Raw genomic sequence first — 117,621 nt, forward strand, 5'->3', positions numbered from 1 at the left:
ACTTCAAAACGACTCAGGCCTCGGATGGCCACAAGGTGCATTTTTTTGTGTCGTCCACTTAGGGGTTTCGATGTAGGACCAATCCTGCAATATTTAAAAATAAGTGTATAACACATAAATACCTACTAAGATATGCCATATGTAAACGTAAAAACATCAATAAATCACGTCATACCTAAATATGACAAATGGAATTGATTTATTTATGTATTTTGTTAAGTCGTTACGCATGTATTTTGACATGTGTTTTGTCATGTATCTTTTGTACTTTGTTGTGTATTTTTTTCCCGTGCCCTATGTATTTTGTTGTGTATTTGTTTATGTTTTTTTCTGAGTATTTTTTGGTGTATTTTGTCATTTACTTTGTCATATTTGTTGTTGAGTGTGTTTTTTCATGGGATGTGTTGTGTATTTTGTGGTGTGCTTTGTCATTTATTTTGTCATGTACTCTGTCATTATTTTTCACGTATTTTGTTATGTATCCCATGCATTTTGCTGTGTAGAATATTTTGTTGTGTATTAGGTCATGTATTTGGTAGTGTATTTTGTCAGTATTTTTGTTATATTTTTTATTTATGTTGTGTATTTTGTTGTGTATTTTGTTGTTTATTTTGTCGTGGATTCTCATGTATTTTGTCGTGTATCTCATGCATTTTGTTGTATATTTTGTAGTGTATTTTGGCATGTTTTTTTTCATGTATTTTGTCGTATTTTGTGTCATGCATTTGTCAAATAATTTGTCATTTTTAAATTGTATTTTTTGTCGTGTATTTTGTTATGTATCTAATATATTTTGTCACGTGTTTGATTGCGTAGTTCGTCTTTTATTTCTTCATGTATTTTGTCATTATTTTGTCAAGTATTTTGACATCAATCTTGTATATTTTATGTTTTGTGCATTTTGTTGCATATTTTGTCATTTATTTTGCCATGTGTCTTGTAAATGTTGTCGTTAATTCAATTGTGTATTTTTTCGCTTATTTAATCATGTATTTTTACATCTTTTTGTTAAGTATTTAGGCATTTATCTTATATATTTTTTGTTTTGTGTATTTTGTTGCACATTTTGTCATTTATTTTGCCATGTATTTTGTAGTGTATTTTGTCATTTATTTTGTCACAGCAAAATAATGTTCAAATGAGGTGGCGGGTGAAACTATCTGACAAAAGGCCTAAATAAATGAATAAACTACATTTTTGTCATATATTTAGGTATAACGTCATTTACTTATGTGCTCATGTATTCACATGGCTTACAGTATATTTGTTGGTATTTGTGTATTTATACATTTCGTTCTACATATGGCAGGATTGGTCCTCCAAAATGTTCTCCTGTTCACACTGCCGTCAGAAGTCTCTGTCACGAAGACGCTAACATTCATGCATTAGCACGGAGGAGTCAACAAAATCAGCTTGGCGCTGATGTGTGAACTGGGAAAAAGAAAGGAGGGGAAAAGCCAGTTACCCAACCTTAAACAAACTAGCAGACTGTACCTCAAACCATATTGGAGGAGATCTGATAGGGATCATTAAAACCTCCTGTGGCTTTTCATTGAATGATGCCTGTGCGGCATATTTATGAAAGGATTGTAGTGTAGAACATTTTTTTAAACTTGTCGGCATGTCGTCCTTCTTCTCTTGCCCAACATTATTCCCAAATAATACTTGGCCTGTATGTCGACATTTTTTTTTCTAATACAGTTTTTCCCCAAACCTTTGCGAGCAAATGCACATTTTTGTCCTTTGAAAATATCTTGAGGCACACACATAAGATACCCTGTGTTTTGAAGTGGGAATCTCGCAGTAAAATTGCTGGGGGATAGAAACCGATCGTTTTTGTGTACATATTAAATATCAGCGACAAAATATTTATAGTAAGAATTATTTATAGGTAGCAGGGTTGGGTAGGGTTACTTTAACTGGATTACTTTCAATTACTTTTGGATTACTCCAATACAAAATATGCTAATAAAAGACAAAAAAAACTAAATATGAATGAAATTACTAAATTTTGTCCAGGCTTGGGGAGTAACGGAATACATGGAACGGCAAAAATGATGTTGGCAAGCTGTTTGGATTTATTTTCATTTTTTTTCTGTCGCATTTTATGTTAGTTTTGCCGGAGATCAAAGAGATCAAAACCAGGAGAGAAAGCTTACCACGTGTTGTGAGTCATAATTGTATTCATGTTTAGTTACTTTTGTCTTTTATTAGCATATTTGGTATTGGAGTAATCCAAAAGTAATTGAAAGTAATGCAGTTAAAGTAACCCTACCCAACCCTGATAGGTAGTATACATGTACTGGGCAGCACGGCGGCGCAGTTGTCAGCAGATAGGCATCTCAGAGACGTAACCTCGTCCCAAAGTCTGAATATTATGCGTTTTTGACCATGCAAAATAATTTGTTTTTGATGTCATATAAATGGGAAAATGCTATAACTTGGGGCTGAAAAAACATCATATTCCACATCCTATCGTGAAAACATCATAGCTTGGCGTCGCTGTTATGCGGAGGTCCGTTTTACTTTGAAATTTCTACCAATTGAGACTATGCTATGAAATCCAAAAATTGCAAATAAAGTACCTGATGTAAGCGCTATAACATGTGTAGAAAGATGAGAAGTTTGCTTTGGGCAGTAGTTTTATTTTCTGTTCAATCATTTTAACAAGTCTCACTGGTATTGTTTGTTATAAAAGGCCAGAAACATTGCAAGGCTTTGTACATAATAGAATGAATATATCAAAGGCAGCTAATATTAATCGGGCTCACACACAAAGACATATTGAATTACATCACCCGTCAATAGCACGTTCGTCGTTCGTCCGGTATTTCAACTCTGGTGTGTTGTTTGTGTTGCGTACTTTCTATCTACCAAAACTATCGACATCAGACCGTTGTTGTTGCTCAAAACCGAAATCATAACTGCCAGGGTTATAAAAAAAGACACAAGCAGGATTTTAACGTTTTGGACACTCTCGCAGCCTTTTGTGATTCGTTGACGCCATTTTAAAGATTTGTCAAATTAAGATTCAGTAGAAAGATCAGACTTCCTGTGTCAGCTCAGTATTCAGAGCTTCCATCACATCAGCAACGGGCTCCGGGAGTTCCTGAACATCTCCACTCAGGTCAACGTCTTTTTTCAGTTCTATGTCACTCAGCTTCTGGACGGGTGACTCGTCAATACCGTTGACACATTCCTCTATTAGTGTGGGGGAGTCTCCGTTTATGGCGGGGAAAGACTCAATTTCCGTCACATCCTCTGTGAGAGGGGAGGTCTCGGTCTCACCGTTTTCCATCTTTATTTCAATCAGACCTTCTGGGCAAGGCACATCTTTTGTGGGGGATTCAGGTATCACATCTGATTCTGCTGATTTCAGTTCAGCTGGTTCATCGTTTGAAGGAATACATTCATCTGGCTCATTTTCTTGAACTTGTTCCTCAGGTAAAGGTTCCGGCGTGTCAAACTCATGTTCTGGCTCTGGTTCTATCTCTGTCTCAAGCTCTGTTTTTGTGTCCAAAAGTGTCTCTTGCTCAATTACAGGATCAGGTAGTGATTCAGGCTCCGGACTCAATGGAGTTTGGGTTGTTTCCCCCACAATAGTTTCAGGTTCAGTAACAGTCACTGGAATAGGTTCTGGCTCTGTAACTTCCTCCTCCAGATTGTCGGGAACCACCTCGACTTCTGTCACAGTTTCTTCCAAGGGTTCTTCAAAGGGTTCAGGTGCAGACTCAGGTTCCACCTCAGTCAGTAGAGTTTCTACCTCTGTGATTTCTTCAGGTACTGGAAACGCGTCCTTGGATACTGCAACAGATTCCTCTGGAACTGGAACTGCCACCTCAGTAGATTCTTCCTCTTGTGGTGGGACTTCATCTTTGACTACCCCTGATTCATCTGGTATTGATACCACTTCTGGTTCTGCAGCCTGTTCAGCTGATGCGGCTTCCTCTTCTAATGTGCTTGGTTCTTCAGATACTGGACCTGCCTCTTCTTCGACAGCTGGTTGCTCTGGAACTGAAGCTCCTTCATTAAGTGCCACCGGTTCGTCTGAAACTGGAGCTGCTTCTTCCTTGACAGGTTCTTCTGACACTCGAGCTTGTTCTTCCTTGACTTGTTCTTCTAGAACCTGAATTTGCTCTTCCTCTACTGGTTCTTCTGGCACTTGAGCTTGTTCTTCCTCTACTGGTTCTTCTGGCACTTGAGCTTGTTCTTCCTCTACTGGTTCTTCTGGCACTTGAGCTTGTTCTTCCTTAACTGGTTCTTCTGCCACTTGAGCTTGTTCTTCCTTGACTGGTTCATCTGGCACTGGAGGTTGTTCTTCCTTGGCTGGTTCTTCTGGCACTGGAGGTTGTTCTTCCTTGACTGGTTCTTCTGTCACTTGCGCTTGTTCTTCCTTGACTGGTTCTTCTGCCACCTGAGCTTGTTCTTCCTTGACTGGTTCTTCTGGGACTTGAGCTTGTTCTTCCTTGACGGGTTCTTCTGGGACTTGAGCTTGTTCTTCAGGCTGAGCAGAACTTGGCTCTTCTGGAGCTTTTTCTGCTTCAGTTACTGTTGCCACCTCAGACCCAACAGCTTCTGCATTGCCAGCTTCGGTTGTCACTTGAGCTTCCGTGGGCGGTGCCGCAGACTCCTCAGCACTTGCCTCTGGTGCTTCAGTTTCATCCTTTTTTTCGTTGGGATCGCTTACATCATAATCCTTCTTCTTCTTGCTCAGTTTCCCTCCCATGATGTCACCTAGAAGAAAAAAACGATAAAGATTAAGATATTGCATAACCGAGGAAATGTTGTAATTTGCCGCTAATTCAATCGGCCCGGTGGTTAATCTAATTTGTTTCCAGTAGTAAATTAGATCATTGAATTCACCTGACTTACATGGGTTTGAAATGAATATCTTTTTCATGTAAAAGTTGTGGCCTTAAGTACGATTTATTTTATTCCAAATTTCTATTTGTCTGTTGTTTTTTCTTTAAATATTTAATTAACTGATTCAATCCGGCTATAGACTTCAATGATTTTTACCGGGCAATTTGTATTTTTGTGGTCGTACTGCAATACACATTTATACAATTCAGCAATTATTTTCAGCAGGAATTACTTATTGGTCTACAACATTAATGGCTGGTCTTTCAATGAGGATGTAGCTGATTACCACAGATTTCTTCTTCCTTTCTGGGTGAAAAAAAGGAGAACTTGAATTTTGCTGTCTGAGTTACAGAAATAAACACTGTTTGAACATTCAGGAAACACTAGTCCTCTGGTATATGACGTCCCTGCTTAGTAAAGTTTTCACTGCCCCTCTTTACGTCATTTTCCACACTATAAAACATCAACATCAAACAATTTTGCATGCTCAAGAACCAAAATTCAAACTTTTGGTGCGTATGATGAGTTTCGTCTCTAAGATGTTTGCCCCCGATTGTTCAACATCATATAAAATGCTGATCTGCTATTGGTTTTCTTCACGGCATCATGGAAATGACGATATGCTATTGGCTAAACTTTCTCCCACAATGGCTTTTCCTCATTCAGTTCAGAATCTGATGTGCTTTGTAAAGATTTGTAAGTCAGTGTTATTCAATACTGTATTTTTTTGTACTGTATTTAAGCAAAAACACGATAACGATGAGAACAAAACTTGGGATTATGAAGAAATACGAAAACGGCACTCAAATCGCTATGCTCATTAAGTTGTATAGCTGTAACCAATCCAGGATCTGGACTATTTTTTCGAAATAAGACGGCAATTAAAACAAGGAAATCATATGTGAGCATGCACCCACTGACTTCACTCTACATGCTTGTCATTTCACACCAAAAGTAAATAAAAATGTATTTTACCTTCACATATACTATATAGTATTTTATCTATTTATATCCATGTATTTTACTCATAAGTGGTGCTTACGTCAAACTATTTTTTACACGATAATATTTTTATTTAGGCGCACCGGGAGATCAGAGCTAAGTTCTATAGGTTTCCATCCCCCACTCAATGACAATTTTACTTGTGATACCCAAAGAATGGATGCATGTTATACCCTGGGAGTCTACTGTTTTCAAAACCCTGCTTCAGATGATACAATTCGGGGCAAAAATATTACCGTTTTATTTCAATTTACAAGCCAATAATGCATCCATGTACAAAAAAAAGGATGGGGTAATTTTGACTTTCTGAACCCCAGGTGAGTTATATTTGGGCATGGATACCAACATGAAGTGCCAGGGAACTGTCCATAGTGCTGTAGTGGAGCAATCAAGCCAAGACACGTCTTGGCCACATAACCTCGATCTTGGATTGGCTACATTTTTTTTCACCTAAAGCCACTCCCTACTACGCCATTTCAGCACAACCAACCTGCGTTTGCTTTAAAACCTTCTTCTCTCCATCAACTTCATTTATAGTTATGCAAATTCCATAAGGATATATCTTTTTTGTTTATTTTTTTGTTAAAAGCATGATTTTATTATGATTTGAAGTTTGAGTGAGCAATTGAGCTCATTCTGCAGATTTTTGGCACAGACATTTGGTTTGATTGCAAAGACAAGGCAGTATGTTTCAATAAAATCGAATTATGATGGGAAACAGTGTTCAACAAACCACTACAGAAAAAATCAGGAGATAAGATTGCACTTTCCAATCACTGTCCATCCCCCACCTCAACCCACCAGCGCCTCGCTTTTTCTCTCTTGCTGTGCTCTTTTTGTTCACGGGTTATAACGCACACCCTTCCCAAAAACTATTTTCTAACATCATAATCAGCACCCAAAAAGGCCTTTCGGTGTTTAAACAAACTCGAGAACTTTGTTCGTTATCTCTTTTGTTCCTTTTTAATTCATAGCATGGCCTACTGAGGAGGAAGGGAAAAAAATCGGAGCTGCTGCCGGTAAAGACGCACCAGCTCAACCAGTCTGGAGAAGAAAAGAAAAGGGGAGAGGGGAGGAAAAAAAACTTGCCGGCTATTGAAATCGAAATGCATTTGCATAATTAGGAAAAAAAAGAGAACAATGGGAAAGCTGCACAGGAAAAGCAGTTCTTTCCTTTTTTCAGTCAATCAAATCATGGTAAAAATGATCAGTAATATAAAACGTATTTTCAAAAAAAATAAAAGCATGTTTGACCAACCTGGATGTTGGGAAAGAGGGTCAGTCCTAGTCCAGATTGTGCCAGAAATGGATAATGGAGCTTGAAAGCCTGTGGAGTGACAGCTGCGGATTCCGGTCTTGCTCTGGTCTGGTCTGAGGAGGAGTGCGCCTCAGACATCTGTCGCGATCACAATGCAGCCTGGCCCACCGGGGCTCCCTCTGCAATCTATATCCCCCCTACTTTAACCCCTCCTCTACCGTGCACGCCCTCGCCCCGTTGCAAAAATGCCATGTAATGTAAAATTAGTAAAAATAAAACTCGGGGGATAATAACTTGACTCATGATTAAAGTATGCATGGTGTATCATGTGAATACCGATTTGTTTTTGCTACTAATAGGCCTACAATATTCAGATAAAGCTGATTAGTTCAAAGTGGCAGGCCACTTTTTCACATTTAATGTGGTACTCGTGAAAAATAATTTATTTGACTGCATAAAAATGCATTCTATTATTTTGAGAATATTTTGGGTTATAGCACCCTCTTCTGTTTGACCAGCATATCGCATGATTTGGCAACCAGTCGAATCATTCAGCATCCTTTCTGAAGCGATATTATTATTTAAATATTTTTTTATCATTATTATTCAAATGTATCCTGTGGAACAGTCACGCCACAAGATCATCAGGACTGACCAAAATAATTCTCCAGGGCACAGTCCAGGAGGGCAGAAGGAGAGGAAGACCGAAAAAGAACTGGGCCGACAACGTTAAGTAATGGACTGGGGCGAACTTTGCCACGAACAGGCCAGGAACCGTCAACAGTGGAGAAGGCTGTCCAGAGTTGCGTCCCCATTGGTGCCCCTACGATCCATGCGGTTAAGGGATCTCTTAACTGTCAAATATTTATACAACGCCTAGCAAAAAGTATGCAAACAATCGTAAGGTCATTACAAAGTGCAACATATGTGCATTCAGAAACACTAAAGGAAATTAAGAAAAAACAATCCAATGGTCAGTAAATGTTACTTTTATGAAGCAAGTGCAGGGAAATAAAAATGCAATCACTCAATTCTGAGGAAAAATAATGAAGCTGACAAATATATAACAATCAAAACATATCACTAGTATTTAGTTGCACCACCTTTGGCTGTTATGACAGCTTGCATTGACTTGATGAGTGACCGACAGTATTCTTCATCAATCTGGTGCCAACTTTCTATGATTGTAGTTGACAGATCATCTTTGCAGGTCAGAGCCTTGGTGTTGACCTTTTTTCAATTTCCAAGACAGGTTTTCAATTGGGTTGAGTTCTGGGCTATTTGCAGACTGGATGCATATTTTGAAATGCACAGGTATAGTCCCAATCAATTATCCCTGATCGACTTGCTGCGTGTAGGGGCTGGCAGAGAGCATATTTAAAATAGGAGGACTACTTTGTGGATTTTAGCATATCGCGGGTTTCTTGTCCCCATTAAATGTGATAAACAAAGGATTACAGTAACTGTAACTGAACAAATACAAACGAAAACAATGGAGGATATGTTGGGACATTAATTCTCGATAAACTAGAGAGGCTCATGCAGATCATACACCCAAACATTAACGACAGAGTGCCATGAATTGGAGACCATAAAATGGCAAAACAATTTTCACCTGGCATAATGGCGATGAGCAATCTGGAGAGAAATCAAATTACAGAAATAAGTAATGATTTGACAAAGCTGTGGAAGCTGTGAGTGCCCTTATAACCAACCAATGACTCTTTGTGATACCATATAATTGAGATATCAGAGTCAAATTCCACTACAAGCACTAATATACAGAACAGAAAGTACAGAAAGTACAGAACATGGCAACAAGAGGTCTCATACCCCTCTCCAAACCAGTGTGACTACAATTTAAATATAAAAAAAAAAACAAAAAAATCTCAACCATGTTATCAGCATAATCTCATTATCCTTTTAGCTGTTAATTATGTTGTCGGTTTCTGTGTTACAGATAGGAGAAAGCCTTCTTTTGTAAGAAAAAGAAAACAAGAAAACAAGATCAATGTGGCATATTTCCCTGGCTGGAAGTGGTGAAGAGGCAGCGGCATCAGGCCCGGTTTCACATGGTGCAAATGTCCTGGAATGCAAATTCCCATGAGTCGAACCACTGTGCGTCACTCTGCTCCCATATAGGCTACATGCATGCCAATGTGTGGAGAAATTCCCGCAATAAAATGCATAGACAAAACGCATCAGTTTACAATGATTACGACAAAAATGCAGACATTATTAACGAAGCTAACCAAGTGAAGAGAAAAAAAAGTATACTGTATATTGGAAGAAAACATTTTTTTAATCAATTTTATCGAATACATTGAGCCATTATCTACTGAAAAATAAACAACTTTTCTTCTTTCTCATAAGGTTATTTGAAAAAAAGTTTGGAGGCGATGAGCAGTTATTTCAAAATTTTACTTGCAGAATATTCTGGGCACAAATGAGTTACAATGTCTGTAGGAAATCTCAATTGCAGGGAAAAAATGACTGACAACTCCAAAATTCCGGAAGCTAAAACAAAACTGAAACTTAAGGAAACCGAAAGTTTGGATAGCTTTCTGCTGTAAACTGCTCCTCTTCCCATTGGGTATGATATGATAACGTGCAAGGCCACATCTGGCCACAAATGACTCTAAATTTAAAAAGTGTTATGTAATTAGTGCTAGATTAATGGAAAAAAAACTACCAATTGTGACTAAATATGGGTAGTAATCCATTTCAACGTTGCAACACAAATTTATCAATTTCTAGGATATACTGTGTTAAAAATAAAGTCTTTTAGATTTAATTAGCATTGATTGCGAACGATAAAATTAAGTTTTACAGAGATGAATTGTCACGGTTGCCTTGGTGACCAGTCTGCCCCGCCCCCTGGGCAACAGCTGAAAGCAGTTCCACTAATGGTGGGTCTGTATTTAAGGCTGCATGGTGGGCTCTGCGGTTGCGGGTTCATTACTACTCATTCTTCACAATCCCGGTCTGTTATGCCTTGTCCTGTTTTAGTCTGTTATGCCTTGTCCTGTTGAGTTCGTGCCGGAGGAACTCTGTATTGTTCTGTTTTGCCCCGGAGTATTGGGCGACTTTTATTTTATTAAATAAAACTTACGGATCGTCAACGCATTTGAGTTCTCCCTTCATGCCTCCTGCCTCTGTTCTGGTCCGGTCCCCTTCCACGCCACCACGCCCCGTGACAGAATGAACCCGCCAACAATTGAACTCAGCGAACGATCCCAGCGCGACTTGGGGAGAGCTGGAGTGCGCAGTTTGGCAGGCGCCTACTGAGTTGGCCTTCCCTGCCCGTTCGAACCACGGCCCCGCCCGTCGTGGCCCTTGCTGTGCCTCGAATGGGGTCCCAGGAAGAATTGACGCCTGCCTGCCCGACTCCCGTGCCGATTGCCTGCTATTCCCTCTCCCCTGCGTGCAAGTCCGACTCCGACTCCGCTGCCCGTCGGGCCAACTCCGACTCCGCTGCCCGTCGGGCCGACTCCGACTCCCAAGCCTGCCTGTTCGACTCCCAAGCCTGCCTGTTCGACTCCCAAGCCTGCCTGTTCGACTCCCAAGCCTGCCTGTTCGACTCCCAAGCCTGCCTGTTCGACTCCCAAGCCTGCCTGTTCGACTCCCAAGCCTGCCTGTTCGACTCCCAAGCCTGCCTGTTCGACTCCCAAGCCTGCCTGTTCGACTCCCAAGCCTGCCTGTTCGACTCCCAAGCCTGCCTGTTCGACTCCCATGCCTGCCTGTTCGACTCCCATGCCTGATTTTGTTCAGTCTTTCCTGTCCTGTCTTGTCTGTTCTGAATCTGTTCCCCCCTGAGTCTGACTCTTCTGAATCTGTTCCCCCCTGAGTCTGACTCTTCTGAATCTGTTCCCCCCTGAGTCTGACTCTTCTGAATCTGATCCCCCCCTGAGTCTGACTCTTCTGAATCTGATCCCCCCCTGAGTCTGACTCTTCTGCATCTGATCCCCCCCTGAGTGCGACTCTTCTGTAGAGGCCTGTCCTGTTTACCCGTTCTGATTCTGCCCTGATTTTGCCTGTCTGTTATCCCCTGTCCAGCTTGCCCGCCGGACCCCCCCCTGCCGAGCGCCGATTCCGATCCGCCCGACGCGGATGGCGCCTGCCTCTCCCCGTTCCTGCGTGTTCGGAGGAGGGAGCGGGGTTGCCCCAATCGTGAGCGTCGAACCATTCCGGGGCGTGAGGTTGTAATTTATTCTTTTTTGGGACCTCGGGAGCTGTCCCTTAAGAGGGGGGCTCTGTCACGGTTGCCTTGGTGACCAGTCTGCCCCGCCCCCTGGGCAACAGCTGAAAGCAGTTCCACTAATGGTGGGTCTGTATTTAAGGCTGCATGGTGGGCTCTGCGGTTGCGGGTTCATTACTACTCATTCTTCACAATCCCGGTCTGTTATGCCTTGTCCTGTTTTAGTCTGTTATGCCTTGTCCTGTTGAGTTCGTGCCGGAGGAACTCTGTATTGTTCTGTTTTGCCCCGGAGTATTGGGCGACTTTTATTTTATTAAATAAAACTTACGGATCGTCAACGCATTTGAGTTCTCCCTTCATGCCTCCTGCCTCTGTTCTGGTCCGGTCCCCTTCCACGCCACCACGCCCCGTGACATGAATAAGATGTTACTGTGCTCAAAATTCATGATGTTGAAAGATCTTTTTTAAATGAACCTATCAATGCTACATCCTTAAAAGGTATAGAATTATAACTGTTTTTATTGTCATCAATAATGACGTTGACAACATTTTTTACAGCTAAATAAATGTGGAACTCTGGAGTAAATGTTATAAAACACTTAAACGAGACAAATAGGATAACAAATATTATTTGGGTTAATAGACAAATGTTTACATGGAGGTGCTTGTAGACAAGTCTCAGTTTTGAGGTCACAACAATAGTGTAAATAAAAATAGAGCAGCACTAACATATTTCCAAAATAAGAGTTAAAAAATGAATTATGAATATACATTTTTAAATAATCAAATCAAGCAAAAAAATCACTCCATAAATAACAAGAAAAAAACATTGTAAACTTCTTAGGGATGTAAAATTTCCATGAACCTATAGTTCAAATTAAATCGGAATTGAACGAGAAGAAATTAAGTCTGTATTTTAATGTTAATACTTTTGCATTACAACGAATGTCCTTTTCTTTATTTGTCTCAGGTTGAGGATACACCAACACAACCAATACATTCAAGACGTTTTATCAAACACCACCTCAAGCAAAAATATGTAATTACTTTTGTTTTAATTGTTAATATTTTTATTTTAACATTGTTTTAATTGGTTTACTATTGCTCAGTTTCATTCTATGTATTGAGTGTCATGAAATTTTCCTTTACATTCAATAAACGATTATTACTATTATTAAGAAATCAGAAAAAAACAACATTTATAAAAATGATATCAAGCAATAGTTACTTGACTTGACTAGTTTTCTCCCGGTAGCAGCAAACAGCACCATCTACTGGATCACGTTAGAACAAAAACTACTACTTTCTTGAAAGTACTGAATAATAATTTATCACCAAGTAAATACTGTACACAAATAAACCAACAAATAAATACGTTTGCAGCTTGGAATTAAAATCTTTATTGTGATTTATAACAACGTAGTGTATATTATTTACAACAAGATTAGACGTGGCACTCCGGGAGAAATATGAAAAACTTAAAGAAAGATTAAAATAATATATAGTTGGGAATATTTTTAAGCGCACTAGAAAATAGTGCAAATACATTTAGCAGCAACATATCCCCCCCCCCAAAAAAAGTAAAAATAGGGATATACATTTTGCTATAATTAAGTCAAGTCACGTTTATTTGTATAGCCCTTAATCTCAAAGAATATCAAAGGGCTGCACAGACCACCGATAATTGCAAATTACAGACTATTATTACACCATCCCCTGATCTAAAACCTACACGAGGGCAAGGAAAAACTCAAAAAACCTTAACATAAAATTAGAAATTATCTGACACAATAAAAAAATACAGTTGCATTTTACCGACTACACGGCTGTCCCAGAAAATTGGAAAATTGTGATAAAGTTATTTATTTTTTAAAATGCATTAAAAACAATAGTGTCATGCATTCTGAATTCATTACAAAAAATTAATATTGCAAACATTTTATTACTTTCAATATTGCAAATTATGGCTTACAACCTACTTGCATACTTTTTCATTGTGTTCTAATAAATTACAACAGGGGTCTTCAACGTAGGGCCTGTGGGCACCAGGGTACCCCCTAAGGGCAGCTGAGATGGTACTTGTTCTGTAAATACCTCGCAAGTGCTGGGTCATTGTGATTTTCTAGTAAAAATATTGTGGTTGACTGAGTCTATTTAAACCTACTTTTAATAATTAGACTTGTAATAATTACTAATATCCATTTTAGAAATGCATATCCAACTGGGTGCCCTATAATTAGTAAAAATAAGTAACTCCCATCTTGAAAATGATGGTGACCCCTGGTTTAGAGTTTTCGCCATAATCAGCAGTATTACAACAATAAAAAAACAACATTTCACTTGATTTGTAATGAATCCCGAACGTAGAACATTTTTAAAAAAAAATACTACAAAAATAATTCTTCAGAAATATTACAACAGAAATACTACAAATTACAACTACAGTAATACTACAAAAATACTACAGCTGTACTACAAAAATTGTACAGTGGAAATACTACAAAAATACTACTGTAGAAATACTAAAAAAAACACAACAAACCTAAAGTACAGTAATACCATGAAAATTCTACAGGAATAAAACAAAAATCTGCAGGAATATTACAAAAATACCACAAAAATACACTTCAAGTAATACTGCAAAAATACTACCGCTATACTACAAAGATTCTACAATGGGAATACTACAAAAATACAACTGCAAAATTACTACAAAACCACAACTGCAGAAAAAGGACTACAAAAATACTACAAAAATACAACTACAGCAATACTACATCATTATAAGTACAGAAATACTACAAAAGTACTAAATAAAAACAACTACAGTAATACTACAGATATACTACTAAAATCCTACCATAGAAAATACTACAAAAACACTACCGTAAAAATACTACGATGCGGTTCTAGGAATCAAATGGACTAATCCAGTATTTACAACGCTGCGTTGTTTACATCTCAGTGTTTTTTTTCTATTTCATCTATCTATCTACCTTGGTCATATCCCTCAAGAGGAGTGACCGACAGCAAGACAAACACATACAATAACAACAACAACAAAAATAAAAAGGGAAAACAATAGCAAAAACACACACAAAGATTTGCTGACCATGGCCAACCCACATACCCAAACAAGTTAGGCACCTCGGCAGCGCAGTGGTTAGCGCGTGTGCGGCACAGTTCTAAGGTCTTAGGAACCTCCTGTGTGGGTTCAAATCCAGCTACCGGACTTCCTGTGCGGAGTTTGTATGTTCTCCCCATGCTTGCGTGGGTTTCCTCCGGGCAGTCCGGTTTCCTCCCACATTCCAAAGACATGCATTTCAGGTGGATTGGCCGGTCCAAATTGTCCCTAGGTGTGAACGAGCGAGCGGGTTGTCTGTCCCTGTGTGCCCTGCGATTGGCTGGCAACCAGTTCAGGGTGTCCCCTGCCCACTGCCCGATGATCGCTGGGATGGGCTCCAGCACCCCCGCGACCCTACTGAGGATAAGCGGTGCAGCTAATGAGATGAGACGTGTGTAAAATAATTGTGTGGGTTTCCTCCAGGCACTCCGGTTTCTTCCCACATTCCAAAGACATGCATTTCAGGTGGATTGGCCGGTCCAAATTGTCCCTAGGTGTGAATGAGCGAGTTGTCTGTCCCTGTGTGCCCTGTGGTTGGCTCCAGCACCCCTGCGACCCTACGGAAGATAAGCGGTGCAGCTGATGAGATGAGATGAGTACATGCGATACTTCTTTTTGGTGATCAGTATTAAATTAAACCCCTGATCAAACTTAACCCACTAAAAACCGTTAGTGGTGCCAATTGTTAACACAATTTGGGTGTTAATCGAAAAAGTAATTTACCGAGTTACTAACATTTTTTTTTAAATTTCCTAAATACTATACATTCGAAGTACCATACATTTGGACAGTTAAACTCATCTACAGCTTATTTTACTTTAGCCGCCCACGTCGAAACCTTAACGCGACGCGGTTCGCGAAGAATGGAACGCACCCTCCGGTCAACCGACCTGGGCGGTGCTAGCGACCGCCAACCCAGCAAGCAAGCAGCGGGCCGGGCCTCGCCTTTGTGCTTCGTATAGAGAGAAGATGGCTCCCGTTTTGGAGAAGCAACTCCCGGGCGTAGGCGAAAACAACAACGAGGAGGACGAAGGACTCGACTTATGGCAAGCTGCCTTTTTATTTTAGTGGCGTGACAATGTCGACATTGTACCGGGGAAAGTTTTGTGAGCTGGTTTGTCACTTGACCACCAACGTCGGAGACTAAGCTAGCATTAGCATGAATTGAGGTTGGGTTACTTGTATGCTAGCGTTCTTTTTGAGCTTCAGTCAAAGTTTTTCTTTAAAAAAACAACCCAAAACACTAAAATAAATCTATTCACTCGCCGTTTAATGACTTATATTTTATTATATGTCACAGTCAAGCTGACTGACACCCCTAATGGGACACAACAAGCTAACAGGAAACCTCCGTGCTGCTAGTCTTTGCCACCGGGAAAAATCAAGATATCATAATAATGACTAACATTTGATACTAAGTAATGTTATTTGTAGTTATCAGAAATGTTTTTGCTAATCTGTACAATTTAATGATGTATTTTCTCAAAGCTGTTAGCGCTCAAAACAAGCACACGGAACTGTGTGGAAAAAAACATTTAAACTCTGTACAGATACAATACATTTATATTTCATGTTTTCCTCTTTTTGCACAATGTTGTTGCCGAATTCTCAATCGCACTGTTTCATGATGTACTCACACTGCATTTTTTATCTTTGTTTTGTCTAGTGCAATTTGAAAAAATATATGTCATAAACTATGCATTCGTCAAAAATCAACTGAAAAACTTCTATTTTTTATTTTGATAATGGCAAAACTCAATCTTATTTCGAAATATTAGAATATCATAAATCATAATAATAGGCTTGCAATATTTCATCTGCTCTATGATGAATCTTGAATGTATAACATTTTTATTGCATTACATAATATAAGTAACTTTATCTCGATGGGTTAATTTTCTGACACAGTCCTGTACAAGCACTGTCTTCTAAATCAGTGATTTTCAACCACTGTGCCGCGACACACTAGGGTGCCGTGAGAGATTGGTCGTCAGGTGTGCTGTGAGAAATTCTCCAATGTCACTTTTCCAAATGTAAAATTTTATAAAACACTTATGGAACATTTATGAATCATTTTCTGCAAATATTGTTTCATTGTCAAGTGTCTGTGCTGTAAAAACTGAGGGTATTATAAATTATATTGTAATTTTAACATACTGTTCAGTGTCATTTTATGTCATTTTTAGTCATAGTGGTGTGCCGCAAAATCTTTCCAAAGTAAAAAAACATGCCCTGGCTCAAAAAGGATTGAAACAAACACTATTCTAAATGTTGACTTTTCTTTTGAGTTTTCTTCCCCAGAGCCACCTCCACTCTAAACAAGCAGACAAAACTGTCCAAAAATATATTGCCTACGCATAGAAATTTTTTATATTTCACTGTTTTCTATAGAAGTTATTGAAAGCCTGGTGGGTGGACAGTCTAGGGCGTTTCAGTAAAATGGTCTCCCGGAAGAAAATTTGGTATATTTGAAATCCAAATGCATCAATCTGTTGCATTTTTGAGGAAAATAAAGGAAGTAGATCTATGATCAATGTGTGCCATGTATTCTATTATTTTCTATTCTATTCTATACACTGCAACACATTTATTGTCATTGTAAAATGTGAATCATACAACAAATTTAACATTTGTCTTTTGTACTGTAACTAAAAATAGATTGATAATGAGATAAAATTGACTGCCTTTTGTATGTCATCTTTACCACTTGTGGTCCAGCGGTTAAAATTTGATGCCCTCACCCTGCATCCCAGGATTGATTCCTGTTGCATCATACAGCAAAGTTTGAGCTGAAAAAATTAAGACAAGAGTTTATTCCAATTTTAATCAAAAGTTAAGAGTGCCGTAATACATGAGTATGCGTCATACGCCATTAAATACAGTATACCTTAACATATTACCATATTTTTTACTAATACAAATCTATAAGACTGTTGGGACCAATCAAACCCTGGTCGCCCACCAGAATCCTACTACATTATGGAATTATTATTGTTGCACTATTTTATGATGCTCTTAAAATTAAGGCCAGTGTACAAGCACTACTTTTTTAATATTAACGACTAATATTTTATAAAATATTTTTTTTCTTGAAAGTATTTCATTACATGTTGATCCTGGAGTGTTATGCCTAATCTTGTTCTGAACAATGTACACTACGTTGTAATCAATGACGTTGAAGACACTTATCTTCTATTCTATTGTAGGACCTCAATACTGAGTGATGTTTCCACGCGTTCAAGTACCAAGTTGCCATCAGGAAAAAACATCCTTGTTTTTGGTGAGTATTTAAAGTATGTAAACAGGTACCTGACACCCTTTGTGCTGTGTTTTAATTACACAGGAGGGAGCAAACACCGGTTGCATCTTAATTTGTTCGTTTACAGTAAATATAATTTAAACTCCCATTCTCAATTCCGTCAGCTGATGAGAAAGGACGTCTGCTTTGTGAATATCAACGCTTGTTATTTTTCTTTTGAATGTATCATTAATGGAAAATGTTCAAGGCTAGGGGAGCAGACAACATGGACTGGATAAATCAGTTCTGGAAGAGACTTGAGAATGGAGTATTCAAGAAAATGAGACAATTGCTCTGTGAATTTAACTCCCTTCTTTACTTTCGTGTGTTTCCCTCCAAATTTAGTTAAATATCCACTGAAAAATGTACAAACCAGGGAAAGCTGACAACATGACTTGATAAAATCGGCGTAGGAGAGACCTTAGAATGGCATAGTTCAAGCAAACAAGTCCTGATGTTTTTGCAACATGTCTGAACAGAAAAAAATGTATTTTAGGGGAGGATGGATCAGGAAAAACGACACTCATGTCCAAACTTCAAGGGGCTGAACATAACAAAAAAGGAAGAGGATTGGAATATCAATATTTAAACGTTCATGATGAAGACCGGGATGGTGAGTCCTCCTGAATCTGTTCTTTAATCATGTTTATAGTTTTTATATTTACTAAATCGAATTACTTTCAGACAACACACGATGTAATGTATGGATCCTGGATGGAGATCTTTACCACAAAGGCCTACTCAAGTTTGCCGTTTCCACTCAGTCTCTATCCGATTGTCTTGCCATGTTTATTGTGGATATGTCTCGGCCCTGGACTATCATTGAGTCTCTGCAAAAGTGGGGTAGTGTTTTACGTGACCATGTGGACAAACTGAAGATCCCTCCCGAGGACATAAGAGAAATGGAGTTGAAGAGTAAGTAATGGCTTACTGGCCGCTATTATGTTTGGGGATTCATGTCAGAATCGGGAAGTCATTGAGCATACTGTTAAAGCAATACAGATGCTCCCCTACTTACGAACATTCGAGTTATGAACAACGGTACATACGAACAAAAAATATCCAGACATTGCTGTATGTTAGATTTTGTATTGTGTGCACCTTTATCCGAGTAGAGGACAGTGCTGTAGTGCTTCTTTCCGCTGCGTGTTGCTGTGAGAGGTCACCCAGCATCCACCCCGAAATAGAAAACCAGTTTCTGCTTCCTGGTTTGTGTATCTCTAGCATGCTAAGAACTTTGACGTTTTTATTGTTTAATATCTTGTGCATCCGTTCAATATGGTTGGTGTAAAGCTTAAAGAAGAGGCGAGCCGTTTCCTTTGAAATGAAAGTGGAATAAGAAAGCTTGATACGGTTGAGAAAATTGATCACTTTTTTTCGTCCACTGTTTACCACGGCGTAGGAAGTAGCCTAACTCCTCCAAAAGTAAGTTAAACTTAACTTTAATTAACTTTTATATCTATAGTCAAATCATGTTTATTTGTATAGCCCTTAATCACAAGAATTCTCATAGGGCTTCACAGACCACAGAATGTCAACGCCTAATGTGTAGCTTTGTTTTTCAGTACTAATCTTTATCATTCAGCCTGCTTTGTACAGTATAGAGCATATTATTTGATTAAACATTTATTTTTCAGTTTCAAAAAAATACTGGTTACTTATACAAGCCTTAAACATACCGATTTAAACCTTAAACGTACAATCCATACAAAATATAGCACTGGAGCAACTTACGAACAAATTCAAAATAAGAAAGATCGTCCGGAACCTCTCGTTTGTAAGTAGGGCATCATCTTTATTAATAATGAATATATAATCACAGTGGGCCTTTGGTAAACGGCGACCTAGCCTTTTGGAGTTTTCACATTAGAGTGAATCCACCCACTAACTTCATTGTGCCATGTCAATTAACATTACACCAAAGGACATTGTTTCATTTTTTCCTTTACATGTATATTTATAATATTCAATTATATACACGTATACTACATGTAAGCAGTACTTACTATATGCTACTTTGTTATTTTAAGGTTTTTATCTGGGGTACTGGCGGTTCAGAAAGTATTAGCTATGAATTAGCATAGTTTTATATCCCCCCCACTTCACAATTTACCTTTACCCCCAGGTCAGCCGGGTCAGTTGTATCCATGGGGTCTTCTTTACCTCAACATGGTCTCTTATGAGGTATTACTAATTGTTGCACCATGTTTTACATAAGGAATGGAAGACTAAATGAAGAATACACCTAGCATTACCAGTAAATATGGGCAGTTCATAGATCGAACAATTGTTACCACTGATTCTAGGGTTGTGATCTGAAGCCCCATGATGCTCAGAAGTGTGTTCTGGCCACAGGCTACTTCTCCAGTTAAACCAGTGAGACAAACGCTGATGATCTCCTTCTGTTAAATTTAGATGTGTTATGTCTTGCTCATAAGAAGCCTCTATTCTATTGAGAACACATGATGCTTTCTGTACCAGTCATGGCTTTTAAAGCGCTGCTTCTCTGCGTCAATGTACTGATGTAAATTTGATTAGTTAAAGAGGCCAAAACGACTGAAGGATCAAGTTTAATGTACATGAACTACACATTTTTTTCAATTTTCCTTATTAATTATTCACTATATATATATATATATATATATATATATATATATATATTTTTATAACACACTATCAGTCGATAACATTTTAAAGTTTGCTCCACTTTGCTTTTTCCGGATGAAGATGCACAAGCATGAGTGGTGACGTCTGTTGGGGCCAGCTGTTTTTGAGTTAGCTTTAATTTTGCATGTCTGCATGTCAACCAGTTGTTGTTATATTTCAACATAGATATGTTACAGCCAGATAATTAACTCTTAGCATGACGTACTTGATCAGGAGTGTGACTGAGACGCAAATATTGTTCAGTGGCTGCGTTTTAGGAAGGCGGATGGACGTTTGTGCGAGTGGCTCCAATCCAAGTGCTGTTGCAGCCCTATTGCATCATTGTTCCCTCCCTTCATCATGTTGTTGTGCTGAATTCAGCCTGTGGGCTGGACACTCTGAACGTGGCTGCTGAATTCTTTGATTGAAATCATAAAATCACTGCAGAAACAAAAAGCAGTGAAACCTTCAAAAATGAAAATGTGTTCCTGTCAAATTTTACTAAGCAATACAGCATCCCCCTGGGATAAATTATTCCCTTTACTTCTTGTCCCACATTCTATAATCTCATGTCTTAAAGTCAAGGAATTGGCTTTGGAATGCAAGTTAATCTGATGTTGCAAACTGTCCCGTAGCTACATTCCAAAGCCTCTAAGGAAGTGGGCCAGAGCTTCCTGCAGAACACTCAAGCCTACCAAGGACCAAAAGGTCTTTAACAGCTGAAGTTGGGTTCCATGATTCTGTCCATGTTTCAGTTAGAGTTGTGTTCACAGATTTTAAAGGATGTGGACCGTATGTATATTTTGACTATGCTCCTAGAATACAGATATATATTGTTAGTCAAGCATGAGACATTTACATTCTCAGGCCTTTTCCCACCCTTGTCTGCTAGCATCTTCCTGTTCTATTAAACTTCTAATTAACATGTAACTAAACTGAGTTGAGTTAACAGAGTACCCTTTAAATCTAAAAAAGTCATGTTTTTTCCTCTTTCTTGTTGTTTTAAGTGGTAAAAGCGTTTCAGGAGTACGTAGAACCAGAGGACAACACCAATGCTTCGCCTCAAAGACGGACCTTGGCAGCAGGCGAAGACGAGGCAGTTGTGTTACCACTGGGGGACAACACACTCACGCACAATCTTGGCATTCCGGTCTTAATAGTATGCACAAAGGTATGGGATTTGTAGACTTATTTTCTAAGTTATTTTGGAATCTTCTGTTAAACCAAGTATTGCCTCCTTTTTTAATCTTGGCAATGCTTTCTGTAGCTAGATTTTACAGAGAAAATTCCTCACACATTTAAAAATATCTCCGTCCCTTAGAGCTTTTAAAATGCAAGCTTTTACTTTGGTGTTGTATTTATTGTGAGAAGTTGTCTGCCTTTTTTAAAAAAAGGTACTTACTTGGTAAGCCTTTAGGCCAAAACTTGGGCTGAAAGATCCTTGTTATCAGCAGGGCTTCACATGCATGCTGAGAACTTTAAAGGTTGAATGCACCATTTGGCTTGGTTTCTGTTTTTTTCTAGAGTTTTGTGCCTAGATAAGTCATTTTATACAGTTATTTTTTTTTTTACTACCCATGAATATTTTTTTAATGTGAACAGTCTTTATTTCATGGAGAATTTGCATTACTGTTTTGGAGGACAGTACGTTATTTCAGGCTTTTCTTTAGGGCATTCATTTAAATACCCCAATGACCCCAAAGCAGCAGACGTGTTTATGTGGCCAAATCCGTCTTAGGGGCCATAATAAAGGCTTTGCGGGGCACCATAGATGCCAAAAAGAGCTTCAGATGGGCTAAATCAGCTTGGAAAGGGGGAGATGTATGCCCATTCAATTACTGCTCATTATGGGTTGCAGTGTTGTGACAGTGGGACAGCAAATTCTTGCACTACTATATAAACACAACTGAAAAAATGGCATGGGGAAACTTGTAGCACATGTGCCTGTCCTGTCACATATTGTATCAAATGTAAAATAATTACTCTTCCTGGGACAAAATGTTTGACTGCCTAAAAACTGCAAGCAATTTTCTAAGTGTCTCTGTTGTCTCTCAAACCACAGTGTGACTCTGTCAGCATATTGGAAAAGGAACACGACTACAGAGAAGAGCACTTTGATTTCATCCAGTCCCACTTGAGGCGCTTTTGCTTACAATGTATCCTTCAAACATTTTATAAATGTTGGTCCTGATATTAACTTTGTCGCCTTTTCTCCTTGACTCAACTTAACAGATGGAGCTGGTCTGATTTACACCTCTGCCAAAGAGGAAAAAAACCTAGATCTGCTTTACAAGTATATTGTACATAAATTGTATGACTTTCACTTTACCAATCCTGCCCTAGTTGTGGAGAAGGATGCCGTGTTCATGTGAGTAGAGTGAAAATGTCCTATTTTGTCCGCTTTGGTTAGTGTAAATTGCAATACATACTCCCAGGAGCTAAATACAAATACGAGGGCCTAAAAAAATGAACTTTCTATTTTATTGTCATAGTCCATCAGGGTGGGATAATGACAAAAAGATCTGCATCTTGCACGAAAACTTAACATCAGTCAGACCCGAAGATCCATTTGAAGATTTCATCACGAAACCTCCAGTTCGAAAGGTAAAACCGTTCTACATGGTACAACAAAGTATTTGCTTTCTCATATTTTTGGTTTTATATATAAAATTGTGCCTCTTCATTCATGTACTCCAGCTAGTGCATGACAAAGAGATCAATGCGGAGGATGAGCAGGTATTCCTGATGAAACAACAGGTATTTCTTCCTCAATATGTCTGATTGATATGATTTCTTTCTATATAGTGTCATCACCATATTATTGCTTTTGCAGTCTTTGTTAGCGAAGCAGCCAGCGACGCCAACAAGAGGAGCTACTGTAAGTGTTATCAGTAGGACTCAAAACTGGTTCCGACCCTAAGATCACTTTGACTACAAGTTAGTGAATACGTTTTTCTTCTGAATTCCGTGAGGTAGGAATCTCCAGGACGAACGACATCAAGCTCTCCAAGACCTGCAGGAAGAGCTGGACAGCCGACTTTGAGCAGTGGATCTCCTATGGCTGCAGTTAAAAAGCCTGATGCCAACATGAAAGGTACACAAATAGAGCTACATCCTCAGTCATGATAACAAAACTATTTTTATTCCTAAAACCTGCACCGTTATTAACTTTTATTAGCTAGTTAATGCCCACTCTGTAAAATAGAGTAAAGGTTCATTTTGTATATACAACACTGCCCTCATGAGGTAGTTGGGAAAAGTATATCTATTTACAGACATCAATTTAAAATGTATTTGTAAAGCACATTATAGACACCGAAATGCAACTCAGTCCTATATAAACAATCAATCTACATAAGAAAAATCTTCCCCTTCCTTTTTTATCCAGCATTCAGTAATGTCAAATAGACACACAAAATGGGAAAATAGAAAAAAATAATTAAAAACTTATTAGCAAGGCACAGACTAACCATGTGAGGAAAGGGACCTTTAGAGAAGCTCATCCTCACTGGTAGGAGTGGCACATCTTCAGTAACAACGCATTGTAATGATTTCTTTACCCAATTCTCTAAACACAGTAGCTAAGTAAAATATTATCTTATAGTAATAATTATAAAAGTAAATGAAATTGCATTCTCTAGTAAATTTCACTGAAAAGAAAGCCACATTTTTTTGTAAAGAGTCAGTTTTTATACTGATATTTCAGCTTTTTACCCAGCTCAAATCATGCGATATCAGATCATAGTTCCGTTATTTTGGCTTTAAAGCCCCAGGGCTTATTTTACGTAAGGCAACCCTTTGTGTTATAAATGTACTTCAGTCCTTTAAATAACACACAATTGATTCCAATAATATGCAAAAACACAAGTAATATCTTGTGAACACAAATATAAGTTTAGAACTTTGAGATTACATGACATACCTTGACACGCTCTTTTAAGTACCTGACGTGTTTGGGCACCATCATACCACTACGTAAGCCCGAAGGACCATTTTACCAACGTAGCTTTTAGTTCCATGGCCACTTACCTTCCACAGCTGACCCGCCCTGCATGTGATGGTCACCGAGTCCCGTGATTTTGTTACTTTCGACTTTTTTCTCCCACTGTTTCCTTCTCTAGCTACTCATGTTAGCTACTTTTTTTGCAGGCTATGGCTCAGCAAATTTTGCTAAGTGGTAACCTTTAGGCTTCCATAGTGTGTTTTGTTCCAATACACATGTTTAAGTTCCATTCTACATTGACCTCCAGTGGTCAGGATGTTATTACACGCTGCCACTTTAAAATGACTGCTCTTTTTTTCTCCAATAGCGGGCGCTGCCACTGAGGGCGTTTTGGCCAACTTCTTCAACAGCCTGTTGAGTAAAAAGACAGGATCACCAGGGAGCCCTGGGAGTGGCGCTGTTGGAGCCGGAGTTCAAGGCTCAGCCAAAAAATCAGGTACACACAGATATTGTATGCGGGCCTGCATGTGTATTTTATTTTTTTACGCAGACATATATGGTATTAGAAAAAATGTTGGCTCCACAGCCTAAACCCAAAATATGTATTAAAAAAAATGCAAAAGAGACTGGTGCTGACCTCCTGAGATTTGAAGCAACGTGACAGGCTTGTATCAACCGGACCTTCGTTCCCATTAATGTGACATTTTGCTCTGCATTCCATCGCTTTATTGCAATTTGCTTAACTAACTAAGAATGCACCAAGCAAATTTGACATTTTCGCCCCTGCTTTGAGGGTAATGCATGTGAGCGTTTCATTACTTTTTGCTCGACACGACTGTGGCAGCAAGCTTCCCCGCATGAAATGATACCACCTTCCACCCAGCATTCTTTTTTATGAGCTACACACAGAGGCTACAGGAGATTACTTTCTTGTTTTATCTCCTTTTTATTCCAAGGGCAGAAGCCGGGTTTGACTGACGTTCAGGCCGAGTTGGACCGAATGACGCGCAAGCAGGACCCTGTGGTTTCGGCCAACAACGGAACGCCACAGACTGAGAACGAAGCGTGAAGTCCAAAAACAAAAAAAGCTGCTTTGTTTACCGCCTTAATCATGGAAATTCAAAGTCTACATGTGAGCATAAACAATTGACCAAATTCCCAATGTCTTTGTCAGACAACAAAGCATGTTTCTTCCAAACCGGTTTGGGAAAATATCAGATTTTCTGGTTTGAACCTGAAAGAAATGGTTAAGAAGGTGAGAAAGATTGAAAGCGCGGAAGACTAGATCTTCCCTGATTTCAGTGTTATCCATCAAGGTGGTCTGTGGAGATGTAATATGTGCAGCCATGCTGGGGGACAAACTGGGTTGCTGGGCTCCCAGTGGCGGAGGTATCGTTTGGGGGGATAAAGCACTCCTGTGTGGGTTTCAGATGCAAATGCACTCATCTTTGCCTCAGTTTATCTTAATTGGCTTAAAATATATATATAGTATAAACAATTGCAGTGGTCAGGAAGGTTCATTCAGACTATAGTGAACAAAATGTTGGGTTTATGTCTTTGTATTTATCATTTGAAGAAGTTATCTGTGCACAATATGCTCACAAGCTATTGCTAGCATGAATTAAATACATAGCTGATAGCATCACCCTCCATCATCTCGAAGGATTCTGTAAATAATTACCAGGAAAAATCTTTTCAGGGTTTATTTTTTTTTGTATATACTGTTCTAAATCCTCTCTGAGAGGCTCCAACAGAATATTTTCTTTCGCTACAGGTGTGTATATTTAGGGAAAAGAGGCTCGGGCGGCATCTTTTCCTTCCGATTACTCCCTAAAGTGCCTCGCAGCTATGTCGCTCTTTCACATAAGAGGAAATGCACTGCGGCGCTGTCGCTCAAAAGGTTTTGTCCCGTTTCCTGTCACCAGATTAAATAATTTATTTCTATTTACATTATTGTTTATTTACCTCGAACCTGTGGTTGCTTTTGTTAGATTTTCAGGAAAAATAGTTTTGTGCCCCTCAATTTCTAGTGAATAAAATCCAGTTCCTTTTTTTCGTCCTTTAACCCCAAAGTGGAAAACTTTTATGTAAATTTAAACAGATTAGTTCGAATCCAGACATCACTGTACTCACTTCCTGCCTTCCCCAGGTTAACTATGCAGCGCCCTTCACTACTCTGTAAAAATATTCCCTTTCGACATAAATATGAGAGGTATCGTCTCATCTCCCTTCAGTGCCCTCTAATGACTGTTGTCTTCAAATGTCACTTTGCCTTCACGATATCCCTCTAATGCTCACTGTAAAACGCTCAGATCTGTTAGTGGTATGATTGTTTTTTTTTCTTTGTTGGTTTCACAAAAAGCATCATTGTAACTGTAAAGGAAGTGGGTGCCTGCCTAGGAACAGTAACACAACAAAATCACCAGTATGAAATTAATATAAGAAAAATGTGTGTACACACTCATGAGTGTTTATTTAGCACTTTTCATAGAGGACTTCTACCTAACACGGTTTTGAATCAACACAAATCCAACTATCTACACTTATTACATATTTACACAATGTAACTCATCGGAGTGTTCTTTTTCTTTAAGACTCGCTTGGTATTTCAACACCGGATTGTTTCTTGAAGAGCACCTTTTAAAATTCTACAAATTTTAGTGTTTAGAAAATAAACTCTGAAAAGTTTTGTTTTCTTTAACACTGGATTGCTGTTTATAACCAAATTATGAAAATCTTAACAGTGTTAAAAAACGCACTGGATTGGTGGGCTTTGGTTAAAGATTGTCACCTTTTCAGTGCTTCAGATAATTTACTCACCAGAGTGTTCTATTTAACACTGGATTGGTGTTGCCTCAACAGCAATCTACTCTTTTTCATTAAAAAAAGAATTAACGATTAAAAGTGTACTTTTTGTTTAACAATGGCTTTGTGTTGCGTCAATCCTGACGGTTGAAAATAATTATTTTTCTGTGTTCAGAGTCTACTTTTTCCTTTAACATTGGATTGGTACTGCTTTAACAGCTAAAGATCTACACCTTTTATATTCTATTCTTTTTAATGTTTTAAAAAAATAACTATAATAAAATAAGTAAGTCAAAAAGTGTTAAATGAACATCCTTGAATGTGACACAACGTCGTTGTAGTACTCTGGTGATTTTTCTGTGTAATGGTTCACAATTTTTGCTTATTATTGTCGCATATTAAAAAAATACACATTTCCAGGAATTGTCATTAACAATGTCAGTAACATTTAATCAATATGAATTCGGAAGTACTTAATAGCCAATCTGGTTTGATAGAAGATTAAAACTGCACACAGTCAGCCCGTCGTCAAAATTAGAGTTGGGGGTTATTCTCTTAAACTGGTGTTCTGCTGTAACGTCATACCTTGTGGAGATGTCCTACCAATTTCTCGTTCGGATGCGTACAAGGCTGATTGCAACTTCCTATGGAGAGCACTTGGTTTTCATTTTGATTTGGTCTTATTTGACTCACTGCTTTAAAATACAGTTTTCTGATGTAACTTAAGCCTGGGATGTTTTTCTGTGGTAGCTTTTTAGCATGGTATTTGTTAAACTTCGGGAATCACGCACTGTATGCAAGCATGCCAACCTTTGTTATGTGTCACGATTGAAATGTCTGTTTGCTATAATTCTGACTCGTTGTTCTAGTTTTACTTGTTAAGAAAATAACTCCGTGTTAGATTATTTTACGGTAGGAGGTCCTCACTAGATAGGACGTTTTGTCAGAACACCGGGTGTCTTGCGCAGAAGAAAAAAATACTTTTACCTCAAGCTGGACGCCCAACTTGTTGAAATAAGCACTTCTCCTTGTACTCTTGAATACACCTTCAATCATGGAGACCGAATACATATTTTGCACCATTTAAAATTTAGGATTTTCTTTTTTTAATGTCATTGACTCCTTAACTTTTATATTGATAACTAGCTCCCACATGTCACACACGCTTGTTTTTAGGTTTTCTGACCAAGACTAAGTTACAACGAATCAAGTATTCTAGTATCTTTTTGTTTGTGATGACTGGTTCTCTGTCCCAATACCGAATAACAAGCTAATGGATCTTTTCTACTGCATTAGCAGTTGACGTCAACTGTTGCTAGACAACATGAATTGCCTTTGACCACTAACGACGGTCCTCATCTATGAGACACGCTTCCGCTTTCATCCTTTTATATTCAGGATATGGAGACCTTATAAGGGGTCAAATGGCTGCTTTTTTGTGTGCCGAATTAATTTGATTGTATGACTTTAACACGACGCTGTAGCCTTCAAGCTGCCATGTGGATTCGAGCTTCTTGTGACAACAAAGATAAGGAAAATGCTTATCAAATCCCCGGCTTCAATAAAACGATGAATCCGATGGTGTTTGTCATGATTGGATTGGTTTCACTTTGTGTTGGTCTATTTTTATTTGCTAAACATTTAAAGGCATCATGTATTATTTGATTGCTAGATGTCACTGTACTGTGTACTGAAGTGCAATCTAACAAAACACAATAGGAATTATGGCGATTCAAAGTGACTGAAACACGCAATTGTTTTTTCCTTTTGCCAAGCCCTTTCGCAAGGTTTTTGTTATAAGGGTATCAGCAAGATGTTTACAATTATGTCAGCACTCTAGGTAACACTCGTGTTATAATAATAATAATAATTTCCTTGTATTGTCATTCTGTGTAACAATGTACACAGAACGAAATGTCGATTGCATCTGACCCGATGCAGCCGCAGCCAAGAGAGGGCGCCGCCGACCACTTTTTAAGTCTTAGGAATGACTCGGCCGGGGCGCGAACCCGAACCTCCCAGTCTCAAAGCGGGCGCCTTACCATCTAGGCTACTGAGTTATGTGAAATGAATGCACATTTCTTGATTTGGGTGTGTTTTGCTTATATTTAAATATTGTTTTTAACTGTTTTACCACTGTCCCTTTAAGGGAATATATTATTTACAGTTTTGTGTGCTTGAAACTCTTAATTTAGGAATCACTTGCATTTTGCAGTGAACTTTTTGCAGAAAAGCACCAAATATGCACAGTACTGTAATGCCTTATTTTGAAGCTCGCCCACCTACCAGTGATATGCAAAAATCCGTCAACCGGTGGTAATGGATCGCAGCAGCGTGGGTGCCGTTCATTGTAGTCAGACATGATTTAAAACACAAATTTGCTCTCTAGACCGCTGCTCTCGGTGATATAGGGTCGAGGCCAAAATGGCATACTTCAGCAACCAGACATGAAAGAAAGACTTTCCTCAGCAATAATCAGAGCTGATAGATTAAGTGGATTTTAAGTGGACCAGCACGGCATGCTTCCAGACTAAAGTTCTGCCCGTCCACCTCGCATCATTACAAGATTGGTGATAATTGTAGCCGCACGAGTGCAGTACATTTTAGGTGGAATCATGGAAAAACGAGCCGCTGGGCCCAACAAAAGTACGCTCTACTGCCCCCGCTTGCAGCAATATACAGTCAGAGAGGATGGATTGCCAAATAATTTAACTTGTGATTCGCTGAGACCGTGAAGAAGCAAGGGATTACAGAATTATTTACTTAAATGGGCCTTATCTGGTCGGCCAATTTTGATATTTATAGATTAATGTCAATCTGTACTACCATTTTAAACCACTAGAAGGCAGTAAAGTACACAACAGCACCAACCATATCTAGTGAAAAAAACTACAATTGTTTTGGGGGTAAATTAGATATGGCACGTGTTTTGAAATAAAATTGGGAGAATACAAAAGGAAAACAAACGTTTCTTTGTGTGTATAACCAAAATAGTTTTGACGAAGTTTGTTTGTGTATGTGCCGAATTGCGCCGATGAACCTAGCCCCGCCCTCTATCCACCGGGAGCTCAACTCGCCGATACCCGGACAGTCGACGCAAACTGACGACACTTCTCCTCGGTTCCGCTGGGTCGCGATGGATTGTTATCTAATGGGCTTGGATTTTCTTCTCATTTCCCCCTGTCGTTTTCGGTAATGACTTGCAGAAATAGAGTCATAAAGTTCTAAGCAACTTCCGACCCGGTCCACTTTAACAAGACGACGGTGGAAGTGGACCGTTTTCTTTAAGTGTCGCCATGGGTGTTTAGAAACAGCTTTATTTCTAGGTTAGACTTTACAAACCTTCCGGAACTACCATGAGGAACACCGAGGAGGCGGAGGGCTTGGACGGCGAGGCCTCCAACACCTCCATGATCTCCGGGGCTAGCAGCCCGTACCAGCCTACTACCGAACCGGTCCACGCGAGGAGTGTTTGGGGCGGAATTCGGTGCGATGTGGACTACCTGAAGTCCTACTTTGGCATTTTGAAGGCAGTCGAAGTGGTAAGCTCGTTTTTTAAAACTAGGTAAATAATGCACTCAAGTGTTAAATCTGATGATAAATCCCCGAGTCTACAAATTAGCTACGAACACCCACTCCCACCGGTTGAACAGAGGTTTAAAAGATGCAGAGATTTCGTGTACAAGTCATTTTTATGTAGTTAAAAAGTAGATAAAAATGCTTCTGCTGGGGGGTTAAATTTTGAGAATATGTGATAAGGTAAACACAACTAAGAATATTTGGGGACTTCATTGGGTAAATGTTAGATTGGCTGAAAATAATTCAATTTTAGATGATAATTCAATTTTGCACTTAATCATGTCCAAACCGTACCAGAATGGATTTTTCCCAAAATTCAACCTCCAAAAGACGTCTGGTGCCGGGTAGTCAAGTCAAATCATGTTTATTCGTATAGCCCTTAATCCCAATAAATCTTAAAGGGATGAACAAAACACCACAGACTATTACAGACCACAGACCATCCATCCATTATCTGCACCGCTTATCCTCAGTAGGGTCGCTGGGGTGCTGGAGCCCATCCCAGCCATCCTAGAGCAGTGGGCAGAGGACATCCTGAACTGGTGGGACAGACAATTTGCTCGCTCATTCACACCTAGGGACAATTTGGACCGGCCAATTAACCTGACCTGCATGCTTTTGGAATGTGGGAGGAAACCGGAGTGCCCGGGGGAAACCCGAGCAAGCACGGGGAGGACATGCAAACTCCACACAGGAGGTTCGATATCATGACCTCAGAACTGTGCCGCACATGCGCAAACCACTGCGCTGCCACTAAATGGCAGTTTTCGTCGGCAGTGCTAAACTCGCTACTGGGAAACGGTCAACGGTCATCCGATCATCTAGACCAGTGATTTTCAACCACTGTGCCGCGACACACTGACCACAGACTAGTATTACACAATCCCCTGATCTACAACCTACATGAGGATAAGGACAAACTCTAAACCTTCAACATTCATTCATTATCAAGCTGCTTTTAATCACGGTATAGGAGATTAATCTTCATTTCGTTAAGCATTTGACATGGTACAATGACAATAAAGCGATAATGGGATTAGGCGGTCTTACAGACTTGGGTTCTATTCTTGATGCATCCAACTGCATACTTTGAACTTGGAAAAAGTCAAACATAATGGTATTCCAGTTTTTATTAAAATTAATAGGGGTGCGTGTTATACACAAATACGATACTAGTAACCACATATAATGCTCAATCTGATGGAGCTGTGAAGTCTCAAAATCCTAATTGGGAAGTATTAGAATTTATTTTGAGCACAGTAAAAAAGGCACAACATTTTTTTTCAATTAATTAGGTCAACTTTTGATTGGCTGAAATCAATTAAATTTAAGACGTTTATTTTTGGACAAAATAATGTCTAAAGAGAACAGATTGGATTTAGACCCTAACACAGAAACTGAAAACGTCTTTAATCTGAATTAAGATAGATTATGATGGAATAGGTAAACCCAACAAATACTGTTTTTGGGCTGAATTGTGTCAACGTTCAATTGGCTAAAAACAATTCAATTTTATATGGCTGTTATTGGAATAAATCATGTCTAAATGGGACCAGGCTAGATTTGGCCCAAAAGTCTTGTGCCCAATGGGATACATTCGGACCACCTTAAACAAGGTAAAACAACCAAAAGATGACTGTTTTTGGAATTAATCAAAACTAGACCAAACCAAATTTAGAGAAAAATTTAACCTTCAAAAGACATCTCATGCTGACTGGGATACATTCGGATGACATTTGACTAGGTAAATACAACCATTATTATTTTTGGATTTGATTGGGTCCACACTGGATGATTTAAAAACCATTCCACCTCAGATAACTATTTTTGACTAAATCATGTCCAAAGTGGACCAGACAAGATTTAGACCCAAATCTAACCTCCAAAAGATGTCCAGTATCTCGTGGGATAAATTTGGAACGCATTAGGCTTGACTAGGGGTCGGCCACCAAAAATTTTAAAAGAGATCTATTGGTCCAAAAAATATGTATATATTTCTGGAGCCACAATAAAATAAAAGATTTATATAAGCCTTATAATGAATGCAACATGTGCTGTGTGTGTGTCTCGAATAGCACTTTTTAGACTACTATCAAAATGACTCTAGTGCATCCTGTGAAGAGTTTAACGTCATTATAATATTAATGAATTGCTGTATGTTTATTTTTATTTGAAAATTATTTGATTAATCCAATTTCCATCCATCCACTATCTGCACCGCTTATCCTCAGTAGGGTCGCAGGGGTGCTGGAGCCCATCCCAGCCATCTTCGGGCAGTGGGCAGGGGACAGCCTGAACTGGTTGCCAGCCAGTCGCAGGGCACACAGGGACAGACAATTTGCTCACTCATTCACACCTAGGGACAATTTGGACCAGCCAATCAACCTGACAGGCATGTTTTTGGAATATGGGAGGAAACCGGAGTGCCCGGAGGAAACCCACGCAAGCACAGGGAGAACATGCAAACTCCGCACAGGAAGGTCGGTAGCTGGATTTGAACCCATGACCTCAGAACTGTGCAGCACACGCGCTAACCACTGCTCCACCGTGCTGCCCTAATCCAATTTATATGTCGTTTTAAGAAAAAAATGGAACTGGCATAGATAGCGTGCCCCTTATCACGGCAACAAAAAAAGTCCAATGCATGCATTTGTGAAAATACGACTGCAGCCTTTTGATAAGGTAAAGTGAAAATAATCACATTTATGCAGTTTAAGTTTGATTTTTGTGCAAATTTCCAACAAGTCGGTGCACGGGTGAAACACAGCAGCGGCGGCAGCAGCAGCATCTTCTCTCTCATTCTACATTCCCAAAAGGAAACACAACAACAACGCTTTTTCTAGCTAAACTGGGCCCTAATTGATTTGGCTGAAAGAAAATCCGTTTTAGATGTCTATTTTTAGACTAAATCATGTCACTCAGTACCAGACTGGATTCAGACCAAAATTCAACATCCAAAAGACTTCCGGCGCTGGGTGGGATATAGTATTTATGGATTTTAACAGTTGGTGTTCAAGTAAGCTCAGCTCAGCTCAGTAGCCTAGATGGTAAGGCGCCCGCTTTGAGACTGGGAGGTCGGTGGTTCGCGCCCTCTGTTGGCTGCGGCTGCATCGGCTCGCTACAACGGGTCAGGTGCAATCGACATTTCGTTCTGTGTACATTGTTACACAGAATGACAATACAAGGAAATTATTATTATATTATTATTATTATTATTATTATAAGGGCCTAATCAAATCTAGAAGTACTTAATGTACCATGAGAGGTCATTCTTGATGGTGTGAATATTTTTTTAATTTTTCCTTTTTTTTTAATTACGAGGACACTTTATCTTATGTCGTATAATTTTTAATAGCTTAGGCTACGGAACTCTACACTACGACCAATTTACCCACAAATGCCACCGATTTACAGCGTGTACTGATAAATTTACTGTACAATTTAAATTAGCATAAACAAACCGCCTCAGTGACTATGTTTACATGCAGGCAGTAATCCGATTAGAAACTGAATATTGGATTTCTGGAGCAATCTGAATTAATTGCTTAAAATTCCAGAGACAAACGTATACATACTGTTTGAAAGCATTAGAATAAGAAATGCTTTTATTGTCATTGGTAATTACATAATGAACATGGTTTGCAACAAGATTAGACAGACACGTAATAAATACGTCGTGAAAAAGAAAGCCAGGACAGACAAAAATATTCCAAGGTAATTCTGATTACAAGGGCAAAGTGGTAGCGACCTCATTACACAAATGCGTAGGCGTTGTTTCTGCATTAAACAGCACATTAAATTAAGGATAATTTCATTCACTTCACTCACCAAATTCAACAGAGTACTGTGCTTGTTTTCTTCTTGCTCTACCAGTTGTGCTCAAACGTGGCTTGCCATAAACATTGATTCACACTATGGATGGATACATAGCATTTTTGCAATGGAGGAACAAACAAAATAGAATTTTCTCTGAGAAATCATTCAATTCCCATGAGGATTTTATTTCCACAATTTGCCTTTACGTTTGTCTTTCTACTAAAATCCCAAAGTGCTGTGTGGCAAACAATTATCCTGGATAAGTGAATTTGTGCCAACGCACAAAAAAAAAATCGAAATACTCAAATGAGAGTAATTAGAAAATGAATGGACTCACCTAACTGTTTCAATCGGATGAAGACCTTAATCTGAATCAAAACGCAATCAATCAAAACGAATGGAAAATAATGTACCGTAAATTCCGGTCTATAGAGCGCACCTGATTATAAGCCGCACCCATCACATTTTAAGAGGAAAACCGATTTTGTCCATACGCAAGCCGCACCTGTATATAAGCCGCATGCACCCACAACAGATAAACACGAAATTAATCCAAGCCAAACTTTAAGTCCCGCGATTGAAACTAAATGTTCTTCATTGAAGCACACAGTCCAAAAATCTCAGCCACCAAAATGAACGTAAAATGATATAGGTACTTGAAATTTGTTGCAGACCTGCAGATTCTGGGTGCCCGTTGATAGTAATCCAAGGAAAAAAAGTGTATATTTCCAAAGGTAAGGGTGGGAAAAATATATATCCATTATGGTCCGCCGTTTCCACAAAAACTCACCTTTACCGGTCCCCTTTTTCCCATCAGCCCGCGTTTGCTCTGCCCCTCTTTTTTAATTTGCTCGTGCAGAATAAGTGTCTCAAATCAATACATTACAAAAATATACAGTTGCAAATACATATTTCACATATTTACAAAGAAAGACTGTACAACGAGAGAGTTTCCAAAGCGTTAATACAGTAATAATAATATAACTTTCGTCCTAAACCGTGCCTTTGGGAGGTAGCCTCATGCTACTAAAAAGACGCTCACATACCTGCAAATTAGTCTGTTAAGGAAATAAATGCCGTAATCGTGAGAATCACGGCAGACCATCCGCTTCTTCCCCCTTGGTAATGACATCTAAGTTCTCATTCTCAATGTTGGAAAGAAGCTTTGTCATGATGACGTCGTTCCACGCTCCCTTACTTCAATACACCCCAGCAATATGCCCGTTTGCTTTTAACATGGAAGCTGCGTCATAAGCCTTATTTTGTGCAATTTGCATGATGAGGGTAAGTTTACGTTTATAAGTTGTGATTTTCCTCGGCGCATATATTCCACCGGTCTAAATCTTACCTCTCATACTCGAGCGCCGCTGGCGGCCGTTAAAAAATTACATAAATTGGCCGCATCTCTGAATAAGCCCCAGGGTTGAAAATTTGGGGTAAAAGTAGCGGCTTATAGCCCGGAATTTACGGTAATAAAATGTATTGTCATTGAAATGTGTCAAATGCACAATAGAATTAAAAAGTGCCATCCTGAAGTTTAAGATAACGTACAAGAAGATAGAATAAAACTGCTTTACTTAATGAAAATATTGGCAATATTCCATTTCCAATCAGATTATTGCCTTCATGGAAACATACCCAGTAAAAATGTGCTTACAATTTAACCCCGGACGAATAGATTTAAGACTTTTATGCACTCTTTACTAACATTCTACTCGAATGAAGTGCTCTTCTTCTTTGGTGCAGACTTTCCCGGCTTAAGCTCTTGTCAAAATACATCTCTTTCACAAACAAGGACAGTTGAAGTGCATCCAAGTTTGCAATTTGGTATGTTAGTGGAAGCCTGGAAGTCTCACCACCAGATGGTTTTTCCTCCTTAGCAGGCAGTTTTACAGCTTCATTCTGTGAAAGGATTTTTTTATGTTTTTTGCTGCCCAGAATGGGGTCATCTAACTATACGCTTTGTCTGATGAACGTTAAAGTTTGAGATGATGGATGACAAAAAAAATGATGGCTGAAATTTATTGTTGTAAAGAAGAGGATTTGAGTCGAGAAAATAAACTGCATCAAGTCAACTTTCCACACATGAATATTCATGCCAGGTTTTTCCCGACCCGGTGGTGACAGATGATACCGAACCGTACAGACAGGCAACCCCCCCCTTCTGACCACCCTTTTGTCACATGAAACTCGAGCATGTTTTGTCCTCAACAAAGCCCGACCCATATTCAGAGCATTTACTTTTGGGAATATCACAACGCTAATCACTTTGTTTCCCAGCGTGTTCAAAAATACTCCCGCCAAGATGCTCACGATTTAGACAACTTTCCAGATGGTCCCAAATGTCCATGAGCACTTCCTGCTTGGAGAGACACTGCGGTCGCTTCTGGTGAAAATGTTACTTATTCAGCTCCGGGAGGGAGAAATCAAGAATGTTATGTATGCGGGGGAATGCACGCTGTTGACCTTATTCTTTGTGGGGAAATTGGTGAAATACAATATAACTTTCTGGCTATGATTTCTAGCACACAGACTGTGGTTTGCTGTTTCAGCTTTCCTTAGCTCATGTTGACATTTGGAAACCTATTTGTATCTTTTTGCCCACATACAGTGGGGGAAAAGTGTCTCGTCAACCTTAATTGTGCAAGTTCTGCTATCGTCATCATAGTTATACCTCAACAATGAGAGTATTTGGTCACCTACAAACAAGAAAGATTTCTGGCTGTAATAGAGCTGTAACTTATTCTTTAGAGCCACCACTATCTTCTACTTGTTACCTATTTTATTTTGCTAATAAATTCAAACAGGTTTCATTAAACCTGTCCACAATCTTAAACAGTCACAGTTCAAACTCCACTATAGCCAAGAACAAAGACCTGTCAAAGGACACCAGCGCAAAATTTGTCATCATTTCAAATTTGTAAGTGGGCAGTTACAGAATATAATCCAGAGAGGACAGGGTGAATCTTCTATGGTCAGATGAACCCAAGTTGCAGTGTTTCTTCTCTATATCATGGTTCGATTTTTGCGTCCTTGGTCTATTGCAACTTTTATTCTACTAATTCTGCCAATTTTGCGTGCATCGCAGAATTTCTGTGTTACATAAAGAGCTCCAGGACACTGAAACTCACCGCAGAACTGTTTTCTGTTTACTGGAGGATGATTGGAGCATTATGTATAAAATACTTTATATAACTAGTGACAGAAGGATGACCCTGTACACATGTCGTTTTCAAGTAATCAATTTAGGGCGGACAAAGACAAGCGATGTCATTATGAAAATAGATGTAGCCTCTGTGTTTAACCTTTGATATAAATAATTATTTTATTTATGTCACTCACCAAAATTAACCAAGTTTTAAATGTATTCAATCGGTCCTTTGGAAAAATAAAAATTCCCCAATATTGTTGTCAGTAATCGGCCTGCCCGATAATCGGTCAAACTCTACTCCAAACACTACCAAGGAGACTGTCAAAGGACACTAAGAACAAAATTGCTGTCCTGCATCATCTGAAGTTTGTAAGAAAGCTTTCGGATTTTCCGTAAAAGGTTTTATGGTCCGATGAAATCAAAATTAAATTAAGTAGAAATGCAACAGGAGTTTGGAGGAGAAAGAAATACTTATTTTCATCCAAAAAGCATTAGAATTCTAAACTAAAAGCAATGTGGGAGAATTTTATTGTGGTTTTGTACAGTATATGCACATACTACATAGGAGTAAAAATGGATCTCTAATAGTGACTTAGAAGATAATCCAATTCTTTGTGGGCATCCCCCCTCCTTCTGTTTGGTATCTCAACACCTGTTGTTCCACAGGGACTTTAGGGAAGTAATGCTTTTTCTGTCTTAGACATGACATCATCCCTTAGTATTTGCAGCCTTGCGCTTTGGTTTGGGTGGAACCACATTTTTGTTTGGTTACAGACCAAAAAAGTGAATCCGACTTCGAATTTTGATTGGTTCAGTGGCCTTGCTTGGTTTCTTTGGAGAGTCAAACTTGTTTTTGAGAAAGGCCATGTCCTTTAAGGGTTTTTCAGAAAGCTATTATGATTCGGAACTGGAACCAAAATACCAGGGTGATCACTTCAATTTATGTCTACCTGTGCTGATGGCTGGTGTCATTGATATAAATGTATTGATATTTTTTATATTGATTCAAAATACTTCAAAGCAATGAAACCTTTTACAATTACATTTGGTACAACGTCACTTACTTAAAAACACATGATTTTTCTCTACTGTACAGGACTGTCTCAGAAAATATTCAAATAAGTATTGCGATAGTTTATTTGATTTCTGTAAAGCAATTACACAAATATACATTTGCATTTTTTTGAAAATCAACTGAAATATTGCAAGCCTTTCATTTTTCATATGAATGATCATGGCGTACAGCCCAAAAGTATACATTTTAATTATATTCTAATATTTTGAGATACTTGGGTTGTTTTCATAATCAGCAAGATTAAACCAATCAAATATTTTCATTATTGTACTGGATATGTAATGAATCCAGAATGTATCACCTTTTTTAATTGCATTGCAAAAAACTAAGAATGTTATCACTAAACTCTAATTTCCCAACACAGTCCTGTAATCCATAATATTACAATGCGATAAAAAATATATTTCATTTAAATTAACTTAACTAAAGTGAGTAATCCCTTGCTTTTTTACTTTGTAGCAATAAAAAAATACATTAATAGTAATTCAATTATTAATTTCAATATACATCATTAACCATCTAACTTGTAATCACTACATTTTCTTTTATTAATATGTTTAAAAAAATACAAGAAAAACCTTTTTGTATGAATTTTCTAATTAAAAAAATCATGGCTTAATTATTATCAGATTATATAAATGAAAAATCAATTTTCTTTAATTTAATCAATTGTTTGTTTTTACCCAGCTATAAAGATGGAGGAATAAAATGTTTGGTAGCTAATTTATAAATCCAAAGCTAGTAAAAACTGTTTAAATTTTAACACATTTACTTGAAGCCAGATTAAGCAGCATAAATCTTTGCAGTAGATAATTTTTTTAACGTTAAAACTGTTACAGTAGTTTACAAACAACAAACATCCATCTGATGGTCACAATTTTCCTGTGTGGGCCTCGCAAAATAGTAAAATCCTTTAAACTTGACCCTGAGCCAATCCAATTTGGTGGTTGTCCTGTTTTGCCTTCCAAATTTGAAATAATTTGATTCAAAACTCGGGTAATTTAATCAAAATCGTCCCCAGTGTTTCCCATACCATGTAAAGATTCTGGCTGGCCACCAGGATTTAATTGGTCCTACTCCTACTAGTCTTGTAAACTTTTATTTTTAGAAATATTATATTTTAAAATACATATAAATGCAAAGTTATTTGAAATAACCTTTAGATTTTTCATTTTATAAAAAAAAGCAAACGCCATGGTGTGCATTTTGTGCTATTTATCTCAGAAGGAATCTTCAGTCAGCCGCTTCTCCCGTGCTGAAACGTGCACTCTCACTGGTTGTTGTGGTGTTTTTCCCGCCCTGCATGCATTGTGATTAGATGGCTGGCTAAAATGTGCCATTGCAAGCAGTTACAAAATTGGCTCAGTGCAGGTAAACTCTTTGGTGGACATGGGCTCTAATTGTAGCTCATAAGTTGCATGTTACTGTAACCTCCTGTAAGGAATCCATGAAGAACCAGCAATCACAAAAGCAGCACTACTGATATTGAATACTGTCATTTACCAAATCAAATTTGACATTTGATTAAACTTAAAACTCATATCAGCGATTTTATTTTCTGTTTACCCACAAATACAGTACTTTCGGCTTCAGAAAAATAATAATAATAATAATAATAATTTCCTTTGTATTGTCATTCTTTGTAACAATGTACACAGAACGAAATGTCGATACACCTGACCCGTTGTAGCGAGCCGATGCAGCCGCAGCCAACAGAGGGCGCCGCCATTTTTACCAATGTTATAAGTCTTAGGTATGACTCGGCCGGGGCGCGAACCAGCGACCTCCCAGTCTCAAAGCGGGCGCCCTACCATCTAGGCTACTGAGCTGGTAAAAGACTAGTAATTTATAATCTATTTAGATGACGGGCAATATTTTTTCTTTGCAATGAATTCCTGTCTCGCTTACTGTATTTTGTGGGTGTGACATGTTTGCTGTGTCATTGCCTTTCATAACTTGTGTATTTATGATTCAATATTTTACTAGGGTACGAAAATACAACCCCCCTCAACAGTCCACCCACCAGGGTCTCACAAAATTATATGGGGAACACTGTTCCCTGTAACATTGTCAAAACCGTAAAAGAAAATGGGGTTGCCCAAAAATACAATTCATTAAACTTTGCATATAAATTGGCTGCAATACAACGGTAGGCTTGGATGCGGGAATTTTCATTGGTGTTTTTCTTGGTTTTGTTGAGTCTACGGGATTTGGACCACATTTGCCCAATCGGTGATCTGCATGCGGTTTCAGTACACCGTCCATGGCAGAAGAATAACCATAGCGCGGAATTCCTCCCATACCGTGGTTTGCTCATGACTTGGCTGCCGGACGACATCCACATTGGCTGCCAAGAGTGGACTCGTGAGAAAAGTTCATGGCCTCCGCTCTATTCATAGGGAAATCTTTTCATCTGCGGGACAATTTCTGTAGGAACATTTCTAATGACAATGTTTGAGTTCCTGTTAAGCAGATAACGTTTTTTTTAAAGAGGGTGGGGGGATATGTTTCACATGTAGTTAGTCTTTTTAGGCACGTAGCAACAAACATCTCACCACAAAGTTAGCAAATTACCTGTAAAGACAAGGGGATTACTGGTTTAAACCAAAAGCTTATTTGGAGACTCGTCCTCTAAATGAGTGGTCAGCAACCACGGGGCTGCGGACTGGTACCTGGCCGTGGGTTGATTTGTACCGTGCTGCAAATATATTTGCCTTATGTTTTGCTTTTACCATATTCATCCGTGTACACTCCATTCTTTTACCAAGCCCCCCCCAAAAAAGGTTTGGGGACACGATTTGCACTAAGTTTTCATGTTTAATAGGGGCTAGAATCTCCCGCAAAAAGTTAAACTGCGCAAACTAGCATTGCACCTTCATAAAAGCTCGCAAGGATTAAACTTACCTCGAGATCGAGTATACGACTGTAACAAAATAAAACCTATAGATCCACATTTAAACACACAGAATAGCAGTTGAATTAATCGTCTTTATTGTCATTGTACAAAAGTGCAACAAAATTGGTATATATTTTACATATATTTTCCGAGGTTCTCTTCTCTTTTTTTTCTTTTTTTTCCCTTTGCTTTTTTGTCAACTCCTCATCCTTACTCTCTAGTACCAATACAGTCTATAAAATCTGGGATGAATGAGCAGTTTTGGCAAATGGGATCGGACATGATACAACCAAAGGAGCTAGCCTCGAGGGCCTGAAGAGACCCAGTGAGTTTATTACGTTTGTTATTGCGACTAAGTTACTGATAACCTTAGCTCTGTTGTTGTGTTTGTTGTGCCACTGAGGTAGTTTAGAATCCATTTAGTTTACTATAACAACACAACAGTATCACCCTTAAACTGGTAAAAGAGGATGAGCTGGACCTCATCCAACACCGGACGTCTTTTGGCCAGTTCCTGTGTCTTTTCAAGGTCTTTTCAGGCAGTTTTGTGACGTGCGACACTTGCACAAAATGCTTTTATCTCCTCTCGTTTAGATCATTGTAATTCCCTGCTCTCCTGATTCCCCCAAAAGAATATGGGAAGCCTGCATCTTTTGCCAATTATTTTAATTAATACACTTAACAATGACTGTTTGCAAGCTTATTTTCAGGAAATATATCCACCCAAATACTATTTTGAGAAAGAATATAGTGGTCAAGATTCAGCCAGTTTGTACAAGACGGGTTTAAAAAAAGGGCAATGAGAATCGGTCAAACATGAAGAATGTGTGACCTGGGTCACAAGACAATAGTCCTTCTCGTGAACCGATTAATGCAATAGCTAAAAATATTTTGATGTACTTCTGAAGTCCTCAAGTTCAGTCAAGCAGTTCGTGTCAGTCGAGACAATAGCGGTTTTAATCGATTTCTTAATATAAACCCAACAAGAAACACATTATTCAAATGTATTAAAAACTTATTAATAAATACATCCGTTGCAAAATTTTCAGACAAGTATAACTGATTTCAAATCAGTTTTAATAGATAAACAACACCTAACCATACTTTTGACTAATTTGCTTGGATACCACAATTAATAAGTGTTAACATTTGATTAGCCAATGCTTCTTCGAGCAAGTTTTATTGATTTGAAAAAAATCATCCTTGGCCAAATTCTCTGGGAAGATAACTCGTTTTAAATATGTTAACCCGTGGGTCACAAGATATATATACAAAAATATATATACAATTGACCTGTTGGTGACTATTGGGTAATAATTGAGTCATTGAAATTAAACTCTGTTTTCGGTTTTGATTTCAGAAATTTTGCAGATTTTCAAATTGTTGATTTTGAAAATGACATTAATTCCAGTAACTCATTCCTGTGACCCAATTCGACTTGTCTACTTGATTAGGTTACGTTATTTGGCTTTCCTTTTATGAAATACAGCAGAGATTTAAACTTGACTAAACTAAAAAAACGGACAAAAATCACAAAACATAACTCGATTTCTCGCTCAGCACTTGTGGTAAATTATTTCTTTGTCGTCCTTAGCAACTGCTAGCTTTCCTTCTTAAATACAATGATTTGTAATTACTTCGTGTGCCATTATCCTTGACCTAAGTACACACATACAGATGTGATTTTCAAAGAACTGCAACAAAAATATGTCATATTTCTTGCCACAGTTGAGAGCAAGGCCGACGTCCTCTCAAGTGCAAGCAGCAATTCGTTGACGCCTTGTGTTACTTGTGAAAAGTGGAGTCAGCTACTTTTCCCACATGGTGGCAGAAAGTGATGAAGTATTGCTTGCTTGCTCCTTGAGCACCATAGTTACTCAGAAATAATGTTTAGATTATGTATCCAACTATGCAAATTGATTGAGATGTTCCGTCATCATTATTGTCGATGTTTACAACTACTCTTTACTTTTGCAGGTCCTGTCGCTAATTGGCTTCATCTGCATAGAAACCATCATGATGTGCTCCCCGTGCAGCGGCGTCTACTTCTTCGAGTTTGTCAGCTGCACTGCCTTTGTGGTCACCGCCACGCTTTTGGTGATTTTCTGTCTTAGTCTGCACACCAAGGTGACCCACGTCAACTGGAACCTCATGGTGGGTATCTAGATGTGTTTTGTAATCCAATTGAAGCTCAAGTTCTGTGGTGGCACTCGATTAGGCCTTGTCAGCTGTAAGCAAATTGGGGGAGTGGTGTTCTTACTACAGCAGACCCCAGGGATTAATCCTTTCTGAGATGGGTATAGTAAGGTGAGGGCAGGGGAATGAAACCTTTGGTAATTAGCTAATTTGTTCTTAACCACTGATTAAAAACATTAAAATAACAAATGTAATATATAGTAAGCAGTAATTATATATATTATATATGTTTATGATTCGATAACACTATGGCTGGAGCTTGTATAGAAGAGTTATTGAGTGAATGCAGATGGGGTAGGAAATGGCAGATTAATACTAATTTGTCAGTTGGTTACGGGCTTGCAATTTAACGAGTGTAGCGTTATTTGCCTTTTTCATATTATTTGATAATCACAAGCTTAGTTTCTTAGTTATCATGTTTTTGCTCCTTCCTTTGGAATTACTGCAAGTCTGGAGACTCATCGCTAATGAATACATTTCAAAAATACAGTATTGTATCACTGACTCGTGAGATACTTAACTGAATAAAGAGAGGAATTGTGGGAGGTAGTTCAATAGTCATGCTTAACCGGTTCCTTATTTCTTTAAAATTGTCCCCATCAACGATTGCTTACAGCCATGTTCCTTAGGGTAAGGATGCATGTGCCTTCTTCATATCTAGATCTTTTTAAATATTGTTAGGTTTAAGTCCCCAACATTTTTAATAAAACGCTTCTTAAAAACAACTTGAGTTATGGCATGCACAGATTATTCCAGGTCAGGGTGCATCCATTGGTATGTGAGACAGACTGCACAAAAACAACTCATGGCCTTGAAGAACAGCTTACAAACTGAAAACTCTAACACTTATAACATATTAATGTCAACTGTAGGATAAATATATGTATATAATTCCAACAAATATATTTAGTTTAGACTACTATATTATGTGAATCCAGATTTTTGTGCGTATGTCTTCTAGGCCCCTAAACGGTTGAACCCCTTTTTTGTGAAGATTTCCACAGTAGTACTTAAGGCCTCTGGGAGCAACTCCAGGCCATTATGCGTTTGTTTCTATTCAGCTTGGTCATCCTGGAAGGGGGATCACCTTATGTGCGATCCCTTCTCAAGGTTTCTTCATTTTCGTCATGCTGAGGTTTAGAGTTTTTCCTAGCCCTCGTGTTGGTTTTAGATAATGGGATGATGTATTAATGGTCTGTAGTCCTTAATAGTCTGTGGTCTGTGCTGCCCTTTGAGCCTTTTTGTGATTAAGGGTTATACTGTACAAATAAACATGACTTGAATATTATTTCAGTTCTCCTGTTCATTATTAGCTTCTCGCTTTAGCATCACTGCAATTCTTGGGAGCCATAGCTAAATGTGAGATTCTATATTGAACAATGAGAGGAAAGAACCTGATAGCAAGCCGGCATATTGAGGACCCCGTGACGCAAACCAATAGTAGAGCAGCATCTTATATGATGTTGAACAATCGCAGTTAGGCCTTTTAGAGAGGTATTAACTGTGTAACTTTCTCGAACACCATTTGAATTCTGTATAAATTTATATTTATATTGTAAAATGGGGAAATATGATGTAATGAGGGGCCGGAAAAACAGTTTATTCCTTTTCGTAATGTTAAACATTGTAAGGTAAGAGCGCTGAAACCCTGGGGTCTACGGTCTTTGCTCAAACATACTTTGATGTTGTCGTCTGAGCAGCAACGAGTGGAAAATAGCGTCAAGCTCTTATCCCAAAAGCCACAACCGTTTGTGTCCTGGATGTTAAGCCAGAGGCCCAAAACCAAACGTAGCTATCAGATACAAATACTATAATGCCTAACGCAAGGAAAAATGATGCTTTGATGATTGATATTACGAATTATGTTGTATAAAGAAGTTAAGAAAAAAAGGAAGTATAAAAGGTTTGTGGTTATCCCTTTAATCGGTATATTACCAACAATAATTTGATGCAGAAAATGAATTAATAATTTGATAAATAAAACTGAATGAATATATTGATTCATATTATATATTTGTCGCCGATTTACGATTTCAACCTTGATAACACTAAATTTTGGGGACCCATAGATCTCTGTTGGGACCCATAGATTTTTGAGCCCATCACTTTTCAGAGGTAAAATGAACACTGTTAATACCTTCTATTTATGCATCACCTCCTTTCTTTTCTTGGTTGGTGTACTGGACTGATTTTTTTCAAGCTTACTGGTAATGTGTTTTCCACTCGCTGTAGGATGATTATCCCTGCGAGAACCGAGGAATGATCATGATTTATTCATCAACAGATGGTCTTTGTGTGTGCCCTCAGTTGTTAAGTCCTTACTAGACTCGCTGTTCTGTTTTACATTGTAACGATTTTGATAAAAACAGGAAAGTAAGTCCGATGTTTATTTCCTCAGATTGTTGCTTGCTTCATCGCCCTTTGACTCTAATGAATGCTCAATGTTGCCGTTTGATTCCACAGACTGAGTAAGTGGTGCACGAGGGTTGTGATCATGTGATTACGTGCTATGTGACTCCATCTCCTCAATTTCACCCAATGGGGGCTTTGGCAGTGAAGCAGGAAAATTTTTGTGTTTGTATTTTTCCAGGACGTTCAATGCAAATTATAATGATGAAATGACACAAGACTGACTGGAAAGTTATGTGACAGAATGCAATGTTAATTCACACTGATATATTTTTAAGCTGTTTGGGTAAATGAAAAACTTCACATTCGTGGGATATTTCCATGTATTTAACAAGGGAAACCTAAGGAAAAAATGCTACTTTTGTTGTGGAGCAAATTTTCAGGAATGATATCCATAAAGTTGAATTAGTTAACAATTGGCAAGTACAATAAAAAATAAAATCTCACCGCAATGGCAGATAGCTTTTCTTATTAAACGTGTATTTTTTCATTATCAAATACATCTTTACTCTTTTTTTTTTGTAGCAAAATAAGAACATATAAACTTACAATAAACAAGTTTGTTTTTTGTAGCAGCTGTTAGAATTATTATTTTAGAGGGAATAGTATTTTTCTAATCTAGGTAGAATTGTATTCCCAAAATGAGCACTATGAACTACTATGTGCTCAATATTTAGGCTTATTTTAAACAATTGGCACAATATTTGACCTCTAGATAGCACTGTTGTCTAATGCGAACGAAAACCAGTGCCACAGAAAGCAGCAAGACGCTAGACAAACATGGCAGCGACCTTGGGTAGGGATTCGACTCATCTCATCTCATTAGCTGCACCGCTTATCCTCAGTAGGGTCGCGGGGGTGCTGGAGCCCATCCCAGCAATCATCGGGCAGTGGGTAGGGGACACCCTGAACTGGTTGCCAGCCAATCGCAGGGCACACAGGGACAGACAACTCGCTCGCTCATTCACACCTAGGGACAATTTGGACCGGCCAATCCACCTGAAATGCATGTCTTTGGAATGTGGGAGGAAACCGCAGTGCCCGGAGGAAACCCACGCTGTAAAAGAAATACAAAATCCCCAACCTATATTTTTTTAATGAAAATTAACATTGGTATGATAGTTAATATATTTTTGCCTGGTATTCAAATCAATGTTTTTTTTTTTTACTACCACAAGAAGGCACTAAACGCGCTTTTCCTTTAAGGATGCATTATCTCATTTCATTAGAAAAAGAACCATATCTAAAATTAAAAAAATACTTAAAATTACCACAATTATTTGCCAGTCTGCTAAGAGTTGAAATTCTTTTTTGAGTGGTGCAGTTCACTGACAAAAAGGAACTATTTTCATTTTCAGAATCATTTTTCTCATTTCAAGATAAATATCTCCACTCGCTGCGGGAGCTGGACTTGCACCCTGAACCTCTGCACGCTAACCACACAGCGCGCTAACCAGCCAGCTGCCGTGCTGCCCAATAATATAGTGATTATAACTGCATATATATATAATTTATTTATTCATTTATTTATTTATTTTCTACTAAAGTACGAAAACGTGTACTGTCACCTCAAATAAGGAAATTAACTTTATTTAGCAGGTGGTAGACATTTTTGCTCATTTTCTATACATTTTTCTCGTCTCGCTAGAAATGATTTCTTGAAATAAGCAAAATGATCTACCATTTTATTTTAATGTTGATTTAGCTTATTTTATTGGTGAACAACAATATAAAATAATAAAAATAATGTTGAAATGAGTAAAAACACCTGTTTATGGGATAAGAATTTGTTTTAGTGCATTTTTAGGACATTTTATCCTTTTTGTCAAATAAAAATAAAAATATCCTATATTAGTAAAACTGTGTTATCGTGTTTCTAGTATTGCTCATTTTAAGAAATATTTTCCATCGAGATAAGAACACAACATTTCTGCTAGATAGGAAAAAAATTGCTTACCTTAAGTATTTTTTATTTCACAAAAAACAAAACCGGTATCTTTTAAAATAAGGAAACATATACTAAAAAGGACATTTACAGCTAACGTGGCAATTAAAAAAAAAAATTATGGGTCTGTTTTCAATTGCTTTTATAAAACGTTTTACTTTAGTTTTTATTATTTTTTAGAAACGCGGGATGAGGTCAGGCCATGCCTCGACCAGAGGCAGCAATTTGTTCTGTTATGGGCGCAAACATGGAATGTACGCCACTGACCTAACTGGATCTGAAGTGTATACTTCCCCCGCATGAGGACCCTCGGAAATTAAACCAGATCCTGCTGAACTGGTTGGGTACCGCCTGTTTGTTTTGGGTCGTGTGCTCAGTGGGCGTGATCTCGGTAACCGCTTTCCATTGTAAAAAAAAATATGTGTGAGGGTACTAATGAAGCCGAGGTTGTGACTAGGGCTGCAACAATGAATTGATTAATCGATTATTAAATGCGAAGAAAATAATTGACCGATTCATCGATTAATAATATAGTTGCAGTCCTGGTACCAATGAAGCACGAGGTTATGACTTTAATATTTTGAACTAGGGTTGTTTGTATAGAACCCTGAAATTTCAAAATAAATTGTTTGTACGTAACATACTTTTGGCAAGCTGTTTTGCGTACATGTACATACTAACGTTATTGACGCATAGGTAGAGAATTAGCAAAGTATTTGCTTAGCCAATCAGAATGCAGAACACTATGCACAATGCTTATTGTAGAAATAGCGTAATCGTGAAAAGTGGAATTAGGTAAGGGGTTTACTGTCATTTGCAAAGCCTCTGTGGCAAAATAATAAAAACTCCAGTAATAATTGAAATGATGAATCCTGACGTGATTCCAGTGTATTTTCTTGTCGCTTCTAAACAAGAAAACATTCACAGAGCACCCTGTTCCACATTTGTGTCTCCCACTTGGTCTTTTGAATATTAGATCGCTTGTCATCCTTTTTGATTTTATTTTTGTTTTATATTAGACTTTAATTGTTTATATTTTATTTTAATTTTCCATTGCAGCCTGTTCATCCTTGAAGGGGGATTACTTCATGTGCAGTCCCTTCTCAAGGTTTTATCATTTTCCTCATGAGATTTTTGAGGTTTTCCTTGACCTTATGTAGGTTTTAGATCAGGGGGTGGTGTAATAGTAGTAGGTAGTTTGCAATAATCTGCGGTCTGCGCAGTCCTTTGAGACTCCTTGTGATGAAGGGCTATACAAGTAAACATGACTTGACTGAGTGGCCAAATCCAATTACCCTTGGTCACCAAAAGGGGGCACCACATCGGTTTAGTTTTGTGTAATGATAGATAGATAGATAGATAGATACTTTGTCCAGCAGCATCCCTGAGCTGAGTTAAAATCCCCCAAATTCCCTTGAAATTAAAAAGTGTGTCTTATAGTCAGCTGTGCCTCGTAGACCAGACATATTGTTGAAAAACAATAATAATCATAATAAAGACTTGAGCGGCATGGACGGCGGCTGGGTGGTTAGCGCGCAGCTCCACGGTGCAGACCTTCAGGGTTCAGGTCCAATTACCTCAGCCTCCCTGTGTTGAATTTGCACGTTCTCCCCGTGCCTGAGTGGGTTTCTTACGGGCACTCCGGTTTCCTCCCACATTCCAAAAAACATTTATGTAAGGTTAATTGACCGGTTCAAATTTCCCCTAGGTGTGTATGAGTGAGTGAGTTGTCTGTCCCTGTGCTCCCTGCCGACTGGCTGGCAACCAGTTCAGGGTGTCCCCTGCCCACTGCCCAAAGGCTGGGATGGGCTCCAGCACCCCCGCGACCCTACTGACTATGGATAAGAGGTGCTGATAATGGATGGATGAATGGATGGATAATAAAGACTCTACTATGCTACGCTCTATGCCCCTAACCATTTATGAATAAATCATTACATTTTAGTTCTGAAAATTGTTTCCCTGTATTTATTTTCTATGAAATACATGCTTTTATTTATTTTTCGCGTGCTTTATTTTTCTCAGTGCAAACCACATTATTTATCTATAGGCCCCTTATATCCGGCACGCCTTATATTTGGGAAAAAAAATATTTCACAGAGGAATATCTTTGAAAATGCGCCCTACATTCTAGAAATTACAGTAATTAATTCTAAAAGGGATAGGTAAAGATTAGGAAGCGAAACTGGTCTTCAATGTAAACTGTGTTGGTGTAACGAGGGAATTCTGACCCAACGTTCCAAACGGTAGTTTGTGTTTGATTGAAATATTAATTTCACTATCCCAAAAAAACAAACAATTTTACCACAGTTTAGCGACCTTCAGATTTTGATTTCCCCTTGAATTTTGTTTAACGAGTACTTCCCTCATAAAAATAATTAAAAAAACGATGTAGTGCCTCGTTTTGGTCACCGGCGTAATTATATTTGGCTACCCAGTGACTTTACAATTTCCCCTCATGAGAAACGAGACCAAAATATGCTACACATTGGATTAGCTTGTCACATTCTGACGAATGTACCACTGTTAAAAAATCCCGACTGTGTAAAAAGGTCAAAGAACTTGTGTAGAGGAAGTAGTTCTCATAGCTCTGGGCATATTGTGGGGTGCCCGTCTTTGAACTCACACTTCCTGCAGCCTTAAACGGGCTATAACGGAGCAACGGGGATGCAATTCAAGTGGTTATTAGCGCGAACCAAATTGTTGTTTTTCTTCGCTTGCAGTCAAAGCAAACGCCTAATTCCCAATGTGTGTTTCTGTGCATTCCTGCAGGATTTGGGCAACACGGCAGCCAGCACTTTCCTCTTCTTCCTGTCATCTCTGGTGCTTGCGTGTATAAACCACAACACTGGAGCTGAAATAGCCGCGGTGGTGAGTGAAATTGTTTTGTTTGCATTCATACCTCAATTTACTCAGAAAGTGAGGGAGTTACATGTGTGGTAAAAAGGACAATGTGTATTATTTACCACCTTCTACTATTATAAAAAAAAACTTTAAATAATAAATAACCAAAAATAATTGAATAATAAGCAAACTCACAACACATAAACTTAGACTTTGAGGTCGATGCATTTTCTAATTATTGTACATAGACAGGATTGTCTTTGTCTTGCTGCTGCGGGAACCATCCAAAAATTGTGAAAGATTGGGGAGAAATTGGTTCGTTTTGAGCCGCTGTAGTTTTTATTCTTCCTTGTGCTATATAGCATTCGTTTTTGGTTGCCCTACACCATACAGTGCCATCTTGTGGTCCAATATTACTCAGTGTTCCTTTTCAGTGTGCTAGACATTGGTATTCATAATGAATACAAATTAGTGCTGGTGATTAAATGTGTTCTTTATCTGTTCTAAATGTCCATTAGTAGTATTATCTAATACTTTAGTAAAACTAACTAAAGTAAGAGGATATTAAATAGTTCCATAGTGATTTGAAGTAAATTATTTTCAAGTTAAAAGTTGGGGGGGTTGGTTAGACGTGTGATAACTATACAACTAGTAGGCGTTGGGATTCCAATTTGGAAAAAACGAGCGCTGTTGATTAAATTTGTTATCGGAAGGAAAGTCCCAATTTATATCTGTTCTAAATGTCCAATAACTGTTTGATTTCATATCGAAATATGACTAACTCACGGAAATGGTTATAATATGCATCTGTAGTGATTTTATTTATGTTCCTGTTACAAATGGGGGGAGTTATTTGCGTAAAGTGTGCCACCAGAAGGCGTTGGTATTTCATGTTTCACTACAAAAGGAAAAATATTACTTCATTGATTTAATATTTCATAGTATTTTTATATATATTTCTATAATATATATAGTTATAAGTAGACATGTGTTAAGTGTGCCACTAGAAAGCATTGTTATTTCGTGTTGGAAAAAACAGGGCTGTTGATTAAAGTGTTATAAGACTTAAAGGTGTCATTTGAGGTGTCATTTAAAAGTCTAAAGTAGAATATTTTCTCTATTAAGTGCGTTTTAACAATGCCAAACTGAGTTGAATGAGTATCATTTTTTCCACTGCGGCTATCTGCTTTCATGTTACTTTTGGCACTACTATTCCAGGAATCGCAACACATCAGTAAGCAGGAAAGGAGGCAGGGCGGAGGGGTGTAGAGAGTGATTTTTTTTGTTAGTGTAGCCTGAAAATGGTGAAAGTAAGAAAAGGCCTGTTTCAAATAGAGTCCAAACGCCAATCCAGACTCCAAAAAAAGATGAAAATTAGTACTTGAGGAAAGAGCTGACTAAGGCTACAATCATGACCTTAAGCTAGGTGGCAGTGAGTTGAAAATTTTCAAGTTGTGGACACCACCTTTAAAGTCACAGTTTTGTCTCTTCTGAATGCAACATCATTTTAGATTGAACTTTTTTGTAAAAACAAATTAATTCACAATACAGCAAAGTAAGAGTGATTAGAAATTATTTACTTAAAAGTTGAAAGTGAAGGTAGTCAGACGTGTGTTAAGTGTGCCACTTGAAAGCGTTGGTATTTCAGGTTGGAATAAATTAGAGCTATTGATTAAATGTGTTATCGGACATAAGAAACTAGTCTTAATGTCACAACCTTGTTTACTTTTATTTTATAGTATGACAAGCCCAGCTGGGCATTCTCCTTGGGCAAGGTTGTTGGGGTTGTAAGTGAGCTGAGCTGAAAGTGTCGCTTCCTTAAAAAAGAGCCAGAATTCCCATCACTAATCGCTTGTCTGAAAAGGACCTGGTGTAACGAACTCGCGAGCGGAACAACCCCTCCCGCCCGGCACCCTTATTCTTGTTCCGACCAGTAACAGCTTGCACAAGTATGGCTTCCCACTCCGCTGTGAAAGAAGCGCTACCTGGATTTATACGTTCACAGGCTCGGTCCAATGGCTAATTGTAACGCACACGTTTCAGCAAAGTGTGCTAAGTGTGCTGCTAGCTGGCATTGGCCTTCCATGTATGAAATTGGTCATGATCTATTCTTCTTTTCGAATTACATAATTTTTAAAATTTCATTATTGAAGCAACATGCAGGGCTGAACGAGTGATGGCTTTTTTGTGGGGTGTCTAACAATTTTAACAACATTAAAAGATAAAATCACCATATCCGTGTTTGATAAGCAGGCTGATTGTCAACAATTGTGAATTGTTGCTCACTTCCTCCCTCTCCAATCTCTTATTTACAGACTTTTGGCTTCCTGGCCACAGGTGTATACGGCATCAACACTTTCCTGGCAGTGAGACGGTGGCGCCGGGGCAACAGTAGCCAGAGAGCGGCTCAAAACAGCGAATACATGAGAGCGCGCACCGCCTCTCGCGGGGAAATGGAGACGCGGCCCGAACTGGCGTGATCACGAAGGGAATCGCAGACACCGCCACTCGCGTTTTGGCTTAGTTTACCCTGGAATCCAATACTAATATTCTGCTTTTAAGAAGCTCGTCACAGTGATGGAAACCGAAAAGTTCTAGCCATTTGTCTGCATCTGAATCGAGGAAAGGTCCACACAGTTTGACTTCACTAAAGCAGCAAAACAAACTTTTCCTGACTCAACTTTTCCCTTTTTGCTAGTTCGGCGTCTCACTGTGAAATTGCTGGAGCTGACTGAATTGCATTTGATGATGGCGAACCAGAAATGGTTGACTTTGGACAGGAAACACTACGCCATTCTTTCTTTCTCCACTGAGCCAGACAGGACTGATGATGTATTTAAAAGCCTAAGCCCGTTTATTCTTGTGGTGCGTTGGATTGCAAATATGCCGTAGATTCCCTCCAAGTTGGACAATGTCGTTACGGTAGGACTAATGACTGGGAAGCCACAGTGGTGCTTGGCAATATACGGAAGTCTTGAGTATGGGTTTCAGGAACGAAACACAAAGCGAAACAGTGAGATTCTGAACTCTATCTGCAAATATATCTCCATTTGAATGGCCAAGATACTGTCATTTCTGGACCATAAGGCACACCTGCTTATAAAACCCTACTTTTTTTTTTAAAGGAAAACATATTTTGTACATACATAAACCATACCAGACCATCAGCAAGAGAAGCACACATAGTAACATTTTGGCTTCCTGGCCACACTTACAAAGAAAGATGGAAAACATTTTTAATAACCTACCTTAACTTTGCCTTCAAACCAGAACCTCTGACAATGCACAACACCGCGCTAAACATACGGAAGCCCAAGCTATCTAGTAAAAAAGATTATTACTAGATTTTAAAAAATTTTTAGTACATGAAATAAGCCCACGCTCTAAAAGACATTTGAAATGCTATATTGCTATATCACAAAATGTCCCGTTTTTTGAAATTCATTTTGTTTTGGCACTCTTGGACTTCAACAAAAGTCAGACGCAGTTTGATGTTAAGGGGAGAGTGAAATATTGAGTGCCTCCTAGTGGAACAAGAAACTTTCATTCTCTAGAAAAAACATTGATTTGATCACGAGACGAAAAAACAAAATTAACTATACTTAAGTTATTTTTTATAATAAAAATATATGTCGAAAAATTTGTATTTCATTACATAGTGGAATCCATACTTAAAGGTCGACGCCATGTTTGTCTAGGGTCGTGCGAACGAAAACCAGTGTCACAGCACAGCGTAGCAGCATGAGACAACAGTGCTATCTAGTGGTCAAATATTACATGCTACGGCTTTAAGTGTAAAGTACCTTAAGGAGAACCTCACTTATGAAACCTAACAGAAAAAAGTGCACTGTTTTCCAACGAAATAAACTCTGGAGAGAACCCTTAGTGTCCCTGAAAGCCTGTCTGGAAATAATGCACCCCCTTTCGGTAAGTGGAAGGCAGAGAAAGGTCCTGAATGTATCTTCCGGTAAGATGTGGGCAAGCTAAAAGCTTTGATCGCCGCATTTGTAAGAGGTTAACAAACACCCATCCAATATGGCCGCCACTACTTGTGTTGCCCGGACAAAGATCACATGATAGAAACTGAAGTCCTGTGTCACTTCGGTCCAATTTAATGGAAGAGTAATATTCATATCATATTCAATTTAATAAAAAATAGTATTATTTGATGTATCTTTGGACAATGCCAGTATATGTTGAATCCTTTGAGTGCGTAAGCGTGTACAAAGGGCCCATTAACTTTTACTCTGCGGTGTTGAGTTCATCTTTGCCGATAAACCTGACAATACTAGTGTTGAGGGCCTAACCATTATTTAAAACTAATGATATTTGGCACTAACAAGCCTTGGTCAAAACATGTGTATTTTGCGATCTTACATTACATGTTTATCTAGTAGTTTGCACATCTGTGGCACAGTTCTGAAGTCATGGGTTCAAATCCAGCAACCAGTTTTCCCCGTGCTTGCGTGGGTTTCCTCCGGGCACTCCAGTTTCCTCCCACATTCCAAAAACATGCATGTCAGGTGAAATTTCTGGTACAAATTGTCCCTAGGTGTGAATGAGCGAGCGAATTGTCTGTCCCTGTGTGCCCTGAGACTGGCTGGCAACCAGTTCAGGGTGTCCCCTGATCACTGCCCGAACCACTGGGATGGGCTCCAGCCGCCCCGCGACCCTACTGAGGATAAGCGCTGCAGATAATGGACCGGTAATTCACGGTCAATCCAAGCTGTTTTCACCCATACTACCCTGGTTGCACATTTCACATTTTTTTCACGTGTAAAAAAAAAAAAAAAATACTCAAAAAGTGAGTGTTCGGATGTCACTAACATGTAAATACCGCCTGTGTAAGGTTTATTGATTAGTACGTTAATTTTATTAATTATATTTTTCATGTCAACACTTAGCAAATTAGAAGCAATAATGATATTTCTTCTGGCTTTTTGCACGATATTCCCGATTGATGTCTTATGGTATTTCTAAATCAAGCATTCCCAGCCTTTACTCTATCTCAGGTGTTGGTTTGCCTTTATCATTCCAATACGTGCGTGACAATCTTTATGCACCATTTTGTTTTTATTTGTACTTATGCTCTTTTTTTCCAATGTTTCTGGGGGTTTTGATTTTCAATTTCGTTTTTTTTTTTTTCAATTATGTTTTCTGTTTTTTCCCTTCACATAAAAATATGAGCACTACAGGAATTTATAATTAAAACTAATCTGTCTTCACATTCCATGACACTTCATATTTGATTTTAGGTCAAAGTAACCCGAGATCGAGTGAACTACACTACAAAACATTGTACAGGTACTGATAGACAGTTTGCTTAATGTTTAGCGCCATCTTGTGGTCTTTCAAACACTCATTCCGCAAATACAAACATTAAATTGTCTGCATTTACAACCAAGCTATTGTTCTCAGTTTTCATTTATGCGCCTCCTATTAGTTTTGTGAGGGGGCAATTCACTTCAGGTATTTATGAAGCAATGCCTTTTATTTTGAATTTATATATAATAAAACTAATTGAACCACTACAGTAATTGATTTCTCACTAGAGATTTTGTGTGTGTTGTTTCCTCGTGTCCTGTTGATTTAGTCAATTGTTTGAAATTATAATCAGGTCATTAAGACTCAACATTATATATGAAATGAACAAAAGAATGAAATAAGTTGACAAAATAAAAGGGCGTTTTTGTTGTGATGATTTTAGTTTCATTTGAAGTTTAAAAAAACGAATTTAATTTTTTTTTTAAATTGGTTCATAAATGAAAAACACTTTGTTTTGTTTATTTACTCTAGTGTGAAGTTAGTTATTGTTCAAGTATTGTTTAATCCTAAAGCAGAGGTCACCAACATGGGGGTCGTGGGCACCGAGGGACCCCGGGGAACATTTAAGTAGCCTGTGGACCGCTTAATATTGTTCACCATCATTGTGATTTTCTAGGAAATCCGATTTCTAACTGGCATGATAAATAGTTCACATTATCAGTGACTTTAAATACACGATCAATTCATCTAAAATGCTTTTAAAATTGTCCTTAAATTTATATATGTAACTGACTTGCTGTGATCGACTGAGCCTGTTTAACCCGATAATTACAAGCTGGTAATAACATAATTGCATAATCATAACATAGTTATAGCAAGATAAGTTAATTTAGGGATGCATATCCAACTGGAAGCCCATCTCGCTAATCACTAACAAAAAGTATCTCTCACCTTCAAAAGGTTGGGGTCCCTTGATGTTGTTACTTGTGTAATCTATAACTATAATTTTTTTTTTCCTTTTCGTTTGACAAGAACGTCTAACATGACTTTGAATTAAATCTCCAATCTGATAATTACATCTACTTTCTAAAATCATGACCACAAAGCATCTTATTTTGTGTTTTGATTATATAAAAAAAGAAAAACATTTGTTCCACAGGAAAAGCCAGAAAAAAAGGTAAGAAAATTACATCATTTAAAACTTCTTCACTTTACGTTATTTGGTCACTCACTTACGGGTTCAAGTTTCTTCCTCACAGCTGTGATCACTTCTCTTGATTTCCATCCTATCATAACTCTCACTCATCACTAGTTGAACACTCTTGGTTCTCTGATAGTTTGTAGCCTTCCATGTAGGGTCCCAAACTCGTCTCAGTCTGTTATTCTAGTGTACTAAACCCATGCGGATCACTAGTACCGCCTGTCACCCTGACTGTCTGGACTTACAGGAACACTGATCCATTGCCTGCATCTTGGGTCACGATTGTTTCCTCCCTACCTACCTTCCTGTATACGGAACCCTACCCAAATAAAAGACCACTGTATGTTGTACTAATCAATATTTTTGCACTCAGCCTATGCACTACTCAGATATTTTTAATTTTGCAAAATTTTCACAATAATGTTTTATACAGTCAAAGTCTCCAACATTATGCCTCGGAGTGGCACAAAGTACTGTACGCTTAAGTGAAATTGCCTTATGTTACACCATGTCAGAATTCTGTTTGGACCAATTATATCACTTGGACAACTTGAATAAACAGGAAGACAAAACATTCCCGAGATTGCCTTACCTGCTTACAAGTTTACAACCAAGTTCATTGTTTATAATTTGCAAATCATCTCAGTCTGTGGTCTCAAAGTCAAATGGACGGATGGCCAAATAAAAACGGAATTCTCTTCTTTCTAAAATTCGATCTGCAACCTCAGTGGAAGAGTTTAAATCTAGGCTCAAAACACACTTCTATTCACAAGCTTATGAATGATGTTTACCTGAGGAACCTGACAACCAGACATTCCGTTATTACCTACATTTTATATTTTTGATGTCTGTGTATTGTCTGTACAGACTTCTTGTGATTAAGGGCTATACAAATAAACATGACTTTATTATCAAATCATGGAAAATATATGTATTCCAGCAACCTCATTGCAGATTTATTGATAGGAAATTAATTGAAAACAAAATGATTGCGCAAAAAGGTCACTAATGGCAATTTCTGTTCATTTTTCATAAATCTAATGTTCATTCAAAAAAAAAGAAAAATACCGTGGCTATTCTGTGCTCTTTATTCCACAGTAGAGCTAGTGGAAGGAGTAAAAATTAAATGATAAAAAAGATGTGATTTACCCCCAAAAAATCTTGAAGGCACTTAGCAAATATGTAAACATGATAACGGATCACATACAGTAGATTCATTTGTATCCACACAAACACAAAAAAGTGACAATTCAGATAAGAAATTAAAATGGAACGATACCACAATGTAAAAAAAACAACAAAATAAAACTTGTGAAGTGAAGTATAATTGTACAAAAGGATTGGGACCAGCCCACTTTTATCACATCTAATTCTGAACTCCACCTCATTTTTAGGCCCAGATTTTTTCAAAATTTAATATTTTAATGAGCGCGTTTTCACATATTTGATTCGTTGTAGTGGTTTTTTTTTTAAACATTTTGAAATTAGTTTTTTTTTTTTTTGCAGTAGACCTCGGGTATACGGGAATAATCCATACTGGTGTAGGAGTAGCAAAATTAAATTGCCGTATTGTCATGATTACCGATGTGAATCACCTGTGCCTGCTCATTTGTTGCAGACCGCTGCGGGCTCTGGTTGGCTCCCTGTCCCTATTTTAACTTAGTCCTGTCACTCTCCTGTTGTCAGTCCGTCTGCGAAACTCTGTTGATACAATGCAAGCCTTTTTGACCCTGACTCCCGCCTGTCCCGTTTTTGCTCCCGTTTGTCTAGGGCTACGACCTGTTTTGTCCCCGACCACGTCTGCTTTACCGTCCCGGCTTACGACCCATTTTTGATCCCGACTATGTCTACTCTCCCGTCCTGGCTTATAACTCGTTTCCGACCCTGATCACGCTTTGCTCTCCCAGCTCCGGCTACTGACCAGTTTTTCCGTCCCTGACACCGCCATCGCTCGCTACGGAAGAACCTCTTCCGTGTTCGGATCACAGTCCGAGAGCGACTTGCTTCCCGCGTCAAGCAAACCCCAGATCGTGGGCACAGCCCTTCCTCTTTCTTTCAATAAAACTTGTGGTAAATGTTGCGCAATTGGGTCCTGACTCCGTTCTGGTTGTGACACATATAGCTAATGTTTTCCTTACCCCAGATGATAAAACAACAAAATAGTATATCGCTTTCATGTACAGTGCAACTTTTAATTGCAATTTTAAAAATAATTTTCTGTCTCGATATTGAAGTGTTTCCGACCATGCAATTTAGCGAGGGTAGTTATTTGTGTGCCTTAATATTTCTTGATAACCACATGCTTTTTTTTCATGGTTATCATGTTCTTGCCTCTCCCTTTAGCATGAATGAGGGAAATGTGCTGTAAAGAGAGGCAGGGGGAAAAGAAATCTTAATCCACACCGTAAAGTGAAAATGTCATAAGGCGGGGTCGCCGTAGCCCGAGGGTCTACTGTAAAAGATACAAAAAGAAGAGGTATAGTGTGATACTTCATTCACACACTAACAAAATCTAAACCGTTGCATGTACTCCTACAACTACAAAATAATTCACACATGACTATCTAAGTACCCCTTTCAGAAGCCCGTTAATACCCAGAAATATCCTGGTTGTGCGAGGAAGTTTCATAACTTCCTGTATCCACAGGATGACTGCAGTCTTGCGAGGCACTCAAGTTCTTTGGGTGGAACAGCGGCGACACCAGTCTCAGTCCGAATCGGAGTCTGAAAACTCATCTGGAAGATACAATCAAGTCGGTGGGTATATCAAACACCAATCGTTTAATGAAAACTAAGTTGCTGAAATCATTTTTGCCAGCTTGGCTTGGGGGGCAGTAATGCAACAAAATGATGGTGCCAACCACCGTTAGACTTGAAGAAGAAGCACAGATGGGATCAAACCCAGGTAGCTGTGTGTGGAAAGTAAACATCTAACTAGGTGTGTTACTGAGGATTTAGAATGAGCTCATTTGTGAAATTAAACTCAGATATAATCTTGTAATAAAACGACAATCTTGCTCATCTAGGCGCAGACTTGAACCCTCGTGTGAAATACACACATCCAAAGAAATGAGCCACCGAGGGAATCTATCATAGTATTTTGTAAAAATAAATTCTCAAATATTGTGATATGATATACCAATTAACTTCAACTGATTAGGAACAGGGTAGCACCACAGCGCAGTGGTTAGCGCATGTGCGGCACAGTTCTGAGGTTATGAGATCGAACAAGCCTGTGTGGAGTTTGCATGTTCTCCCCGTGCTTGCGTGGGTTTCCTCTGGGCACTCCGGTGTCCTCCCATATTGCCCAAAACATGCATGTTAGGTTAATTAGCCAGTCAAAATTGTCCCTAGGTGGGAATAAGCGAGTGAGTTGTCTCTGTGTGCCCTGCAACTGGCTGGCAACCAGTTCAGGGTGTCCCCTGCCTACTGCCCAAGGACAGCTGGGATGGACTCCAGCACCCCCGTGACCTAACGGAGGATAAGCGCTGCAGATGATGGATGGATGGCTCAACATCAAACATACAAACCCGTTTGTGGAAATCAAGTGCTTGAGGATTTAAGCTACCTGTGATGTAAACATATTTTTTTGTGAACTGCACTTTTTCTAATCATAGTCGTATAAATACAGATAACTGTAGACATGAATAAATCCACGAGGTCAGTGTAGTCAAAGTCACGACCCAAAATATGGGAGGCAGGGAATCGACCAGATACTCATGACATGAGATTGAGCGGGTGCATATGTGTTACAAACAAGGACATGTAATATCGAAAAATAGTGAGTGAATTAAAATAATGAAATCCCTTATCAGGGGAATCAAACCCATGAATCTTTGTGCACTATGCCAACACTTAACCAAGTGGGCTACTGTGGAAATGTATGTTATTATATATATATACACGGTCCTATAACACTAAATAGGACCAGTTTAATATAATTTTATCCGACTTGTCTCAAAGGATTACATCCGTGACTTTACATTTGGCTTGTAAATCCTTAACCAGGTGAGCTACTCAGGATTTAAAATTAATTAGTGAGCCAAAATCACAGGAATATTTCCTAAAAGTGAATTTCGAACCCTGTAAATTAAATATTGTATAGGATAGTGTTAGAAGAGCAAAGTTCCCCTGACGAAGCCGTAAATGATTAAGGGATCAAGCTAACTACATGTCATGATTTTCAACAAACAAGCTTTAGATGATGACACCTGAGGAACATGTACCTGGTTGTCTAGAAGGCTCCTCTGTGGTCTCTCCACCTTGCTTCAGGAAATTGGCCAGCTCATTGAAAATTAGGTAAAAATCCAATGCAAATGCAATGGTGGCGATGAAGCCAAAAACCTACGCGGAAGATATAAGGAGACAAAGACGATAGACTAAAAAAAGGATATTTATGCGCAGTAGACCCTCAGAATATGACTTTAATCCATTCTCAGGAGAGGATCGCAAGGTGAAATTCAAATAACGGGGCATAAAAAACTATGGGAATTAACTAATGCGTTTGAAATCACTGGTACCCTGACAACACAAACACCAAAAAATCCGTAATACGGTACCGGTAAGTATATTATGCATAATTTACAATCATATGATTAAATAACATTAGAAATAATTAGACATTGAAGGCAGAGGTGGGTAGTAAAAGTGACATTCATTCTGTTACATTTACTTGAGTCAGTTTTGGGATATTTTAAACTTCTATTTTGTACTTTTAAAATTCTATACTTTTTTACTTTTACTTTAGTAGATTTGTGAAAAAGAAACTGTACTCTTACTCCCCTACATTAGGCTACATTAAACCCGTTACTTTAATCCCCTCTGTGTCTGTCTCTCTGCTAAAATGCATATTTTGTCAGAAGTTTCTTTGATTTTGATCTGACCAGCACTGATTTTAAAACTTCCACATTCTGACTCGCAAAATCTTTGCAAAGCACAGAGATTTTAAACTGAATGAAGGGAAATATATTGTGGGAGGTATTTCAGCCAATAGCACGATGCTGTGATGGATTTTTTTATGACGTTGACTAATAGCTGACGGGTATCTTTGAGATGTAATTCGTTGTACAAACGAACACTGCAAAATAAATCGTATTGGATGTCGTATAGTATGGAGAAAAAAACGTAACGAAGGGCTGAAAAACATCTCATTCCACGCAGTAGAGTGAAAATATCATAAGGCAGGGTTGCCGTATTTTGGGGGTCTACTGTATATGGTGGTTTCATAAACTGTACCCCAGCAGCTTTCGAGGAACCGTCCACATATTTGGAGACGGCGATGATGGAAATGATGAAGTAAATGATAGCAGCAGTCACGCATCTCATAAAATCCTACGACCAGGAAATGCATATGAGCAAAATATAAGAAAAAAATCCCACATTTCTTCCATGCATTTTTTCCAGGTTTTACCATGAGAGGCCACAGGAATCCCTTGAAACGCTCATTGAATTTAGTGGAGTAGGCCAAAAGCAGGAAAAGTGCAGCAAGAAACTCTAACAGGGGGACGGTCACAAAGGCCGCCGCTGTGGAGGCGGCGAAGCAAATGAAGTCCAGAAAGGACAGCGCCTGCACAAAAAGGAAGGAAACAAAAGTGGAAACTCAAATCCTGAATGAGGATTGTTTGCTTATAAACCCTGTTGGAAGTGACGCGTTACAAAGAAAAGGATTCCTGGAATGCGATGACTTTTCTTTGTAACGCGTTATTGATCACATTTTGTCATTTAACTGTTGTTAGAACATGGTGCGTTACATCCCTTCTCTTTAAAAGCAGACAGGGTTGGGTAGGGTTACTTTAACTGGATTACTTTCAATTACTTTTGGATGACTCCAATACCAAATATGCTAATAAAAGACAAAATAAACTAAATATAAATAAAATTATGACTCACAACACGTGGTAAGCTTTCTCTCCTGGCTTTGATCTCTTTGATCTCCGGCAAAACTAACATAAAATGCGACAGAAACGAAATGAAAATAAATCCAAACAGCTTGCCAACATCATTTGCCGTTCCATGTGTTCCGTTACTCCCCAAGCCTGCACAAAATGTAGTAATTTTATTCATATTTAGTTTCTTTTGCCTTTTATTAGCATATTTGGTATTGGAGTAAATAACTATTGGAGAGTTACAGGATCTCCTCCCTTGTGTTACACTAACCTCAATTTGCTAGGCACAAATGGTGGGCAGGTTTATATCAACCTACAAAATAAAACTGAATACAGTAACAGTGTCAACGTCTCAAATATATAGAATGAGGGACGTGTAATTTCTCCCTACTGATATTCGGATATTCTCCTTACTGTATATACTAACATCTAAGCCGTACATGTATGTATGTCTCCATTAACGTGTGGATGCATGACTTCCCAGTACAAACATTCTCCCACAAGTGGAGTCGAAAATTTAGCGGGAAAAAAAATAAAAACTCTAATGGCATCATGTCATAGATATGTTTTGCGATGAATACCTGGAATATAACAATATTACAACTTTTTTTATTTACAGGTAGAAAGATTTACAAGAATAACAACCTATGGGATGATTTTCGACCCCACTTATGCATCTAAGGGTTAACCATTATGGTCGTAAGGGCACGATTTCCTGTGGTGTGTCTTGGGTGTGCAGCGGTATTTACAACTATGAAAAAAAATACTAAAATCAGGGGGTCAGTTTGTATGCGCATATTTGGTTGTGTGTCACCAGGACTGAATGGTACACAACTGGTGGGGAGGGGGCGTGGCTTATACAGGAATAACAAAACCAACGGGACAAAGAAGTTTACAGAATTTACAGTAAAAGAGTGCTGAATTTTGGTCTTTTTTATAATAAAAGTCAAGTCAAGTCATGTTTATTTGTATGGCCCTACAGACGTATGACACCGTACCCTGCTCTAAAACCTACATGAGGGCAAAAAATACACAGATATTGTCAACATAAAATATAGGTTATTCATATGCTATGGAATAGAAGTGTGTTTTAAGCTTAAATTTAAACATTTCCACCGAGGTTGCAGACCGAATCTCAGGGGGAAGAGCATTCCACATCACCGGGGCTCGAATGAAGAACGCTCTTGAACCTACGGATCTCTTCTTGGCTCTTGGGATCACTAGTAGACCAGTGTCTTCAGAGTGAAGGCTCCGGACCGGAACATAGGGGGAAATTAAATGATTTTTGCAATACACTACACCTGGAGAAATGAACAAAACATCTCGGCGAATACCCAGATATGGAGAAAGACATGTTAAGAGTGTATTGAAGTCCAGAGACAAAATAGATATGAAGTGTCTCAGTTAAATGTTTACTCGCAAGCTATCAAGATTGCACAAACCAATAAATACTTCTGGCATATAACATTTTCTTCTATTATATTTTATTATGTGGCTGTTTTAGATTTAGGGGGTTGGCTTAATCTGAGTATATATGGTAATTTGTAACTCTAGTTATTTTGGGGTGTCAGTAATCTGGGGGTAAAGCTATTACTTTTTAAATGAAGTAACTAGTAACTGTAAGTAGTTAAAGTACTTATTTTCAGTAACACAGCCAACACTGTTAATAAAGCGTGTCACGTCCCACATGGTGTTTGTTTATTTCCTGACATGGATTGCTCTCTGTTAGCCTACCAACAGCTTGTTCTAGTTTTTTTCTCCATGAAATTTGGAATTTATGTCCATATGCGCAGGGCACACTGGGAGGCATCTGGAGACCAGATCTTGCTAGTGGCCAGCTGTAGTTCAAGTACAGTAGAGTCCAGTTTGGATCGTCTCGTTTTCTAAGAAACATCCTCCAAAGAGGACCCTACCCGCCCACAGCTGCTTCCTGTAAGGAGATACAGCTGCAAGTGGGTCATGTTTATTTACTGTTACACTAAAAACCCTATTACTGTCACTCCAGGGATGAATAATCGTGTGTAAGGATGTAAAGCTACATCTAAGAATGTCAGTAATTAAGGCAAAAACACGCAGGATAAAAAGATCTTGCTTCGTATTACTAATTTGATTTATTTTACAATATTGTAAATTCTTTTCTCGAATAAAATAATTCTTAAAATTTGCGATATTATGTTATATGAGAGAAGGCAGAAAATAGCACTTTTTCAAGTTTTTTTATACAAAATATAATATTGATGATTAGAAAAATATAAAAAGGCTACAAAGTTTTGATCTTTATTTCTTATAATATAAGTTTAAATAATAGTTTACATAGGCCAAATGATCTGCGGTATGGCACTATTTTGAAAGTGTTTTTTTTCTTCTAAAAAATAAAGAATGAAGTCAAACATTTGCCATTTCCTGCCAGAGTTATCTCATTTAATTAAAAATTCTGTGACACGGTTGCCCATTGGCCCCGCCCGTTTTGCGCCAGCTGTGGCTCGTTGAATGATTGGCTTCCCTGCTATTTAAGCTCAGTGCTCTCACTTACCCTTTGTCAGTCCGTCAACGAACCTCTGCACCTGCAAGACGTGTGTTTTGACTCTGTCTGGTATCGATCTCGTCTAGCTTGTCCTGTTTGATATCTGACTCCAGTCTCCAGTGTTTGGTATCGTTCCCGTCCATCGCGTCCTGTTTGATATCGGTCTCCAGTGTCTGGTATCGTTCCCGTCCATCGCGTCCTGTCTGATATCTGTCTCCAGTCTCCTGTATCTGATATCAATCCTGTCTGTCCCGTCCTGGTTTCCTGTTGTTCCACGCCAGACTTCTGCCTTTCTTACTTCATCAGTTTATAGCAACGATACAAATCAATATGTTTTAATGTATGATATATTTTTGCCACTAGGGTGCGCCACATAATATACATCAGAGTCGCCAAACTTTTGAGGCTCCTTTTGGTTACTGAGTGGAAAGAGCTACCAGTTTCATATACATTTCTAGAATAGCAATTTATGTTATTACTATGTTGTTACATTGTTATTACCAGAATTTATGTAATCTACTTAAAAAACACTTTGTCAAATATAAATCTGTTTTGCCCCGGTGCTGTGGAATGCTTTGGACACTGATACTCAATCTGCAACCTCAGTGGAAATGTTTAAATCTAGGCTTAAAATACACTTCTACTTTGTAGCATATGAATGACCTATATTTCCTGTTAATAATAGCGGTGTCTTATTTGTTATTGCAACATCCCTTGCAACCTAGTCACCCTGGAAGGGGGATTAGCTCATGTGCGGTCCCTTCTCAAGGTTTATTCATTTTCCTCATGTTGAGGTTTTTGAGTTTTTCCTTGCCCCCATGTAGGTTTTAGATCAGGGGATGGTGTAATCATAGTCTGTAGTTTGCAATAGTCAGTGTTCTGTGCAGCCCTTTGAGACTCCTTGTGATAAAGGGCTATACAAATAAACATGACTTGAATAAATGTGACCATAAAGGTTCGATTACTTCACAAAATAATTGTAGTTGTTGTACAATGACTACATAAAGTCCTGGTATATAAATAACTCCTTTGAGCTTACTGGCCAAAAAGGCTCTCACGTCATAATAAAGTACAAACATATTGTTCTTGTAATGTATTTAATGAGCGAGCAGGTACTAAAAAGGTACTAAAACTCCCTGGCTGTACAACAGTGAGTCACAAACATAATGAGCTATATCCAATTCTCCCTTGCTACCAAAAAAGAACCTTTTTCAGCTCACATTTCAAATGTGTCTCCCCAAAAACTCTGTAGTGGATAAAGAATGGTGCAAATAGTTAGCACGTCGCTCTAGGCTACAAATGTTCGGCTGTTAGGACGAAAATGACCGTTCTGTGACCACAGATTCACATTAGCGGACAGTCACATGCTAACAGTGTGCTTGCAGGAACTGAAAAAAAGAAGAGGCGACTTCCTTTCTAGAAGCGCATGACACTGCTGATGTTGCATGTCTGTTTTGAGTTTAAGTGCACGAAAAAGCAGTAATAGTTTATTGCTCAATGCAAAAGCACAAGCTAGCGATGGAGCTTAAATGAAACACAGACGCTCCTCCACTTATGACCATTCGACTTACGTAAAACGGTATATACGAACATTTTTTTCGGGATTTCGAAAAATATCCGGAAATCGCTGTAAGTTAGATGTTGTATTGTGTTCACCTTATTCCGAGTAAAGGGCATTACTGTAGTGCTTCTTTCCGCCACTACCGGCATGTGGCGCTGTGAGAGGTCATCCAGCATCCACTTGGAAGTAAACAAAATCCGCTTTCTCTTCCTAGTTCGTTTGTAAACGTTATATACTGCATCTCCAGCGCGATAAGAATTTTGACATTTTTATTGTTTAATCTCTTGTGCATCCATTCAATATGGTTGGTGTAAAGTGTAAAGAAGAGGCGAGGCGTTTCTTTTGAAATGAAAGTGGAATAAGAAAGCTTGATGTGGTTGAGAAAATGGTCGAAACGTTATTTTTGGCCACTTTTTACCACAGAGGAGGACCTCTTGAAGCGCATCTTCCAAAATTAATTCAACTCAACTTTATTTATCTTTACAGAGCATAATATTTTATTAAAATATTTATATTTTAGTACAAAACAATACAGGTTATTTGTACAAGCCTTACACATACGTATATAAAATTGGACAAGTGCAAGAAAACTAACATTTTAATTAAAAAGCGACGTTTTTTTTTCTCCCTGCCAATTTCTGTCAATTTAATATGACAATGCCAAAAAGCTTGTGCTGTGTTCAAGGAAGATGGGAAATTAGATTAATCCAACCTAATTATAAGATTGGAGAAGTGTAAACAACGAAAAACAGCTGATTTGCATAAATCAAGAATTAGGATTTCATATACCGTATTTTCCGCACTATAGGGCGCACCTAAAAGCCTTTATTTATTTCAAATGCTGACCATGCGCCTTATAATATAGTGCGCCTTATTTATGGATCAATATTAAGTCGCAAAGTCTTGCAACTAATGCAGCAGCCGCCGAGTAGATTTTGCCCCGAACGCCAAGTAGTCCGCGGTGTATGCTTGGATTTATTTACCGGCGTTTCATTGGCTAACCAATGTGTCAATCATCATTTGAATCGATCACTATTGGCTAAAGTTATTCTGAAGTAAAGGCTAAAGGGGCAAAACAAAGCCTGCAATTGGCCGAAAAAGATGTGTCAATCATCAGTTGAATTGATCACTATTGGCTAAAGTTATTCGGAGGTAAAGGGGGCGGATCCTTTTTATCATTTACAGGCTGGCATAGGCTAAAGCGGCAAAACAAAGCCTGCAATTGGCCGAAAAAGATGAATGTGAATAGCACGTTGGGTTGACGGCATAGAGAAAGCATTTTTTACTATTCTGTATTTGTAAATATTTTATTCTCCTGGATTTACTACACTCACGGATATAAGAGGACCATGCTTGCACATTATTATTGAACACAACGACTTCGGTGAGCTACTCCGGCTATATATTTTCCCTGTATCAGATTTGTTTCAGACTGAACTCGATGTTTCTGTGATAAGCGGTGCAGATAATGGATGGAATGGAGTGTCTATTTTTAAATTAAACTCAATTCCAAGTGTTTATTGTCATATGCACAGTAGAGTTCCGAGCGAAAAAGAAAATAGAAACTAAGGAATGGTTGGCATTTCTTGAATCCCAAGACTTTAACCTTCCGAATGATATTTGGAACGATGCATTTGAGTGACATCGTACGGACACCGCATCCGCACGTGTTCTAGACACGTATTTGCTTCTTTGCAAGCTTTCGGAATGTTAAGGGAGTAATAAGTTTGACTGAACTATCTGACTGTTTTGTCCACGTTCCCATTGTAGCGCCTTATAATCCGGTGCGTCTTATGTATGTCAAATATAGGACCAAAAACTATTTTTTCGCGGTGCGCCCTATATTTAGTGCGGAAAATACGGTATGTATATATTATATTTGTTATTTTATTATTTATTTATGAAGGATGATTAATACACCTTGTCAAAAGTAAAATATTCCATTAAAACGCCAAACTTGATTTCAATCGTTTTTGTCATTTTGGAATTACAAAAAGTTTTTCTTTAAGATATAACTTTTTGTACAATCTGTCATTTATGTTTTTTTTTTATCAAATTCCCCGTCCTTAAATCCAATACTAATAAGTATTAGACTAGTCATTTTCAAAGTAATATTTCTATTTTAGAGCGGTTGATTTTGGCCACTCAAGAACTCATGCTGTTTTTAGGGGGAGGGGAAAGCGGAAAAAATCCCAATCACGGCTTTGATTTGATCTTTGTCCACACATCAAGGAGTCCCTACATCCTTGTGTTGCTTCCTCTATCCAGCGATTGAGAGTGTGTGGGCAACCCTCGAGTGACTGAAATCGTGTGATCACTGCAAATAACAGGTGCTGAGAATTTCTTGCGAGGAGGTTCACGCATTGTTCATACATAAGTTCAGTGTTCTTAAAATATCTAATTTTGATATATATATATATATGTACATGGACAAACACACAGTGAATGGTAACAAATAATTTTCGTTCTTCCTGCACAATTTGAGCGCTTGCGAAAAAGTAGATTTGCTTGAGGTCCAAGTGTCTTTTAATAAGCAAAATAAATAACATTTCGTGATCAGCCATCTTTGCTGTTTATATTAATTCAAAACACTTTGAGGTCAGATATGGTACCATCCGAGTGGGAGAGGTCTGACTTCCCACCTTTCTGGAATGCTGCATAAGGTGGCCATTTTTTTCCATTTACTGTCGACTAAATATGACATCACAATGCAGAAAACGCTCACGCCGCGTTCAATGAAACTTCCCACCAATTGACCCATTTCCAACGTTAAACATTCAGGAGTCCAGATAAAAAAAAGTTCCTACCACTTCTGCTATGAGAAGCATTCCTTTCCGGGAGGAGGCGAACTCTTTGCTGGGGAGGACTGACTGCAGGACGTTGCCGCTCGGCTGCCTCGCGTTGGGGGCTTCCATGTCTCCCATGGCAAAAGAAAGATCCAGAAGAGGGAGGGGAATTAGGCAAAGTTTTGGTGGCGAAAAAAAGAACTTCGGTGCGGTCCGTTTAGGCTCAAATGAAAGTGGAATTTCTGCTGTGGTGGAAGCGGAAACAATGACAGCGCGGAAGCAACATCTGTGTGGACAGATGTGGAGCAAAGGGGGGAAGGGGGCGACGACCCTCCCTCAAATTTACGCACGCCGTGATGGCGTCACACCACTCTTAAGACGGGATGCTCTACAAGTGTTTATCATTTGTTTATTTTTGTGACGTAAAATGTTTCTTCAAACAGGCAATCTTAACGAAAAGTATTTTTTTGTAGAGGAGAAAAAAGAAAACCCTAATATAAAAAGTTTCAATTTTGTTCCTCAAACTCGTGCGTATTGTACCCTAGTATCGTGGTCACGCCGTGATGACGTCACGCAACTTGCCATCAAGAATGTGTCTACTAAAAAACCCCAAACATTAATACATACCTGTCAAGCTCCACGGCTCCATGCCCTTACAAACTGTCGTATTTTCCCTAACAAAATACAAAATAATCTTACACCATATTTTTTTTCAAACGTGTTTATTTATGTAGTTTAACATGTTATATTGTACATGTGTTTCGTTATCATATATATTGTTAATTAACATTTTGTTGTGAGATACTGAGTTGCTCGACACGAATGAGGTTTATTATTAAAAAAAGTTCAAAAATTAAATAGCTTGGACGTTCACTGTAGAAGGAAATATACATGCAAATATAATCAAGTATAATTTTCTTATTCAAATTTTGAATTCATTTTCTGCATTAAATTATTGTTGGTAATATGCTGATTAAAGGGATAACCACAAACCTGTCTTTTTTTCATTTTCTCCTTTCATACTTCCTTTTTTTCTTAACTTCTTTATACAATATAATAATTCGTAATATAATGCATCTAAACAAGTGAGCCGTTTGAGAGCCGGCTCTCTTTAATGAGTTGAGCCGAAAAAGCTGGTTCGCTAAAAAGAGACGGACTTCCTTTCACTACACAACTACCACATGGATGCAATGGGAAATCCCCAGGCGGCAGGCGCACAGTAACATCAAACCGCTGGCTTCGTTTGCAACGGAAAAAAACGATACCGAGATAGAGGCTACCGCGGCGAACTCGTTTGATTTGATTGATTTGCCGTTTCGTGATCGTCGGTGTATACCGGATGGTACCCATAATTGACAAATTTGCATTTTTCCGTACAGATTTTCTTGTACGTCGAACACGTCTTAAAATGCATAATAAACGTACTTTGTGCGGAAAATACGTACAGGTTGACAAGTATGTTAATAATTTAATGTATCTACTACATTACTTGGATTGTGTGCCCAACTATTGTTTGCAATGCGTGTCTGTTTTTATTTTAAACTCAGAGTTTACAAGGCTACCATTGGCATTTCGTCTACACGCTAACAGTTAAACCTAAGAACAAGATATTTTGCAGATATAATAAGTAATGTATACTAGATAGCTACAATCATAAACATTTATTTTGTCTGACCTGATATGAAGTGTGCACTGCAAACCCAACCATTTTTGATGAGTGCCTCGGTCCAATCTTTACACTTTAATGCAACTCTCTCCTTTTTCTTTGATTAGGCGTGTCTCCTGGGATCCTGGAAACTTCAATTGACCATTAAAAACTACTGTTTCTCCAATTCTGGCACACAAACACACAACATTGAAGTGAATTCATGACGACAACTAACAGCGACAACCGCTTTCGTTTCCTCCTTCTCCTGCTCAGCGCAAGATTCTTTCCCCCCAGGCTAATCCCTGCCCACTGGATACGTCACAATGTTTAATAACAAATGAAAGGGTCTATAGAAGCTCTACATGTCTGTCCATTACCTGTACTGCCTATCCTCACCAGGATCTCAAGGGTGGTAGAGCCCATTCAACCCTGAACTGGTTGCCAGGCAGTTGCAGGGCACACAGAGAGAGACAATTCACTCGTTCATTCACACCGAGGGACCATTTGAACCGGCCAATTCACCTGACATGAATGCTTTTGCAATGTCGGAGGAAATCAGAGTGCTTGGAAGAAAACCTACGCAGGCACGGGGAGAACATGTAAACTCCACAAACTCCACTTAAAACTTAATTTTAGATTAATTTTGTTTTGTTTAAATGTGACACTTTGTTTCAAACACACCATCTCATATTTGGTGAGTAAAAAAAAAGACTCAATCACACTAGACCCTAATTAAGTTTTTCCCAAATATCTATTTATCTACCCTGGTCATACAAACACATACATAAAAACAAAGAAAATAAAAAAAGGGAAAAGGTAGCAAAAACACACCCAAAAATGTTTGGACCATGGCCAACCCAAATGCCCAAACAAGTTCAGCACCTCGGCACCCAAGTTGGTCATGCTTTCCTCCCTTCAGATGAAACGGGACACAAGAGCGGCCATGTCACTCTGGTCGGGGTTACATAACACTCTTCTGTTCAACAGCAGGGCCCAACAGCTTTCACTGGTTTACCCCTGCCGCATCATACAAGTGCCCTGTCCATCCCTTAGAACATGTCTAAACATCCCACTATCCTTTCGCAACACCTCTCCACTTAATCCTATCACCAACATTTAGATTTCTTTCTTCCAGTGCACTCATACCACCATCCATCCACATCAATCGCGGGTTTCCTCTTGGTCTCCTTCCATTTACTTCTGCTCTGTAGATCCTCTTAAACATTCGCTTCTCATCCATCCTCTCCATGTGTCTAAACCAACCGAGTACTCTCTTATCCACATGCTTGCTCAGTTCCACAACTACTCCAGTTCTGTCACTCACAATTTCATTTCTGAATCCATTCAATCTTGTCACTCCTAACATGCTCCTCAAACACTTCATCTCAAAAACATTCAATTTCCTTCTTAAATCTGCGTTCAGGCTCCAAGTCTCTGCACCATATAACAAAATCGGCACAATCACACTCTCATACAGTCGATACTCATACTCTTGTTGTTCATCACTCTCCTCAGAGCACCCAAAATCTTGCTTCTTTGATTCACTGTGCAATATACAACCTAATTTTTATGAAAAGTACAAATAAATGAAAATTTGGTAGGATGTAACATTTTTTCTCTCCCGAGTAACGACTCACTTTTTATTTCAAACAAATGGTCAAATATTCTGTGTGCAAAAATGGCCAATTTTTGGTCGTAATTGTAAATAAAATAAAAACATTTTGAGCGGGTTATTGAAAAAAAAAAAACAAACCTTACCAGAGGATGGGCCGAATCGGGTTGTCTGATATAAAATGAACCAATTTTTCAGTTACAAATAAATTATTCAATTATCAGATTTTGGGGAAGGGTCTTGTTAACGAAAATTCTGAAAAAAAAATCTTTATTTGGAGTGAAAAATGAGTTTGTTTTGTCGTTCTTAACAGAAGAGCTACTCTTTGGGACTGAGGCATTAAAAAAAAAAAAGTAATTTATTTTTTCACAAATTAACTAGTGGCTAGTTCCACTTTTGACCCAAAATTGTGTTGTTTTTTTTACCAAGCCGCTTTTAAAGAGTCATCTTTTCGGAAGCAACACTTATAATGCAAACATATCAATTCGAATCACGATAGGCTGACGAGAGCTCTTTCATAAAACCATTTAGCTGTATTCAAAAATAGATATTTTACATTTGTCAAGTAAAATATTTATAAACAGATAGATCTAATTCAAGGTATTTAGCACATTTTTTAACTTGGAAAAAAAATATAAAAAAAAAACTGCCAGAAATTACAGGCCATTGGTAAATTATGCAAAATCAGTCGCAAATAAATTTTGAAAGTGACTGCACTCATAAATTGCTGTGATTTTAATTAAAAAAAAAATAGCACAGTGTACAGTGGGGCAAATAAGTATTTAGTCAACGACTAATTGTGCAAGTTCTCCAGCTTGAAAATATTGAGAGGCCTGTAATTGTCAACTTGGGTAAACCTCAACCATGAGAGACAGGATGAAAATCACATTGTTGAATTTTTAAATAAATTGTTTACAAATCATGGTGGAAAATAAGTGTTTGGTCAATGCCAATAGTTAATCTCAACACTTTGTTATGTACCCTTTGTTGGCAATTATGGAAACCACACATTTTCTGTAACTGCTAACTGGTTTTTCACACACAGTTGATGGTATTTTGGCCCATTCCTACATGCAGATCTCCTCTAGAGCAGTGATATTTTGGGGCTGTCGGTGGGCAACACAGACCTTCAACTCCTTCCACAGATTTTCTATAGGGTTAAGATCTGGAGAATGGCTTGGGTACTCCAGGACCTTGAAATGCTTCTTACGCTTCTCCTTTGTTGCGCTAGCATGATGTTTCCACCCCCATGCTTTCCAGTGGGTATGGCGTTCTTTGGACGCAGTTAAGTATTGTAGGTGAACATATACCATAAAATTTAGACTATAAGAAACAATTTTTTTCCCGAGCTTTCAACCTGCGGCTTATGGAATGATGTAGCTTATTTATACATTTTTTTTCCAATGGCCAAGCAGTAAAAGTAAGAGTGAGCGAGACAAGTGGAATATACCTGTCGAAAAAGACTCAAGCATAATGTAACTTTGCACTGTATAAAACTAGCATGAACAGACTCTGATCATAGGAAAGGTGTCAATAGAAAAGGGGGGTGCTAACTACCATGTTGGGAATCATTTTACGAGTCTGTTTATTTGCAAATGGAAATAATTTTGCGAAACGAAAGGATTACTAAAAGCAACGTCCAACGAAGCAGAAATGTTTACGGCGGATTCCTATTTATCTGCCGGCATTATCATGTGTTTTGAAGTATTTTACACGGGTGAATTCTATGGATTGTCCTTGTTGTAACAAAGCTATTTTCAATGGACATTCAAATAAGTTTAAGATGACCAGGGGAAGTAATGGTGAGTTACCGCAGATTTGTAGTTTTTGTCTAACTTGTTTTCATGAAGTTTTTCTGACCAATACATTTTTCTGACCAATACATTTGGAAATCATATCATGAATCCCAAGAGTTTTAAGCTTTCCAATGATTTGTGGCATGGCATATTTCAGTGACTGGTGACATCATACAGATACGTATATGTTTATCAATAGTTTGGCGGCCCACTGGCGGGCCGTCGGAACTTTAAGTGGTGAAGGTACCTCATAAAAAAACTCTTTCTGTGTATAGTCTTTCTTTGTATTTTTTTATCGGTTTATTGTCAGGTGGGGCTTATGTATGTGCAAAATGTTTTTTCCCTTAAACGTACTGGGTGCGGCTTATAATCAGGTGCACCTTATAGCCTGAGTTTTACGGTATTTATTTTCTACTCAAATTTGGAAATACATACAAATATAATAATGTGATTTTCTGTTGTTTTTTTTTCACATTCTGTCTCTCATGGCTGAAGTTTACCCATGTTGCCAAAAACAGACTTTTATAATCTTTTTAAGTAGGAGAACTTGCACATTTGGTGGTTGACCAAATACCTATTTCCCCCACTGGTTATACAAGAATCGCGCATGTTACTTTAAAATACGGCGCTTGGGACAAAAATAGAACAATAATTACAAATGAAATTTCCATGTACAGTTAAGTGCATTCCCAAGTTTGGCTTCTTGCTTCCTCAGTGTGGCCACTCGCACTTCCAGGGGGATGATTCAGGCACTTTTAGACACTTTCCTAACTTTTCACATCCTGCGGGAGCCCAATTCTACAAAAAAAGCAGAAAAACAAAGGTGATTTCAAACTGTGACATGTAATTCTTCTATATTTATACGTTAACCAAGGGGTGGACAAACTACATCCCGCGGGTCACATGCGGCCCATCAGGCTTTTTTATCCAGCCTGCCAAGAAATAATATATATTATATAACATATAATGACAATATATATGATAGGAAAAAAACGTACTACTAATAAAAGTACATTTTTCGGTGGCCTTTTTCCTCCCATTGTCTCGTTGTGTGTCTACAAAAATATTACTACAGAAATACTACAAAATTACTACAAAACTTAATATCCAATTAAATGCTTAAAAACAGGGACCTAAAGAAAAAGCAACATGGACGTATTACAAAATACTACTCTAGTAATACTACAATACAAAAATACTACAATAGAAATATTACAACATAAATATTACAAAATACAACTACAGTTATATTAGAAACATACAACAGAAAACAACTAAAATACTACTATGGAGTTCAAAAATACTTTGACACTACAGAAATACTACAAACATACCATTACAGTTACACTATAATACAAAATACCAATACAAAAATATTATGACAAAAATATTACAAAATACAACTACAGTAATAACACAAAAATACAAGAGATACGTGTACTCAAAAAAATCTACCATGAAAATACTAAACAAATACTACTATGGAAATACCACAATACGACTGCAGAAACACTACAAAAACACAACTACGGAGACATTGCAAAAATACTTCAAAAATACTACAAAAATCTGACTGTAGAAACATTATAAAATACTAAAAAAATACAATGACAGTAATACTAAAAAACTAAATATCAAATTGAGTGCTTAAAACGGGGTTCTAATATAGTAGTTTGCTTTAATTGTGAGTGTTTCAAAACCAATTTGATGAAACTAATCTATTTTTTCAAAATATGAAGAAATATAACATGTACATGTCTGCATGTATTATGTTCATATATGTACTTATATATAAGTATTCATATATGGATAATAAATGCTGTAGGTCTGGAATAGTGGCTCACCAGTGCCCTAACCTAACCCTTAACATTTATTCTAAATCTAACTCTACCCTAAACGTCCCTATGCCTGTAACCCTGCCACAAGTTTAAGCAGTTTCTTCCCCGTTTCCTAATTATGAACAGTATTTTAATGTCCTTTTTTGTGAATTTGTTTTATAGTTTTTGAGGAATATTTATACCAGAGATTTTTATTCTCCTATTTTTGGGGGGAAATGCTCTTTCAATTTTCTGGGCATATTTATTCATTTAATTTTCTAATATGTAGAATTTTTTTTCTCCCCGTTTTGGCAGGATTTTATCTATTAGAAAATATGGAATTTTGTTTCACTGATCTGCACTAAAATAATCAACCACTAGGGGACAGAAGTATGTCACAAATGAGTCGGTGCTTCAAGAGGAAGAAAACGAAGGAGGGAACAGATTACCATTGTTGCAGGAATTTTACAAACAATATCCTTTTGTCAGGAAAGTCAAGTCATGTTTATTTGTGACGCCCTCAATCACAAGAAGTCTCAAAGGGCTACACAGACTACAGTCTATCCTTACACCATCTCCTGATCTAGAACATACGTGAGGGCAAGGAAATAAATACATTTCTAGATTGCGGGTTTTGACCATTGCGGAACTTTTTTGGGACGTGAAAAAAAACAACAACGACAACAACAAGAAAGGATTACTATATCTGAAAATGGCCCAACGAATAGCAAATACACCTGTAACAATCACATATTATCAATATTCGGTATGTTCTGTGAAAAAAACAGCATGCATAAAACCTATAACATTAGTTATGAAAAGAAACCTATTTTTAAATAAATTGAATAACTTGTTTGTGGATAGTTTTCCAAGGTAGACTACATTTTAGAGAAACAGGTTCGAACTACCACTTTTTCCACTACTTTTGCGCAGTATTTCCTGGATGGGTATGCAAGTAACTGGTGTTTTTTTCTGTTTTCGAGGAATTTTCAGGGCAGAAAAACATGCATGTAGCCCCTGTGAGATATAGGAGTCCAACATCCATGAAAAGAAGCCAAACAGAATGTCCATTCTGAACACAACGCAGTTAAGGGGATGAAACCAAGTGTGAAATGTGAGAAGACAAGCCAACATTGTTTCTCAAGCGACAAAATATTGTATGCTTGACAGGAACGTGTTGTATTTTAATGGGGAATTATAAAGCGCCTTTGAATGACTGGAATCAGCCATGTTAACCAGTAATAGCTTGTTGTACTTCACCGGAATCAATAAGATCATGATTATTTTCTTCACTTTTAACCTTTTTTGTTTTCGGGGAATCTCCCTCCCCAAAAGATCTCGTTATATTATTGATGATTTGATGATAGTAGACCCCAACTGACCATGACGGCGACGTCGCAAATGTTGAGCTGAGGGACCCCTGCAACCAGCGTCTTCTTATGATCATTCACGACTGGCAAGATGCGTTTGAGTGCGTCCTGGTATTCTTTGCTTAAAACGCTGCGGATACACAGAGAAAAATGAAATTAACAATCCCTTCTGTGAGATTTTTTTCAGAAACAAATGCATTTTTAGTGGCATGTTATTACACTTATCACTATGTCATGTTTTTACTGGGCTATGGAAGAAATTTGCCATCACAAAACACAACAGTGGGAGGAAAGCTGAATCACAGCATCAATATCAAATGTTTTGGTTAACTGTAATCTCTTGCTACTTGTGCGATCCATTATCCTCAAATGCATTTTTCTGTGAGCGGGGACCAGCAGAGCGGCTCTTTTTTCCCGTTCTGTCCACAAAAAAAAGGAAACTGGAGTCTTTCAGTTGCGTTATCCCCGATCGCATTCTGTATTGCTGTGTGCGGGACAGGCATAGTGCACTTTAGACAGGACTAGCAGCTCTTTTTCTGCTAATATTTCAACCTAAGTTAAGTGCACTTGTCTGGTCACGATTCATTATCCCCAATCGTACTGGGGACTGGCAGAGGGCACTTTTGACAAAAGGCATGCCATTCTGGACCACCTAAAATGAAAAGCAAATTTGTAGCCACAATCCATTATTCCCGGTTGACTATTGCTGAGAGCATGGGCTGGCAGTGCCCATTTTATTCCCAGTTTGGAGAACGGAAGCATGCCATTGTGGCCCGCCTAAAATAAATCTTACTTTTTTGGCTGCAATCCGTTATCCCCAGTCAACTATTGCTGAGAGCTGTGACCAAGAGGCAAACCAATGTTGTGCCAGGTGGCTCTTTTTTCACTTTTTTTTTTTACCCAAATTGAACAGCACCAATGCGGCCGTAATCAATTATCCCCTGTTGACCATCACTCTGAGCGAGGGCCAGCAGAACACATGTAAAAAAAATATTAAAAAATAAATATATATATATATATATATATATATATATATATAATATCAATGTTTTTTAAAAAGTAATAGCCTTAAGTACAATTTAACGTTTAATATCCAAAATGTGGAAAATTGTTCTTTTTCATGTGCTGCCGAGCTTCCGAACACAGACACAAATAATGAAAAATAAAACATAAAAATCAACCCCTACCCCCTCAACAGAAATAGCATTTTATTAAATCGGGGAAGAGCAGAAACAGACCGTTCCTTTCACGAGTTACTCCATCTGATTTGGAAACAAGAAATTCTGACTGACGCAACAGTAAGTGTATTTCCGGGTTTACGGATCCCTTTACCATTTTGTTCATCATGGCACCCTTTCCTTTGTTGGGCAAGTACAGCCTGGCGGCACCCATGCCTTTCCTGGCTGCTCCCCGACACGAAAGTACTAGTTTCCATGGTTACCAGTAGCAGGAGAAAGGTCCGACCCTGACTCAGATACAGCACCTTCATTATCTGGTTGCTGTTTTGTGGTGTAAAGTGTCATGCTGCATTCAGTAAAGAGCCAAACCTCTGCATTGATGGTGGGTAGTGACATTCCCATAATTAATTGTCAACGCTACGACACAAAACTCAAAGAGCAATTCAGACAATTTAAAGAAAAGAAAATAACAAAAACTAACGATTAAAAAAAAGAAATGTAAAAGGATTCTGTTACATTTGAAAAAAAGAGCACAAAAAAGACAAGCTAGACCCCCATGAGAAAGCTCACTCAGCGGGGTGACTGTGGAGCTATCCCCCCATCTCTCAATTACTTGAGTTGGACACCAGTCCCCTCTACCCACACCTCTGTGCATTATTATATTCAGTGTGTAAAACACACAGCCGCCCTGAAGGCTTTCAAAGGAACGCTGCCCTCAAAAGGACCTGTAGTGTTAATGGTGTGTGTGTGTGTGTGTGTGTGTGTGAGGGTTGGGGGTCTTCTAGAGGCTCGACACCCCCACTAGACAAATATCAGCATTGCAATTACAACCCTGATACACTCACTGGCAGCACCTGTGCCAGACTTCGAACCCCACCCCTCCTTCCCACGCGGCCAGCTCTACCTCCTGATTGGCCCCTGGGGAGCGCGTGCACGCGGGCGAGGTGAAGTGTCAATTAGAGTAATAACCCCGGGCGCTGTCCGGCTCACACCCAACGCCCCACCCACCGAAAAAAAGGACCCCCCCCACACATCAGATCTCCCGCAGACCGCACCTGCTCCCCTCTCTTCCGCCACAATTATCTCCCTTGCTTTGGCTTTTCGTGCGTTTGATCCATCGGAAATCGCGTATTCAATCAGATTGTGATGATATTTGAACGTCTTTGTATGATAAATATGACCTTAAAATCAGCGTTGGGAAGTAACAGAACTCATGTAGTGGCGTTACTTTATTAGGATCCCAAAAATTGTCATTGTATTTTGTTAAAGTTGCAGGAAAAAAGACATAATCAAATGACTGGGTACATTTAGTTAAAAAAAGGATTACTTTGCAGGATTACAGTTTTTTTTTTCCAAAAGCATACTTACATGTACATTATCGGCAATTGCGGCAATCATAATTTCAATCACTGATACTAGAAAGAGAGATAGAGATAAGGCACGAGCGCCATAGTTAAGTTTTTATGTGTTGAGCGGATTGTACAGACAGTCAACTCATGTACTCAGTTCAGCAGGTAAAAGCATTTCTTTCTCTTTCAATGTAGCGCGATTTTGTTGAATTGGCATGAGCATGCAGTTTTTGAGGGCAGCGCAGTTTCGCGCTAGTGATGTGTCTAGGGACCTTTAGTAAATATAATTGTTTTTTTTCATTTTGTATTTTGCAGTTAATCTGTGTTCAACAACACTATACGATCACTGTATTGGTACATTGCGTAATAGTTGTGAATATTGTCAAGACTGTTGGCATCCCCATTAAACTTTAACTTGGACCAAAGACATCTCTGAGTTTGTTGGAAATTTAGAAAGTGAACATTAAGTGTGTTTTAAACAAAATTCTGTTCTTAAGTGGACTAAAACAGAACATATCTTGTCTGCAATGAGAAAGAGCAAGTTTATTTTCGTTTAACAAACTATACTACGTGGTTAAAATGTCACCACTTTTTGTTGGAGTACAAGCAACTACATGATCTTGGGTTCCTCTATTTTCTTTTTTAAGGTTACATTGATCATTTATCTTTAACAAAATGTAGTCCTTATATTTATATTCAATGTATTAGCATATTTGGTATTGGAGTAATCCAAAAGTAATGGTAAATGGTCCGCATTTATATAGCGCTTTTATAGTCAATGAAGACCTCCCAACGCGCTTCACAATGTACTTCACACTTACCCATCCACACACACACTCACACACCAATAGGGAGTCAGCCATGCAACGCGCCTACCTGCTTATTGGGGGCATTAGGGATTCAGTGTCTTGCCCAAGGATAGTACGGTATTCAGTTTACATCGCAGATTACATTTTTCAACAAGTAAGTAGTAATTGTATCCGATTAAATTTTTAAAGTAAGCCTCCCAATTCTCGGTATGGGGGGTGAATCGTTGCATAGTATTTAGCGATGTAATGCCACGTCCCTTTTAAAATTTGTGTCGGAAACCCTTTGGCTCTTGGCTTATTTGTACACGGCAAAAAATATTTGTACGAAAGATTTTGCTGATTTCAGGGTATGTTTTTTCGTTTAGTTTTAAAGGTCATTTTCTTTTCTTTTTTTAACGCTTAACTACTAAAGTTAACTTGCAAACTCGTTAGAGCAAAGTTTCTACAATAACATGTTCTTACTATGTTGTTACTATGTTTTTACAAGGTTAATCATTGAAAGTGGGCTTAAATAGACTTAAGTCAACCACCAAAAAGATAATTTTACTAGATAATCAAGAATAACCCAGCACTGGGGAGCTATTTTAAGAAAAAGTCTGCGGGCACCTCAGCTGTCCTTAGGGGGCACAGCGTTGGAGACCACTGCACTAAAGGGTGTAGAACACCACCACAAAAATGTGTCGTTAACAAGTGCATAGCTTTACATATTTTATAAAATTAATGCATCAATATCACATTATTATCAGTATAATTAAGTCTCTTATTTAGTGTTTTTATTCATTGATTTTGTTGTTGTTTTTGTGTGTCTGAGTAGAGCAAGCAAAGCACCGCGCTGGTGCCGGTGCACAAGACACAGGCAAGAATTAGTTCTCCAACAAAAGTTTTCCATTGTTTTGTCCACGCCCGGTTAATTGCGTTTGAGCAAAAAGCCGCGCGTGAAAATCTAATTATATCATTTGTTTGTGTCTCTCGTGCAAAACAAATAATGAAAAGCCACCGTCAGCGTGCCTCATTAGCATGACTATAACTCTTCGCTAGCTGGAAACGTGGAATAATAAGCAGGCACTATGCAAATGGAGTCTTTTGATTTATAATTTATGGCCCCCGAGGGGAGGGGGGGATGGCATTGCTCAGGTGTGTTGCCATGCCGATTACTGATTTATGGCACTATTTCTGGAACACAGACACAATCAAAAACACAGCAGCAGGCGGAGGAGGGATTGAGGAAACAATCAAATGCATGTGTCCTTCCTAACTCCTACCCTTTAGCAGCCACACCCCCCACAACACTCCTCCCCCTTCTGGAAATGTAGCACTTGAGGTAGGGACTGTTGATTAGAGATGCAGGAGCTTGGTATGAAGGACTTCATGAGGCCAGCCCACAGCATCAGGATGCTTGTCTATAGATAGATCAATAAGATCAATAATCTGTCAATCGATAATCGGCGCCGATGCTTCTGGCCAGGCCTAAGATGTCAATCAGTAGTTCGCAACATCGTTGGAGCGGCCGCGCGTGCACACCACAATCACCATTTCTCGTTTCTCTCAAATACTAAAAAATATGAAAATTAGTGTTTGCTTTGTTTTTATAAACAAGAAAAACATTCGAGTCACTGGTAGACAAATTAACTTACCCCGTTTACCAAAACCGGGTTACCACATTGGTTTAGTTTTTGACGAGTTTGAACAGATGATAAAAGTTGACAGAAAACCTGTATTTCAGGATCGCCATGCTTATTATAAAATTCGGGCTATAGAGCGCACCTTTACCATAAGCCAAACCTAGTATATTTGTACATACATAAGCCGCACCTGAATATAAGCCGCATGTGCCAACATTGACGCTACACAATTTTTAATAATACGGTAGATTAATGCCTTAATGCTCCTTTTAATTAACAAATACGTGTCTGTAAGATGTTACCTGTCACTGAAATACATCATGCCACATATCATTGGAAAGCTTACACTCGTGGGAATCAAGATATGATTTCAAAATATACTCATCAGAGAAATATCTTGATCAGTCTAAAACAAGATACCCGAAAACTATAAAGCCTGCATAACTCACCAGTACGTCCCCTGGTCGTTTTTAACTTGAATGTCCGCAAAATTGGCTTTGTTACATTAAGGACAATCCATAAAATCCAATTGTGTAAAATATTTTCTTCAAAACACACGATAATGCTAGCAGATAAATAAGAATCCGCCTTAAACATTTGTGCTTCGTTGGACATTGCTTCTTGAAATCCATTCGTTTGGCCACATTATTTCTGTTTACAAGTAAACAGACTCGTAAAATAATACCCAATATGATAGTTATCGCTCCGCTTTTGATTGACATATTTTCCATAAGGAGGGTTTGTTCATGCTACTTTTACTCACGCACAAAGCACAAAGTTACATTACACTTGCATCTTCCTCAACACATATATTCCACATGTCTCACTCCTACCTTTACTGCTTGGGCGCCCCTGGCGGCAGTTAGAAAAAAAATGCATCAATAAGCCGCACCATTGCATAAGCTGCAGGGTTGAAATCTTGAAAAGAATCATAGCTTATAGTCCAACTTTCACCGTATTTGGTCACCTACAAACAAGCAAGATTTCTTGGTGTCAAAGAGGTTTAATTTCTTCTAACGAGGTCTAATGAGGCTCCATTTGTTACCTGTATTAAAAGCACCTGTATTAACTCATTGGTATAAAAGACACGCGTCCGCAACCTCACTCAGCCACACTACAAACTCCACTACGGCCAAAATCAAAGCTCTCTCGAGGACACCAGAGACAAATATGCAGACCTGCACTAGGCTGGGAAGACTGAATCTGCAACAGGTTGAATGTTTAGTGTAAAGAAATCAACTGTGGGTGCAATTTTTAGTAAATGGAAGACATACAAGACTACTGATAATCTCCTTTTAACTGGGGTTCCCTGCAAGACCTCACCCTGGGGAACCAAATTAATAACAAGAACTTTGAGCAAAACTCCCTAAAACAGACGGAAGGACCTGGTAAGTGACCTACAGAGAGCTGGGACCACAGTAACAAAGGCTACTATCAGTAACTTAAAGCGCTGCCAGGGACTCAAATCCTACACTGCCACACCTTTTCCATCAAGAGGGTCGGTTCTTGTTAGTTTTATTCATGCACTAAGCGTGAAGTTACATTAAACTTTGGTCTTCCTCGAAACATATATTCCACGTCCTTCACTCTAACCTTTACTGCTCGAGCGCTCTGCCCATTAGAAAAATGCATAAATTAGCCGCATCATTGCATAAGCCGCAGGGGTGAAAGCTTAGGAAAAAAAATGCGGCTTATAGTCCGAATTTCAGGGTACCTGAAAGTTCTGATCTTCAAACACACCCTTTGCCTGAGGGAGGTTTGTAGTTTTGTCATTCATTCAAATAAATACAATCTATAAATAAGATAAGATGATATTTATTAATGCCTATAGCTTATTGTCAAAGGGCTTCAAATCCAAAGATACCTATCCTCTTAATATCCGTTCTAAGCCTCCTTGACCAACGTCTCAGTCTATCACTATTTAATGTTCTTATGAACTGATAAAGCCCAGTTCTGAATTGCGCAAAAACAGTTTGCCCGTTTTGGACGAGTCAGACCACAACACAAGTGGAGGCATGTGCAAGGACAGGCATCATCTTAAGTGGCTCTTTATGAGCAGGCAGAGATTAATGGCAGACCGGCAGTTGGTCCAGCTGCGGGAAGGAGGACGGAATGCACACAAACACACACTAACACACATAAAAAAGGATGGATGAGAATTCTCCTGGGGGACGCAGAAAGACAGCCACTAAGAAGCCAAATTACTAAGGAAACACTTAAGAAGATGAAAACGGTCAGTCAGATTCGTGTCTACATCGGACGTTACAGATCATGGATTTGTTCATCTTTTTGGGGTCTTTCAAGTGGACAGTGCCAACACAAAAATTCATATTTTATCAATACAGGAACATAATAAGAACGTCAAAACCCCCAAGAAAAGACCGTTCACACCTTTTCCCCTCAAACAAATGCAGTACAAATATAACTATAGTAATCCTTTTCTGTATTGCGGTTTAACGTTTGTTAAATTTTATACTTTACGAAGTTTTCATCACATATTGTGTTCTGTATTCTGATTGGACCGACAAAAGCACCAAAAGGCAAAGGAAGATGCTTTCGAAGGCCCACAAAGTTGGACTTCTCCATAGGCATGTCAAACATTCCTAGTGGGTTGCACCCGGCCCGTTTGATTTTGATTGCCGACAACGACGGAGCAAAAGGAAAAGGCTGACAGTCGGGTCTGAGCTAAGAAGGCGACCACACAGACCAGCGCTCTCAAGCATGTTCAACCAACGCCAGATCCATCGCCCACAATGAGTGAATTTGAGCTGCGGATCGCCACCAACAACGTCCGGAATTGGAGTATTTTTTTTGTCATCACGGAGTCTTGGCTTTCCCGACGCCGCATTACATCACCGGCTCGAACGAGACGAAGACTCCGGTAAAAACAGGGGTTGTCGACTACGCGCTAAAATAACAGCCGAACCATTGACACACACTGCTCACTCGATATGGAGTTTCTAGCAGTATCGTGCAGACCCTTCTATGTACCGGGAGAGTTAACTGTGGTCTTTGTGTTTGCTGTTTACTTTCCACCGGTAACCGTTTCAACGGATGCTAACGTTAGCGTAGCGCTAAATCTCCTGCCCGCTGCTATCAATAAACAGCAGCTTGCACACCCCAACGGAGCTGTATCGTCGACGGCGACTTTAATCGGGCATGTTTATGGACTGTACTCCCAAATCCATTCAATTGTGGACTGAGCAATTAGGGGCGGCAGTAGCTCAGGAGGTAGAGCGATCGTTTTAGGATTAAGGGATCCCAGTTCGAATCCCGGCTTGTCCGTGTTACATGCCGAAGTATCCTTGGGTAAGACACTTAACCCCCAATACTCCCAATAAGCAGGTTAGCGCCTTACATGGCTGCACAGATCACGGCCGCTATTGGGAAATGTGAAGCACAATGTAAAGTGCTTTGGGAAGTCATTGACTTGAAAAGCGCTATATAATGCAGATCATTTCATTTAATTTCGGAAAAACACTGGACTATGTGTAATCTGTAATGTAAGATCAAACATCAAACATTCCGGTTGTATCCAGCAACTCTGTTTGACCCTCACCCCCCTCATCAAACCCCCCCGGAGGAAAACAAAGCCTACTTACAACAAAGTCAGTTAGTTCTTTGTTCCTTTATCTCTTTGTTTCCTTATCCTCACTGTAAATGTGGACCTGGAGTCGTCCAATTTCGTTGTCACAGCATATCCCATGTTGTAACAATGAAAATAAAGGCATATTCTATTCTATTCTATTCTATTCTATTCTATTTATGACTAACGATAAAATACTGAGTACGTCAAAAAAAAGAAGTGAGTCTCTAGGTCTTTTCTAGATAACCTTTCTTATTTTTAAGACGATTTTTCTTATTCAATACAAAATCAATGGTAAAAAAAGGAGAAAAAAAACAATGGGGGAAAATGTAGCTTCATTTAAATGTATTTTTATCTTCTAAGATACGTTAACTTGCTTTTGAAATAATTATTATCCGCCTTCTGCTAGTTACGTAATATTGCTTATTTTAAGGATGATTTTTTTTATTTTATCGGAAAACCAAGGCCCATTGGCAGAACATTTTGTTCGTTTTATGTGTTTTTTAATGTTAAAATATTTTAAGTTGTTTTTCATGTAAGAAAACTGAAAATGTCATCCTTGATTGATGTTCATTTCTCTTATTTTATTTTTTAACCTTCATTACAAAAAATAGAATCCTACCACATAGGCATAAACTTTGCCCATTTTAAGTATATTTTTCTCGTTTAAGATATTTTATGTTGTTTCTTGGGCAGCACGGCAGCGCAGTGGTTAGCGCTTGAGCGGCACAGTTCTCAGGTCATGAGATTGAACCTTCCTGTGTGGAGTTTGCATGTTCTCCTGGTGCTTGCGTGAGTTTCCTTCAGGCACTCCGGTTTTCTCCCACATTTCAAAAACATGCATGTTAGGTTAATTGGCCGGTTCAAATTGTCCCGAAGTGTGAGTGCGCAAGTGAATTGTCTGCTTCAGTGTGCCCTGCGACTGGCTGGCAACCAGTTCAGGGTGACCCCCGCCCACTGCACGAAGATAATCCAGCACCCCCCGCAACCCTACTGAGGATAAGCGGTGCAGATAATGGATGGATTTTGTTTCTTAAAAAATATCACTGGAACAAGCCAAATTATCATTTCAAGCTTTGGTAGATCGTTTTGTTTATTTGAAGTATTTTTCTTCTCAAATCTAGGTTGAAAATATTTCTTCAAATGAAAAAAGTAATTAGTAAGATAAGATAATTTTGAAAAAAATGTAATGATGATGAGCAAAATCTTTGCCAATCGGGTAAAAAATATATATTTTTTGCAGAGTAGACAAAACCAAATTCAACTCAAATTCATCCCCTTGTGTGGAAAGCAAAAAACACAGACACTTATTAAACAGAACTGTCCCTGAATTTGGAGCTGAACAATTTCTCCAGCAATCTTAACGTCGTCATCTTTAAGTGGGCTGTTTGCAATCACAAAGACAAGAGTGCAATCAGGCGCACTCCGGCTGAGCAGATCGATCGCAAACCCCTGCACCCCGGCTTCATCGGCATTGAGCTCATCACAATTCTGCACTAGTAGCGAGCCAAAGTCTCACATCAAACCGCACAGCAGTCTCATTTTTTTCTGGGTTCTGTTTATCTCGCCATATAAATGCAACTGACCTGATAGGGAACTTCTCCCCGGGATCACGACCCAGGTGGAAAATGAGAGGCTGCATGGTGTGCTCCTTTTGCTCGTGTGTGGTCACGCCCAAAACCTCCTGACCTGGGCAAAAGTTCACGCCCTGGAAATGCAAAACATGACGAGGAGTCAGATATTGTTTGGGATTTTTCGGGGTATATGTCACTGCTTTTTTTCATAGCTTGACCGAGGGTGCGACTAATACTACCTATGTTTATGACTTTTTTTTCTTTATGATATTCTTATGACTTAAACTCATGGTTTGGATACATTCAAACACTTTTCTAGTGTTCATCTAACCCTGACAATTTTTACTGAGTACTATTACTGCAGCTTAAAATATGCATCTTAAATTTTTGATTAAACATATTGGCTTCTCCAAATGTCAATGATTAACTTTAATAGACAATGCTTAGATAACAGTCCATGTCTTTATGCACGTCTAATAGATAGATAGATAGATAGATAGATAGATACTTTATTCATCCCCGCCTGTGAATTTGACTTTTTTCTTTAGTAATGATTAAAGAAATTAAAAAAAAAAAAAATACAAATACAAAGAGTTTTAAGAGTTATTCATTCAACATTTGGTTTAAGATCGGGTAATTGTGTAATTGTAATCCTGTGCAGTCCTTTGAGACATTTTTGTGATTAAGGGCTATATAAATAAATGTGACTTGACTTGACATTAAAAACTCTCACACTGTTCCCGTTTTTGTTTTTTCCAAAATGTCCTTTTTTATGCTCCTTCATCTCTGGTTGCACTTTGCTTTCCACTGTGATTGAGTCGCTCACACATGCTCACAAACCCCTGCAGATCCGCCTCTTTCTTCCAAAACACACATTGGCTGTTAAGGGCGCAGCGAGCGTAAGAGTGAAAAAAGCTTTCATCTGCAAGTCGCCAGTGCTGCCCCCCTCTGAGACGGCCCGACGAAATACATGAAAATACATATTCGAAATACATATTGAGGAGCGGGCGAGGACCAGAGATTCCCGCTGCCCTGCAGAGGCTCTTCTGATCCCCACTGCTCTCCTTTTGAAAGGCGAGAACTCAGAAATGCAGAAACGAAAGAAAGCCTGCTCATCCCATAGGAGAAAATAAGAGGGCGAGTTTGTTTCTTGTACTCCACACATAGCGAGGACTTTCCAGGGACATGAATGATATGAAGACAAAAAAAAAAGTACAATATCAAACTGGAATGATATTGCAGATCAGTCCGATATTTACCCCAAAAATATTTTATTGGATTTCATCAAAAATGTCCGATAGCATCAAGTTGCCGCATAAATCTATGCTATACAGTCATCCCTCGCTGTATCCCGGTTTACTTATCGCGGTTTCGCTACCTCTTGGATGTTTATAATGCATTGTTTTCTGTATCTGGTTGCCTAAACACAGGTTGATGCTTTCTATCATCAACAAAGTTGGACCTCTCCACCCGCTAAACCTGTTCAGGAGCCACATGCACATATTTGGCGCTTCAGAGTAGTTCCTTGCAGCTTTTTCAAAAATGTTTGAGAATAAAAAGATATATGGTTTCTGTAGGAAGAAACTGCAGGGTGAATGCTGTTTTCCATATCGTCCACATGATGGCAGCAAAGCATCATGCAAAGTAAAGTAGATCCGGTCAGTGATTTCATGAAGTTGAGCAATAAAACAGCAAAATTATTATTAAAATTATATTTTGACAGTACAGAATTTATTTGTAAAAAAATAGTTTATGAAAAACAGCACATTTATTTGTTAAACAAATAATTGTTTTTCTAGTTTTCAGGTTTTCACGTTTTGCGGGGAGTCATGCCCCCATTAACCGTGATAACTGCGTTAATAATGTATTTTCTTGAAATAAATTGAGAAAAGTTATCTACCATTTGGTATACAACAACATTTTGAATATTTTTCAATATAATATTTGATTTTTTGCTGCGCAAGAAAACCAAATTTAATATACCTTGGTGAGGTGTGACTGGAGGTGGTATAGTTGAGTTAGTGGGTAGATGCAGAGGGAGAGAAAGGGAGAGAAGAAGGCAGATTACAGTTAAATGTGATTTTAAAACTTCCACCTGTGTGGATTGTTATGATTTTTGAAGACTTTTGTTGCTTTAATTTCCTCTTTTTTTCAATAATTGATGGTGAATGGAACTTAGCCAGGTAAGCAATTCGTGCACTTTCTTTTTCAATCATCGCAAGCTTTGTTTCCTTTGTTATCAAGTTTTTGCTTCTCTCTATAAAATCACTGCAAGCCTTGACCCATAGCGAATAACTACTTACAAAGTCTTTACAAAGAACACCATATTCTGTACTGAATGATGGGAAAGGAGGGAGGTGGTCGGAGGTATTTCAGCTTATAGCAAATCTGTATTTTCATGATGCCGTGAAACAAACCAATAGCAGGGCCAGCATTTTATAAGACATTGACCAATGGAAAACTGGTAAATAAGAGACTTAACTGTGCATAACTAAGAACATGGCAAAGTTAAAATGATATACTCTTTGGGGCATGCGAAACAATTTTGTTGTTTATGTTGTATAGCGGGGAAAATAAGGATAAAAAAAAGCATCTGGTTCTACATCCTACAATGAGAATGCGTAAGTTGGGGACACCGTATCGGGGGTCTAATGTAAAGGTTATGAAGGTGCCAAGCGCCAGAATGTGTTTTTTTGTTATATTTTTCAACATATGCAATTATCTCTGAGATAACTTTACAAGTAAATAAATACAATTACATTTTTGTTATCACCTTTAAGCATAAATCTGTGATATAAACCAATACTTCCTTCTTCAATGAGTTATTCACATCGATAAAAAGGACCTCTACAAACTCACGTATGTTTTGGTATGGAGCATTACACCGCGCCGCAGAGACGGGCGATCTTGGATTGAAAAACCTAAGAAAAGCATGCTGGGATGGCATTCAATAAGCGCCATGGTGGTATGGCCATTTCAGAGTAAACAAACAGCGAGAGGTTTTCGCCACTTTCTACAGTGAAAACAGCGTGAAGGAGAAAAGCAACAAATAAGTGAACCCGTGTGCCCTTATTCTTTGGACACAAAACACGACAAGGGAAAGTAAAGCATTCTTTTCAGATGCAACATACATTCTAGGTATACAATAAAAGCATTTCCAGAACAAACAAGCAACAGTATTTTCCGGCCCACAGTTTATTCACTGTAATGCCTGGGTATTGGCCTGAGTGCATCGCAGGTTGAAAAATATTCCAAAATCCATTATCCCTATATTCCCCATATTGTTGCAAGCATGGCCTGGCAGAGCCGATTTTTTTGGTGCAGAGCAGCTTTTTTTGCCTTTCGGTCCACTAATTAGAAGTGAACTGCCCTTGTACGATGGCGATCCATTAGCCCAAATCTCATATAGCTACAAGGGAAGACCGGCTCAGCGCAATTTTCTTGACCTGGTGCAGGGTTTCTACAACTTAAGGTAAATTAAATTCAAGACTTTTACAGACTTTCGAATGCCTTTTGAAATCAAATTCAAGACCAAGTCAACAAAAAATCCCACAATTGAAACAGACAAAACAAAAATACACAAATATTTCTTGCAAACAATTCCTCATGCCTCGTATTACCAGGCACAGACTTCAGCCTTGGAGAAAAATGTTCGTCAGACAGCCAGTTTTTACTTAATGTAAGGTTTCCGTGGTCCAAAGTTAACGTCTCTGTTCGAAGTTGCTTGATAATTTGTTTCTGCTCTGTAAGGCCCAACTGAAACCACATCACCGTTTTGATAGTTCTGTTAGTGTGAATTATTAAGAAAGACAATTGATAAATGTTAGTAAATCTTCTTAGTTTTAAAAAATATAAATCCTATTAATGGGTTCACATTTTTGAGACTATCGAAAATTTTGGGACGTTTTAATGCCAATTAAGGCATTATTTTTATAATAATTAATTCAATGCCTTTTAGGAGTTTTCAAGGATCTGTGGGGAACCTGTGGTCTTTTTTTTGATTTGCCATTCTGTCCACCAAAAAGTAAACTGCACTTGTGTGGCCTTAAACCATTGCTGCAAGCGGGGGCCATCAAAATGCATTTTGGTCAGGCCTGGGGGCTCATTTGCTGCTCTTATTTTTTCACAAAAATGAACTGCACTCATGCTGCTGTGATCCATTATCCCCAATTTTTTGTTCTTTCCATCTAAAATGAACAGGACCGGTGCTGCTGAGGTCCATAATCCCAGGTGGACTTTTGCTGCGAGTGGGGGCTGGCAGAGCGTATGTTCAAAATAGGGAAGGGCAGCTACTTTGCCAACGCTCGCATATCACTGGGGTTCTCTTCCACATTATCCGCAATAAACAAGGATATATACTGTACATACATTACATGTATTTTTGTGATCCACACTTTTTTGAGGTATACCTCTGATAAGCACGTTCATATTTTTAAGTGGCGGGACTTGCACAATAATTTGTTGACTAAATACTTAAGCATGCATTTATGAAGACTGATTCGTGTTTAAGTATTTCGTGCTGCTTTCGTGGACACTCAGCTGAATCCATTTTCTACAAAACCCGAGGACATGCAAAAGCTTTCTCTTGTCCTGTCTCCGTCTCTCTCTCTCTCATGTACTCACACGAATCAATAAGCAACTTGCAGGCAATCAGACACCATTATTTGTAAAGTTCCACTTCAGTTCACATGAGATGATAAAGGAGGCTGCTATTGATTCAGTGGCCCTGGAGGAGAGAGCAATTTAAGCGACCGATGGGGCATAAAGCAAACTGAATCGCGGCAGAGGAGGTAGGAGGAGAGATGGACATGAGAGAAAAAGACTGCATTGCTTCTTAAACATTACATTCTAGATACATGTAACGCAGTTCACTTAGCACGGTTTCGCTACTTCACTTATTTGCACCGTGCATTGTGTTCTGCATTCTGTATGACTAAACAGTCTCTCCGCCTCTTCTCTACCTGTGTGTCAATAGCATTGTGGAAATTCTATTGCAATTTCAAATTTCTCTAAAACTCCTAGTGCTGACAAAATGTTCTGCACTGACCAAAGTATTTAATTTTATAATACAGTAGACCCCCAGGATACAGCGTCCCCGCCTTAAGAGGTTTTCACTTTACAGTGTGGAATAACATGTTTTATAACTTCTCTTTAGTGCGTTTTCCCCACTATACATCAACATCAAATTATTTCCTATGGGCAAAAACTTGAAAACTTTGTAGTGTACGCACATATGACGTCTTATGTCTCTGAAATGCCTGTCTGCAATTGGTCAAAACAAAAATGCTGGTCTGCTATTCATTTGCATCATGACATGATGAAAATGCTGATATGCTACTGGCTGAAGTAAAGTCCACAATGCCTTCCTCTCTCCTCATTCAATCAGAATCTAGTTTGCTTTGTAAAGACATTACAGGTCGGTGATGCTATACTGTATTTTTATTGTTTGTACTGCATTTATATGGATCCCAAGGCTTGGAGTAATGGCAAAGGGAAAGGCAAAAAGCTAAAACCACAGAAGTAAAGCTTTCGCTTATCAATAAATACAAAGAAGGCACACATATTGTTATTCTTGATGAATTCCATTGCCATAACCAATCGACGATCAGGACTATTATTAAAAGGAAGAGGCGGATAAAACACAGACTTTTAACAGGGTTATTACAGCTTAAGGCAAGTTAAATTCAAGACTTTTTAATGACTTTTGAAATAAAATTTAAGACTAAGTCGACAAAATATAACACACAACTGAAACTAGCAAAACAAAAAACACTTGAATGAGAGCACATTTTAAACAAATGTTTATTTCATTTTATTTTTAAATCACATTTTGTACAGATGTAAATTTACCATCTGAAAAAACAGCACTCTCCATGTTTTCGACATGGAGAACAATAAATTAAAAGGATGTTTACAGTACATCATGGATCCTCAGTCAAAACTGGCAGATAACTACTACTGTAATTCCAAAGAACATGATGCATGAAAAATGACTTTTTGGTCCAGTGTAAAACTTATTTGAAAAACAATACTGCTATAACTAATTTTGGGTGTAGCATCATAAAAATGCATGTACTGTACTCCCTGGATGTGGACAATTGATAAATGTTACTAAATATTTGTGTTCAAACGTTTAAGACTTTTGAAAATTGGATTTAAGTCATTTTAATGCCAATTAAGGCCTTAATTAATGTATATAACTACTTTTAAGACTTTTCTAAAATCTGCAAGAACCCTGTTTAAGAACGTGAACATTCTCGGAAGTGGAAGTTTTTAAAATCAGTGTTCATTTTAATCTGCCATCCCCCCTTCTGCATCCACCTGCTAACTCCAATGTACCAGGCCACGTCAAGAAGGTAGATACAATGACATTAGTCCTTTAAATATACATTTATTTATAATTTTATTTAATCACATAAGCGTTCATTATAATACACACGGGTAATACTTAATATATACTATTTTGTTATTTTGATGTTTTCATTTGTGGTACTGGGTTCTTTTTAGAATACAACCCTGCTATATACAAGGTTTCATTGTATTATTGTACATTGCTGATACAAAAAGCAGCACAAAGTTCCAGTCGCCAGATTTCTGTATATCAGTGTGGTAGCAAAAGAAGTCCACAGCTGGAAATGGTGCTATGCAAATGACAAGGAGGGGTTTTCGCCACTGGAGCCGCGACAAAACAAGTGGAGCGGCTGATGAACGATGCAAGTTTGCTGATTTAGGGGTTGCTCGTTAATATTCATTAAGCAGCAGTCGACTGATGAGCCGTTTTCAGCGCGTCGCCAGCAGAGAGAGCCGCCGAGGGCTTCCATGTGTCGGGGAATTTGTAGAACACGAGACGTTGATTGCACTAAACCATATGGACAAAAGTATTTGGACAGATGTCCGTTAAACCAGAACTGTCTTCGAGCTATTACTCTTCTGGAAGGATTTTGACTTGAGGAAAATGGAAATATAATTGTGTTTTGTAAATTTCTGAAAAAAACTCATACATCAATGCATCTTACGATATTTTTTTGTACAAAAATTGGTGTAAGGGGAAGTTAAAATTAAGAAGCTGTCCAAAACATTTTAAACTATATAGACTGGGAGTGCATTACTGCATTTCAACCAAAAGCACGGCTGTTGCGATTTTCTGCCAGAAAATGATTACGTATACCATTTTCCATTGTTTATCGCGCTTGATGAGGACATGAACCCCCCGAGATATGTGAAAACCTGCACAATAACCCCACCCCAAGTGACAGTTCATTCTAGGCGGAAAAAAGGCCAGGACCCCCCCACACTTGACAAAAGTATGCTCTGCCGGTCCTGCTCGCGTCAACATGAGATTGGGGATAATGTATGGCAGCCCCACAAGTCCAGTTCATTTTAGGAGGATAAACACGGGCTGATGGGCCTGACAAAAGTGTGCTATGCAGGTTTTGCTCACAGCAACATGATATTGGGGATTATGTATGGCTGGCCCAAAAGTGCAGTTCATTTTAGTAGGAAATGACAGGAAAAAAAGAGACGCTAGGCCCGACAAAAGTGTGCTATGCAGGTCCCGCTCGCAGCAACATGAGATTGGGGATAACAGATCACGGGCCCATGAGTGCAGTTCATTTGAGGAGGAAAAAACAGGAAAAAAACAGCAACTAGGCCCAACAAAATAACGGTATGGAAGTCGCACTCACAGCAATACAAAATTGGGGATAATGGACTGCGGGCCAGGGCGGCACGGCGGCTGCTGGGCCCAAACAAAAGTGTGCGATGCAGGTCTTTGCTCCCAGAAATATGTGATCAGGGATAATATATCACAGCTGTACAAGTTAAGTTCACTTTTGGGTGGACAAAAAAAAACTGATGAGCCCGACCAAAAAGGCACTCCTCAGGTCCAAGTTTTGTGCAATTTCAGATCAGGGATAATAAATCACAGAATAGTTTTCAAACTGCGAAACACTGAGGTCACCAAGTTCAAAGTGCAAAGTAGCAAGGGACAGTATATATATCTTTCTATTTTTTACAAATATTTTTTAACCAATTCAGCCAATGAAATGCAGCAAAATGGGCATGTGTTCGACGTAAATACACAAAATTGTTGTATAAAAAATACATAATGTACCAAATGTCACAATTAGTGCAAAATTATTTCCCCCTCATAGTTGAACTCACTTCAATGTCAAATTTCACAGGTTAGTATTACGTTTTCATAATTAGCAACTTCTTAGTTATTTTGATTGTACTAATTACCTTGATTTGACCATTTAAATGGAAAATCAATTAAAATAAAGATTTATTGCCTCACCAAGGGAGACTTACAGATTGTCAAATAATATTTGATGCAAAGAAAAAATCAAAACGTAAACAATCATATGAAATAAGGCAATAAAAAGTAAACAATATATTAAACTAAAACGAACATGAAATTCCTTTTTTAATGACACATTATTTCTAAAATGTATTGTTTTTTCTCGTGTGAAGTATTACATATATTCACATTAATAATATTTTCTGTAAAAGTCAAGTGTGTAGTCTTTCATGTTTTCCCAACTATGTTTTTTAAGAGCATCTGGGGCTGAGCGAGTAGATGTTGAAAATATAGGGGTTCTGAAATCGCTCATATGATTTCGAGCCTTAGTGGGTTAACTTTCCAATCAAGTGAGGGACCAAGACATTAATTTATATAGGGTACAAAGCCATGACCTCACCTTTTTCAACTCATCTAAAGAGTTGGTCCAGGTCCAGAAGTGTGCCTTGTATTGCCCGAGCCGGACAGCCATCAGTTCATTACCACGGTAATAGAAGATGGGTCTGCTAAAGAAGAATTATTAGTGGGTAAGAATGGGAGAAAATAACTGCATGATTTTAGCATTTTTAAGAAAAAAAAAGAAAAAATTTAGGGAAAATGTGTATTAATTTTATTGGATAATTATGAGCTAGAGAAGGAATACTGTGAACATTCCATAATCCCAAAAATATATAAATGTTAAGAAATGTGATTGTATTTTTCACTATAGTTAAAATTTACCATATTAATTTTACTTACATGACCGGAGGGCTTTTAGAACCGATTTGAAATTTGGCATTGGAAGGGTTTTTTCTTGCAAGTTCAAAATTAATTGACCTCTTCGCTCTTTATTTTGAGTGTCTTATGCACAATAATCAAGGGCTGAGCGGACATCATTTCTATTACTTTGATTTTTTTTTCATGTTGGAGGCAGGGCTTCTAAATAACCTTTTAATATATGCTTTGCCACATAAGACAAATAATGCTAAATGAATCCGGTGTAAAGCTCCCAAAAACAACTAACTTGACATTTATGTGAGTAGTCATGTGTAAGATAAGATTTTGTTTTATATAGAGGCCACCTGGTGGTGTTAATACTTTTCCTTCATCTATTAGATTCTGAGCCCGAAAACATTACAACTTTTAAATTGGCGGAAATATTTAGTTGGTAGTTTCTTGGACATTTCTTTTTTTTTCATAATTGCACTATGTGTAAAAATGAATTAAAAGTAAAATAAAAATCACCTGCTATGCAGTGTTTGTGTGCTGTTCAGGAGAACTGGGGTCAGGTCTAGGCCGTCCAAGACTCGATCGTCAGGTGGACTGATGCCTGCCAGAGATAAACTGGTGGTGTACAGGTCCATCACGCTGGAAAGCTGGAAATTCACCTTTTATGGCACAACAGATTTGAAAGTAGGGTTAGCAAAAAGGGTTGATAAAATGCTGTCTCAATGACGTAGAGGAAGGTCCCACAGATTACATTATTCCAGTTAGAATTGTCTTCATTGTCATTCATAACAACATAGTGAACATTGTTTACAACAAGATTAGACGTGGCTTCCAGGATAAAGATGCGATATCGAGTTTAAAGGAGAAACATACGATTAAAATAATGTTAAGAATGTTATATGCCGGGGTGCACGGCGGCGCAGTGGTTAGCGCGTGCGTAGCACAGTTCTGAGGTCATGGGTTCAAATCTAGCTGTGAGGAGTTTGCATGTTCTCCCTGTGCTTGCGTGGGAGTGCCCGGTTTTCCTCCCACATTCCAAAAACATGCACGTCAGGTTAATTGGCCGGTCCAAATTGTCCCTAGGCGTGACTGAGCGAGTGTGTGCCCTTCGACTGGCTGGCTACCAGTTCAGGGTGTCCCCTGCCCACTGCCCGGAGATAGCTGGGATGGACTCCAGCACCCTCGCGACCCTACTGAGGATAAGAGGTGCAGATAATGGATGAATGGATGGATGTTATTTGCGATGATGCAAGGATTAAAGCTGTACAGTGACAACGGGGCAAATACATATTTAATCGACAACTAATTGTGCAAGTTCTCCCACTTTAAAACATTAGAAAGGCCTGAAACATGAGTAAACCTTAACCATGAGAGATAGAATTTGGAAAACATGAAAATCATATTGATGTTTAAAAAATGTATTCGCCAGTCATTGTGAAAACAGTATTTGGTCAATTCGAAAACCTCATCTCAATATTTTGTTGGCAATAACGAAGGCCATATGTTTTCTGTAACTCTTCAGAAGCTTTTCACACATGGTGATGTTTTGGGGCTGTCAGTGGGCAACATGAACTTTCAGTTCCTTCCACAGAACCTTGAAATGCTTCTTATGAAGCCTCTCCTTTTTTGCCCATGCTGTGTGTTAGGGAACATTGTCATGCTGAAAGACCCCGCCACGTCTCATTGTCAATGCCACTGCTGATGTAACGATATTTTTACTAAAAATCTACCGATACATGGCCTCATTCTTTCTTTTCGTTGCACAGATCGGCTGACCTGGTCCGTTTGCAGAAAAACAGTCCCATAACATGTTTTACTCCTATGCTTAACAGTAGGTATTGTGTTCGTCCGATGCAATTCAGTATCCTTTCTCCTCCAAACATGAGAACCTGTGTTTCTACCAAAAAGTTCTCTTTTTGTTTCATTTGATCAGTACACATTCTCCCAGTACTCTCTAGTGAACCACAGACTGGCATGGACATGTACTAGCAGTGGGACACATCTGGCAGTGGTGATTTTAGCGGCGCATTGTGTTACTGATAGAACCCTTTACGACTGTGGTTCGAGCTTTCTGTAGGTCGTTCTAGGTCCCCCAGAGTGGTTCTGGGATTTCTGCTCACTGTGGTTGTTATCATTTCGCCACCATAAGGTGATATCTTGCATAGAGCCCCAGATTGAGAGAGATTACCAGAGGTCTTGAATGTCTTCCATTTTCCAATAATTGCTCCCACAGTTGATTTCTTTACACCAAGCATTTTACCTACGGCAGATTCAGTCTTCTTAGCCTGGTGTAGGTCTACAATTGTGTCTCTGATGTCCTTGGACGGCTATTTGATTTTAGCCACAGTGGAGTTTGGAGTGTGACTGACTGAGGTTGTGAACAGGTGTCCTTTATATTGATGTTGAGTTCTATTATTACAGGTAACAGGTAGTTAGACCTCTTTTAGAGCCAGAAATCTTGTTTGTTTGTAGGTGACCAAATACTTATTGTCCGCTCTAATTCGGATTTTTTTTTAAATCACACAATGTGATTTTCTGTATTTATTTTCCATATTCGGTCACTTTGTTGCCAATTACACGGGAGGGGGAGAACTTGCACAATTGTTGTCGTTATTTTTTTATTGTACGCACGTTTTATCCATGTTGTATTTGTTTTATAGTGTGGCTTTAAAACACAAACTGAAAACTAAAGTAGATAAAAAAAATTAAAAAGCAAATAACAGAGCGCTATTTCAAACAACAATAATAAACGAAAAAATAATTCAACCGAAAATGGCTATCAAAAACACACAAAAATATACAACAAAAACATAAAATCAAAGTATAAATAAATACAGTGGGACCACGCTACTTCGCGGTTCAACGTTCGCGGGTTCAGAGCTTCGCGGGTCTAAAAAATAATAATGATAAAATAAAATAATTTGAAAAAAAGGAAAAAAAAAACATTTTTTTAAAGCATTTTTGAAGGGGCGTCGCTACTTCGCGGATTTTCACTTTTCGCGGGTGGTTTTGGTCCCCATTAACCGCGTTAACCGAGGGATTACTGTATACACAAATAAATATGTGCAATATGAAAATATTTATCATTATATATATATTATATATTTGCAGCAGCATCAAAAAAGAAAAAGGAAAAATTCGTAAGGATCGTTTTGACAATTGTGTGCGCCCGTTTAGTGTGGTGATAGCCTTAGGCCGTCTCTGAGCCTGTTTTTCCTTGTTTTGAGGGACTAGTAGCGCCTACCGGAGGGCAACGGGTTAAAGAGGTGGTGCCTGGGGTGGGAAGTGTCTTTTATAATGTTGATTGCTCAGCTATGGTATCGCAAGCCAGCAATTTCCTGTTGACTGTTGGACGTCAGATTGGATACAAATGGAAGTGTATCAGAATTGCGCCAACTGCTGCCAAGACAGAATCTAGTTCGTAAGTAGAGCGGTAGATCGCTTTGAAGGCTAGTCGCCAAAATTGTCATATGTGTTGCCAGGCTGTTACGCGCTACGGTGTCTGACATCAAAATTTAAAAAAAGAGAGCATTTGATGACGGTGATCATAAGAAGCGAGTGATAACAAAAGACAAAAAGCTAGATATAACCGGAGCAGCTGAAAAGAGCCAACAGGTGGAGTTGGTCAGAGTTGGGGTAAGTGGCTAACTTTGGTGGCTAGAGGTGCCTGACATTGAAATAAAAAAGTATGCCGTGCCGTGATCTCAAGTATGCATGGATATAAGTTAAGTAGGTTCTAAGTCGGCTGTTACTTGTATAAATGCAACCAATGCTCTGTGCTCATCTTTCTGGGTAACATAGCTGCTTGTTCTAGCCGCCCGTGGAAATTTGTTTGGCTCTGCAAATCGAGGAATCTCACACTTGAAGAATGCCACAAATGCGTTCTTTTATGTCGGATTGTATCATTAAAGCCAACTTGTATAGTTGTGATACCGGCCCGCATGTCAACACAGATCGTAAAAGAGGCCGCATTACTTCAAGTGCTCCTAATCTCCCTTAGCAGGTTTTTGTATGAAAACGCATCTCTTTAAATTTGGAGGGAAGTCGAGTAAATGAAGAGTGAAGAGCGAGTAGAGAGAGGATATTTTTTTTTATCTCCCTCTCCCAGTCTGGCGGAAAAAAAGCTTTATTTTATTTATAAACTTTGAACTATTTTCAGATAAAATGCCATTTTTCCGCTGTCATCCTTGATCTTCCTTTCCATTCTCTCCTGAGCGAGCCTGGGAGGAAGACGATGCGTTGGCAATCAGATAGTGCTATCAGGCCTCTGCAGCTGCATGGCCGTGTGCTGCTCTTTTCTCACACGCACATATACAAGCACATATACGAACACACACCAGCACATCGGCGGCGAAATTAAATCACTTTACTTCCGCGGAAGCCGCAAGACGGGCCGGCGCAACACATTCCGTGATATCGTAGGTCTCGCTCAAAACAGATTAAGTTTGGATTTTTTTATTTATTATATTATTTTACATACACTCAGCCCTCTTGAAAACTACTTTGAGGTTGATTGTGTGCATATAGTCAAGCAGAATACAATTCTGACTGCAAATACGACCTTTTGTTGCAATTTATGTGATTTATAGTATTGACATGGTACATGCACAGTAATTGTTTTTTGTTAAACTTTATTTCATATTCAAAAAACACACACACAATCCAATTTTTTATTTGTGTGTCCTGAGCATTCTTTTGCCTTCAGGTGGGGAGGCGTGTTTTGACTGTTGCTTGTGCACCTAATAGCAGTTCAGAGTACCCAACCTTCTTGGAGTCTTTGAATGGTGTGCTTGAGAGCGCTCCCACTGGAGACACTCTCTTACTGCTAGGGGACTTCAACGCTCATGTGGGCAATCACAATGAGACCCGGAGAGGCGTAACTGGGAAGAAAAAAAGCGTTCCGTCCTGCTCACATGCCCCTTGCTCACTTGGACTTTTCAATGTATGAGCGATAAAGATGCATCAAGATTATCTTGCAAGAAAAAAAAGAGAAGTGTTCATATTCTCGTTTAACACAATTACAACTACAAAACCCAACAAACACAGCCCTTCCTTCTCTTTTTCCACACATCTTCCTTCCTTGCACCCCCACCCACCTTTCCCGTTTCTTTATCCTCGGCGCCTGGCATATTCAGATACTGAGTCCTCATTACAGCTCAATCCAACCTCAGCAAACACACAAACAGATTAGCTTCTTAAAACGCTCCCAATCCCCCTCTCCCTCGCTCCTCGGTGGCGCTATCAGGCCCCAGCACAACCCTGAGATGAGCCGGGGGGAGCAAGCTTACTGCCGACCGCAGTCTCCGCCGCCAAATCCCTCCGCATCACAGCCCCGTGTCACAGCTGCCTCTAATACAATTAAAAGTCATTTGCACAACGCGCCGGATTAAAGGATCATGCTATAGGTGGGGAGGGGGATCAATTGGAGGGACGGAGAAGAGAGCAAGGTGGGTCAATAATTGTGGGAACCCTTGCTTAAACTTAGATTTACATCTTTCCCTGGTGACGAGTTAAATCACTCCATAGAAGTTGGCAGCTGGTAAGCATCATATTTATCGAACAGGATATGACGTCAGTTACCGCCCCGATCGAAAGAAAAGTTACAATAATTTGTCACTTGACACTACATTTTAATATCAAATCCACGGTCACTAACTGTTAGAAAGATCCCAAGTATTTATGTTCCTCTTTATAATACAGGGTTTTCCAAAAGTCAAAAGGACACCTTTTGACATTAACTATTTGGGAAACAATTAGGAATATAAAAACACATCTGGTAAACTCAGAAAGCTTGTAATCAAAAGGAAAGTTAAAAGATGTCTATTGTAAGCACCATTGATCACACGTCACACATCAAGCCGAAATTCTTGCCATACGCGTCCCACTTTTGCATCGTTACTGGTTGCAAAAGTTTCTTAGTTATTCATGCCTTCATCTCATCCACGTCTCTTGGAATACGTGGCACATACACCAATCTTTTCACAAAACCCCGGAAAAAACAAATCACATGGTGTGATATCTGGAGATCTGGAAAGCCAGTACATGATATCATGATCATTCTGCCCAGACAGTCCAATCTACCTGTCTGGCAGTGTTGTGTTCAGAAACTGTCTAACCCTGAAAAACAGAGTGCGCTGGCACCACATCTTGTTGGAAAATTTAGTCACCAGACTTTTTCTCACTCAGTTTATCCAATAACCAGCTATCCAGTATGTCAAGATACGTCTCAGCAGTCACTGTATGGATTGTTTTGCTCATTGTAAGTACTTTTTTTCCAAACACAAATAGAAAATGGCAATTGCAACTTACAATTTTAGCGGTGTTTGTCTTATTTTTGCATGGCCAGAAAAAATAAATTATAAAGAGAATATATTACAATAAAAATATTTGCAAAATATCAATCTACAAGGAATAGCAATGTATTTGTTGTAATACCGTTCTATAATTAAAAAAGAAGACAAATGGATAATATTTGGGGTGTTTGCTATCAAGGAAATCAACAAGTGGGATGCTTTCAGTCAATCTCCCAATTGTTCTTACCGTGCCTGCTGTGATGTGTTCGGGCCACCAAGCAATGGCAGGCTCCCTCATGCCCCCTTCATAGGTGGTCTCCTTCCCACAGAGGAATGGCCCATTACTGCCACCTGACCACTCGGACACAAAGAAAAAACACTTGAGTGCCTGTGACACATACAGTTACCACAAAAATTAAGTTTATTAAATTGCTTCTTTCTAAAACAGGGGTCTGGTCACCCACATCTCTTAAGCTGAGAGCTACTTTTTTTGTGACTGATAAAAGTGAAAGGCAATGATAAGATGATTCTACTTGTTTTTGTTTTTAATATCGGACACCTGCATAAGATACCAGTTTGATATTTGTCTTTTTATTCCTCACTTAAATTTTTAGTTTTTTTATTCTTACTATTGTGCACTGGGCAGCACGGCAGCGCAGTGGTTAGCGCGTGTGTGTCATGAGATCAAACCTTCCTGTGTGGAGTTTTGCATCTTCCCCCCGTGCTTGCGTGGGTTTCCTCCCACATGTGAATGAGTGAGGGAGTTGTCTGTTTCTGTGTGCCCTGCGACTGGCTGGCAACCAGTTCAGGGTGTCCCCTTCCCACTGCCCGAAGATAACTGGGATGAGCTCCAACACCCCTGGTGCAGATAATGGATGGATGGATATTATGCACTGTTAACATCATTGTCACTATTTCCGTTCTTTGATTTCCACATTTCCAGAACTAAGAGACCAAATAAAAAGAAAGGGTTTAGAAGAAGGCTTTTAGTACAGATTTGTAATGTTTGAGGAAGGTTTTCTTGGACAGTCCTTTCCTGGTATTCTTGCAAGTTCAAAATTCATTGATGTGTTTTCTCCCTATTTTGTGTGTCTACTAAACCAAAAACTTATCAGGCTATTACTCTGATATACATTTCTAAAATAATAACTTCTCGTGCTATTATCATACTGTTAATGTTATTTTTATGCTATTACCAGGTTGTAATCACGAGAAGAACAATAAAATAGGCTGAGGCAACCACTAAAACACATTAAAACACAAATATAGCCCGCCACATGATATTAAGTGGGCTGCAAGACCAAACGGAGAAGCACTAGAGAAAAATGATCTGCATCGTGTCACACAATGAATTGCAGTGGATGTCGCCACTTGCAAAGCACCAACTGTAGCTGTATTTACCGACTACCGCTATTCAACCAGAATACATTGAAAAATAAACAACATCCCGATGTTATTTTATTTACAAAAGTTACGGGCACGCTCTTTAAGGCAATACGAATTAATAATAAAAAATAGAACCTGCAGAAAAATCTTTATATATATGAAATCTAACAGCGAAGTTTCCATATTTAGGAAAACATTTTATCAAAAATAAAAAGTAGAAAGTCTTTTAAATTATTGAATGATTATTTTAAACTACTTTTTGTCAATATGCAGTTTTCATGAGTTTCCTTAACTTAAATAAACTGTAGTGAAAACAACTTCAATTGTAGTTGCTTTTTTGATAAACACTACAAAATATTAAATCTTAGTGAAGGAAAAAATATTAAGGAAAAAAACACCTCAATTTATAATCACATCTTACATATATGAATCATAACTTAATTATGAGTCTCTGCACAGACCACCATCACTCCAAATAAGGTACACTTCTTATGGTATTCATTTACTAGTCTGGCCCCCGTGAGAATAGTTTTTACTATGTGGCCCCTGAGCTAAAATGAATTAGACACCCGTGCACTGAAACATGAGTCTTGTATATGGGCACTGAGTTATTTACATATTTACATTTCAGGCTAATTGATCATGCATTTAAAGATACAAATTATTTTTCATATTAGTTATAAATAAAACTTCCTAGAAAATCACAATGTCCCATCACTGGCGAGATACTCAGGTGTTTCTAGAGGAGTTATCTGGTGGCCGTGAGTGCCACACTGGTGACCCCTGTTCTCAAGGGTTACACTCACTCTCATTGGGACCAGACGTCAGGGCGGCCCCATTGTCGGAAGTGAAGAAAACAAAGGTACTATTTTCAACACCCAGAGTCCTCAACGTAGACAGGATTTGTCCGACGCTGTAGTCCAGCTCCATCACTGCATCCCCATACCTACGGTACAGAGCACAACATTCCCCTAACAACAAAAACAATCTGGTCCCATGGTGAGAGAATGACAGGAGAACGCACCGGCCTCGTTGGCTCTTCCCGAGGAAGCGTCTGGAGGCGTAGACAGGAGCGTGAGTGGCGTCAGCCGCCCAGTACAGGAAAAAGGGCTGTTGGGCCAAACTCTGGCGATTTATGAAGTCCAGACCTTCCTGTTCAAAAGGAAACCGGAGAGGGGACATTGTCAAGGAACAAGGTTTTTTGTGTATCAAAAAAAGCTTTGTCCCACACAAACAGTAAACCAGAAGCACTACTATAATCAGTCCATGAAACTTTGCAATAACATAAGTGTATCATAGATGCCCAAACCAGGATTTCAGAGAGGGAAAAAGCAACAAACTTAGGTTACGAGGGCACGTTTGAGGAAAAAAAATACAAAAAATTAAAAAACAGAACACTTTGTACCTGATGCATATGTGACTAAATTGACATAAGCAAATAAGTCCCCTGAGAACCAAACAAAAATCCCAACAGGACTGTTAGTATACAAATAAAAGCCCAAAAAAGAAATGTTAAAAAAAAAGGTTGGTTCACTGCAGAAACATGAAGTAAAATAATTCAAATGATATGTTTTCCAAATAAATGATTCTTGTTCTGCTGTCGGACAATTCTTCTCATTCTAAATAATAAGTCAGCATATTTTATGATCTTTTTCATCAATATTTTTAGTATTAAAAAAAATATTAAAAACAAAGTAACTAGCATGGAAACTTAGTTTTGCTCATTTTAGGTATTGTTTTTCCTTTAAAACTTTTAAGAATTATTTTATCATCATACACCCCCATATTATGCCCATATATATTAAATGCTTATATCATTTATTTTCATTTCAATTATTTATTTACAAAAGAATTGAATAAAAAACTATATGTTGTATTATATCATTAAAAAGAAAAATAATAAAGTAGTAACTATTTGATTTACTGAAGAAAAAATAACATACAGTAAAATAAGGAAAATATAAAATCAGAAATGATTCATTATAATCATATTCAGAAAAGTTACATAGGCAAATATATGTGCTAAATTTAAGTATTAGTATTCTTACTTTATGATCAATTTTAGAAATTACCTAACAGGATTTTGTTGATTTCAGTAATTTTTTAAATGTTATTTTACAGTTAACTATAAGAATTATTTTTTAAGTACATTAGAAAAATTATATTAAAAAAATATAATTATATATGCCAGATCATATAGCTGTGGTAAATTGTGGTAAGTTTGATTTTTTTTTTTAAATTCCTGTCAGAAAAAAATGGGGTTTAAAATTAGTAAAATAAAACAAATACTGATATGATCTCAAATATGAATAACCATAATTAATTCAACATTAATTGTAATTGAAATAAAGTATTGTGTTTCTTTTATCACTGGAAAAAAAAGTTTAACAAAATACCAGAAAAACAAATGGAAATAAGAAAACAATAAGAAGAAAACAAGAAAACAAAGAAAAACTTTACAAAAATAACAAGTGTTAATAAAGTAAAATACATTAACCGAAATATAATTCATAAAATTACAATATTCACTGCGATAATTCTCAGTGGGTGGAGCTTAAAACTTACCTGCAAATAAATTTGCGTGAGGTTGGACTCTCCGGTCTTTCTATCGATCTTAAACTCTTCATAGTACCTACAAAAAAAAGTTAGAGGATCAATACCATCTAAGGAAGAACGTACAAACTCTAAATGGGAAAGCAGGCAACTGATGTTCTATCCAGAACCTCAAATTGTGCGACCCTTTAAGTTTTCTTGATGCAAACTGTTCCCCAACTTTGCAAAATCCCCAACGAACCATCTAGGACAGAACACGGGGATATCGCTGAGGCGTAGAGCGGCAAGCACAGCGGCATTGACAGCCGCCGCTCTTCCACTCGCTTGACTTCCTCCAGGTGTCCTCCCATTCGGCAAACACAACCTACCGTCTCTGGAGGACACCAGCCAGTGTGTTTGTTTGAAAATGTGCTCGTGTACGTGCGTTTGTCCACAGATCAGGTAAGTTGCGCCAATTAAACTTCCGTCTAAGCGGAAAACATGGACACCTGCCAGTTGCAGTGACCCTGAATGTCCGAATGGCTGTTTTTTATGGAAGCCCAAAAGTATCAAAACTAAATAAATAAAATGTACCTTTTGAAATAAAAAATGTACCCTTTTTTCTAAATAACAGGCATTGTGTACTGTTGGACAATCATTTTCTAATAAAGTTGTCAAATTACGAAACATTAGCTTGATATTCTTAAAATGGTCACTGTGTAAAATGTGACCACTATATGTTGCTTTCTTGTTTAGTGCAACTACAAATGAGTGCTGCAAGGCACAAACTGAAACACAATCTACGGAGACCTGAACTGATCGACCAGCACTATTTTTATTCACAAGGTTTTTGGGGGTACCCTCAGCAACCAAGATGGTGGACAATCATGTCAGCTCCCTCTAGGTAGACCTCATATAATGTCAAATAAATGTATAATTGTTGACCACAGAGTATTTAGAAAAATACATGATAATGTACTTTTTATTGTTGCTTCTGCTAAATGTCATTGCACTATTGTTAAAGCAAAACCACCCTGTTTCATATGCATTTCTAAAAAAAAAAAACTTATCATGTTATTACTATGTTGTTACTATGCTATTAATGTGATATACGCAGGTTTATTATTAGAAGTAGGATTAAATAGACTCAAGTCAACTACAAAAAAAAAAAGATTTCACTATAAAATCACAATGACCCAGCACTGGTGAGCTATTTCCAGAACAGGTCCGTTCCACATCAGCTGGCCTTTGGGGGCACCCAAGTGCAACGTTGGCTCTAAGCACTATGTGGTAAATATTTTTTTCCATCTTTTATGCTGTTAGTCTTTTCTCTTTTTTTCTATTTTAAGTATTTGTTACATGTTTACCCTTGAGTGCCATGTCTAATCTTGTTGCATACAATGTTTCACAATGTTTATATCAATGACAATAAAGATAATTTAATTCATTTCAATTCAAGTTTTGGTTGTTATTGAAATCAATACTGTTTTTATTTTAAAAATTGAAGTTTTTTTACCACAAGGAGGCAGTAAAAAAATACACTATGTCCCTTTAAAATTCATTTGTAATATATCATTGACCTACTGAAGAGTCTTTTGGGGGAAGAGGAGACTTGCTCAAGCTGCTCAACCTTTGCCTGAGGGGAGCAATTTTATTTTGTGAACAGAGATTAGAATTGGGTTTTGCTTGATGTGAATTTCTACCTCCTTGCAGGCATTCAGGAATGTGCTTTTTACACATCCCATTTATGATTGTATTAGTGATGGGAATTCCAGCTCTTTCTTGAGCCTCTTTCGGCTCTCAAACGGCTTTTCAGGTTTTTTGTTATTGTTTCAATCGCTATATCAATGATTATTATGTAACAATATGCACAAAATGATTGAATAATTAATAAAAATGATCTATTATTCTACTTAATTATAGCAACATTCACTTTTTCGCTTTACAGTAAATTCATAACGTGAACAACACATCACTAAATTCTGTCCCCTTGAAGCATGGGTGTCATGGTTAAATAAACATAGGGCCAAATTTTTAAAAAATGGTTGCAAGCCAAGGGCCAGACTGTTGGACTGTTGAACATTTTTTAAATTGTGCTTACTAAATGTGATCAAAAAAACATTTTTTCTTACGACTCAGCAGTAATCTTCAACACTAGAATGATTTTAATTAATTCATTCATTCATTCCTTATCTTACGCCTATCACACGCTTCTTGGAGTATGATAAAAAAATAAATCGAGATAATCTCAGGGGCTGTAAGAAAACTTTTTCCGGGCCACACTGGCCTGCGGACATTGACTTCGACAAAGATTCTTTCAAATGTTAGATCCCTTCTCTGAATAGGTCTGAACAGCTTGTAATAAACGGGCGGTGTCAAAACGGTGGCCAGATGGGATTCAGGACTTGAGCTGTAACGACTTCAATGTAGCCTAATGTAGAGGAGTAAAAGTACCGTTTTCTTCGCAAATTTACTCAAGTAAAAGTATTTAAGATTTTAGGAGATTCAAAAACACTCATAGAAGTACATTTCCTAAAACTTACTCAAGTAAATGTCACAGAGTAAATGTACTTCATTACTAACCACCTCTGCATTTACCTACATGTATATGTGAGGTGCGACGTCACTGACTTACACTCTCTCTACGTTTTGCTGCTCTGCTCCCTCTACGTTTGGCACACTTGGACTACCATATAAGAGTATGAAACGTGAAGTAAATGTTTGTGTGGTATTGTACCTGCCCACCATCTCCAAATTGTTGTATACGGGGATGTTGGGTCGCCTGCTGTTGTTGTTGTAAGGCCCAAAATGGCAGTTGGGGGCACCGAACCATTCGTCAAAGCCGTTTTTCAGAGGGAGGTACTGCGCTCGGTGGCCCAGATGCCTGTCGAGAAGTAAAGTGCGCTCAGACAGGAGGGTGTCAATGTGGATGACCGTGCATTTTCAGCACCCCACAGATTCTGAGTCAAAGATTGGACTCCGCTCACTCGAGTAAAAGGTCTGCTTTGGGCTGGTGACACGTTATTCTTTGTTTGTTATGTCAGAATTTCACCAGAGGAGATTTTAGTTTAAGAGTTTGAGAAGTTTGGCGGGTAATTCACATGTGGATGGAGCGGGAGAACAAAAAACTTCAAACCAGTAAGGTCTAGAAACAACATTTTCACTGAAAAAAAAAATCAAATTCGTATTCATTGCCAAACAGCTGTAGACATGTTTCAATCATACACTGTCAATGACAGATGTAGACGCCAACTGTGTTTATATATGTATATATATATATATAGTAGTTGACAGATAGCTCCCATCCATACATTATCTGCACCGCTAATCCTCAGTAGGGTGCTGGAGCCCATCACAGCCATCTTAGGGCAGTGGGCCAGGGGACACCCTGAACCGATTGCAGGGCACACAGAGACAGACAACTCACTCGCTCATTCACACCGAGGGACAATTTCAACAGGCCATTTAACCTGACATGCATGTTTTTGTAATGTGAGAAAATGGGGACACTTAGAGGAAACCCACGCAAGCACGGGGAGAACATGCAAATTCCGCTCAAGTAAGCTGGTAGCTGGATTTGACTCTATTACCCCAAAAACTCTAAATGGTTGGACCTGTTTTAATGGTAGGCCCTAAAATTACAAAGTTTTGGGTTGTTTGGTATAAAACTTCCACAAAAGAATTACCAGCTGTTATTTTGACATGCGTATTGCTTTAAGATATTGGGTCTATTCATTAATGAAAATAAAATAACGCTTCAAAACTTGTCATTTTCTAAACATAACCGCCACCAAATTTTGGAGGGAGAATAAAAGTAAAAAATCAGTGGTACTTTACAAATCAGTTCATTTCGAAATATTAATACTCCCCCGGATTTGACCATTTTGTTGAAGAGAGGCACTAAATTATTTCAATTGTCTTGTAGAACAAAGAATTGTGACCATATATTTCAAAAGAAAAGGCCCTAAAATATGTACTTTTTTGTTTATAGAACCAAAAATGGGGCTGTTTGAAACCACACAAATAAATATAACTCAAGTGTTGTTTTGGACTTAAAAAACGAATGTTGAATCAAATTGATCTAATTAGTCTATCAGAAAATAAATGTTTTGACATTTTATTTTAGATTATAACCTACCCAGCAAAAACATGTAATTTTGAAAGCACCTTAGATAAATGAAAATGCACTCACCATTTCCCAACAATCTTGCTATTGTATCCTTTCTTTTTCAGCATTTGAGGTAATAGGATCTCATCCTGTGATATTCCTCCCACAATCTCCTGTGGTGTGTATGCTGAAAAGGAGGTTTATTATTTAGTAATTGTGGCTGTTGTGCCAATTGACATAAACTGAATGGCGATAAACATGAAGGTGGCTACGGGTGTGCTTTATTGTCGGGATGCACGATAAGGTTTCTTACGGATACCAATAATAAAAAAATTCTTAGTCCTGGTGAGTAATGCTGATATTTTTTTGTGTCTGTTTAAACTGCATGATAAATTAAAAAAATAAAATAAATCCACATGCAAAATCCAATTTTTAAGGGTCATTACTTTTACCTTACACAGCTTCAGTAAATATGTCTCCCAAAAGAAGTATTGGTGACTAGAGAAAGATGATTAAGAGTGTGTTTATCGTGTGAAATTATGTCACTTCTAAGCATTATACCTACATGTGTTCTAATCAGAGCCGAGGCATAAGCAAACTAAGCGACTGTATGTTTTTACAACTTTATATTCTGTTTATAAATCAGATGTGTCACCTTCTCCTAGGTACCTACTTACATTTACATAATAATTTAAGTATTTGTTTGATCTTTTTAAAATCAGTGTTTTATAAAACTGTCTGTTTAGTGTATTTATTGTTGTAACGATTGGCCAATTAAGGTCGTGGAGGTCTCATTGCGGCCCACCGGACGCAGATTTATTACAAAGATGATTTGCTAAAGAAACAGAAAACAAGCACACTACGCTTTTTGTACGTCAAGTACAGAAAAGTAACACATTATGTGTTATGGCACTCGTTTGCGGATGTGGTCTGGCAGCTGTCAATCTAAATCTTGTCGATCCTAATTAAATTGCAAGCACAGACACACAAGGGAGTGCGACTTAAAAAGGAATAGGAAAAAAAACATATTAAAATTAAAAAAATCTTGGAGTCGCTCTCGTTCAGAAGCCTTACGATCACAACATTAAACATTCAAATTATTATGGCCAAGCTCTCCTGTGCCTCGTACATGTTATTAAGAAGTACAATCACGTTGTGTTACTACTTCTATAGACAATCTAAATATATTATAATGAGGAACACAAATGCTTAAATTATTTCTAACAAGTAGAACCAGCCTATTGAATATCAAAGCGTGCCATAAAAGTGATTACTCATTGGGTCTTTTTCCTATTGGGCTGATATTTATGTCGTCATGTTTGTCTGAAATCAGTTCGACAACCATTGGCCGGATAATTATCATGCATCTCTTATTTTTGTATGTCAGTGATTTATTGATTACCATTTCTGGCATGACCATTAGTGGTGTAGAAGCCATTTCGAACAGGTAGCCTCCCAGTAAGAAGAGCTGCTCTGGCTGCAAGACATATGACATGGAGGGAGGTGTAGTGTTCAAATAAGAGGAAATATAATTCATGAAAATAATACAATTATTTCTCTTCACTCACATGGCGAGCATAAAGGGTTGGCAGTGTAAAAGTTGGGGAAAAGCATGCCCTGTGCAGCCATGGAATCCAGGTGAGGGGTCTCTTTTGAGGGTTGACCAAGAACTCCCAGGTCCCCCCAACCCATCTGATTCGCCGAAAGGTACAGAATGATGACAGGGAGATGATTTTAAAATGAGAAAAATATACATAAAATATACATGAAATACGTAAAGACTGTAACACCCACATTGCCAAAGACATATAATAGACGTCTTATTAGTGTCTCGTTTGGACCAAAATTCTCATTGATAAAGTTTTGGCCCCAATTTGGACCACTCAAATTTTTGAAATACCACGTATTTACATTTAGTGGTACAAAAATTATAACATTACTTTGTTTCAAACAGTCATTGATCAATGTCTTGCATCGAATAAGATGTTTGAATCATGACCTCACATCAACTATTTTACTTGAGACCAAAGACAAAAAAAAGTTTTAGTTTGTTAAAATTGTATTTAGTGGAGTGGATGTGGAATTTATTTTCTCAGGTTTATGTTAGCAGCACGGCGGCGCAGTGGTTAGCGCTTGTGCGGCACAGTTCATGTCATGGGAACCTGTCGTGGGTTCAAATCCAGCTCCAGACTTCCTGTGCGGAGTTTGTATGTTCTCCCCGTGCCTGCGTGGGTTTCCTCCGGGCACTCCGGTTTCCTCCCACGTTCCAAAAACATGCATTTCAGGTGAATTGGACGGTCCAAATTGTCCCTAGGTGTGAATGAGCGAATGAGTTGTCTGTCCCCGTGTGCCCTGCGATTGGCTGGCAACCAGTTCAGGGTGTCCCCTGCCCACTGCCCGGAGATGGCTGGGATGGGCTCCAGCCCCCCCGCGACCCTAATGAGGATAAGCGGTACGGCTAATGAGATGAGATGAGATGAGATGAGGTTTATGTTATCAAATTTGTGTACCGGTAGTTTTAAAATATATAATTAGCTGATCAGTGTCAAGATAGACATGTCTAAACTTTGTCCTAGAAAAATTTTGACTTTTGGACCAATTTCAAACAACACTAAAACTGTCTATTTATTAAATTTGGTCCAATGATAAAGCTAGCGCGATCCAGGGGTTGCTATTTTAGGTTAAGTTACTGAAGTCAGACAGGAGCTAAATAATCTCGAGTACAACAACTTTGTTAAAAATAAATTGATACAATTCAAAATCCATTTGATTGTAGTACAGAATTGTTATTAAAAGTGCTCTCCGGAATTTAAAAATATTGCTACTTTCTGACGCCATGTCCTGGCTTAAACTCATGTCAAGCCGCTTGAGTGGCATGAGCGAGTACGTCCATTTCTTAGATGCGCTCGGATACAACATTTTTTCATCTTTTTGGTTTAGCGTTTAAACAGCATTTGAAACTGTCCTTTTCTTACTTTCACTATTTTCATGCTACACTAACAGAAAACCACAAGCATGAAATCACTCTCCAACCACCCTCCACCTTTCCTGCTTCCTAATGTGTTGTAGGTCCCTCTGATAAAAGTAAGCTAAAAGCAGATAAGTGCGGTGGAAAAACTTTGTAAAGGCTCTTTAAACACAATTGGGCATTGTTAACACGTATTAAATCCAGGCTTAAAACACACTTCTATTCTGTAGCTTATGAATTACCTATATTTCCCATTGACGATAGCTGTACATTGTATGTGTATTGCAACATCCATTGCAGCCGGGCCATCCTAGAAGGGGGATTACCTCATGTGCGGTCCTTTCATTTCCCTCATGTTGAGGTTTTTGAGTTTTTCCTTACCCTCATTTAGGTTTTAGATCAGGGGATTGTGTAATAATAGTCTGTGGTTTGCAATAATCTATGGTATGTGCAGCCCTTTGGGACTCCTTGTGATTAAGGGCTATACAAATAAACATGACTTGACTTGACTATATGTCTAGTTTAAATTTAAAGCCTAAATGTAACTATCTAAAAAAATATTTTACAACCACAGTAGACAAATTTTAGCCTAGACATCTGTGTGATTTTATATGTCACTTTGACATTTTTCTGTCACAAAATAACGCCTAGGCTCATTAAATATCTAAAATTAGACTAGATGTATAAACAAAGAGTTCAATTAGCTGTCTACTTTCAATTTAGACATCTAACCTAAATTAAGAAATGTATAAATTTTCATTTATAAGTCTTAGCCTAGACGTCTAAGTGACCTTTGACTTCTAGCAGACCTCTGTTAGACACAGAATTGTTTAGTAGGCAGTATTATGTTATGTGCCAGATACAAGACGAATTTTTCATTCAGGATTCACGCAAAAAAAGAAAACAAAAACTCACGTCATCCATAAGCATGATAATAATGTTTGGTGGCGGGGTAATTTCCAATTTTTCTGCCAAAGAAAAACATAACGAAGCATAAAAGAAAGTTAAACCGTAAAAAGTCATCACTAAAGCCGCAGCCTAAATTAACTACCCGGAAGTGAAATACTCAAGGCGGGTCATTTGCGCAGCATTTGGGCATACTTGTTAAAACATAGATTTGACGAAAATTATTTTGAAACAACAACAAAAAAATGGTGCCGTCAAATTCCAATTTTTCTATAAATGATACTAAAAATAATATACTTGGAATTAAAAAAAAAAGTTTTACTGTTTATCTAGGGGCATGCATAGTAAACTGTGGATTTGACGATTGATAAAAAGAAACTAATACTTGTAAAAATGAATTACTCTATATGAGCGTTTAAAGTATCACAAATATTTAAATCTATATTTATAGTACTGTAGTTTAGTGGCTGTTCCTTTCAACATGACACTAATACACACAAACTTGGCAACGAACGGTGGATTGTCTCAATGAAATCGGCATTAATAGTCAATTAATCAACGTTTATAAAATAATTGTGTGTGCAACTTTATTTAAACCACGGATTTGACGAGAATTGTTTTGAATAACAATAAACTGTTGCTCTAAAATACATATTATAGTATTCAATTTGCGTGCTTCAACCTCAGTGGAAATGTTTAAATCTAAGCTTAAAACACACTTCTATTCTATAGCATATGACTAACCTCTATTTTATGTTGACAATATCTGTGTATTATTTGTTATTGCAACATCTATTGCAGCCTGGTCATCCTGGAAGGAGGGTTACCTCATGTGCGGTCCCTTCTCAAGGTTTCTTCATTTTCCTCATGGGTGATGGGTCCCGGGTAGAGGTAAGATCGGGCCCAAAAAAAGCACCCGAACCCGACGCAGGCCCGGGGGGTATTAAACCCGACCCGGACCCGGCCCGACTAATTAACTGGATTTGCTGGCCCGGCCCGAGGGGGCCCGAAATTACATATTTTATTTATAAGGAGGGGTGATTTATGATAACAAATTAAACTCTGCCTTTTGTTACAACATCTAGGCCTAAGTTAAATAAAACTGTATAAACATTTACATCTTTTATATTTCTGTGTCTGCACTGCAATCTGTCATTGACGGTTTTTTTTGAGGTAGCGAAAACATTTAAAGGCGTCCGTCATTTTGACGACTTGATCATTGGGCCATAATCCACAGCAGCAGTAGTAGTACGCCTTTAAGATTTTAGCGCAGCACTTTCATTGAGAGGGGATGTTGACGTGTTGTGCCGACTCCTATGCAAATCCCCCCCCCCCCCCTGATCGTATTCTATATAAAACGCTTATTAAAACAATAAAGCGAGCTAATTATAATCATTGGGAGATCCTAGTCTATATAACGCGTTTATTTAAACAATAAAGCGCGATCGTATTCTACAAATTGCGTTTTTTAACGCGGATGAAAATCTCACCAACGTCAATGTACGCTTCCGACAAAAGCGATCGTATTCTATATAATACGCTTTAAAACAAAATAAAGCGAGCTAATTATAATCATTGGGAGATCGCGTTTATTTAAACAATAAAGCGCGATCGTATTTTACAAAATGCGTTTTTTTAACGCGGATGGAAAAGTCACCAACGTCACTGTACGCTATGATTTCCGCAACCACAACTAATTGTACACAAATAATATTTATTTGATTTACTATAATATCCGTATGTAATGTCTTTTTTATTGTGAATGAAACCCTGGTTGCATTGGATCCCGC

The 117,621-nt window shown here is 38.4% G+C and overlaps 5 protein-coding genes across 9 annotated transcripts; 2 read left to right on the plus strand and 3 right to left on the minus strand.

Annotated features, from left to right (window-relative positions):
- Window positions 1-2,624: 2,624 nt before the first annotated feature.
- On the minus strand, window positions 2,625-7,288 carry LOC148367022 (uncharacterized). The gene is made up of 2 exons (XM_088333815.1): window positions 7,124-7,288; window positions 2,625-4,734 (listed from the first exon to the last, which is right to left on the minus strand). Exon 2 carries the CDS (start codon window positions 4,724-4,726, stop codon window positions 3,044-3,046), a length of 1,683 nt encoding a protein of 560 aa, XP_088189941.1. The 5' UTR covers window positions 4,727-4,734; window positions 7,124-7,288; the 3' UTR covers window positions 2,625-3,043.
- An 8,050-nt stretch (window positions 7,289-15,338) lies between these two features.
- dync1li2 (dynein, cytoplasmic 1, light intermediate chain 2) lies at window positions 15,339-28,716 on the plus strand. 2 transcript variants are annotated; one of them, XM_088333817.1, is made up of 13 exons: window positions 15,339-15,491; window positions 17,652-17,725; window positions 18,240-18,356; window positions 18,428-18,658; window positions 21,397-21,560; window positions 22,452-22,545; window positions 22,622-22,757; window positions 22,882-22,993; window positions 23,087-23,146; window positions 23,223-23,267; window positions 23,366-23,483; window positions 24,700-24,828; window positions 25,294-28,716. In XM_088333817.1, exons 1-13 carry the CDS (start codon window positions 15,415-15,417, stop codon window positions 25,308-25,310), a joined length of 1,374 nt encoding a protein of 457 aa, XP_088189943.1. In that variant the 5' UTR covers window positions 15,339-15,414; the 3' UTR covers window positions 25,311-28,716. The 2 variants fall into 2 exon arrangements, with proteins under 2 accessions (XP_088189943.1, XP_088189944.1); XM_088333818.1 differs by having other exon boundaries at window positions 15,394-15,491; window positions 25,289-28,716.
- Window positions 28,717-30,205: 1,489 nt separating this feature from the next.
- On the plus strand, window positions 30,206-56,585 carry cmtm4 (CKLF-like MARVEL transmembrane domain containing 4). The gene is made up of 4 exons (XM_088333819.1): window positions 30,206-30,679; window positions 43,632-43,808; window positions 50,977-51,075; window positions 53,364-56,585. Exons 1-4 carry the CDS (start codon window positions 30,494-30,496, stop codon window positions 53,526-53,528), a joined length of 627 nt encoding a protein of 208 aa, XP_088189945.1. The 5' UTR covers window positions 30,206-30,493; the 3' UTR covers window positions 53,529-56,585.
- A 1,873-nt stretch (window positions 56,586-58,458) lies between these two features.
- LOC148367025 (CKLF-like MARVEL transmembrane domain-containing protein 3) lies at window positions 58,459-70,598 on the minus strand. The gene is made up of 5 exons (XM_088333190.1): window positions 70,292-70,598; window positions 62,925-63,080; window positions 62,750-62,845; window positions 61,741-61,858; window positions 58,459-60,250 (listed from the first exon to the last, which is right to left on the minus strand). The coding sequence occupies exons 1-5, from the start codon at window positions 70,406-70,408 to the stop codon at window positions 60,222-60,224; spliced, it is 516 nt and encodes a 171-aa protein (XP_088189316.1). The 5' UTR covers window positions 70,409-70,598; the 3' UTR covers window positions 58,459-60,221.
- A 2,092-nt stretch (window positions 70,599-72,690) lies between these two features.
- galns (galactosamine (N-acetyl)-6-sulfatase) lies at window positions 72,691-115,973 on the minus strand. Of its 4 annotated transcripts, none has more exons than XM_088333821.1 (14): window positions 115,841-115,973; window positions 113,526-113,649; window positions 113,360-113,434; window positions 112,042-112,144; window positions 110,587-110,733; window positions 107,883-107,949; window positions 106,342-106,469; window positions 106,124-106,263; window positions 104,179-104,282; window positions 98,155-98,297; window positions 97,331-97,433; window positions 88,644-88,765; window positions 78,526-78,643; window positions 72,691-76,124 (listed from the first exon to the last, which is right to left on the minus strand). In XM_088333821.1, exons 1-14 carry the CDS (start codon window positions 115,946-115,948, stop codon window positions 76,038-76,040), a joined length of 1,569 nt encoding a protein of 522 aa, XP_088189947.1. In that variant the 5' UTR covers window positions 115,949-115,973; the 3' UTR covers window positions 72,691-76,037. The 4 variants fall into 4 exon arrangements, with proteins under 4 accessions (XP_088189947.1, XP_088189946.1, XP_088189949.1 ...); XM_088333820.1 differs by having other exon boundaries at window positions 97,331-97,436; XM_088333823.1 differs by lacking the exons at window positions 72,691-76,124; window positions 78,526-78,643; window positions 88,644-88,765 and adding an exon at window positions 94,565-95,490.
- Window positions 115,974-117,621: the final 1,648 nt, after the last annotated feature.

This window comes from Urocampus carinirostris, chromosome 4 (genome assembly GCF_059441175.1).
Source record: "Urocampus carinirostris isolate Australia breed hairy pipefish chromosome 4, RoL_Ucar_1.0, whole genome shotgun sequence".
In the NCBI taxonomy this organism is placed as follows: domain Eukaryota; kingdom Metazoa; phylum Chordata; class Actinopteri; order Syngnathiformes; family Syngnathidae; genus Urocampus; species Urocampus carinirostris.

What these genes read in the sequence shown, in the direction of transcription:
- LOC148367025 (XM_088333190.1), bottom strand. Translation starts at nt 70,408, where the DNA reads ATGGGAGACATGGAAGCCCCCAACGCGAGGCAGCCGAGCGGCAACGTC. An exon ending in TGCTTCTCATAGCAGAAGTG is followed by an intron (nt 63,081 to 70,291) that starts GTAGGAACTTTT and finishes CTTTTTGTGCAG; the next exon opens with GCGCTGTCCTTTCTGGACTT. An exon ending in GATTCCTGTGGCCTCTCATG is followed by an intron (nt 62,846 to 62,924) that starts GTAAAACCTGGA and finishes TCCTGGTCGTAG; the next exon opens with GATTTTATGAGATGCGTGAC.
- LOC148367022 (XM_088333815.1), bottom strand. Translation starts at nt 4,726, where the DNA reads ATGGGAGGGAAACTGAGCAAGAAGAAGAAGGATTATGATGTAAGCGAT.
- cmtm4 (XM_088333819.1), top strand. Translation starts at nt 30,494, where the DNA reads ATGAGGAACACCGAGGAGGCGGAGGGCTTGGACGGCGAGGCCTCCAAC. An exon ending in TTTTGAAGGCAGTCGAAGTG is followed by an intron (nt 30,680 to 43,631) that starts GTAAGCTCGTTT and finishes TTACTTTTGCAG; the next exon opens with GTCCTGTCGCTAATTGGCTT. An exon ending in ACGTCAACTGGAACCTCATG is followed by an intron (nt 43,809 to 50,976) that starts GTGGGTATCTAG and finishes GCATTCCTGCAG; the next exon opens with GATTTGGGCAACACGGCAGC.
- dync1li2 (XM_088333818.1), top strand. Translation starts at nt 15,415, where the DNA reads ATGGCTCCCGTTTTGGAGAAGCAACTCCCGGGCGTAGGCGAAAACAAC. An exon ending in GAGGCGCTTTTGCTTACAAT is followed by an intron (nt 22,546 to 22,621) that starts GTATCCTTCAAA and finishes TCAACTTAACAG; the next exon opens with ATGGAGCTGGTCTGATTTAC. An exon ending in CGAAACCTCCAGTTCGAAAG is followed by an intron (nt 22,994 to 23,086) that starts GTAAAACCGTTC and finishes CATGTACTCCAG; the next exon opens with CTAGTGCATGACAAAGAGAT.
- galns (XM_088333820.1), bottom strand. Translation starts at nt 115,948, where the DNA reads ATGACTTTTTACGGTTTAACTTTCTTTTATGCTTCGTTATGTTTTTCT. An exon ending in TAATGGTCATGCCAGAAATG is followed by an intron (nt 112,145 to 113,359) that starts GTAATCAATAAA and finishes CCTCCTTTTCAG; the next exon opens with CATACACACCACAGGAGATT. An exon ending in AGCAAGATTGTTGGGAAATG is followed by an intron (nt 110,734 to 112,041) that starts GTGAGTGCATTT and finishes ACTTCTCGACAG; the next exon opens with GCATCTGGGCCACCGAGCGC.